The sequence below is a fragment of the Staurois parvus genome, unplaced genomic scaffold (assembly GCF_062004578.1).
Source record: "Staurois parvus isolate SC_StPar_1 unplaced genomic scaffold, SC_StPar_1.0 ptg001008l, whole genome shotgun sequence".
In the NCBI taxonomy this organism is placed as follows: Eukaryota; Metazoa; Chordata; class Amphibia; order Anura; family Ranidae; genus Staurois; species Staurois parvus.
In genome coordinates this window covers 701337-845515 of record NW_028318804.1, presented here as the reverse complement: position 1 = coordinate 845515, position 144179 = coordinate 701337, and the positions used below count along the sequence as shown (strand labels likewise).

The following is a 144179-nucleotide window of genomic DNA, read 5'->3' as shown; positions in this document are numbered from 1 at the left end:
AAGCTCCTCCTGACTACATTCTTCTGACATGTTTCACCCCACCCTTGGGGCCTAATCATACAGAAATAGAAGTGGAGACATTTGTAGGTTTAAAGTGACACTAAACTCTGTTTTTTTTGTATTTTTTTAAATTCCATTAACGGCTTCCACGCCACCCTATAGCAGAAATACAGGGTGCGCAAAATCACGTATATTATTACACAGGATTTATATGGCGCCAACAGTTTGCTCAGCACTTTACAATATAACGGGAGACAATACAGCAACAATACAGTTCAATACAAGAGGGATAGGAGGGCCCTGATCCTGGGAGCTTACAATCTAGGAGGGAGGGGCTGGTGGTACAAAAGGTAGTAACTGTGGGGGATGGACTGGTAGGAGGAGTAGAAGATTCCATTATTAGCTGAAGGCAGGATAGGCTTCCCTGAAGAAGAAGGTTTTCAGAGATCGCCTAAAAGTGAGCAGAGTAGCTGGCCAGCTAAGACCAGTCCTAGGTTGCTAGTATATGTGTATACCAAACCTGCCAATAACCTCAGTACAGTATATATGTGCATATGTTAAAGCCAAAAGCAAAATCATTGCTGTAATTTATGTCTTTGATTGTTATATGACATTTATATATTCATTGTGTTAGCAGAAGCAGAAAAGGAAAATGTGCCTTTAAGAGTTAGTATAGAGCTGAGCCAATCACAGACAGCCTCACACTGTACAGAGCCTTAACCAATCCCAGCCAGTTTCACATTTATGCCTGTGTAAAACTCCCTGCTAGGATTTTCTAGAGACACATGCTCAGCAGACAGAAGAGGAAACTGACAGTTCCAATCAGAAGATTTTATAGAGCAGAGAAGGCCAAATAGGTAATTAATGCACTTGTGTGTTCCTCTATTGTTTAGTAATGCAGGTGGATCTGTGTGTTGAAACTGTTGTGTGTGTTTTACTTGTAGTTCCACCGAATATATCGAATATAGCGAACAAATTTACAAACGAACGAATCGAATATAGCAAATCGAATTTACTGAATCTAACGAATTTATCAATCTATCGAATCAACCCAATGTAATACAAGTTAAACCATTGTAATATGAAAGAAACAAGCCATTGTAAGCAGTTATATGAAGAAGATTGAAGTTATTAAAGAAGTTAACTAAAGTATTCGGTGTGCTCTTTAAACCTACTGCATCCATAGAGCGGCATTGGAGGAATTACAGAGTAAAGTCAGTCTAATCAGACAAAGAAACAGCAATTGCATAATTTTTCTAATGCCACAGCGCACTAGGCACCAAAGGGTGCTGCGCCTGCCACAAGCAGAGTAGGCGATAGTCTGATAAATTGGGGTAGAGAGTTCCAGAGGATCGGGGAAGCTCTGGAGAAGTCCTGGAGACGAGCATGGGAGGAGGAGACAAGGGAGCTAGAGAGCAGGAGGTCTTGCGAGGAGCGGAGAGGACAGTTTGGGTAATATTTAGAGACAAGATCGGTGATGTAATTTGGGGCAGAGTTATAAATGGCTTTATACGTTATTGTTTTGAATTTTATTCGGTGGGCAATGGGAAGCCAGTGGAGGGATTGGCAGAAAGGAATCCGTGACTTTGCAGTTCTGGGTAGGGGGCACACAAGGCCTACTCACGCCGCCGTTCGCGGGCTCAGCTGTCAATTAACGGGTCCCAGCCGGTGATTATTCACCGACACCTGGTGATCACTGAATATCTCTGATGGGGGAGAAACCTGTGTATAAATAATACAGATCTCTCCCTTGTCAGCTCCAGAATACTGCTTTTGGGTGTCTGTGCTTTACACTGTAAGCACACTGCTTTGCACAGGCATACAAAGCAGTGTGCTTACAGTGTAAAGCACAGACACCCACAGTAAAAAAAAAAAAAAAACACAGTTAACCCTTTCATCACTGCAGATGTTAACCCCTTCCTGCCCAGTGCCATTAGTACAGTATCAGTGCTTTTTATTAGTACTGATCACTGTATTAGTGTCACTGGGGATGTCAGTGGCAGCTAGTCAGTTCCTCCCCAGTGTCAGTCCCGCTATAAGTCGCTGATCGCCGCCATTACTAGTAAAGGGAAAAAAAATCCCAGTATATATACCGCCATTTGTAGATGTTATAACTTTCACGTAAACCAATTAATTTACACGTATTGGGATTTTTTTTGGCAAAGACACGGAGCAGAATACATTTTGGCCTAAATTTTTATTTTTTTAACTGGACATGTTTATTAGCAAAAATCAAAAAAAATTATTTTTTTTCTCAAAATTGTCGGTCTTTTTTGTTTATAGCGTAAAAAATGCACAGGTGATCAGATATCACAGAAAGAAAACTCAATTCATGGGGAAAAAAAGGACGTAAATTTTATTTAGGTGTAGTGTTGCATGACCGCGCAATTGCCCGTAAAAGTAACGCAGAGGCGTATCGCAAAAAATGGCCTGGTCAGGAAGGGGGGGGGGGGGTAAATCCTTTGGATAAATTATGTATTCTTTATTATTATTATTATTATACAGGATTTATATAGCGCCAAAAGGTTTGCTCAGCGCTGTACATTATAGTGGGGGACAGAACATGAGACAAGACAGTAACAAAACAAAACACGAGGGGTTCGAGGGCCCTGCTCTTTCGAGCTTACAATCTAGAAGGGAGGGGGTAGAGGTACAGGAGGAAGTTGCTGTGGGTGGAGTGGTGGGGAGAGTGGAGGAGATCGGCTGTTAAGTGAGGGTGGGGTAGGCTTCCCTGAACTGTACTGTGGGATACCAGATATAGTGAATGCAGGGTCCGGGGAGAGCAGATATAGTGAATGCAGGGTCTGGGGAGACCAGATATAGTGAATGCAGGGTCCAGGGAGACTAGATACAGTGAATGCGGGGCCCGGGGAGACCGGATACAGTGAATGAAGGGTCCGGGGAGACCGGATACAGTGAATGCAGGGTCCGGGGAGACCGGATACAGTGAATGCAGGGTCCGGGGAGACCGGATACAGTGAATGCGGGGTCTGCGGAGAGCAGATACAGTGAATGCAGGGTCCGGGGAGACCAGATATAGTGAATGCAGGGTCCGTGGAGACCGGATACAGTGAATGCAGGGTCTGGGGAGAGCAGATATAGTGAATGCAGGGTCTGGGGAGACCAGATACAGTGAATGCAGGGTCCTGGGAGACCGGATATAGTGAATGCAGAGTCCGGGGAGACCAGATATAGTGAATGCAGGGTCAAGGGAGACCAGATATAGTGAATGCAGGGTCCGGGGAGGCCGGATACAGTGAATGCAGGGTCTGGCGATAGCAGATATAGTGAATGCAGGGTCTGGGGAGACCAGATATAGTGAATGCAGGGTCCGGGGAGACCGGATATAGTGAATGCAGAGTCCGGGGAGACCAGATATAGTGAATGCAGGGTCCGGGGAGACCAGATATAGTGAATGCAGGGTCCGGGGAGACCGGATACAGTGAATGCAGGGTCCGGGGAGAGCGGATACAGTGAATGCAGGGTCCGGGGAGAGCGGATACAGTGAATGCAGGGTCCGGGGAGACCGGATATAGTGAATGCAGGGTCCGGGGAGACCGGATACAGTGAATGCAGGGTCCGGGGAGAGCAGATATAGTGAATGCAAGGTCCGGGGAGAGCAGATATAGTGAATGCGGGGTCCGGGGAGACCAAATATAGTGAATGCGGGGTCCGGGGAGACCGGATACAGTGAATGCAGGGTCCGGGGAGACCGGATATAGTGAATGCAGGGTCCGGGGAGACCGGATATAGTGAATGCAGGGTCCGGGGAGACCAGATATAGTGAATGCAGGGTCCTGGGAGACCAGATATAGTGAATGCAGGGTCCGGGGAGACCAGATATAGTGAATGCAGGTTCCGGGGAGACCAGATATAGTGAATGCAGGGTCCGGGGAGAGCAGATGTAGTGAATGCAGGGTCCGGGGAGAGCAGATATAGTGAATGCAGGGTCCGGGGAGACCAGATATAGTGAATGCAGGGTCCGGGGAGACCAAATATAGTGAATGCAGGGTCCAGGGAGAGCAAATATAGTGAATTCAGGGTCCGGGGAGACCAGATATAGTGAATGCAGAGTCCAGGGTGAGGAGAGTAGGTGACAGTCTGATGGATTGGGGTAGTGAGTTCCAGAGGATGGGGGAGGTCCTGCAGTCGGGCGTGGGAGGAGGAGACCAGGGAGCTAGCAAGTAGGAGGTCTTGTGAGGAGCGAAGAGTGCAGGTAGGGTGGTATTTGGGTATCAGGGCGGTGAGGTAGTTTGGGGCAGCATTATGAATGGCTTTATTATTATTATAATACAGGATTTATATAGCGCCAACAGTTTGAACAGCACTGTATTCTTAACTCTAAAAATATTGCTCTCAGCCTCCAAATCTCCAAATTTTTTTTTGTTGCTGTGAATCACTTCCCCGTTAGGCTTCATTCACACCAATGCGTTTTTTAGTGCCTTTTGCAGAAACGCACTACAATCCATTTAACATGGTTTCGTATGGAACATGTTCACATCTGTACTTTTTTGAGCCACTGCGTGTTTGGAAAGGGTCAGGGACTTTTTTTAAATGCAAAAAGCAGCGTTTTTGCTACAATACAGTTCAGTGGAGAAGTTGCTGAAATGCACGTTTTTTGCAGTGTTTTGTGTTTTTGCATTTTTACTTACAGTGAAGTCGCACGATTTCAAAGTCGGAGGACATGACGATTTCAAGTGCGATTTGCAAGACATCTGATATACAGTAGATGTCTATGCAAATCGCACCAAAAGTATCGCAGGTACTACTTTAGAAATCGGTGCAACTTCGACCAAGTCGGAACCACACTGATATGACCGCTGTAATTGCAGACAATAGGCTGCGGTTTGGCATGTGATTTGCAAGTCGCATGCCAATTTGCATCCAGTGTGGCTGAGGTCTTAAGGCATACTTTGGCAGCAGCAGCAGCAGCGACTAGAGCAGCCAGGAGTGTGAATGTACTGGTCAAGCTTTCTGTTGGCTTTCTGATGGAAGCGATTCTATCTATTGGTACATACTGTAACCCTCTCCCCTTGGTGGGTGTCACTGAGTAGAGCAGTGAATGAACCTGGAAGTGACAGGCATTACATCACTTGCCGGTTCAGAGCTGTTATTCTATGGCAGCCATGGCCCTGGATGAAGTTAATGAAGCAGGGCAGCACAATGGCTAAATGGTTATCACTTCCACCTAGCGGCACTATGGTCATTGGTTCAAATCCCAACCACAGCACCTCCTGCCTGGAGTTTGCATGTTGTGCCTGTGTGGGTTTCCTCCGGGTACTCCGGTTTCCTCCCACACTCCAAAGACAAGCTGGTAGGTTAATTGGATCCTTTCTAAATTGGCCCTTGTATATGAATGTGAGTTAGGGACCTTAGATTGTACGCCCCTTGAGGGTTAGGGACTGATGTGAATGTACAATATATATGTAAAGTGCTGTGTAAATTGACAGCGCTATATAAGTGCCTGAAATAAATAATTAAGCTGATAAAGCACATTCTGTGTTTGATCTGCATCATTGGGCTTTGTAGGGGACATTAAACCAGAAATCTGGGGGGGGGGGAAATGTTATGCTCATGCAGTGGGGCTGTGCCGGCACTGCACAGGTTAAATGCTTGTTTTGTTTTGTTCTAGGGGAGAAGAAACCAAAGGTATACTCACCTGACCCACCACCGGCCCTTTCGGCTTCTGATCCCCCCCTGTGTTGCAACGGTCTTGTAAATGGACTGTTCCTGACGTCAGCACACTCAATGAATGCTCCAGAGACAGGAACAATCCACTGCTGGACCATGGGGGAGCACGGTTTTCTGTAGGATCATGGGTTAGGTGAGTATGAGCTTACTCCTCACCCCTAGAAAAAATGAGCAACTGATCTACTACATGGTAAAAAAAAAAAAATTAACTGGACTGTAAAGCGGAAAAAGGGAAGTTCTACTCTATTACCTCTTTCTCCCCTCCTCTATCACATTTAGATAGTATTTGGTTTTTTTTGGTGGGGGGGGGTAGCTGGTCTCAAAAGATACTGACTCCCATTTCCGCCTAGGCAATCTAAGCGGAGGTTTTCTCTCTCCCCCGCACGCAGCCTTTTGGGACACATCACAGATCCCAGAACGCTGCCGGACCGTTCACAACGCACAGCACAGATAGTGCATGTGCAGTGAGCAGCCGGCTGTGAAGCTGCAAAAGGTTACAGCTGGCTGCCCACAGTAAACATGGCGGCACCAGGGACAAAGGACTGGTGAAGAAACTGGCTTAGGTGAGCACAGTGCTGGATCCTTGGGCAGGTGAGTCTCTGTTTATTAACAGTCAGCCGCTACTGTTTTTGTGGCTGCTGACTTTTAGTTTTCACATACCCAACTGCAACTCAGATCCTTGATGACTCCATAAAAAGGACCTGTCACCAGCAATATGCTATCACATAGGGGGCTGATAAAAGTGGAAAAAATGCAGCGCTAAGCTTATGTCTAAAATAACATAATGCAAGGTATCAAGCATATAAAATATAGAGATTCCAGTGTTGGAGCAACAACAGAAGTCCAATATGTATCCAGAGGAGACAGCAAATGGGGAAAAAGGGTCCTTCACCAACACCAAACACACTGCCCCTTACGGGGTACTCTGGACCCCCAAAGGAAGGTCAATAAGCGCTGTATGTTTCCCAGAAATAATCACTTTATAAGTTGTACTTCATGAAAATCCATCCTTAAGAAGGATACTTCTGGTGAAAAACACCTAAATTCCTTGTAGCCTCATATGGGATATTCCAAAATAAAGACATAATGCTCATAGTGTAGTAAATAATAATCATTTTATGGATACATTGTAATACAACTTCTACAACCAGCATGTCTCCATAAACATAGAAAGATAGTTTTAAACCAATAAGATGGCCGTCACATTCCGGTGCGCAATGACGTCATATACTCTGGCTCCACGCAACACATTTCATCATCAATGATGTCATCAGGGGCGTGGCCTGCGTCACTATGTCACACTTTTTTACGGAGGAAAGAGGACCCTCCTCCTCTAATAGTTTTAACCCGGAACTGGAAGATTTTAACCTCAGCTGCAAAATACATTACCACATCCCTGTCCCCCTCCGGTGATGCTGCCCCCCACCTGTGACACTGTCCCCCACCTATCCCGTTACCAACCTCGTGTGGTGCTGCCCCCCACCTGTCTTGCTGCCCCCCCTGTTGACACTGCTTCCCACCTTTGATGCTGCACCCCACCTGTCCTGCTGTACCCCACCTGTCTCGCTGCACCCTACCTGTCCTGCTACTCCCACCTGTCCCCCTGCACCTCACCTGTCCCACTGCACCTCACCTGTCCCACTGCCCCCCTCCTGTGATGCTGTCCCTGTCCCCCTCTGGTGACGCTGCCCCACATCTGTCCCACTGCCCCCCACCTGTCTCGCTGCCCCCAACCTGTGACACTGTCCCCCACCTATCCTGCTGCCCCCCTCGTGTAGTGTTGCCCCCCCACCTGTCTTGCTGCCCCCTCCTGTGACACTGCTTCCCACCTGTGATGCTGTTCCCCACCTGACCCACTGCTCCCCTCCTGTGATGCTGCCCCCCACTTGTCCCACTGCCCCCCTCCTGTGATGCTGCCTCCTTTCTGTGCTGCCCATTCCTATGATGCTGCCCCCCTCCTGTGATGCTGCCTCCTTCATGTGCTGCCCCTTCCTATGATTCTGCCCCCCACCTATCCCACTGACCCCCTTTTGTGCTGCCCCCTCCTATCCTACTGCCCAACCCCTCTGATGCTGCCCCTCACCTATCCCCCTGCCCCCCTCTTTTGATGCTGCCCCCTTCCTGTGTTGCCCCCTCCTATGATGTTGCCCTTCATATATCCTACTGCCCCCTCCTGTGACGCTACCCCCCACCTATCCCTCTGCCCCCTCCTGTGATGTTGCCAACTCCTATGATGCTGCCCCCCCCACCTATCCTGCTGTTCCCCTCCTGTGATGCTGCCCCCCACCTGTCCCAGTGGCCCCCTCCTGTCCCACTGCTCCCCTCATCTTGTTGTCCCTCTCCTATCCCACTGCCCCCCTCCTGTCACGCTGGCCCCCTCCTCTACTGCTGCCCCCCTCCTGTCCCACTGCTCCCCTCATCTTGTTGTCCCTCTCCTATCCCACTGCCCCCCTCCTGTCACGCTGGCCCCCTCCTCTCCTGCTGCCCTCCTCCTGTCCCACTGCTCCCCTCATCTTGCTGTCCCTCTCCTATCCCATTGCCCCCCTCCTGTCACGCTGCCCCTCCACCTGGCTCCTAAATTTTGTAGCTGGCTCCTAGATTCAAAGCAAATTTGTCAAGCCCTGGCTTAAAGGTATAAATATGCAGAAAAAAGACATGGACGAAAGAAAAAAAAAACCTTTAGCAGACTCAGGGGGGTTTAGGAACACAAAGTTCTTTATCTGCGTAACAAGGGGTGTGAAGAGGGTGTACTCTATACATGATGACGTCTCTCTTTCCTATCCCAGAAAGTGATGTATGTACAGTATGCGGAAATTAACTTTGACACTTCTGAATAGAGAGTCTGAGTCATTCTGCATCACAGCCAACAAGCTCAATGTATGAACTAGAAAAACAACTGCTGCCAGGAGGAGGAGCTGCTGAGTCAAGCAGTCTGTGACCTCCCTCCCTGCCATGATGTTTTCCCACCATGGGAGGGTCACAGGCAGGGTGTGTTAGTTCTCTAGGCGCCATCTTGAGATTATAGTTCAGAGTCACAGGAAATCTATACCAGGCAGGAGCTTTGTCTCCAACAAGGGAAGGGTAGTATACATATAAATGCCATACCTGTGTTGGTTCTGACAGGTATGTCATTTATATGTACACTGCTATCATCCCTTTAAAGATCCCTGAAAAGATTTCTTTCTTTCTGGTAAGTCATTATTTATTTCTCTTTATTTAGCAGTCAGTGGGTTGAGGATTAAGTACACTGGGAGCACAAGAACAGATCATAGCTATGGAGTGAGCTATTGATATATATTTTTTATATATTTTTGTTATATCAGAAAATGTACTCTTCTAGTTCGCTTCACTGAGTGTTTTAGTTACAGTTTAATTTGGAAGATATGTATTTCTGTAACGTCGGTAGAGTGAGATTAAAACTTTGTATTTTGTTGTTTTTTTTAAACTTTGTAAAAAAAAAAAAAAAAAAAAAAAAAGATAATGTGGACGCCATCTAGTGGAGAATGAAGGAACTGACTGACATAGCAAGCCCTATGGGGCATAGTGTTGAATTTTGCTGTGCGCCCTCTAGCAGACCTCAGTGGAACTGCTTTCTGTTATTGGCAAAAAACATGTTTAGTATTCAGTACATACTTTGTATATACAGACAGTATTATTATTATTATACAGTATTTATATAGCGCCAAAAATTTTGCTCAGCGCTGTACAGAGAAGTGGGGGACAGAACATGAGACAATACAGTAACAAAACAGTATACGAGGGGTTCGAGGGCCCTGCTCTTTCGAATTTACAATCTAGGAGGGAGGGGGTAGTGGCATAAGAGGAAGTGGCAAGTATATACTTTTTAGGTTTAGTTTCACTGAGGCTAAAGTGTCTTGCTGCAGTTTTCTTCATTTGGAAGAAAAGTTGTTTTTTTTTCAGCGTTGAGCGAGAATACAACTTTGTTTTTCTTTTTTTTAGTAACTTTGTAAACAAAAAAAAAAGATTCCAGCGACAACTAACAAAGAGTACGCACACAACGAGCTCTATGGGGCATAGTAATACATTTGGAAGAACAGTATTTTTTTTTTAGCGTTGATAGATTGAGAATACAACTTTGTTTTTCTTTTTTTAATAACTTCGTAGAGAAAAAAAAAATTCCAGCAACAAATAAAAAAGGACGCACACAGCAAGCTCTATGGGGCATAGTAATACATTTGGAAGAAAAGGGTTTTTGTTTTTTTTGATTTTTTAGCGTTGATAGAGCGAGAATACAACTTTGTTTTTCTTTTTTTAATAACTTTGTAAAAAAAAAATAAACAATACCAGCAACAAATAAAAAAAGGACACACAGCAAGCTCTATGGGGCATAATAATGGGGGTTTTTTTAGCATTGATGGAGCAAAAATACAACTTTGTTTTTCTTTTTTTAATAACTTTTTAGGAAAAAAAAATTCCAGTGACCAAAAAGGACGCACACAGCAAGCTCTATGGGGCATAGAAATAAATTTGAAAGAAAAGTTTTTTTTTTTTTTTAGCGTTGATAGAGCGAGAATACAACTTTGTTTTTCTTTTTTTAATAACTTTGTAAAAAAAAAAATTCCACCGACAAATCACAAAAAGGATGCACGCAGCAAGCTCTATGGGACATAGTAATACATTTGGAAGAAAAGTATTTTTTTTTAGCGTTGATAGAGCGAGATTACAACTTTCTTTTTCTTTTTTTAATAACTTTATGAAAAAAAATATTCCAGCGACAAATTTAAAAAAAAAAACATGCACGCAGAAAGCTCTATGGGACATAGTATTAAGTTGTGCAGTGCGCCCTCTAGCAGACCGCAGTGGAACTGCATTGTGTTGATGGCAACAAGTTGTGTTTGTCCTGTGTGTCCTTGGCTGCTGAGCTGAGTCACCCCCCCCCCCCTCCCTCCTCTGTGTATGTGACACATGGCATGGGATTGTCGGCCACAGCCCCTGTTGCAAACTCTGATTAGAACCAAATAAACCAGCAAGATTTTCACTATAAATTTAGGATTAAATCCCCTTTTTCCAAATGCTACTCTTAAAAGAATCACGTGCGTTCGCCTGGTTGAATAGCTTGCAGCAGGCTTTTAACCCTTTCACCTCTACAGTAGTTTTCTTCTATTTTTTTTGCACTTCTATAATGCCTGTTCTAGGCCCAAAGATTATTTAACCACTCCAAGTCCGGACACTTTCACCTCCATCCTGTCCAGGCCTATTTTCAGCTTTCAGCGTTATCACACTTTGAATGACAATTGCGCGGTCATGCAACACTGTACCCATATGAATTTTTAGCATTTTTTTGAGACAGATAAAACTTTATTTTGGTGGTATTTATTCACCACTGGGAGTTTTATTTTTTTTTTGCTATATAAATGAAAAAGTCAAAAATGTAGAAAAAAGGTGTTTTTCTTATAAAATTTTGCAAATAAATAATCTTTCTTCATAAATCTTGGCCAAAATTTATTCAGTTACCTTTTTAGTAAAAAAAAAAATAACCCAAATTAGTTTATAACCAAAAATTATAATTTTACACAATGGGAGACCTCAATTTCTTAGTTCTTAAAGGAAATTTCAAATCCATTCAGGAAAGAAAAACTTTTGAACTAAGAATGATAATTCTATTTGACACAAGATAACAGCCTGAATTTGGACCTGGGATTCCTCAATCATTATCCAACAGTTTTATGACTATCAGCTCAAGCTGCACTTCCCTTGTGATGTGAGTGTTGTCTTACCCCCCCCCCCCCCTTTGCTTTTCCTCTGCCTTATCTCTAGCCTTTTTTTTTTTTTCCCATCTCTTCTAACATTCTGCTAAAACATTGTGATTTGTATAGTACTGCTTGGACCTGAAGAAGGGGACATTCCCCGAAAGCTTGTCCTCAAAATTGTATGTTAGTGCAAATAAAAAAAATATCACGGACAGTACTCAATTTTTCCAAAAAAATTTTACATTTTTATTTTATTTTTTTATATTATTATTTATGTGTTTTTTTTTTTTTAACATACTGTCACCCTAGCAGTACATACTTAATGGGGAGCAGGGGGAGCAGTCCTTAAAGTGGAACTTCCCCTTTTGGGTGAAGCTCCGCTTTAATTACCTTCAGTTTCATTATCTCTGAACTGCGGGCCATTTTTTACAATTTAATAGGCCATACTAGGAACTACCTGATTGTTTTGCATGTTTTGGTAAAGTTACTAGCAGGAGTTTTTTTTAAATCTGGCGCAGGATTTTTTAAGCTACCGGAAAAGTAGCACAGAGGATTTATTGAGTTCCCCTCACTGTGTTTTACTTTTGCAGGAATTTTTCCAGGAGCACCTCCTCTTCTATTAAAGGAGCAGTGATGCCTTCCTTCCACACGAGTCCCAGCACCGGAAATCTAGCCGACTTCAAAGAGTGTAAACCAATGTGAGCATAAGAGGATCTAGCTGCACGCCATTGCTGATCTGCTGTGTTTGTGTGCCTTTTTACCTGTTCTAGGGTGACAACACTCACTGTACCGCATCTAATTGAGTCATTTCCCTTTGGGATTGATATATTTTGAATCTGAATGTGAAGGAGCAGAGTTGTCACCCTAGGATTGGAAATACAATTGCATTATATGTCTCCTCTCCCCTTATCTACATAACATGTGGGAGGTGTTCTGCAGTTCACAAGGGAGAACTGGGCAGGGTTGATAATATTTCTTGATAATACCCACACACAGCACAGAAAGTTATCCGCTTATGACAGGATCAACAGGTATTTTTTTCCGACTGTTGTAGCAAAATGTTTTGAAAGGTATATATAAGAGAGCAAAAGGAAGCGAAAAGAAGTTTATTGTTGAGATTTATATACATTGTAAAGGGGGGGGGTTTGAGCCAAATTGACACGTGGTATCTTACCCTTCTGTGTAGAAGCACAGAGTGGTCACCCGCCATTAGCAGTACAGATTCTTCATTTTACTAGATGCCAGACCTCAGATTACAATTTCCCTACAGGTGAAACCTGGTACTGCAGTCTGACCATTTAGCAATACGTTCTATTGTAAACTTTTTTTTCGAAAATAATGACAGCAGCTGTTTATATAGGACAGCTGATGTAATTTGCTTGGCTAATAAGGGCCAAGCTCAGGGTTTCATCACTCCAAAAATAAAAGTTAAAACCCACCTCTGGGAAGGTATCAGATTATCCTTTGCATTGGGGCTGCTACCACACTGCAAAGGTGAACTGATTTTGTCCAGGGGAGAAACTCCTTTACTTACTTGATCCTCTGCTCCTTCAGCAGATGGCGCTCCCCCATACTCCAGTGATGGACCTGGTGTCCCCACATCCAGTGCAGGGCTATGGAGCATGCATTGGTCTTGATGACAATGCAAGAATTAACGTAGCAGCAGGGAGGAGCGGATGTTTGGATACATTTGCTTTTCTATGTCCGTAGACCTAAACAAGCAATAAAACTTTGCAGTGCAGGCACAGCCCCACTGCAAGGGATGATTTTATCATTTCCCAGAGTTGGACTTTAAAGTATCTACTATAAGTATATCTGAAATTCCATTTTGTATAGGGTAAGGAATGGCTAAATCCTATGCTGTGTCACATTAGGGAGTTTTCCCTTTGTCGTAGGAGCAACAGAAAATGTATTGCATGTTGCAATGCAGCATTTTCCTTTAAAGCAGAACAAAGCCCTCCAATACACTCCTCCTCTCCAGTGATGCAACGTCTGTGAGCTTCCTCGCCAGCGTCTACATTTTCTTTCTGGGTGTGGGGACTTTGACCACCTTGATTGGCCGGCATAACATATTTCCCACGCATGCGCACAAGAGTTAATTCATCCCGGCACCGAGGTGTGCCCAGAATGTACATGGGGAGCCAAGTGTACAGGGCTAAGTTCTGCTTTTACGATTGGGCCATCCCTATTCTGGGGGTTTCATTGGAGGAAAAATAACTAAAAATATCAATGTCTTGTTTTCTACAATAGGAAAAACGGATATACCAAGGACACTGAAACGGAAATGAAGCTACAAGACTCTCCCATGAAGATTGCTCCCATGGATCAGGACCGAAACAGTGAAGCCCGGGTGCTCAGCTGCAATCTGAAAAATAACCGTAAGTCAAGTCGTGGATGGGGAGGGGGGATGGTTATTATTATTATACAGGATTTATATGGCTCCAACAGTTTGCAATATAAAGGGACACAATACAGCAACAATAGAGTTCAATACAAGAGGGATAGGAGGGCCCTGCTCCTTGGAGCTTACAATCTAAGAGGGAGGGGCTAGTGGTACAAAAGGTAGTAACTGTGGGGGATGGACTGGTAGGAAGAGTAGAAGATTCCATTATTATCTGAAGGCAGGATAGGCTTCCCTGAAGAGAGAGGTTTTCAGAGATCGCCTAAAAGTGAGCAGAGTAGGCGACAGTCTGATAGATTGTGGTAGAGAGTTCCAGAGGATGGTGGAGGCTCTGGAGAAGTCCTGGAGATGAGCATGGGAGGAGGAGGAGACAAGAGAGCTAGAGAGCAGGAGGTCTTGCGAGGAGCAGAGAGGATGGTTTGGGTGATATTTGGAGACAAGATTGGTGATGTAATTTGGGGCAGAGTTATAAATGGCTTTATATGTTATTGTTAATATTTTGAATTTTATCCATTGGGCAATGAGAAGCCAGTGGAGGGATTGGCAGAGAGGGGTGGAGGACACTGAGTGGGGGCCAGTAGAGGGATTGGCAGAGAGGGGTGGAGGATACTGAGTGGAGGCCAGTGGAGGGATTGGCAGAGAGGGGTGGAGGATACTGAGTGGAGGCCAGTGGAGGGATTGGCAGAGAGGGGTGGAGGACACTGAGTGGGGGCCAGTGGAGGGATTGGCAGAGAGGGATGGAGGACACTGAGTGGAGGTCAGTGGAGGGATGGGCAGAGAGGGATGGAGGACACTGAGTGGAGGTCAGTGGAGGGATTGGCAGAGAGGGATGGAGGACACTGAGTGGAGGTCAGTGGAGGGATGGGCAGAGAGGGGTGGAGGACACTGAGTGGAGGCCACTGGAGGGATGGGCAGAGAGGGGTGGAGGACACTGAGTGGAGGCCAGTGGAGGAATTGGCAGAGAGGGGTGGAGGACACTGAGTGGAGGCCAGTGGAGGGATTGGCAGAGAGGGGTGGAGGACACTGAGTGGAGGGCAGTGGAGGGATTGGCAGAGAGGGGTGGAGGACACTGAGTGGAGGGCAGTGGAGGGATTGGCAGAGAGGGGTGGAGGACACCGAGTGAAGGCCAGTGGAGGGATTGGCAGAGAGGGATGGAGGACACTGAGTGGCTGTTAGGATGACTTTTACATAAAATCCAGCTGCTGGATAAAAAAACGAAACTGGGATGATGCCTACAACCACTTAATGCCAAATGACATACATGTACGTGATTTGGCGTCAAGTGGTTAAGCCAACCACACACTATACAATCTGATTGCACAACCTCCTTTAGATCTAACATCAAGTATGTAGTGTAAGAACCTGCCTGATTGGATATAAATTAAATGGATGGTTTAGGTGTGTCATTATATTATATAGTTTTAGTAAATCTAAAAGCGATTGTACAGAGATTGAAAAACCCCACACATTTACTTCCTTGAATTCTGCAACATATTCACTATGTCCTGTGGGTGGCACTGCTGTGTCATACATTTCACAGAGCCTGCCTTCTGATCTACAGAGAATGAGTTTCAGGAGGCGGAGTCGGTACAGCAATCAATTCTTGCAGATAGCAAGGTACCATGGGCTATGTAGTCCTTGGAAATTGAAAGTGAACAGCAGAGTAGAAGCTGCAAAGCATGCAGGGAATCCAGGAAATTATGGAAAGAGATGTCAGCTGACAGGCAGCACTCACAAGATGAAATTTGATTTTTTTCAAGTAATCTTATATTGGATTGTCAAAAATAACTATTGTTTGTATTGCTATTACAAGGGTGATGTTATAAAATGAAAGTATACACTGTGACTATAGAACTCGATTAAGCTATACCAACTCATTTTGGATCCGTTGATGAGTCAGTGTGTGAGCCATGGACTATACCTCAGCATGCAGGGCCTCTTTTCTGTATGGATCCTAATGAAAAAGCCTCATCCCTACACGCCTACTGGGAGACCGCTTCTGCATTATGGCCTATGGTGAATGGATTGCGCATGCACAGCCAGCTGAGAAGAGGAATGTAGCACTGTCTGGCTTGGACCAACTCATCCACTGATTTATGGCAAATTTAGTATGGCGGGAGTCAGTTTGGATTTAGCCATTTAAAAGTATAGTTACCTTTTATATTCTTCTGTCTTGGCGTAGTCAGTCTGGTTGAAATGTATGTGGTTAGTTTAGGACCATAAATATAAACTGTGCAGGGGTCACTTAATTGCCGTTGCTTGTAGAATCAACAAAGGGTCATAGCAAGCCTCCAGTAGCTGAATACATGGTATCCCCGGAATATCATTTCACCTTTTGCACTGCATATGCATGGATGACAAGATGGCTGTATTAGTTTCCAGCTCCGATGTTTCCCGCTCCTAAAGCGACTTGATTGCCGGCTGCCTTTGATAAGGTTGATTTGGACACTTTGCAAGCTATGATTCTCAAGCTTCTTAAGAATCCCAATAGACACGTTCAGGTCATTGACTGAACAATCCACATCATGAAGTCAGCGACGTTCATGTCACTTATCTTTGAAGGTACCAATATCTGGAAGTAATGCAAGAGTGGATACAGCCTTTGATGTGGTCACTGTTAAGACCCTCTTATTGGGACCACCTTCAGAGGCACTCCTTGAGCTCTTTCAAAGTAATGCCTGATGTGTGTGTGTGATAGCACTGAACCGGCAGAAGTGAGAATTGACTCGGATGAATATAATATAATACAGTGAAGTGCGTCTTCCTTCAAAGAAGCTGATCTGTGATGAAAGTATGGTGACCTTGGTTGCTTCTATCTCTCTACCTCTCCAGCTGTCCATTGTCAGTGCTGTTAGAAGACAATAGCCTTAATGTAGGTCCTCTAGTGCATTCCATTGTGATTCTAATAACATCTACTACTCAAACTCTGAAGAAGTGAGGCCCTTCCTCCGAAACACGTTGGTTGTATTTGTTGTTCTTAATTAATGTTTCTAAAAGGTCTTTAAGTGATATGAACTTTTGTACTAGGTGCTCCTCAGTACCCATCCAAGAGTTTCTCCTTAAATGTAAAGACTGAATGACCGTTTACTGAACAGTAGATACACGAGGAGTTCTCCTGACCATTAAAGAGAGGTTGTTCCATTATTCAGTATTACCATATGAAGTAAACCTACTTACATGCTGGTGTCTTGAAAGGACTTAACATTTCCTTACTGAACATAACAGATGAAAATTTAGAGCATCAGCTATTCAATATGTAACTTTTAGCAATTCTAGGATGTGTTTGTGACTTTGGGACACCTCCTCCAGATGGAACCTTGAAGTAGTCTAGCTTCAAAGTCAAGACTTCCAACATCAGGAAAAAAAGAGCAAGGATCCGAGAAAAACCTTTGCCGATTTGATGGTGAGAAGAGAGCGAACAGACTGATCTACAAGCCAAGAGTCCTGAAGGTTTCGCTATTTTTAGTATCTCAAGCCTGTTGTCCTGATCTTTGAAACTTGAAGGTTCTGCTACCATTTCATGCCCACTATGGTTTACCTTGCATTACATCTGTTCATTCAGTGGTTGTGATTTAACTTCCAAATACTTCCTGGGGAAGCAAGACGTTGCCCTGTTCTGCACTTGTGAAGATTATATCGTATTTTGGGATCTTAAAATTAATCCTTGTGTTTAAGCCCTGCTTCTTTGTGCATACCTGCTCCCATGGCAGTGTCAGGAGGGCAGGATGAGTTAAGATGTCGAGGTGTCTGTTGTGTTCTGAGGAGCTGAACAACAGAGGAAGCTAAAAAACTAAGAGACCAACTCTAAAGCAAGGGACGGGTGACGGTCAATTTATCTCTGCAGCTTTCTTGCGTTAACAGCTGGATATCCAGCATTTTGCTCAACCTAGCCTCATAGTAATGCCATGGTAATATGCAATGAAGATGTACGCTTAGACACGACTGGAGTTGCCCTTTAGTTTTCAGGTTCAAAAATACGCTACAGTCTTCATCCTTTAAAAAACCAAGTATACCATCTGCATGATCTGCTATTCCCCTCAACTGCATTATATTTACCATTCAATTACCTTTTTGCCTTGGATTGTGGATGGGTTGTGGCAGAGATCTGTCCCTGCCAGGTCTTTACTGCTGTTCAGGACCTCCCAGAGAGTTCTCTGCCTACCCCTTATTTAGCAGTTCTTTAGCATTGTCACCAATTTCGGATCCACTAATGGCCAGTTGATGTCGCAAATATGGGCTGGGGGCGCCATTTAGTGTGGTGGACAGAGTTGGGAGTTCAGGTGCAGCTATCTCACCTCTAAGCATCTACCCTGAATTGAAAAATCAGTTTTTGGTTACACTTTATGGCAAAAGGACCACATAATAAAAACCTGGCAATTGCAAATTTATTTTGTTAGCACAGATTTTTTACAAATCTACAGTATATTTTCAGTAAAAAAATTATTTTTTAGTGCACATAAATACAATAAAATACCCAAATTTTCTGTAAAATATAAACAATAATATACACAATAAGTTGAGCAAATAGATATCAAATATGTCAAGACTCTGTGGAAGAGATTTACTAAATCTGGTGCACACAGAAGCTGGTGCAGCTGAGCAGAGTAACCAATCAGCTTCTAGATTTTCTTTTTTGTCAAAGCTTAATTGAACAAGCTGAAGTTAGAAGCTGATTGGTTACTCTGCGCAGCTGCACCAGTTTTAGTAAATCCCCATTATGACTGCAGGTGCCAGCAACAAACTATGATATTCATAATTATCCATATGTGATAGTAGTATTTGAGTGATGGGTACTCCTTATAGAAATATCAAGCTACTCTGATCGAAATGGAGTTTTCAGTCACCTGCACACCGAAATGCTCACAGCTGAGCACTTCTTCACAAGAGAAATGGAGGAATGAGTATTCCTCTATCTCTCCCCATTCCCCATCCTGTTGTCTTTTTTTTTTTTTTCCAGTCTCAGGCTCTCAGGAGAAGCAGGGGAATCTGGGGACCATAGAAGTAATAAAGTGGCTGTAAAGCCACTGGATCAGATCTACAATATGGCCAGCAGTCTGCTCTTAAAAAGTAAACACACAGCTGTTCTTGCGGTCATGAGTTTGTTTCTATGCCATTACCTTTATGTCAGTAAAAGGGTTACTACCCATATTGTACTTTAGGTATTGTGATACTGTCAGGACTTTGCTTGCTAATCGTAATATTCATGTATTTCTATTCTCCACCTGCAGCTGGCAATCTTTCCTTGGTATCTGACTTTGTGATGGAAAACCGAGGTGCCATAATACGTCCACCAGACAACGAAGTCATGAGTGATATGTACATACGTATCTGTGGACTGGACGGCACAGTGTACTCCGGCGAGCAGTATAAGCTTGAGGTTTGGGGAGAGGTTTACCTTCCTGAACCAACCAAAATGGAAGTCCTTGGCATCCTGGAGAGCTCAGAAGGCATGCCTACATTCCCACAGTGGATAGTTCTTATGGGAGAAGATGGGCATGTGTTTGGCTATGAAGATGAAGTGCTTTATGTATTTGCCAGCAGTCTAGAAGAGCTTCTACAAAAAGGCTTTAATACTGACATAAGCTATGACTACCCAGATGACCGCAGCGATGAGGTATAGTATAATATGTTCATACTGTCTGCTGCTCTCAAGATTCTATAACCTGGCCACAGATATGTTGTAAATATGTACTGATTCTTAACAAGCGGTAAATGAGCTTTGAAATATGCCCTCACTGACCCCTTTAGATCCAGTTACTGCGGAGCAGGTCATCCTCAAGATTCACAGTTGAAGCACTGACAGTATTAAAGTTTGCTTTTTCAGCAGTGCATCTGTTTTTGTTCTGCCCTCTGAGATCATGTGCTCTTTGTTTACATTACAGATTGAAAGGCTACAGGGTAATTGCTGGAAGGGGAAGCTATGCCACTGCTGGGAGGGAGAAGCAGGGAGGGGCTGACCTGATGGGAGTAAAATCATCGGAAACTGAGCTGCTGGGTCACTCTTGGGAGGGAGAAACAGGAGGAGCAGAGCTGCTGGGTCACTCCTGGGAGGGAGAAGCAGGAGGAGCTGAGCTGCTGGTAGAAAAATCATGGGAAGCTGAGCTGCTGGGTCATGTTGGGATGGGGGTAGCTGAGCTACTGGGTCACTGCTGAAAGAGGATGCTGAGCTGCTGGGGAATGGATGCCAGGGGAAGCTGAACTTCTGGCTCCTGAGTCTCTACTGAAGGGGTGAGTATCGCAATGAGCTGAGCTGTTAAGTCACAGTTGGTAGGAGAGTGCAGAGCTGCTGGGTCAATACTGGGATGGAAACTTGAGTTGCTGAAAAAATGACTTGAAGAACGTCAGTGTTTCTGCAGTGAACAGTGAGGATTAAATGTTCCATTGTTCCTGCAGCTACAGAGATTAGTGAGGGCATGCTTTAAAGCTTGTTAAGAATCTATAAAGAGTTGAATGTTCATAGCCTGGCTACAGGTTCACTGTAAGAACATTCACAGAGGTTTCCTAGAAAATGTTTAACCGTTTAGGGGGAAGAGAGTGCCAGGAAACCCGCATTTTCAAGAGGAGTGCAGCATTGCTATTAAACCATTTGTGGCTTTTGCATGCATCCCTCTCATGGCTAAACAGATGGTCATGGCATCGTTACTTTGTCATCTAGAAAACACTGTGGGGGGTATTTACTAATACTGCATGGTGCAAAATCTGGTGCAGCTCTGCATAGAAACCAATCCGCTTCCAGGTTTTATTGTCAAAGCATAATTGAACAAGCTGAATTTAGAAGCTGATTGGCTATCATGTACAGATTCTGAGTGCTCCACTTTTAGTAAATATCCCTCTGTTTTTAACACAGATTCACTTTAAGGTGATCTCCTGACATGGCCAACATTTCCTGCCAAGCCCTTATCTCCCCTTTTTAGATCATGGCCTAGCATTTATTTAATTTCTTCTACTTTGGTTCCTGTAGTGAGTAACCATTTGTATTACTTCTTGTGACATCATCAAAGGAAGCTGGTTGGGGTGCCACAGAGGCAGTGATGAAGCCAATAAGAGGAAATTAGGAGCTGGATTTTCAGCAGGATTATCAAGGGGTTTTTTTTGTATTTACAGCAGCCATTCCAAAACTTTTTAACACAGAGGAACCCTTGAAATAACTTTCTGGTCTCAGGGAACCCCTGCTAAAAGTTACTATATCTACAACTCATGATACATTAGTGTGGTGGCCAGTGGGAAGAATACTCCTTACAGTTGTGGCCATTGGAGAGAATTAAAAAAGATCAATGGTGTCGTGAACTTACATGAGAGGCAGAAATTGCCCAAGGAACCTCTGGAGGAACCCTGGTTGCGAAACCCTGATTTACAGAGATTTTAGTGGGATAAAATACAGGAAATGTGCATACAGTGCAGAAATGTCCTTTTTTTTTTTTTGTCCCATGCATACACATTAAAGTGACAGATCAACTGTATTTTGTCCCCTTACAGGAAGAGGAAGACTCTCAGGAAGATGAAGAAATCCAGAGACTAATACAGAAGACTGATGAATTCATTAACAGTAAAGCAAATAACTTTACCAGGTTCTTGAAGTTGCAGCTTAAGGTATAACTGGTAACCAGACAAGAACTCAAAAGAGCTTTGATAGCCATAGACAGAATAATGTTGATTGTTCTATTCAGCTAATGGTTACCAGAATCCTGTACTCCAGGGTCATCCTATCCACTATAAAGAAGTTTAGGAGACCGGCCCACCTGTTCCAGGCTTTCTGGTAAACTCTGTAGAGTTGGCTAATCAGAATCTTGCCGTATATTATCTTTTTCAGAAATGTCTTCTGGAATCATCTTTGGAGAAACCATCCCTAGTATTGGGAATTGCTGATGTCTTTTGATGCTTTAACATGAGTTTCCTGGAAAATGTCAAATGTGAATGCACATCTGTAGGCTCTTACCTTTTTATGGTGTAGACAATGTCCAGGCCTGTATTGGCAAAACTCAAGCTCTTTTCTACACAGTCCTGGTCAGTCATGGTCACCCGCTCCATATGAAGAGGCTGCTAAATACTTTGAGTTGGGTTACAATTTACAGATCTGAAAAGGGGATAATTACTGAGCCATTACAAAAAATAGGTAATCCAGGCAATTCAGGACCAGCAAGCACAGCTTGGGGTGCAGGAAACACAAGCTGAGAATCCAAAACGTTGGGGCTTAAATAATTTCTCACCCTTATGTGCACGTCTGACTGGCCAATTTCTCTCTGAGAGCTGTCTAAATAAGTTAAAGTGGTGGTAAACCCTTAGATATACCCAGTGAAGTGACCGGCCTCAGGTGATACACAGAGATGAAACAAATCCTCCTACATAAGTTGTACCTGTTTATCTTCAGTGTACTCTTCTCTACCACCATTCAAAATCCAGAATTTCTAAAGCTTGTCTCAGAGTTCGAAAAGCATGGGGCGGAGAGCTGAAATTACACACTGCAGAGCTCAGTGAGGAGAGCTCTGACAGCTGATTGGAGGAAAGGAACACGCACCCTACATACAGCTCACAGGAATAGAGCTGAGGTTGTCATTCTGCTGGAGGTCCCTCCCCTGTCACCATTTTTCTTTTGGTGTCAAGAAAACTTGTCAGAAGTGATTCCTGCTGATAGCAGAGGAATGAAGCAGCAGACAGAAATAACACTTAGTGCTAATAATTGAGACACGCACACACTATAGAGGGATATGCTTTGTTCATATTTCCACTTTTAAGAGCTCAAAACAAATGCCATGTATTGCAGAAGCATCTGATAGATCAGACTGAATCATGTCCAATAACAGCATCCTTAGTAGAAGCCACCATGGTCAGGAGTAGTGCAGGCCCAGGTGCTTGTGACTGCAGCCTGTTGTATCTAATGCAAAGCTGATAAATGGGCCTGGGAATTCAGGGACTGACTTTCTGAATGTACTGTGTAGCAAAGGTGAACACATCCCTTGTAAAGAGCTCATCACTGCAGAAGAAATTTTTTGGGATTGGTTTCCAATCTCCTTCTAAAGGGCTTCTCCAGATAGTCCTGATCTTTGGATCAGTAGTAAGGAGTGTAGTAATGTAAATGACATTTGCCTCTGCTACAGAGATGTCAGATTTAGGAGCACTGGTTCCATGTATGGGTGCATCCCCTGCACAGTCACAGTGTAGAGCAGGGGGGGTACATGTGTGCCAGGAACCAGAACTTGGAGGATGCGCAGCTCCACTTGTATGGGTGCAGCCCTTGCATGGACACACCTTGTTGAAATCCTCAGACATCTACGGGGCTGAAGTCCAATTCACATGCTCCAAGTATCAGTCCTTGGGAGATGGACAGCTCCATAGTGGAGGCACATCATCACATTCTCCTACCTGGATCTACAGATCATGTTTTTCTGGAGATTCTCTATAATTGTAAGCACGCCCAGATGAATTGTTTTTATACCAGTTGCCATCTGCTGCTGGGATGCAGACATCATGCAGCACAAAGAACCAATGAAGCATGATGTCTACATCCCATCAGCAGATGGCAACTGTTTGGAAAGCAGATAAACTTGGGTCAATTTTTAGACTAATCACTGATTTAGTGCAGAAATCAATATTGATGTACTTATCGCTGTTAAAGTCCTCCTTTATCCAGGTCAAGGTATAGCTGGTAGTAGTTGGTCACATTCAACTGGACTTGTTCTGTAAAGTTGAAGGCATTTCGTAACTTCTCCAAGCCACTTCAAAAAATTAACAAATGGATTGGAAGTGCCAGGGAATGTCTTCAACATCACAGAGCAATCCCAGTTGAATGTGACCAATACTACTGTCTAATGATGTACATAGTGCAGTAACCAATAAGTACCACATTGAGATAACTGTTGTTGGCCCAATGGTACTGCCATCTGCACACCATCATTACTTTTGTACCTTTTCCTACAACTATCATGTAGACTTTCATGTAACTTTTCATGTTGCTGAAACCTTTAAAGTTGTTTGACACAACTTTAACAAAAACAATTTCATCCCCTGTGATGTGGGGAGTAAGATGGACCAGTCGTTGGTCGTCTATGAATAGCACTGTGTTGATATTTCAGTGCAGTACTGTAGGTGGGTTCAGTCACTGGATGAGTTTTCCCTTTGTGTTCTGGTCCAGACTGAGGATGAAAGTTGAATTTTTGAATAGTGGTCCCTGTCGAATACTTTACTGGACAGGCCTCTATCTGATAAATACTGTGCACATCTTCTGCCCAAATGCTTGTTGGAATGTAATGAAAAATTATAAAAAAATACTAAATATCCTCATATTGAACAATATAGGTCACACATGGGGAAAACAAACCATGTGACTGAGCCCTATAAGGTCAGTCCACCTAAAACTGATATTTACATTATAGTGTCACCCTGGTTGTCTGAATCACTCATCTTGTATCGCTCATGGATCCATTCACCAACATTCCCCCACCTGAATTCTGTTCTCATTACATGCAACGTCACTTCTTCCTGTTATACAAATGAAAAATGATAAAACACAACAGTGAGAGTGATGTTATACTAGCCAAGGCAGGTGGATGGAGCTGGGAACACAACTGAAAAGACTTGAGCTATGAAGAGGTGAAATAAGCTCCTGGGTGATTCAAATAACCATTTTAATTGGACTGATCCTTAAGATAACAGGCGTTGTGATTTGTGGTTGTAGTTTGGAATGAGACATTTACCTAGATTGCATGCTCTTGAAGTCAATGTCTTCCACCAATGGGCTTATCCTGCTTCATTAGGACCTGTTAGGCACATTGGCAGATGCCAATGAGATTATTAGCAAGCCATCTGGATAGTTTTTGTTTTTGTGTACATGCAGGATTCCATACTGTTGTCATACAGTTACAGCGCAATGGGATGCGCTTCCCAACCACAGGCCACACATGCCAAAAATGAAAGATAAGATTGAGAACAACCTTCACCTCCAAGAATGAAAGGTCTCTAGATTGGAGTTGGTGAAATGTGACGCTCCCTATCCACAGACCTACTACGCCTGCAGAGTTTTGGTCTCCCAATGCTTAAAGCTACAGCCAATTAAGAGTTACCTGTGCCTTGCTGCAAAGCCAGTTTGGAGTCATACTGGGACCTGAGCCTGCAGGTGAACCACTACGGACGGGGGCTAGGTCATCTCAGTCCAAGCTAAAGACCTTTCTGTCTTGGAGTTGTCCTCTTAAGGGGTTGTCCACTCTTCTTCAGTTGAATTCCAGCTGCTGCTTTGCCGTTGAAAAGTGCGAGGATCCTATGCTATGAAGAGTTCAGCGCGTGATTGGCTGACAAATACAGGCAATAAAAATGTAATCCCAACAGCAATCTTTTAAAGGATAAGTGCACTTACCTTTTTTGACCCTTTGTCCTGACCTATCTTAACCCACCCTCCCCTACACAGATGCCTACTTATTCAGTGCCCAGCAAAGCCAGGATGTAAAGTGACTGCATCTGAAAGGTGAAGGTGGGTCAGGTTAGGTCAGGCAACGGGACAAAAAGGAGACATGGACTTTGTCTTATAGGGCTTTTCATATTCAATTTCCTTTAGATTTACCTTCAATTATGTAGTGCAAGGACCTGCCTGATTGCATATATTTTGAAGTGTTTAGGTTTGTCCTCCTATTATTTGATTTTGGTCAATCTAAAGGAAAATTGTATAATGTATAACCAGCCTTATTCACACCATGTCTATTGAGCTGCGGTTTTCATCACACCACCACATGATGTATGTAGACAAAACCAGGAACGTCCCTAGGGTTGGTTTCAACTAGTGCCAGAACACTTGGTGACACCCCCTCCGACGATCCCCGCAGGATGACTCCGATCCATTATTCTCAATCTGCAGATCCGATCCATCCTGCGGGGATCGTCGGCTTGCTTTGAAACTTACCTTTTCGTAGAGAGATCAGTTAACCCCGTTTCGGTTGCAAGACGACGATCCTGCAAGATGGATCGGATCTGCGGATTGGGGAGGATAATGGATCGGACTCCGATCCATTTTGCTCAATCCGCAGATCCGATCCATCCTGCGGGGATCGTCGGCTTGGTCTAAAACTTACCTTTTCGTGGAGAGATCAGTTAACCCCGTATAGGTTGCAAGACGACGATCCCTGCAGGATGGATCGGATCTGCGGATTGGGGAGGATAATGGATCGGACTCCGATCCATTTTGCTCAATCCGCAGATCCAATCCATCCTGCGGGGATCGTCGGCTTGGTCTAAAACTTACCTTTTCGTGGAGAGATCAGTTAACCCCGTATAGGTTGCAAGACGACGATCCCTGCAGGATGGATCGGATCTGCGGATTGGGGAGGATAATGGATTGGACTCCGATCCATTTTGCTCAATCCACAGATCCGATCCATCCTGCTGGGATCGTCGGCTTGCTTTGAAACTTACCTTTTTCGTGGAGAGGGTCCGGTGTCACCCTGTGCGATACGTGTCACCCGGTGCAGCGTGCACCCCCCCCCGCACCTGCCTAGGGACGCCCTGGACAAAACAATTGTTTTCTACCTGCCTTGTTTACACCATACATGTACGGTGGTGTGCAGAAAAACACAGCACCACATGTTTGGTGTGAACAAGCCCAAAGTGCACTCATCCTCAGCCGTCGCATCATAGAACAGCATTTGACTGAAAGTAGTGGACAACTGCTTAAGGTTTTTTTTTTTTTTTGCTTTTGCTTTTTTGTTTTAATTTATTATTTTACGTTGAAATGAAAAAGAAACAAAGATGCAAAAAAAAAGTTCAAAAAGAAAATTTATTTTTTGAAAAATTATTAGGTTCTCCAGGAAAAACATCCATTTTTTTCTACTCCAGGGAGTTTTTAAACACCGTTCAGAAATTTGTCATGGTACACGAGACCGTCCAACTGATTTTTGAGTCAGGCGCTTGAGGCAGCCCTGTTGCCGAAGAACCTTAGAGTTGTTAGGGTGTAGTCACACCAATGCGCTCTTCAGTGAAATCAAAGGAAACTCATCAAAATTATTATTATATAGTATTTATATAGCGCTAAAAGGTTTGCTAAGCGCTGTACATTATAGTGGGGGACAGAACATGAGACAAGACAGTAACAATACAATACACGAGGGGGTCAAGGGCCCTGATCTTTCGAGCTTACAATCTAGGAGCATTAAGGTTGTCCTTCCAATGCACTTTTTTTATATAACGTCATCATGTGCATATTGATGAATGGTGTAATGGGTTGATGCGCATCATGATGCAAGCTGGTGTGCAACCTAAAGCATGCATTCATGTGTTTCGATAGGTTTCTATAGATTTCAATGAAAAACATATACCTGTGAATAGGCCCTGATCTTTTTGGAGCCTCCTGTGAGTAGAAGAGTCTTTTCCTGAAGGACCTTGTTTTTTTTTTTTTTTTGTACGTTTTTTACTTCCAGACAAAAAGTGGAAAACTCCTTCCTCTTACCTCCTGCCGCTAATCAGGGAATTGACATCAATTAACTTCGAGGGTAAAATCGTGAGAAATGGCTCCCTTTTCAACAGTGCAATGCAGCTGTGCCATGGAAACCCAACATGATTGGTTTCTGAAGCTACGCTGCATCACCCAAGAAAATTGAGTGGTCTTGGAGCTGCTCTACTGCACTATATAGAATGGGGAGGGAGAGTAGGTATTGTGAGTGGAGAGACTCCCACGGGCAAGTAGCAGAAAGGTATGGGGACTGGTTTCCACTTCCACTTTCTGTCTGAAAGTGGAAGACGTCTTCAAAAGGTATCTCCAGCCAACACTGCTTTTGAGTAGAGCTAGCAGAATTTGTATACTTCTGCCTTCTTGAACGAGGCTGAAGGGACTCTGTTTGGTATTTTGACATAAAATGATCCAGTTTTACGGAATCGCAGTGCCAAGATTTTGTTTACTGATATTTCTCCTCCTGCTACACTCAATTATCACTTGCTGGAGTTACATAAAACATCAGAATTTGCACAAAAAATGTTTACTTTTAAAGCGATAAGCTGTATCTAAACCCAAGAAAAAAAATATATTGCAGCATATCGGTCTTTAGCTCTGTTAGATGAGTTTGTTTTTCTTTTTTCAGGTTTTTTTTTCTTTATTTTTACCTGGTGATCCTGCCAGTAGCAAAATTCCTTTACTATGGTGACAACTTTCACTCACCATACAGTTTGGAAGAGCAGTGTTTTCACTCTTTGCTGCTTGCTCTGCATTTGGACCACAAATATTCCTTCTCATGTCCATAACATGGGTTGGGGGGTTCTGTAGTCCACAGAATACCGATACAGCTGATAACATTGTTTGAGATTTCACAGGAAGTAACAGCGACACTGGTAGGATCACCGAGTAAAGGACATTGGTAGGATCACCAAGTATTCCCATCTACAGAAAATGTTTACAGCCTTAAAAAAAAATGCAGTCACCACATCTAAGCCCTGGTTCACATTAGTGAGGCTTTGAATTTGCACTACTTCAGCACGATTTCAAAACCACAGATCAATGTGAAATGGATGTTCGATTTCATTGCAACTTCATTTAACAGAAGTCAATGCAAGTCGCAATTAAATCACAGAAAGTAGTGCAAGAATGTTTTTCAGAGTTGCAACGATCTGGTTTCATTGCTGAAAATGGGGTGCGACTCGCATGACAAATTGCATTGGTGTGAACCAGGGGTAAGGACTGTTAAGCAGCAATATGTAAAATTTCTTGCGTTTAGATATTTTTACATTTCAAAATCTATAGTTAAAATGTTTGATTAGTCTCAACATCATAGACAATGAGGGTATTATATGTATATCTGTACAGGGGCCATCATTTAAGGGGTCCATTATTTTTCCAGCGCTGTAAAAAAAACAAAATGTTGCACAGTTGTAAAGTGTACAAAGACTACAGGACAGAAACTGAAAACTCAAATCTTTTTGTACAGAAAAAATGACAGTAAAATGTATATAAAGAATAAAAAAAAGGGGTGGGGGGGGCGAACTCGATGGACCTTTCAGTCCTTTTCTACCGCTACCCTTCTATGCTCCTAAAATACTTGCACCTTTTGAATATGTTACATGAAGATGTACACCTGGAAGTTTGATCTTGTTGAAGAAGCTGAAAATATTAACTTTTTTAGTAGTTCTATTCACATAACAAGAATATAAAAAAAAGAAAAAAAAATGAATTCTACTTCTATGTGTGATAAATCTGCATAATAACAGTTTTGCCTAATGCAAAATTATTTAGCTCCTGTTTTTAGGTCTTTTTACCTATTGTATGGAAATGTAAATCTTGAATGTTTTCAAGAGACTAAAACATTTTGATTTGGTGTTTGTTATACCATGTGCTGGGAATTTAAAAAAGAAAAAAAGAAAAAAAAGTATTATAGATAACCTATCCTATGATAAATGTGGATGTTATCAGTTTTTGCTTCATGTTCTATTGTCAGATCATAATTACGATTCTTTGTAACTATCTCACATGCATAGTCTTGGGAGTCCATTGTGGTGGGCTATCCTGTATAAAATGCTCTGTGAATAATGTATTATAATGGAGAGAGAGAGAGAGAGAGAGAGATTGATTTTTTCTTTTTTTCCTCTTGATTTTAATGGAAAATGCAACTGTCAAACATGGAGAGTGTGGTTGTGACTCTGGGTACTGGGAATGAATGCAGTTGGATACTAAAGCACCATCACATCCTGCAGATGTTTCACTGCCTTTTATATCATTGTAACAGATTTTGCTTGATGTTGAGACCACCATGGATTTTATATCTTTGTATGTAACAGATTTTTCTTGATATTGAGATCATGGATTTTATATTTTTGTCTGTAACGGATTTTGCTTGGTGTTGAGATCATCATGAAGCATGGACAGGCATCATCTATGATCTGACTCTAGTGCAGCTCACAGTCACCCCCTGAGTCCACTGTCTTGCTGCTTCTTTCCCTTTTCCCCAGTTTCCTGGAGGAATATGCTGGATGTGAGCACCAATGAGTAAAGAGAACATTTGTGGCGTCTTTATTTAATTGATCTTCTACATCAACAATTACGTCAGTTGGCGGGAATGACTGTACTTTACGTTTATACAACTTTTTGCAGATTTATTTTTGTATTATTTAATAAAACTTTAAATATATATGTTGTCTTCATTAATTTATGAAACATCCTCACAGCACTTAAAGTGGAAGTTCAGTCAAAACCTAAAATCTAAACTTAAACCTGCTCCCACCCCCATTCTAAGTCCTATGCTATTTAGTCTGTAGAGGAAAGATGTTTATACTTGCCTATTCCCTGGGCAGTTCTGTCACATGATTGGCTCCCAGCGCTGGCTTCAGGGTAGAAGAGGGACAGCCAACAACATATGCCCCACAGTAAGCCTATGGGGGACGTCACCACAAAAGCATGACCGCCATTGTCAACGATCTCTTCCCTTCATGGACGCTGGCTACTGGGAGATCACATGACTGGACCCAGGGATTAGATAAGTATACAAATCTTTCCTCTACAGGCTAGCTAGTAGAGGTCTAGGACTTAGAATAGGGGTGGAGGTAGGTTTAAGTTTAGATTTGACTGGGCTTCTACTTTAACATCATATGCATTTTCCTGTATGTAATAATGGGCATCAATTTAAAATATACCTTCTTTGTATTAAAAAAAATTATTTGCAGTATGCATCTTCCTCTACCACTCATCACCACCCACCTCAGGAAATGACAGCCAAGTCCTTCAACCCCTTCCTCTGAGCCCAGGCTGTCACGGACCTACCATCTTGGAGTGCATCAGCATGCTGGTCTGGGTTCACAGTGCTGCAACACTAATCACTGCTCACGCATCGTTTATGAGCATCATTTAGTGCCAAATTCAGGACCACTCTCTTGTGAATATGAGGAACCTGAGATGACAACGATTGTCACACAACTTCCATCTCAGTGCCCATGGAAGTTAGAATGAGGTCTGGAAGAGTACAGGTGCTAGAAAGCTGGAACTGAAGACTGGAAGTTTGGAGCATTGTTATTAAGTAAGCAAAAGCACAGAGATAAAGCATACATATTAAAAGTTCAGTTGTGAGCAGACCCAGACTGGAACAAAAAATAGGCTCAGGAATTTTAGACTGAGCAACTAATTTCTCCAGGGAAGCTGGGGGGGAAATAGGGGTCTGGCATTCGCGGGGACAGTTGGTGATGGGATAATCAAGGAGTCTGTTCTCCTGACTGTAATGTAAAGGGGCACTGTGATATATAGGGGATTACACTGTAAAGGAACACTGTATTGATTGTGGTGCACCTTTACAGTGTAGTCCTCTTTATATCAGTGCCCCTTTACATTAGAGAGTGGAGAATATACCATCACCAACTGCCCCCATCAACAGCCCCCTATCACAGTGTCACTTGAAGTCATGCCCCCCCCCCCTTTCTCTAATCACAGTGCCTCCTATATATTCAGGAAAGAGATGGCCCAAATAGACATCCCAATTCAGCAAAGAGACATTATATTCCAGCAAAGAGACATCCCAATAAACAGACATCCCAATCCAGCAGAGAGACATCTCCATTCACCAGAGACATCCTATTCCAGCAAAGAGACATCCCCATATACCAAACATACATCCCAATCCAGCAAAGAGACAGCCCAGTCTAGCAAAGAGACATCCCGATCCAAAAGAGACAGCCCAGTCCAGCAAAGAGACATCCCAATCCAGCAAAGTGACATCCCCATATAGCTATCAAACATAACAATCCAGCAAAGAATCATCCTCATCCAGCAAATAGATATCGCAATCCAAAAGAGACAGCCCAGTACAGCAAAGAGACATCTCCATCCAGCAAAGAGAAATCCCAACCCAAAAGAGACAGCCCAGTCCAGCAAAGAGACATCCCAATCGACCTGGGACTGTTTAGCTATAACACTGGAACAATATAGGGCTAAGTGCACTCACCTTCCTCACAGCATGTGATGCCCTCTCCTGTGCAGCTGTCATGGTGTGCCAGCCAGTGAAGGAAAGAGGCTGTTGTTGTCCCTTCAGTGCGTTGTATCTGCAGCAGCTGGCTCAGGAGGCACTTCCTGCTTGTCTTTGGAGCCCTCTCTCCCACACCTTCTGCTAACCCTGCTTTAGGCATGGCCACATAGCGTGAGGTGAGCAGCGGCTGTGGTCTGCGTCAGCACTGTCTGGGCCGTGGTTTCCGCTTACCTCCCAATGTGCAGCCTGGTCATCAACAGGCTGCTCTTCTTAGGACATGCGACCCCAGGCCACCAGACAAATGCCCGGTGTGCCCTATGGCCAGTCTGAGCATGGTTGTGAGTAGAGTCAGGTCACAAGCTGGGTTTGGTAACATTCGAGCAAGAAGCCACCAAATTCTAAGTAGGGTCAAGAGTCAGGAACGAGCAGAGGTTGCTAATGTGCAGGCAGTGAGGTACAGACCTAATTGGCAAAATCTTGGTCAGACGTCCAGGACAAGGTCACTAACAGAGATGGGTAGCAAACATAAGCAGGCAAGGATAATCCAAAAGCAGGTCAGTAACAAGGCCAGAGTCAGGAATAACAGGAACTTAGACCATTCAGCCATCATCCCATGCAGAGCTCAGGTTTAAATAATACAAAAAAGTTGCAACCACCCCATCCTATAACTGGTCTTTGCAGCAAGGTGCACATAGAAGGGCAATGCATATCACAAACAAAGTATTTCCCAGCACACCAGCCAGCCTGCAAAACACCTGAAATGGCCCATGTTAAAAGCAGAGGGTTTTGTTTGCACCGATTTGCAAAAATATATGCGTATGTACTGTATATACTGCAGTCCTACAGTTGCAAGAAAAAGTATGTGAACGCCTTGGGATTACGTGGAGTTTTTCATGAATTGGGCATAAAATGTGCTCTGAACGTCATCTAAGTCACAACAATAGAAGAACACAGTCTGCTGAACATAATACTACACAAACATTAGATGTTGCCATGGTTTAATTGCACATAACATGTAAACATTCACAGTGCAGGGAGGAAAAAGTATGTGAGGCCCTAGCTTAATGACTTCTCCCAGAGATAATTGGAGCCAGGAGTGAGCCAACCTTGACTCCAATCAGTGTGATGATATTGGATGCGTTGCTGACAGCTGTCCTGCCCTTAAAAAACACACACCTGTTTTGGGTTTACTGGTTTCAAGAAGCACTGTCTGATGTGAACCATGCCTCGCAGAAAAGAGCTCTCAGAAGGTCTACGAGCAAGAATTGTTGACTTGCATGAAGCTGGAAAGGGTTACAAAAGTATCTCCAAAAGCCTTGATGTTCATGAGTCCACGGTAAGACAGACTGTCTACAAATGGAGAAAGTTTAGCACTGTTGCTACTCTCCCTAGGCGTGGTCGTCCTGTAAAAATGACTGCAAGAGCACAGCGCAGAATGCTGCATGAGGTAAAGAAGAATCCCAGAGTGTCAGCTAAAGACCTACAGAAATCTCTGGCACATGCTAACATTTTTGTTGACACATCTACAATAAGGAAAACATTAAACAAGAATGGAGTACATGGGAGGACACCACGGAGGATAGAAAAAAAGAATATTGCAGCACGTTTGAAGTTTGCAAAAGAGCACCTGGATGTTCCACAGCACTACTGGCAAAATATACTGTGGACAGATGAAACCAAGATTGAGTTGTTTGGGAAGAACACACAGCACTATGTGTGGAGAAAAAAAGGCACAGCACACCAACATCAAAACCTCATCCTCACTGTAAAACATGGCGGAGGGAGCATCATGGTTTGGGCCTGCTTTGCTGCCTCAGGGCTGGACGGATTGTTGTCATTGATGGGAAAATGAATTCCAGAGTTTATCAAGACATTTTGCAGGAAAACGTACGACCATCTGTCCACCAACTGAAGCTCCGCAGAGGATGGGTGATGCAACAGGACAATGACCCAAAGCATACAAGTAATTCAACAAAACAATGGCTGCAACAGCACAGAATACGCCTTCTGGAGTGGCCCAGTCAGAGTCCTGACCTCAACCCGATTGAAATGCTGTGACATGACCTTAAGAGAGCGATTCACACCAGACATCCCAAGAATATTGCTACACTGAAACAGTTTTGTGAAGAGGAGTGGTCCAAAATGACTCCAGATCGTTGTGCAGGTCTGATCTGCAACTACAGGAAACGTTTGGTTGAGGTTATTGCTGCCAAAGGAGGGTCAACCAGTTATTAAGTCCAAAGGTTCACATACTTTTTCCTCCCTGCACTGTGAATGTTTACATGTTATGTGCAATTAAACCATGGCAACATCTAATGTTTGTGTAGTATTATGTTCAGCAGACTGTGTTCTTCTACTGTTGTGACTTAGATGACGTTCAGAGCACATTTTATGCCCAATTCATGCAAAACTCCACGTAATCCCAAGGGGTTCACATACTTTTTCTTGCAACTGTATGTCTAAATTTTCAGAGCCACCATAGTAGGAGCACATATAAGAATGGATAGATTAAGGGCAGGTATGCCTGGAGGGAGCACACCCCTCCTAAAAGGCACAGAGACGCACATGGCACCCCGCAAGAGCACAATGGCAGCAAAGGTATCCAGTGCATCCTCACACCCAATTCGTCCAACTGTACAAAAAAGTGGCAACCATCCCCACCTATAACGCATTTGCAGCAAGATGCACATGGAAAGGCAATGCACATCACAAACAAAGGATTTCCCAGTACAGGTTTAAGTAGCTCACTGGGCTGTAGCACCTGTGGTGGACATGCTGTGCGTCCATGTTCAGTTAGGCTCCTGTGTCCGCAACCATATGCACATTCTGGCATGACCTTTCTGATGGCTGATGTGATCTTCCTGATACACCTATGCCAAGCAAGAAGAGGAAGGCATATTGAGGTCACTGGACTGGACAGAATGCAGCTGGCATTAAGGTATATATTACAGGAATTTAAAAAAAATAGGTGCGAGGGGAGGTTCAGAGAGGGGCCTGTGGAGTTGGGCTTTAAAGTAAACTCAAAACACATTAAAGTAAGCACTGTGTGGAAAGCTAAGCACCACGAAGAGCCATACTGGGAGTAGAGACAGACCTTCCCCCATGTAACAATAATTGATTCCTGAGCATCTTACTAGGAAGTGGGGTTGCTAAGCCTGTGCAATAAATGACTTTAAGAAAGCTTGGGTTTGCGTCTGCTACCTACCATTACTGAACTTATGGAAAGCAACCATATAGTGGTGTGAAAACTTCTCTCACTTTCAAAAAAGTAATTTATTGTAGATTAACAATTCTTAGATGTGGTGGCTGCATTCATTCTCTTTTTAGATTTTTTTAGCATTCAGTGTTACCTGGTGATCCTGCCAGTAAATCTGGTATTTTTCTATTTCCTTAAACAGACAACGCTGTCCAAAAAAAGTGGCAGTTAGAGCCAAGCCGATATGACGTCATTTCTGTGCAGTGCTGAAGCTAACATCCACCAGCTCCGTGATGTCATCATGGAGGAGTGTAAGAGGTCTCCAGTGGCAACCTGTGAAGCTCTGGTGAACTTCATGCCCAAGAGTGTTAAGGCAGTGCTGGAAAATAATGGCGGCCACACAAAATATTGACACTTTGGGCTCAATTTGGACATTTTCACTTAGGGGTGGACTCACTTTTGTTGCCAGCGGTTTAGACATTAATGGCGGTGTGGAGTTATTTTGAGGGGATAGCAAATTTTCATGTTATACAAGCTGTACACTGACTACACTTGTAGCAAAGTGTAATTTCTTCAGCAGGGGCGGACTGACCATTTGGAAACTCGGGCACTGCCCGAGGGCCCGGGGTCAGTAGGGGGCCCCATGAGATGCCCCTGGTACCTTTTTCGTAGGCTTTTTTGAGCAAGGACACAGGAGCCCCATGATCCCCTATTGCCCAGGGGCACCATGAGTTGTCAGTCCACCCCTGTTCTTCAGTGTTCAAGTGTATGATCCAAACGCACACGTTCCTGCGTTAAAAATGGCTGTGTGTATAAGTGGGTGCTGCAGTGACCGTCGGCTGGAACCAAACAGAATCAGCAAGGAAAAAATGTCACCAGCACACCGAGGATCACCAATATGGGTCCAAAGGTTTTAATAAACCATCACATAGTTACAGCAAGGCAACGTTTCGGAGTCTCACAGGACCCCGTCATATTTCTGAAGAAGGGGTCCTGCGAGACTCCGAAACGTTGCCTTGCTGTAACTATGTGATGGTTTATTAAAACCTTTGGACCCATATTGGTGATCCTCGGTGTACTGGTGGCATGTTTTCCTTGCTCTTCAGTGTTGTCCCATGAAAAGAGAGAATCAAAAATTTACAAATGTGAGGGGTGGACTCACTTCTGTTAGATACTGTATACACCAGGGGCGGACTGACCATTTGGAAACTCGGGCACTGCCCGAGGGCCCGGGGTCAGTAGGGGGCCCCATGAGATGCCCCTGGTACCTTTTTCATAGGCTTTTTTGAGTTTGGGCAAGGACACGGGGCCCCATGATCCCCTATTGCCCGGGAACCCCATGAGTTGTCAGTCTGCCCCTGCCTGGTACCTTTTTCATAGGCTTTTTTGAGTTTGGGCAAGGACACAGGGGCCCCATGATCCCCTATTGCCCGGGGGACCCATGAGTTGTCAGTCCGTCCCTGGTATACACATACAAATACACACGTTTTGTATGGTTTTATAACTGGAATTACAATACGCATACTATGTATGAGATTTCCTGACCCTGAATTTTTTCAAAATGCTTTTAGTCTGCGGGGTGTTGTACGTGTGTATAGCATCATGTACATTCTAAACAACTATTCTATATTTTTTAATAAATTTTTTTTGTTCCCCTTGTCTGCACTTGTTTTTTTTGTAATGGCCATGTACTGAATGTGTACGTGTCCTAATGTCTTCTCTGAATCATATGGCTCCTTCTCCTCTCGCAGTGAACACACACACCACCTAGTGTCTGTTAAGATAGAGTTGATCTGCCAGTTCCCAAGTTTCATTTCACAAGAAACGAAACTTTTTTTTTCCTTTGCCTTACTAAGTGACTCAACTTTGTAAGCCATACAGAAGCACACTTAACCCCTTCATAACCAAAGGTCTTCAATCCCCCAACGCCCAGACTAAATTTAGCAGTGTCAGTAAGCTCCAGTTAACCTGATAAATATGGTACTATGTAGTGGTGTATTTAGGTTTTGTGCTGCCCTAGGCAACGCAAAAATCATCTGCCCCAACGGACACCGACTAACACCACCACCCCTCCCCCCTCCTGCGGAGAGACCCCCCCATGACATAGAAACAAAAACTGACATATCTGAAACTGAACCCTATCTAGGAATTGTAAGAAAATGGAATGACACAGGGAAAAATAATTATTATTATTATACAGGATTTATATCGCGCCAACAGTTTGCTCAGCGCTTTACAATATAATGGGAGACAATACAGCAACAATACAGTTCAATATAAGAGGGATTTGAGGGCCTGATCCTGGGAGCTTACAATCTAGGAAGTATTAAACACATGAAGAAAGAGAGGTGCAAAATGGGAAACCAAGACATCAGCTGAAATCTATCAGTAATTAGAAAGCAATCCTGCCCCTAGTCAGTGCAAATTAATATCAGCTGGTTCAGTCTCAACTGATGGCCTATAAAAAGGTGTCTCATTACCAAGGTGTCACACAAAAAAAAAATCTCATAATGGGCAAAAGAATAGAGTTCTCTCAAGACCTTCGCAACCTTATAATTGCAAAATATACTGATGGCATTGGTTATAGAATGATTTCTAAAATTCTGAAAGCTCTAGTGAGCATTGTTGGGGGTATAATCCGGAAGTGGAAAGAACATAAGTTGTCTAAGAGCCAAGGACCACTTGTGGAGAGCTTCAGAAAGACCTGGAATTAGCAGGTATAACTCAAAGAAAACAATAAGTAACACACTCAACCGCCATATCCGGTATGCACGCTAACCACGCAAGACTCCATTGTTGAAGATAAAGCATATTGAAGCGTGTTTAAAGTTTGCTGCAAAACATTTAGACAACCTGTGAAATATTGGGAGAATATAGTCTGGTCAGATGAGACCAAAATTGAACTCTTTGGATGCCATAATACACACTATGTTTGGAGGTCAAATGGCATTGCACATCACCCCAAAAACACCATATCAACAGTGAAGCATGGAGGTGGGAACATCATGGTGTGGGGCTGTTTTTCAGCATACAGTGCTGGCAAACTTCATATAATTGAAGGAAGGATGAATGGAAAAATGTTTTACCAAGACATTCTTGATAAAAATCTGCTGCCATCTACCAGGATGATGAAGATGAAACGAGGGTGGACATTTCTTCAAGACAATGATCCCAAAAACAAAGCCACGGAAACTTGAAAATTGGCTTCAATGAAAGAAAATAAAGCTGCTAGAATGGCCCGCCAATCACCTGACTTGAATCCAATAGAAAAGCTACAGAGAGAACTAAAGATCAGAGTTCATAGAAGAAGCCTACAAACCCTTCAAGATTTGAAGACTGTGTGGAAGAATGAGCCAAAATCACATCTAAGCAATGCATGTAACTGGTTTTTCCATACAGGAGGCGTCTTGAAGCTGTCATTATTAACAAAGGATTTTGTGCGAAGTGTTACATTTTAGTTAGTGTGCTCAATACTTTTTCCCTGTGTCATTCCATTTTATTACACATAACTTAATTTCTGAACTTTTTCGTTTTGGTTTCTTTGTATGTATGGATTGCATGGGTTGTTACCGACAACCCATGCATGTCAATAACATCTTTAGAAATATATTTACCTAGAAAAATGGTGACGTGTTCAATACTTATTTTACCCGCTGTATGTGCCCTGTTGTGCGCTCCCCCTGCCCGACCTGTGTTGTCATTTGATACAGCACAAATCAAACGCAGAAACATTGTAAGGCACCTTTCCAAGTGTACACCATGCACCCCAATCTCAAAATAAGACCCCAGCAATAAAAAATACAATTAACTATACCCCTGCCTAAAAATAAACCCGGAACACTAAAGCCCAGTACATTTTCTTACCTAGCAGAAAATAAAGAATTAAACATGAAATAAAATAAACAAAAACAACAAAAAGACTGCAAGGAGGACCAACAGGTAAAAGACATTACAGTAGTTGGTGACACACACAAAAAGGTAACCCTTAACCACTTGCCTATTGGGCACTTTCAACCCCTTCCTGCCCAGGCCAATTTGTAGCTTTTATTGCTGTCACACTTTGAATGACAATTGCGCGGTCATGTAACACTGTACCCAAATTACATTTTTATTATTTTTAAACAGATAAAGTTTTCTTTTGGTGGTATAAATGATGGTTTAAATACTACTGTTTTTTTTATTTTTTGCTAAACAAACAAAAAAAGACCAAAAATGTGGGGAAAAAAACAAAACAAAACAACTTTTTTCTTGTTTCTGTTATAAAATTTTGCAAATAAGTCATTTTTTTTCTTCACTGATGTGTGCTTATGAGGCAGCAATGATGGCCACTGATGAGGTGGCACTGATATGGTGAAAGCTGGTTATCAATTTTTCTTTCCTCGGACAGTGACAGCGCGGAGAAAAGGAAATGTCGATAAATGGCATTTGTTTACATGTGATCAGCTGTGATTGAACACAGCTGATTACATGGTAAAGAGCCAACTTTATTGGCTCTTTACTGCTCTAGCTCCCTTGTCTCCTCCTCCCATGCTTGTCTCCAGGACTTCTCTAGAGCCTCCCCCACCCTAAACTATCAGACTATCGCCTACTCTGCCCACTTTTAGGCGATCTCCTATCTCTTCAGGGAAGCCTATCCTGCCTTCAGCTAATAATGGAATCTTCTACTCCTCCTACCAGTCCATCCCCCACAGTTCTTACCTTTTGTACCACAAGCCCCTCCCTCTTAGATTGTAAGCTCCAAGGAGCAGGGCCCTCCTAGCCCTCTTGTATTGAACTGTATTGTTGCTGTATTGTCTTCAGGGGCGGACTGACAACTCATGGGGCCCCCGGGCAATAGTGGATCATGGGGCCCCTGTGTCCTTGCCCAAACTCAAAAAAGCCTATAAAAAAAGACAATGAAAGGTACCAGGGGCATCTCATGGGGCCCCCTACTGACCCCGGGCTCTCAGGCAGTGCCCAAGTTTCCAAATGGTCAGTCCGCCCTTAATTGTCTCCCTTTATATTGTAAAGCGCTGAGCAAACGGTTGGCGCTATATAAATCCTGTATAATAATCTTACACATGCTGCTCCACTAGGGCCCCCAATACGATAGCTGAGTAAGTTCTATTGCAGCAGGTTAATTTTAAGGCTGCATTCTGGAGAGGCAGAAGAGCCATGTGCACGTTTGTTTTCAAGCTCCAGCGGCCAAACAGTGGAAATGCATTCTCTAAAATCTCCTTACTCGCCGTGATTGGGCAAAATATTTGAACTCTTTAAAGCAGTATTAAACGCAAAACCATAAATGCATTATATTGCAGCTTACCAAGCATTAGATGTGGTGGCTGCATTAGTTTTCTTTTTTTTGGCTCCCCCCCCCTCCATTTTCACCTAGTGATCTGGCCAGCAACACACCTCCTATATTAGAGTGCCTCCACTCTGGGTAAATGAGCACAAGTGCCACATCTGGACAACAACATTGTCAGTCTGGGGGGAGGGAAGTGTTAGATGTACTAGCAGATTTAGATACACTAACAAATTAAGCAAAATTCCAGCTAACAATTTATAAGCAGAGACAGCGAACAGTTTTATCCTTTTGGGATACAGGTTTCACATAAAAGCTGATCATTCCAAGCACCCCTGTCAGTGGTAAACAGTTTGATTCATCCCTGTAACTGCTACATCTGCAGGACAGCGGGTTCTGTTGAAAAACAAAAGGACTTACTTATGGGATCACCAGGTGAAAATAAAGGAAAAGAAAGCCTAAAAAAATAAACTAATGCAGTCATCACATCTAAGAATTGGTAAGGTGCAATATAATAAATGTTTGCTTTTGGGTTTAACACTGCTTTAACCGTGCTGGAAATGTTACGATTGGGACAATTACATTCTCACTTGAACAACAACAGAATCATATTTGTGTTAAACACACTAGGGAGGAGAACCCTCTAAATAAAGGGAACTGGTTTTTCAAGAATAAAAATATCTGTGTTTGACTACGTGAGCAGTGGAAATTACAAGTATCACTTGGTATGTGTAGATGTGGGCTTTTTTTAAAGCAGGTTCACACTTATATGCATAGAAAAACGCCACATTTTACAGTGCAGATAGTGCCGGTTAAATGGTCAAATATGTCAAATAGTGACGCTTTGTTATGGTAATTTAATACATGATTCTACAGGAGAAGCTTCCTTTTATGTTAAAGACATTACTGGCTTTTCTTTATAGAAATATATAAAGCTAATTCAGTTTCTATAAGGCCCCTTTCACGCGGGTTGTCCGTTTTTCAGGTGGACCCAATCAGATCTGTTCTCCTCTATAGAGTGGCAGCTGTAAACGAACTTGTGTCCGATCCGCCAACAACAAATGGAAGGGGAACCATTCCCCCCCATCTGGGCAGATCTAAGGGCACCTGGTCAGTTTACATCTGACCGCCCATAGAGCAGAGTGGGCTGTGTTTGCTCTGCAAAAGTGGAGTGGACATGGAAGGGAATTCAGCTCAAAATTTAGCAATCTCCAGTTTTAGTAAATCAACCCCAATCAGCTTCCAGTTTTTTTGTCAAAGCTTTATATAACAAGCTAAAGTTAGAAGCTGATTGGCTACCAAGCACCGCTGCACCAGATTTTTGCACTCTCTAGTTTTAGTAAACCAACCTCATTGCACTCATAAGGATCAGCACCTCAAGAAAAATATTTACAGTCTTTCATTTGTGTGCATCTAAGTCTATGGTGTGGAGGACACAGTATGCTTTGGACCTCATCACTAAGGTGTCTGTTTATGAACCAGCAGTAATAGATCACTGCTCAGTTCTCCGGCATTCTCAGGAGAAAACAGTTCTCCTGTGAATGCCATTTATGAAGCATATGTAGATCAGTTCTCCAAACGAAGGGAAAACGGTCTACAAACGCTGGAAAACGGTCTACAAACGCTGGAAAACGGTCTACAAACGCTGGAAAACGGCTGATTTTACTATAATCTCGCGAGATTATAGTAAAAGATCAGTTTACTAAGCAGAGGTAAATTATCTCTGCTTAGTTTGCGGTCCCTCCGATTCTCCAGCTCTGGGCTGGAGAATCTGGAGGGAGAACACAGATCCCCAGCGAAGGGCTGAACATGTTCTCCTGGGTGTCATAAACTGTGAATGACCATAGAATAGTTGTGATCCTCTGAATCGCAGCTATTCTGTGTGTCATAAACGGACACCTAAGTACTATATGCTCAGTATTTGTGTGTGGCAGACATTTGTTCCCTGAACTGTTGGATTGCACTACCAGGAAGGAGGTATCCATGTATAAAATTATCAGCACCACTCACAAAGCTGAATGGCCCCAAGGGACTGTAAGCATATAATAGCCATCGGAGGCCATGGATAGTAAAGTAATATATGGAAAATCGAGCAATATATGAAGTAATGCTGTATGTTTATGCCAAGTATTTGAGGTGAATACTATTTCAGTCCATGATTAATGGGGATGTATATGGAAAGTCAAAGATTATATGAAAAAAGGCACTTTATGTTTGTGTTCATTAGATACAGGAGGCGAATGCTATCCATACCGTTTATAAACTGGAGGGACATCATATCTATTAATGCCCGGTATACAGTATATAGGCACATGCCTGAGATTATGAACTATATTTAAAGGTAGGGTACATTTTTCCTCTAATACAGTGTATTTTGTTCAATAGTTGTGGTTATTGTGATCCTCGTTGTTGGCTTAACATTGGCCTTTTATACCTTCTGATCAAGTATTTTTATAAATAATTTAGTCATGATTATGAACATCCTATATTGTTATAAATGGATATATTCTCATTAATAAATATTCTCATTCCTGATCAAGGGCAGAATGAGGCATATACCCATGTCCATAAATGCTGGCCACAATATATTTTTCAACATCATATATGCAGATAGGGGGGTATTTCTGAGAAGTGCCCGGCAATCATTAATGTACAATATAATGGTGACTATAAAATGTGATGTCTCATTGGATTAGGCATTTATATATCAGGCTTATTTAATGTACCATGGTAACTGTTGTTAATGGCTGGGCTGTATGAATAAAACAGTTTTTAAAGGGGTGCCAGGTATGCTTTATTTTTGTTTTTGATTCATTGATGTTTTGCTCCAGTAGATTTATTTTTTGGTCCGTGGAAGCCCAAAAGTCAGAATGTTATATTAGAGTAGGGGTCATTATGTGCAGGAGAGGAGTGCAGAGGGTATGAAAGGGGTCAAAATGCAGAGAAGAGGAGAGTGGAGGGTGTGAGACGGGGTAGTATGTAATGGAGATTAGAGGGGCAGTATGAACAGGAGATGAGAGGGGTAGTATGTAATGGAGATGAGAGGGTTAGTATGTACAGGAGATGAGAAGGGCGGTATGTAATGGAGATGAGAGGGCAGTATGTACAGATGGGAGGGGCAGTATGTAATGGAGATGAGAGGGGCAGTATGTACAGGAGATGAGAGGGGTAGTATGTAATGGAGATGAGAGGGGCAGTATGTACAGGAGATGAGAGGGGTAGTATATAATGGAGATGAGAGGGGTAGTATGTACAGGAGATGAGAGGGACAGTATGTAATGGAGATGAGAAGGGTGGTATGTACAGGAGATGAGAGGGGCAGTATGTAATTGAGATAAGAGGGGCGGTATGTAATTGAGATGAGGGGCAATATGTACAGGAGATGAGAGGGGCAGTATGTACAGGAGATGAGAGGGGCAGTAGGTACAGAAGATGAGGGGCAGTATGTAATGGAGATGAGAGGGGCAGTATGTAATGGAAATCAGAGGGGCAGTATGTAATGGAGATGAGAGGGGCAGTATGTAATGGAGATGAGAGGGGCAGTATGTACAGGAGATGAGAGGGGCAGTATGTAATGGAGATGAGAGAGGCAGTATGTACAGGAGATGAGGGGCAGTATGTACAGGAGATGAGAGGGGCAGTATGTACAGGAGATGAGAGGTGCAGGATATACAGGAGGTGAGAGGGGCAATATGTACAGGAGATGAGAGGGGTACTATGTACAGGAGATGAGAGGGGCAGGATGTACAGGAGGTGAGAGGGGCAATATGTACAGGAGATGAGAGGGGTACTATGTATAGGAGATGAGAGGGGCAGTATGTACAGGAGATGAGAGGGGTACTATGTACAGGAGATGAGAGGGGCAGGATGTACAGGAGGTGAGAGGGGCAATATGTACAGGAGATGAGAGGGGTACTATGTATAGGAGATGAGAGGGGCAGTATGTACAGGAGGTGAGAGCAGAGGGTATGAGAGGGGCAGTATGTAATGGAGATAAGAGGGGCAGTATGTACAGGAGATGAGGGTATGAGAGGAGCAGTATGTACAGGTGATGAGAGCAGAGGGTATGAGACTATCGGTTGCTCGGGCAGTCACATTGGTTCCTAGCATATTTTATGAATCTTGGTTGTGAGTATACACTTTTGTCATGTTTAAATAAATTCCTTTTTATCATGGTAATGCACGAGGAGAGTGCGCCCCTTCTTTCCTTTCTTCCATTATGGGAACTATGTGCAATGAGCAGTTACCTACTAATCTCCAGCCCTATCATGCTTGCTAGGGACAAGCTAAAAGTAAGAGTTCTGAAAACTTCCAGTGAAAATTGTAAGGCTTTGATGAAATTTGTCTATTTTGCTGCAATGCATTGGAGTCAAACACTGGGTAGGTGCATTTCAGGTGGTTTTTGGTGCTTTAGAAGGGAGTAATGGGCTACAGAGGGTTACTCCTGTGAACTATTCTAGTCCTACTTTTGTGCCAGAAAACCACCCTTGATAGCCGTTTTTTTGTGGGGTTTCTCTGACACCTTAATATTATTTTAAGGGTTCCTCCATGGTTAAAAGGTTGAGTGAGACTGGTGTTATGGAAGTTACCCAGACAACAGTCAGAAATATCAGACTCTCCTATGTGCTGTGACGTATAGGAAGATGGAATGTGAATCGTATGCTGCTTGCTCTTCCTGTTTCAACATTGTATGCAGAATCCACTCCTATCTACAGTTCACTTTCTATTTCCTAGTTTCAGTGCTGATCTGGTCTGGAGGCGGGTAGAACCGTGCATAATTGAAACAAGACCATTCGATCAGGACTGTTCCTAAAGGTAGGGTTCTTTTATTTATCATTGCTAGACTCTGAACGACATGATCAAAGAAATCTTCCTCTTTAGTAAGCAGGGGGGGTCATTTTGACAATGAATTTGTTGTTTTGCTTCTGATAGTAGAAATAGTTGTAGGTTTTAAAAAATAGTTTTCTTCCTGGTTGTACTTAGCAGCCATTTTGTCTTAAAAAAAATGTATTTTGCTATCTCAGTAAAGTTACTAAACTTTATTATTGGTGTAATAACATTTTAACTTTTTTTTTTTTTTAAACCATAAAGTTACTTAATGGTTAGCACTTCCGCCTGGCAGTACTAGGGTCGTTGGTTCGAATCCAAACCATGGCATCTCCTGCCTGGATTTTGCATGTTCTCCCTGTGCCTGCGTGGGTTTGCTGCGGGTACTCTAGTTTCCTCCCACACTCCAAAGACATGCTGTTAGGTTAATTGGTTCCTGTCCAGGGGCGGACTGACCATTTGGAAACTCTGGCACCGCCCGAGGGCCCGAGGTCAGTAGGGGGCCCCATGAGATGCCCCTGGTACCTTTTTCATAGGCTTTTTGGAGTTTGGGCAATGACACAGGGGCCCCATGATCCACTATTGCCCGGGGGCCCCATGAGTTGTCAGTCCGTCCCTGTTCCTGTCCAAATTGTTCCTAGTATGTATGAATGTGAGTTAGGGACCTTAGATTGTACGCCCCTTGAGGGTTAGGGACTGATGTGAATGTACAATATATATGTAAAGTGCTGTGTAAATTGATGGCGCTATAGAAGTACCTGAAATAAATATAAAGTTCTCCCTTTGAGCTGTTAACTACTCAATGAAAAGACCTGCGTTCTATAAGTGCAAAACAATATTCTTTTCATCCTGCCAGAAATTGTTATAATGGTCATGCACAGCTCGAATTTTGGAAGATTCCTTTTGAATCAACCAAGATTTGAACCATAGCTGGCTGTGTTAGTGCCACAAAGCATGACAAAATATGATCTGCAAATTGAAGAAGCCAGGCAGAAAATAAGCGTCCACTAAAATTATATTAATTAAAATTGGTATCCAATAAAACAAAAAATCAAACTCCTTCATATATTAAAGTCAAATTGTATTCTGATACGTCTTTGTTGAAAAAAAAATTCCAATAAGTGTATATTGATTGGTTTATGTGAAAGTTAAAGCGTCTACCAGCTATAGTATATATACTGGAATTTTTATTTATTTTCATGCTAGTAATGGTAGTGATCAGCGACTTATAGTGGGACTGTGAGAGCACGGAGGGCAATCTGACATGAACTGACACTGACATCACCAGTGACACTAATACAGTGATCCTATACATTGTCACTGTACTAATGACACTGACTGGGAAATGGTTAACATCTCAGGGTAATCAAGGGGTTAAACATGTGCCTAACAAGTGTTAGTTTGTGTATTAAGTGCTGCTTTTTACTAAAAATCTATTTGTTCCTTCTCCCTGCTGTGCAGGAGGAAGAAACAAAGAGATCGCTCCCTCTGTACAGAGCCCCGTGTTGCTTGTCAGCAGGTCCCGGCCACGAATCATTGGCTGGGACCTGCTGACAACATCTCGCCATATCTAATCACTGCGGGAGTCAGTGGTGGGGGGGCTGGGTGTGCGCCCTAAACCCAGAAGCAGAGAGCGATGTACAGGTAGGTCGCTGTATCTATAGCAGTGTTTCTCAACCTTTTTTCAGTCAAGGCACCCTGAAATTATGGACAGTCCTGAGGCACCCTTTAAAATTATGGATAGTCTTGAGGTACCCTTTAAAATTATGGACATTCCTGAGGCACCCCATTCTAAAATGTGAAAAACTATTCTAATACTTTTATATGATGCAGCAACATCCACACATGTAGAACACTCAAGAAGTGATTTATTCTTCTAAAGCAAATACACTTTTGCACACTGGTACTGACTAGTATTCCACTGTTTCTCCTCTCCCTCATTTTTTCTCCATCACTGAGCTAATGTAATCCCAGTACTGATGGAGGGGGCAGGGAACTGACATCCTCCTTATCAACTGATGATGTTATTGGTTGTCAGGACACCAGCAGCTAGAAGGTCGTAATAGCGCACAATGAAAACCTGTGGCTTTGTGTAACTAAGGCAGGCTTATTCCACCCGCTGGCTTGTGTACAAGTTTTGGGTAATTTTTAGAAATTTTGCCAAGGCACCCCTGAAGAAACCATAAGGCACCCTGGTTGAGAGAGGTTGAACTATAGGAGCCACCCGTCTGCAGTACAATGCAGGGGATCAGTCCTGAAGTGGTTACTTAGTACCTCCACCTGCCTTAAGGCTAGGTTCACACCTATGCAGGTTGCGTTTGAGCTGTTTCTACATTGCATTTTGCGTTTCGTTTTGTGTTTTTGCCACGTTTTGTATGTGTTTTTGATGCATTTTGCATTTCGTTTTGTGTTTTTGCACCTGCGTTTTTGCTGCATTTTGCATTTTCTTTCCTTTTTTTATTGTTCTCCTTGCTAGGCAAATTTTAAAATGCAAAATGCATCAAAAACACATCAAAAACATGGCAAAAACACATAAAAAAGCAGCAAAAATGCAATACATGCTTTTCTGCAGAATTTCCATTGAACTCTATAGAACCAAAAACGCAACTTTTTGCATTATAAAAAGTCCCTGACCCTTTCCGAAAATGCACCGGGTGAAAACGCGCAGATGTGAACATGTCCCATAAGAAATCATGTTAAATGGACTGTAATGCACTTCTGCAAAACTCTGCAGAAAACGCTTACACCCCGGTCACATCAAGCCCAACTTTGAATTTGTGTGACTTACAGTGAAGTTGCAAGATTTCAGTGTCGGGGGAACATGCCGATTTCAGGTGCGATTTGCATGACATCTGACATCTGTCTATGCAAATCGCATCAAAAATAGTGCATGTACTACTTTAGAGTTCGGTGCGGCTCTGACCAAGTCGGAACCGCTCCGATATGACTGCTGTAATTGCAGGTGTGACTTGGCATGTGACTTGCAGGTCGTATGGCAGGCAAATCGCATGCAAATTCACAGCCAGTGTGACTGGGGACTTAGGTGTGAACCTAGGGTAATATCTGCATTCTTAAACATGGAGCTTGACCTGACAACAGGGAAGAGGAATCTTATCAGTAAGCCGCTGTTCCTTCTATTTTCAGAGCTATTTACCAAAAGTATATCTTCAGGAAAAAACATTTTTTAAATTAATTTTTAGTGCAAACATAATAATATTAAACCAAAGTTTTTTTGTAAAGAATAAAAGATGAGACTGTGTCAAGTAAATAGATACCAAACACGTCAAGCCTTAAAACTGTATGTGCCTGTGAAATAGTGAAAAACCAATGGCACCCATAATTCTCCAGGGGGGATGGTTTAACCACTTGCCGTCCGGCCGCTGTATATAAACAGCCGGGGCCGGTTGCCGTTCATAAACGGCGCCTGCCATTTTGGATTATGCATGCTCCCTGCGATCCGATGCCCGCTGTGTCCTCTGTGTGAGGTCCTGATCATGTGATCACATGAATAGTAGTAAGCAAGATGTCACTTCTGACATCATTGCTTACTACGTGTGAAATCTGTGAATGATCACAGAGATCACATGGTACAAGGCTATTCACAACTGCCTTGTACCATGTGACAAGCTGTGACCAATCACAGCTCTCATAGTATTTCTCAATGGCTGCAAGAATGCAGCCAGAGAGAAGGAGAAATTATTGCTTTTACAGCCTTTATGGATGTAAAAGCAATCAATGTATAAAAAAAAAAATCTTCATCACCCTCACAAGTAGTACAGTGTCACTATGGTGACACTGTACTACTAGGGTGACAGCATGTTAAAAAAAAACATAAATAATAATATAAAAAAAAATAAAAATGTAAAAACATTTTTTTGAAAAATTATAATTTTTGGTTATAAACTAATTTGGGTTATTTTTTTTTACTAAAAAGATAACTGAATACATTTTGGGCAAGATTTATGAAGAAAGATTATTTATTTGCAAAATTGTATAAGAAAAACACTTTTCAAAATTTTTGGATTTTTTTCATTTATATAGCAAAACAAATAAAAATCCCAGTAGTGAATAAATACCACCAAAATAAAGTTTTATCTGTCTCAATAAAATGCTAAAAAATTAATATGGGTACAGCGTTGCATGACCACGCAATTGTCATTCAAAGTGAGACAGCACTGAAAGCTGAAAATTGGCCTGGACAGGAAGGGGGTGAAATCCTTTATAGGTTAGAATGATTGGAAAAACATAGATTAGAATTACTGGAAACAAATTGCAATAAATACAGTAAAGTATAAAAGTGAAATAAGATGACGATTCCTACCTAGGCTGCAGAATAGAATAGAGTGAAATAAAATATAATGGAATAAAATGGAATATAGTCGTCTTCTGAAATTCACATTTCAATATTTGGATTTCAACTCCGAATTTCCACATCGATTTGAAAATAACAAATCTATAAAACGAATCCGAATATACGTAACAAATTCCGAAAACAAATCATTTGATGATGAGGAAACAAAATTATTAACTTAATCAACGAAACTGAAAGGAAACAAATTTTTCCATCGTGCACATCTCTAATCGTATACAATAAATACATTTTTTTGTTTCAAATCAGGAATACTGATCAGGAAATAACTATGGACAAACATAACGCTGAACCAGAGCCCATGGAGACAGATGACTGTAACGTTTCACTGGACCAGGTAAGAATACAGAAATCTAGTCCTTTGAAGAAACCAGAGCTGAGAGCACTACGTGGGCTGCTGGTGCTGAACTCCTGAAAATTCGAATTCTCTGGCTTCAATACTTTCTAACCTAAGCAGACCATACATGGATCGAATTCCGAACAATTTTTCATGCGAAAATCGAAAACATTGTTCGTTCTGTAATACGATGGTGCCAGCAATGATTTTGAAAATTGGTCGTTTTTCACAAATTTTCCAGCATGTCCAATAAACGGAATGGGAGGAATCATGAAAATTAGCTGATGCCATTGCCCACTAACAGAGCGAAAATTGGTCGATTATTATTAGGTACGATTTTCAAACAAAAAATAATTTGGAAATCGACCCATGTATGGCCGGCCTTACTCATCTGAAGTGAGTGTGCAGATTAGAAGTTTTTAACTTAGTTTTTCCCAATGGTCACTGCCATGGAGAGTGCTAAAGCCAGAAACAGCCAAGCAATTAGCATTTTAAAAACAGAAGTCACCATGGCAGCCCCCATATCCAACGCTGTACATGTTGGTCTGTTAAAATCATGACAGCTGAATTCTAAGCATGCTTTTTCTTTCCCATAGGAAAAGAGTAACATGGAAGCAGCAAGGAAACAAAGGTATTTTTTTTTTTTATCAGGTAAAGTAATTTTGTTTTGGTTTGTTTGGTTTCACTTCTCAGATAGGTTTTCTCTTCTCCTCCACTCTACTACTACTATGTGATAAAGAACCACCTTTGGCCTCCAAGACAGGATTTGGGGCATTCAGCCATTTTGCCAAACGAGCTGAACATGATGTCACAATGGGGCTGATTTACTAAAACTGGAGAGTGCAAAATCTGGTGCAGCTGTGCATGGCAGCCAATCAGCTTGTAACTTCAGCTTGTTCAATTAGGTTTTGACAAGAGTCCTTTCTCACGGGCATTCTGTATGTCTGCTCATTTACGGATGAAAAACGGACACCCATGTATTTCTATGGACTAGCGCATGTAAACGGATGATCGTCTGTTTACGTCTGTTAACCACTTACCCCCTGCCGTATAACAGGTATACTGCTACATGGCGGCACGAGTGCGCAAAATCACGTATATATATATCAGTGTGCTTACAGTGAAGCACACCCCCTGGTAAAACACTCCCTACACATAGTTAACCCTTTGATCGCCCCTCACATTAACCCCTTCCTGCCCAGTGTCATTAGTACAGTGTCAGTGCTGTTTTTTTTAGCATTGATCACTGTATTGGTGTCACTGGGGATGTCAGTGACACCAAGTTAGTTCTCCCCCAGTGTCAGATTGCTCGCCACAGTCCCGCTATAAGTCGCTGATCGCCGCCATTACTAGTAGGAAAAAAAAAATCCCAGTATCTATACCGCCATTTCTAAATGCTATAACTTTTACGTAAACCAATGCACACATAGTGATTTTGTTTAGCAAAGACATGGAACAGAATACATTTTGTCCTAAATTTATGACGAAATTAGATTTTTTACATTTTTTTATTGGACATGTTTAATAGCAAAAAGTCAAAAACATTGTTTTTTTTCTCAAAATTGTCAGACTTTTTTTGCTTATAGCGGACAAAAATGAAAAAATGCACAGGTAATCAAATTCCACCAAAAGAAAGGTCAATTCGTAACTTCATCTGGGTGCGGTGTTGCATGACTGCGCAATTGTCAGTTAAAGCAATGCAGCGCCGTAACACAACAGAATCGCCTGGTCAGAAACAGGGGTAAATCCTCTGGAGGGCAAGTGGTTAAAGTCCGCATCCTTTTTTTGAATGGAAGAAAACCCAATTTTTCTTCCGAAAAAAAAACCTGGAACGAATGAAAAACGGATGTAAAAGGACATGCGGTCCATTTTTGCATTGGTAAAGGATGTAAAACACTGATGTAAAAACTGACGAGAAACTGATGCAAAAAACTGATATAAACTGATCCATTTCTTTCTTTGAGAAAACGTGACTGAACTGATAAAAAAATGGAACGCCCGTATGAAAGGACTCTAAAACCTGGAAGCTGATCCACTATAACCAAAACAAAATAAAAAGTTTGCCTTTAGTACTTTAAACATGTCACAAAAAAAGGCCCAAAAATAAAATGTCTGGCAGCAGAGACATGCAAATTCTCTTATACAAAAAAAAAGAAAAAAAAAATTCTTCCCTTGGTCCTATTTTTTTTTTTTTTTGTTTATCTTGCCTATGTGCAGTGCAGTTTGCACCCCCGGCTCATTCCCTGTGTCTGCGAGATGCCAAGAATGGAGCCAGGCACTGGGGACAATATGTGCATGCATAGAAATTGCAAACTGTATATGCGCAAACATTTGCCATCAAGGTCGCTCTCATTTGCTTGTTTGGAGTCTACGTTGCGGGCTTTTACTTGATCCTGTACTTAAATGATGACTACTTACCTGCCGTGGGGTTGTCTTGGTATTTGCGAAAACTTTAATAAAAATATTGAAACCAAGTGGTTGTAAACCCCTAAAATGAAAAATAAACAAAACATATCCTTCTATAGTGTGTACTTGCTTCACCCCATAGCACCTTGTGTGATATCTGTCTGCTCTCTCACTCTTCTGCTATCTGCATGAGTTGCTTCTGACAGCCTATGCCTACGCTAAGCAATTCCAGGAGATGGCCCAGCCCCCTCCAGCATACAGCAGATGATTTACAGCCTCAGATCCATATGAGACTGTATAAAGGGGGTCCTTTCTCTCCACTCAGATCTCAAATTACACTCAGCTCCCTGCTCTATACTGTGCAGGGTGTGACATCAGATTACCACCACCTACTATCTGGAGCTGATAAATGCTGTGTTAATTCTGGACTTTGAATGACTGGAAAGGAGAGATAGCTGCAGATAAACAGGTACAGCTTATGTAGGAGGATGTGTCTGATCCCTGAGGCTTGTCACTTCACTGGGTATATTTTGGGGTGTACAACTACTTTAAACAACCAGGAAACTTTTTTCGTTTCTATATAAATCTAGACACATATCAAATGTTCTGTTGCTATTGAAAAGATAAAACAGGTCATATGTAAGCATGTAAGCAAAAAAAAAAAATATACATATATACACACACACTATATTGCCAAATTTTTTGGGACACCTGCCTTTACATGCATATGAACTTTAATGGCATCCCAGTCTTAGTCCGTAGGGTTCAATATTGAGTTTGCCCCGCCCTTTTGCAGCTATAACAGCTTCAACTCTTCTGGGAAGGCCGTCCACAAGGTTTAGGAGGGTGTCTATGGGAAGGTTGGACCATTCTTCCAGAAGCACATTTGTGAGGTCAGGCACTGATGTCGGGGGAGGAGGCCTGGCTCACAGTCTCCGCTCTAATTCATCCCAAAGGTGTTCTATGGGGTTGAGGTCAGGACTCTGTGCAGGCCAGTCAAGTTCCTCCACCCCAAACTGGCTCATCCATGTCTTTGTGGACCTTGCTTTGTGCACTGGTGTGCAGTCATGTTGGAACAGGAAGAGGCCATCCCCAAACTCTTCCCACAAAGTTGGGAGTATGAAATTGTCCAAAATATCTTGGTATGCTGACGCCTTAAGAGTTCCCTTCACTGGAACTAGGGGGCCAAACCCAACCCCTTAAAAGCAACACTACACCATAATCCCCCCTCCACCAAACTTTACACTTGGCACAATGCAATCAGACAAGTATCGTTCTCCTGGCAACCGCCAAACCCAGACACGTTCATCAGATTGCAAGACAGAGAAGCGTGACTGGTCACTCTAGAGAACACATCTCTGCTGCTCTAGAGTCCAGTGGCGGCGTGCTTTACACCACTGCAGTTGATGCTTTGCATTGCACTTGGTGATGCAAGGCTGGGATGCAGCTGCTCGGCCATGGAAACCCATTCCATGAAGCTCTCTACTCGTTGTTGTGCTAATCTGAAGGCCACACCAAGTTTGGAGGTCTTTAGCTATTGACTCTGCAGACAGTTGGCGACTTCTGCGCATTTTCTATTCTATTTAATTCTAGTCTATTCTGTTTAATTCTACGGTATTCTTTTATTTTGTATTCTATTCTACTTAATTCTATTATATTCAGTAGCCTAAGTAGGAATTTACCTCCTATTTCACTCTTATTTCATATTCATTGAAATTTATTTACTATTGTGATTTGGAAATTCGGATACATCCGAAACTCTGAATAACACAAATTTCAACCAAATTTAATTTCTGAACTAAACGAATCACACATGTCCAATGGCGACATATACGTTGGCTTATGGTCACAGTCTCCAGTTGACAGTTTCTGCAGGACCCACTTACTTCTTGCATTTTCCAGGAATGAGAGTGATGGGAATATTATACATCGCTTAAAGTGGTTGTAAAGGCTCAAGGTTTTTTATCTTTATGCATTCTGTGCATGAAGGTAAAAAACCTTCTGTGTGCAGCAGTGCCCCCAGCCCCTTCAATACTTACCTGAGACTCATTGCGATCCAGCAATGTGAACGACAGCATCGACCTCTGAGACAGCAAGCGGGAGCCATTGGTTCCTGCTGCTGTCAATCACAGCCAATCAGCGAATGCGGAGAGAGAGGGGATGGGGATAAGTGAATGGACACACGGAGCAGCGGGTGCCCCCATAGCAAGATGCTTACTGTGGGGGCACCCAACAGAAAGAAGGAGCCAGGAGAGCCTGCAAGGGACCCGAGAAAAGGAGGATCCAGGCTGCTCTCAGGTAAGCATAGACATGTTTGTTATTTTTCTGAAAAAAACCCAACAAAAACTAACCTTTAGAGCCACTTTAATGATTGCCTGGAACAAGTAGTGACTGCAAGCTCAATAAAAATTACTAAACAGTTTGATTTTTTTTAATCTTTTATGACCAAAAGAAAAATATGGAAAAGGTCTGCAAAAGAAAAACAAACTATATAAATGATTCAGATTTAGAATACTTTATATTATCCTAAGGAAATTTTAAGATACTGTTACAATCAACGAAGACAACACAAAATCACAATAGCAAACAGAAACGAAACACAACAATAATAAAATTACCAATTAATACCAAATATAACTAAATGAATACTAAACTCTAATACACCATACCATCCTATTAAAATACTACATAGAATAAATAATACAGATTTTAACACAGATTAAAAAAAACAGAAAATCAAACTACAAAATATTACACCACTTTCTTTAGCATTACCTAAAAATCATAGTTAACCTAATACCAACATAATATAAAAACTACAGAAAAATTCAGATCATTAACCAGATTAAACATTAACATTCATCACTCACAGAGAAGATATTAAATGTAATGGCCACGGCGAAAATGATTTCCTATGTCGCTCTGTGGTGCATCGTGGTTGTAAATTATAATGGCAGGTGTACTCTCTTTGTAATCCAAGAACTTTTTCTTTCTTTTTTCTTTTCAATATGTTTTATTTAGTTCTGTTTTAAAGCGAGATACAAATTAGTTTATAAATCGATACCCAAAAGCTGAGCATCCACTATATTGACAAAGGAATGATCATTGCAAAAATGGGACAAACAGCAAGGTGACATGGTCAACGATTGATCAATATAGTTAAGCAGTGAAGGAGGTGGCAGCCATATGGCTGATATTGATTGACCTGGGTGATAGACGTGGCATCTGTCCAGTAATGGAGACTCAGGTTCCGTTAGATAGAGAAATAAGAAGAGAAGAAAGGAGTAGAGGAGGAGGAAAGGAATGGGAGGGGGGTGTGACGCAGGGAGTGTCTAGCCCACTGGGAGGCCACTTATGCGACTGTCAGGCTTGCCATAGAAATTGCTGGATGTCGGTATGTGAGCCATGGGCTCCAGATTTCAAGAAATTTGGAATGGGTATGAGTAAGAATACTAGTCAATTGCTCATTAATAGAAATGCCATCTAGGTGAGATTCAACTTCTGAAAAATGGGTGAAATGCTTCTTTTATGTCTTTGCAACTGTAAATTTAGAAGCTTTTTCATTCCTTTTTGTAGGAAGAATAAAAATAAAGGCATAATATGCAAGGATAAAAACTTCATGAAGCAAACTGTCAGGGCTAGTGGAACAACTTTTGTAGAAGTCTTCCAAAATCTGCTGGAGGAAACCGGTGCTAACAGTGAGGACACATTCTGGTATATGCAAAGGGTAAGTGTATTTATGTAGTGGGGGGGATTTTACCACCACAGGAGTTTGTGGAAAGCACAAATACACTAAATGTTTTCTTGGCCCTCCGTGATGTGTCATCTTTGAATGGTTGGTGCCTACATAGATGTGCCAAAGGACTCTGCCCAGGCTTTGGGTCCTGACATACAGTATCTCCACAAGCAGGGGCGGACTGACAACTCATGGGGCCTCTGGGCAATAGGGAATCATGGGGCCCCTGTGTCCTTGCCCAAACTCAAAAAAGCCTATGAAAAAGGTACCAGGGGCATCTCATGGGGCCCCCTACTGACCCCGGGCCCTCGGGAAGTGCCCAAGTTTCCAAATGGTCAGTCCGCCCCTGTCCACAAGTGCAGATGAATGCTTGGCCGATGCAAGAATTCTTGTCTACTCAGAAAACAGTGCATTATGACACCCTCGCTCCGCAACGCATTCCTGTGCAATTCAGATGCGATTCTGTGCAGTATGATTTGAGCTAGTTTTTTCCTAGCTTTCTGTTGTGGTGACAAGTTTCATCAACCGGGAAATGAACTCTGCAACAGGGGCAGACAGAAATAAAAATCATACACGGTTTGTAGCCCTCCCCACTCAATCTAAAACCAAGAAAAAGGCTTTGGCCGGACATACAGTCATGTAAAATCTTCCTCAGGAGCCACAGCAGCTACACCAAGCCACTCATGGAAAGCAATTGCATGATGTTGCTGTATGCGGGCATACTGTACGCCGATTCTTGCATAAACATGTTCATGGACGTACAACCATGGAAGCAAAATGTTGTTGTCCAGAGTTGTACAGCTGTCTGCGTGTTTATGTAAGTACCATTGTGTACTGCATCATCACTTCCTATGGGTGGCTGAACACAGCAGCCTTGGCTTCCAGGTTTTCTATGTTCTTGCATTCTATACCTTGTCCTGTGCAAATAGGGGCAAAATCAAAAAGTACCCGGCTAATTTTAAGATGGTATTCAGTCATATAGAAGGATCTGGGAGTTCTAGTAGATCACAAACTTAATAATGGCAGCAATGCCAAGCTGCAGGTTCTAAAGCGAGCAAAATCCTCTCTTGTATTAATAGAGGTATAGACTCCAGAGAGAGAGATATCATTTCCCCCGGTACAAATCATTAGTAAGACCTCATCTGGAATATACAGTTCAGTTTTGGGCACCAATTCACAAAAAGAACATTGGGGAACTGGAGAAAGTACAGAGAAGAGCAACCAAACTGATAAGAGGCATGGAGGAGCTCAGCTATGAGGAAAGATTAGAGGAACTGAATTTATTCTCTCTTGAGAAGAGGAGATTAAGGGGGGATATGATCTCCATGTATAATACATAAGGGGGGATATGATCTCCATGTATAATACATAAGGGGGGATATGATCACCATGTATAATACATAAGGGGGATATGATCTCCATGTATAATACATAAGGGGGGATATGATCTCCATGTATAATACATAAGGGGGGGGGATATGATCTCCATGTATAATACATAAGGGGGATATGATCTCCATGTATAATACATAAGGGGGGATATGATCTCCATGTATAATACATAAGGGGGGATATGATCTCCATGTATAATACATAAGGGGGGGGGGATATGATCTCCATGTATAATACATAAGGGGGGGGGGATATGATCTCCATGTATAATACATAAGGGGGGATATGATCTCCATGTATAATACATAAGAGAGGATATGATCTCCATGTATAATACATAAGGGGGGATATGATCTCCATGTATAATACATAAGGGGGGATATGATCTCCATGTATAATACATAAGGGGGATATGATCTCCATGTATAATACATAAGGGGGGATATGATCTCCATGTATAATACATAAGGGGGGATATGATCTCCATGTATAATACATAAGAGGGGATATGATCTCCATGTATAATACATAAGGGGGGGATATGATCTCCATGTATAATACATAAGGGGGGATATGATCTCCATGTATAATACATAAGGGGGGGATATGATCTCCATGTATAAATACATCAGTGGTTCATATAGTGAACTCGGTGTAGAGTTATTCACCCTGAGGTCATCACAGAGGACAAGGGGGTACTCTTTATGTTTGGAGGAAAAGAAATTTATTCTCCAAACATGGAAAGATTTCTTCACAGTAAGAGCTGTGAAAATGTGGAAGAGACTCCCTCAAGAGTTAGTTCTAGCCAGCTCAGTGGATTGCTTTAAAAAAGTCCTGGATTCTTTCCTAGATACACAGAATATAACTGGATACTAACATTTATAGGTAAAGTTGATCCAGGGAATATCCGATTGCCTCTCGGGGGGATCAGGAAGGAATTTTTTCCTCTGCAGGAGCAAATTAGATCATGCTTTGCTGGTTTTTTTTGCCTTCCTCTGGATCAACTGTGGGTATAGGATTATAACTTTTTTTTTTAATGGTTGAACTGGATGGACTAACTATGTAACTATAGGTGATTTAGGAAAATCTTGCATCATGGCCACTAGATGGAGCTGATGATCATAGAAAATAAATACCTATTCACTATGATTGTTAGCTCCATCCAATACCCATAATGCGGTCTTTTCCCAAACTACTCTATTTCAATGAATTAATAACTTTCAACCTGGAGTAAAAAGAGCCTAACAACATTTGGTTTTGACCTCATTTGCAGAGAACAAATGTATATGCAGCTTTACAGAATGAATAGTACGAAAATATTATATAAGTACATCCCACTGTATAAGATACTGCTGCTGCTTGCCCATCTAAAAACAATGGATTTGTGTTGTGGCTTTATTTCTAACCTGAAGAAAAGGACTTTTTGTGTGGCCTTTATGAAGAATATGATTGTTGTCCAGAAGGGCAACATAATAAGTTATCCGAACTGACACCAGCTTTTCTGCTGAGGCCTATCCTTGGTTAAAAGGGAATGCCCCTCTCTCACATTTTGACTTTTGTTGGGCAGTTAAAGCAGAACTCCGGGCAAACACTTCTTTACATGTCCTTGTTGTTGATTTCCAACTTTCACTGAATATGTCATCCATCTTCTGGTTCACTCAGTAGTTGCTCTGACATAGCCTATTCATTTTCAAATCAAACCGTTAATTCTCTTTGGTTCCCTGTTTGTAAGATCAGTGGCTGCTAAGCTTTCCCCCAGCCACTGGTTGTGGCACATCCCTTCTGTAGTTCTTTTTCCAGGAAACAGTGATGTAATTCAGCCTAACTTGCAGTGGTGGGCGGAGCAAGATCCTGAGACACATTCAACATGTACAGGCCTAGTGTACCCAGCCACATTCACAACAATTCCCTGTGGTTGATGGGAACTGTAGTTTCCTTCAACTGTAGAGAGAGAGGAGAGGATATGATGCTACACCTCTTCCCTGGCAGAGCAGACTTTTGAATTACAGAGATGAGTTAAAGTGGAACTTTAATTAAAAAATAAAAATTGGCGGACAGGCAGGGATTTTAAAAATGTTATTAACTGTTTAGTGTTTTGTATAGGGGAGTGAACTAATGGGTGATTCTCTCCCTATCCAAGAGTTCTTCTTTAAAATTGTTTATAAACATTCAAGGATCTATACTTCATCACTGTTTGTGTTTTTTTTTTTACAACCAGTTGATTTTGTATTTCTCCCCCCCATCCCCAGGTATATCATGCTATCTTCTTTTTTGGACACATAAATGACCCACAAGTAAAACCCCAGGAATTTATTCCAAACGATGACTGGAGTTATATAAAAGAAGTGTTTCACAGGCCTTTAGAGGAATACAATAAATGCTTGCCAGCTCAGACTCCATTCTCCATCCTACTGGAATATGTAAGTATCTCCCCAGCTCTCCCCCATCCCATGTTAAGCACAGTATTTCTGTTCCATTCACACAAAAATATAATTACTACAAACACATAAGCAAAGCCCATAAGGGCTGATTGAGGAGAACTTTGTGGCTGACAAGGGACGTATGCAATGTGAGAAACTTGCAACATATTTTACTATCCTCTAAAATAAATGTGAGGTTTTGCTTACAATTTTTTTTTACTATTATTTATGTAAGATATTTTATATTGAAAGCAAAATTAAAATAAAAATTATTAGTAAATAAATTACATGTATTTAGAAACTGCGGTGAACTCAGCCAGAAGTGGGAGTGGGTACCTGTCAAAACCAAAATGTGCCAAATGTGGCAGCGGAGGGGGGGGGGGGGGGGAGGCAGAAAGGTTGAGCTTCCACTTTTGGGTCGAACTCCGCTTTAATAACATTGAATTACAATATGACTTGTGTCAAAATGTTTTCCCACAAAAGTGGAGTTACTCTTTAAACATTATCAGATTGCAACATAACAAAATTGAAAAAAGTGAAGGAGGTCTGAATACTTTAGGAATGCACTGTTTTTGCTCCAGGTTCAGGCAGTATGCAAACTATTTTTCTTTCTGCTATGTCAGTGTTTCTCCACCTTCTTCCAGTCAAGGCAATAATAATGAATGAGGCACCCCATTCTAAACTTTACAAAACTAAACTTATAGCTTTACAAATGGCAGCACATCCACACACGTAGGACACCCATCATTAAAGGTGAATTGTTCTTTCAAAGCAAATACACATTCGCACACTGGTACTGACTAGTATTTCAGCATTTCTTTTTACACAAGTTCTTTCCCCCAACTTGACAAATCACTGATAGAGAAGGGCGGGGGGTGTCAAACAAGAATGCTGTGCAGGTGCCTGATGTCTTTACCAACCAATGACGTCAGTGGTTGTTAGGACGCCGGCAGCTGGCTGTTTAAGGGCTCTTTCACACGAACATTCTTTCAGGTGGACCCGATCAGAACCTCCATTTCCCTCTATATGGCGCAAAACCAAATCCCAACAAGCCTTCACCCGCTATAAATCTGCCTTCCGCACCTACACCTCCTCCCTCCATGCTGCCAAACAGGCCTACTTCTTGACCCTCATCAAGGCCCTCTCCTCCAATCCTCGCCGACTCTTCTCTGCCTTCAACTCTCTACTCTCTCCACCCCCACCTCCACCCAGCACCTCACTCACTGCCCTTGAGATTGCCAATCACTTCAAAAACAAGATTGACACAATTCGCAAGGACATTGCCGCAACTCACACGCCCTCTCAACCCGTCCCCTCTCACACAGCTACCCCCTTATCCCCCCTCCCCCTCGACATAACCCGCAGGGACTTCGTCACTGCTCAAACTCTCTCCAACCCCCTTCACCCTCACTCAGCTACCCCCTCATCACCCCTCTCCCACGGCCCCACCACTGCTCTGACCTCCTCATCCACCCCACCCTACATTCCTCATACTGAAGCTCCCCCCACACTCCGCACCTTTGACCTTACTACCATCGAGGAAGTCTCCAAGATCATCTCTGATGCCCGCCTCACCACCTGCCCCCTTGACCCTATCCCCTCACAACTCCTACGACCTCCCTCCCCCTCCATCCTACGCTCCCTCACCCACATCTTTAATCTCTCCCTCTCCTCCGGCACTTTCCCCTCCCCTCTGAAACATGCACACATCACCCCCATACTTAAAAAGCCCTCCCTGGACCGCAATGACCCGAACAACCTCAGACCCATCTCCCTGCTCCCATTTACATCTAAACTCCTCGAGCGCCTAGTCTACACCCGCCTATGCTCTCACCGCAACGACAACAACCTCCTCGATCCCCTACAGTCCGGCTTCCGTCCCCTACACTCCACCGAAACTGCCTTACTCAAACTCTCCAACGACCTTCTAACCGCCAAAGCTAATGGCCACTATTCAGTGCTCCTACTCCTTGACCTCTCTGTGGCCTTCGACACAGTCGACCACCCCCTCCTCCTCAAAAAACTACACTCCCTCGGCCTCAGAGATTCTGCTCTCTCCTGGCTCTCATCCTACCTGTCACAACGCTCCTTCAGCGTTACCTATAATGCTACCACCTCCCCCTCACTCCCCCTCTCTGTTGGGGTCCCTCAAGGCTCTGTCCTCGGGCCCCTTCTCTTCTCCATCTATACCTCCTCCCTTGGCCAACTCATACACTCTCACGGCTTCAACTACCACCTCTATGCCGACGACACACAAATCTATCTCTCAACCCCCCACCTCACCCCCTTGGTCTCAGCCCGAATCACACGCCTACTGAGCGACATATCAGACTGGATGTCGCTCCACTTCCTTAAATTTAACCTCTCCAAAACCGAGTTTCTTGTCTTCCCCCCAGCCCGGACACCACCCCCCAATGATTTCTCCGTCACATCCAACAACGCTACCATCAAACCCGCCCTGCAGGCCAGAGTACTGGGTGTCATTCTGGACTCCAACCTATCCTTCCAGCCACAAGTCCAATCTTTAACAAACTCGTGCCGCCTCCACCTCCGCAACATCGCCAAAATCCGCACGTTCCTAACCCCAGAAACCACTAAACAGCTCATCCACTCCCTCATCATATCACGACTCGACTACTGCAACTCCCTCCTCACTGGCCTGCCTCGCCGCTGGCTATCCCCGCTTCAGTCGATCCTGAATACGGCTGCCAGACTCATTCACCTTTCCAACCGCTCCATCTCCGCCACCCCCCTCTGCCAATCCCTCCACTGGCTTCCGATTGTGCAACGGATCAAATTCAAAATCCTAACACTGACGTACAAAGCTGTCCACCATACTGCCCCGAACTACATCACTGACCTAATATCCAAGTACCGCCCAACACGCACACTCCGCTCCTCACAAGACTTCCTTCTCTCTAGTTCCCTGGTCTCCTCCTCCCATGCCCGCCTCCAGGACTTCTCCAGGGTGTCACCCATCCTCTGGAACTCCCTGCCCCAACCCATCAGATTATCACCTACTCTCCTCTCCTTTAGGCGCACCCTGAAAACCCATCTCTTCAGGGAAGCCTACCCCACCCCCTGCTAACTTGCCGACCTCCTCCACTCTTCCTACCACTCCATCCCCCACAGCTATCTCCTCCTGTGCCACCACCCCCTCCCTCCTAGATTGTAAGCTCAAAAGAGCAGGGCCCTCGATCCCCTCATGTTTTGCATTGTATTGGTATTGCTCTGTCACATGTTCTGTCCCCCTTTGTAATGTACAGCGCTGAGCGAACTATTGGCGCTTTATAAATACTGTATAATAATAATAATAATATAGAGCGGACATGGACATTTACACCCGCCAATATCTAATTTGATTCACCAGTGCTCAGCTGGACACTGATAGAAGTCACACAACTGCTCTAACTGCTAATGAGAAAAGGTATTTAGCAGTTTATACTAAAATAATTGCACTTCCATGTTGTGTGTACTGATGGAGACCAGATATAGTGAATGCAGGGTCCGGGGAGACCAGATATAGTGAATGCAGGGTCCGGGGAGACCAGATATAGTGAATGCAGGGTCTGGGGAGACCAGATATAGTGAGTGCAGGGTCCTGGGAGACCAGATATAGTGAATGCAGGGTCCGGGGAGACCAGATATAGTGAATGCAGGGTCCGGGGAGACCAGATATAGTGAATGCAGGGTCCGGGGAGACCAGATATAATGAATGCAGGTTCCGGGGAGACCAGATATAATGAATGCAGGGTCCGGGGAGACCAGATATAGTGAATGCAGGGTCTGGGAAGACCAGATATAGTGAATGCAGGGTCTGGGGAGACCAGATATAATGAATGCAGGGTCTGGGGAGACCAGATATAGTGAATGCAGGGTCCAGGGAGACCAGATATAGTGAATGTAGGGTCTGGGGAGACTAGATATAGTGAATGCAGGGTCCGGGGAGACCAGATATAGTGAATGCAGGGTCCGGGGAGACCAGATATAGTAAATGTGGAGTCCGGGGAGGCCAGATATAGTGAATGCAGGGTCCTGGGAGACCAGATATAGTGAATGCAGGGTCCTGGGAGACCAGATATAGTGAAAGCAGGGTCCGGGGAGACCAGATATAGTGAATGCAGGGGCCTGGGATTAGTAACACTTTAATGATTTGGACAGGATAGGATAATCAATCTACATAACTTTTTTTTTTTTTTCATCCAATTCTCAGATTACCAATCATTATCGTGGAAAGAAAGAACCCATCTTGAATGAACTGGAGAAGAGGAGCAAGGAATTTTTGGTTAATTTTTATGACGCTGATAGAAACAAACTTAGCCCCAAGGACTTTGCACTGTCTGCTGCTGTGATTTCTCACAGCTTTGCTAATCTCTACAGTGCCAACGCCTACGGGTCATCCATAGCCTACAAAGGCAAGGTGCCCAGGAAGATAATGATCGCCATATCTGCCCTGCTTGTGTGGGACAAGGTTATTTCTTATGAAGTGAGATGTGGAAAAGGTGGTCATGGCATCTATTTCCCCAATGAAGTATGCTGTCACTCCTACAAGTTTGAGACTACTAATCACAAATATGAGCCAACACCTCCCTGTACTAAATGTTATGAAAAGTTCATTGTTAAATTTGATCCCAAGTATAAGAAAAATGAAAAACCAGAAGATTGGAGATATGGCAACTGTGCAGAAACTGAGTCTCTAAGTAATCTGATAAATTATAACGAGAACATAAGAAACAAGGTATATACTTATGATAATAATGGAGAGATGATGAGTAGAGAGACCATATTAGAGAGATTCACCACTGAACACAAAGAGAAATTGCATAATGAGGTTAAAAACCTCCTCATACCTCGCAAATTCATTGTAAACCAGAATGTCTTAGAATTGTTCACTCCTGCTACTCTTGCTGAATTGAAACTCTCTATGACATCTACTGTAAATTGAATGTATCCAGTTAACAATATAGTAATATGGCTCGTTCATCTTTTATCCTTTTTGCCTCTCTACACCTTTCAACTGCTCAAAAACGTGAAAAACAAGATAAGATGGCCACACTAATGTATTCTCCCAAGCAATGCCTGTTGATTCTGTCATGTTTAGGAAGTACGCTAATACAGGAACCTTGTACGTTCTAGTGACTTGAGAGAACGGTGTCTGATCAATCCTTACTTGGAAATCAAAGGCAAGCCTTACCTCGAAGAATGGTGCCTTGGGGGGGTCAGAGGTTGTAGTAGCCAACAATACAGACTGGCAGGCATCTGGTACCTACAGCCACCTACCAACATGGTGTATTCATTCTGTTCACAGTCAACGCCAATAAGTTGCTGCTATGGAATCCTTGGTATTACTACGCTAAATGGTTGAACATTCCGATATGGACTTTATTGTATTGGCATTTCTTTCACTCTGTATGCTAGAATCGTACAAAAAGAAACGTGTAAATTTTGTATAGAATCAATTATTTATAGCACAATCATACTTTACTTTAGTTTCAAGGTGCAATATTCTTAAAGCTGAACTCTGGGATCTGCAAAAAATGTCTAAATGCAAAAGTCCTGTTTATTATAGATGTACTTTGTGTATTTCTTCCATATCTGTGCGGTAATCCAGTGTGAGACTTTCCCTCTGTGTAGGGAGCTTCTTGTAATAAAGACCGGTCACTGCTGCACTCTTTCCTTGTGCAGGGTGAGTGGTCTTGCCTCCGGCCCATCCTGTAGGTTTTTTTTTTTGCAGACACCCTGTAGTGGGTGGGGCCTGCTGAATCCATCCCACAGACTATGTACATCATAGCGATGATGTCAGTGCTACTTTAAAAGTGGGACTTTAGTCAGAAAATTAAGTCCTGCTAGATCACTTCGGGCTGGCCCCATTTGTAAGTAGAAGCGTTCCTCGGTTTATGAACGCCTCAGTTAACTTCATTTTCGGTTTATGAATGAAAATTAATTGAAAATAATGCCTCGATGATTTTTATGATTTTTTTTCGCATTTTTCGCAATACGAACGGATTGTTTTTTTTTTAATCATGTCCCTGTACAGTACTATGCCTTTAAAGTGCACTTTTATAAAGAGTTTTGAACAGATAAAAGACTTTTTTTTTTTACTTTTTTCTGACCTCCGGAACGGTTTAATTGGTTTTCAATGTAATTACGAATTTTATTTTAATCATGTCCCTGTACAGTACTATGTCTTTAAAGTGAACTTTTATAAAAGTTTTGAACAGATAAGATTTTTTTTACTTTTTTCTGACCTCCGGAACGGATTAGTTTTCAGTGCATTTACAAATTAATTTTTAATCATGTCCCTGTACAGTATTTATGCCTTTAAAGTGCACTTTTATAAAGAGTTTTGAATAGATAAAATACTTTTTTTTTTACTTTTTTCTGACCTCCAGAATGGATTAATTGGTTTTCAATGCAGCCCTATGGGAAACCGCGTTTCGGGTTACGAATTTTTCACAATACGAAAAGTCCCGCAGAATGTATTAAATTCGGAAACCGAGATACCCCTGTATAGCTATGTAAATTATTAAAACTAAGTGTCTATACCAGCCTTTTTCAACCAGGGTGCCCAGGCACCCTGGGGTGCCTTGAGGTTTCTTCAGGGGTGCCTTGGCAAAATGTCTACAAATTGCCCCAAACCTATATACAAGCCAGCGGGTGGAACAAGCCTGCCTTTTAGTTACACAAAACCACAGGTTTTCATTGTGCACCATTACAACCTTCTAGTCGCCGGCGTCCTGACAACCATTAACCTGCACAGCATCCTAGTTTGACCTTTCCCCACCCCTCTCCATCAGTGCTGGGGTCACATTAGCTCAGTGATGGTGAAATACTGAGGGAGAAGAGAGACAGTGAAATACTGCTCAGTACCAGTGTGCAAATGTGTATTTGCTTTGGAAGAATAAATCACCTTTAATGTTGGATGTTGCTGTGTTATGTTAAACTATTACAATAGTTTTTCACATTTTTGAATGGGGTGCCTCAAGACTCCATAATTTCAAAGGGTGCCTCGGGACTGTCCATAATTTTAAAGGGTGCGTTGACTGAAAAAAGGTTGAGAAACACAGGTCTATACTGTTTAAAATCCAGTAATACACTTTCTCACCCTGCTCAGAGGCCGATCTGCTGACAGCTTAAAGATTTACTGCTGCTCAGGATCTCTGGGCTTCAGCCTCCAGCAAGAAGAAACAAGAGCAATGCTGGAAGCAAATTAAAGCACACACTAATTCTGCTAGCATAATTATTATAGTGCAATGTGTGTTCCTTTGTAAAGAACTTTTTTTTATCAAGTTGTTATGGGTAAAGTTCTAATTTAACCACTTGCCCTCCAGAGGATTTACCCTCCTTTCTTAACAGGCTATGTTTTGCGATAGGGCGCTTCATTACTTTGACAATTGTGCACTCATGCAACGTTGTACATAAATTAAATGTATGTCCTTTTTTCCCTACAAATAGAGCTTTCTTTCAGTGGTATTTGATCACCTGTGCTTTTTCTATTTTTTACATTATAATAGAAAAAAAATGACTGAAAATTTTGAAGAAAAAAAAATATATTTTTTACTTTTTGTTATTAAACATGTCTAATAAAAAAATTTTAAAAAATCAAATTTCGTCATGAATTTAGGCCAAAATGTATTCTGCTACATGTCTTTGCTAAAAAAATTCCCAGTACATGTTACATAGTTAGTCTGGCTGAAAACAGACAAAAGTCCATCCAGTTAAAGCATAAAAAAAAAAAAAAAAAAGTTATAATCCTACACCAACAGTGATCCAGAGGAAGGCAAAAAAAAAAACCAAGCACAGCACGATCCAATTTTCTCCTGCAGGGGAAAAAATTCCATCCTGATCCCCAGAGAGGCAATCGGATATTCCCTGGATCAACTTTACCTATAAATGTTAGTATCCAGTTATATTCTGTGTATCCAGGAAATAATCCAGGACTTTCCTACAGCAATCCACTGAGCTGGCCACAACCAACTCTTGAGGGAGTATATTCCACATTTTCACAGCTCTTACTTTGAAGAAACCTTTCCGTGTTTGGAGATTAAATCTTTTCCTCCAGACGTAAAGAGTGCCCCCTTGTCCTCTGTGATGACCTCAGGGTGAATAACTCTACACCGAGTTCACTATATGAACCACTGATGTATTATACATGTTGATCATATCCCCCTTATGTATTATACATGGAGATCATGAATTCTTGTACTGTACCGCGCTCCAATATTATCAACCTTTGTGATTGACCTTTTTTGATTGTGTGAATTTCTTAATATACCACCTATAATCCAATCATTACTTACTTCTATGGTGCTTAAATATACAATTAACATAAATTCATTTATAAATGTGAATTAAAAAATTATATGTGATTATAACAAATATTAATAAAAAATTAATGAAAAATTGGAATGTCAATTCTATGTGAATAAAATTAATAAAAAATTAATAAAACATTAATAAAAAATGGGAATGTCAATTATTTTCTTTGAATTTGAGATGGTGTTGTTATTCAATTTAGTTAATGTGATGAGTCTGTGTTCGCAGCTTGAACCTCTCCCTCCTGTCTCCTCTCCTCTCTCCTCAGCTCAGCCTTCTCAATTGTGCTTTCTTCACTGGCTGCTTTGTTTATTCCTCCATATACGGAACATGCAGAGAAGGGAAAAAAAACATAGTGTCTTATCCGGGATATAAGTGATTTATTGCTCTTTGATCTCCCACTCACATTGTGTAAATGTAAATAGAGCTTTGCATCCAGATCGTGCTTCAGACAGCCTGGCTGGTGTGTTTGCTTTCAGTAAATATACTCGCCGTTCCTCTGTGGATGCGTGATAATGTCACCGCCCCTCCCCTACGCGTTACGCTACAGGGACTCGTAGCTTCCTCTGGGGGATGTCAAATCCACATCCCCCAAAGGAAGCTACGAGTCCCTGTAGCGTAACGCGTAGGGGAGGGGCGGTGACGTTATCACGCATCCACAGAGGAACGGCGAGTATATTTACTGAAAGCAAACACACCAGCCAGGCTGTCTGAAGCACGATCTGGATACATTGTATGCAAAGCTCTATTTAGGAGAGAGATCTGTGTTGTTTACACACAGACCTTTTCCCTCTCAGCTCCGCCAAGGATCACTGACTCCCAGCCGAGAATCGGCGGCTGGGACCCGGTGACTGACATGCCGAGGAGCCAATAGCAACATGGGTAGGGAGCGCACACGCGCGCCCCTTACCCAGAGATACAAAATCATGTATACATATGTGATTTTGCGCATCCTTGCAGCAGTACTTCCGGCCATGTAGATAAACGGCCGGACGGGAGCGCTGCCAAGGCGGGTGGACGTTTCTAAACATCCCCCTGCATCCATTGCCTGGGCTGTACGGGACCTCTGTGTGAGGTCCTGAGTCATGTGATCACTGATTGGCCAATCAGTGATCTCTTGAATAGTAGTAAACAAGATGTCACTTCCTGACATCATTGCTTACTACGTGTGAAATCTGTGAATGATCACAGAGATCACATGGTACAGGGCTATTTACAACAGCCTTGTACCATATGACAAGCTGTGACCAAACACAGCTCTCACAGTATTTCTCAATGGATGCAGGAATGCAGCCAGAGAGAAGGAGAAATGATTGCTTTTACAGCCTTTATGGGTGTAAAAGCAATCAGTGTCAAAAAAAAAATCTTCATTACCCCCCACAAGTAGTACAGTGTCACTAGGGGTGACAGTATGTTAAAAAAAAAAAACATAACAAAATAAAATAAAAATGTAAAAAAAATTATAATTTTTGGTTACAAACTAATTTGGGTTATTTTTTGTTTTACTAAAAAGATAGATGAATACATTTTAGCCAAGATTTATGAAGAAAGATTATTTATTTGCAAAATTTTATAAGAAAAACACTTTATTTTCTAAATTTTTGGACTTTTTCATTTATATAGCAAAAAAATACCACCAGTGATGAATAAATACCACCAAAATAAAGTTTTATCTGTCTCAAAAAAATGCTAAAAAATTCACATCAGTACAGTGTTGCATGATCGTGCAATTGTCATTCAAAGTGTGATAGCTCTGAAACCTGAAAATTGGCCTGGACAGGAAGGGGGTGAAAGTGTCCGGATTTGAAGTGGTTAAAGTGACAGTAAAGCTTCTTTTTTTTGTAATTAAAATAACAAACATGTCATACTATCCTGCTCTCTGTGCAATGGTTTTGCACAGAGCAGGCCCAATCCTCTTCTTCTGGGGTACCCCACTAGTGCTCCTGGCTCCTCCTCTTTGGCAAGTACCTCCTTGGAAAGCCGTTTTCCATGGAGGCACCCGTGCATGTTGGCTCATGAGCCGCCCTAGCTATTGAGAGAGAGCGGGCAGCTTGGCCCCGCTCGCTCTACACAGCATTTCTATGACAAATGGCACTCAAGTCCCACCAAAGATGCAGCTAGGTAGTACAGGAACTTTTCAAGTTCCAGTGATTAAGGCGGCACCCCTTTAAATGAATGTGTTTTGACTTGTCATCTGACTTTGTGTTGCCGCAGTGTGAAACCAATCGTTAAGGTGAATTTATCCTTTAACCTTTTCTCTGCCGGGGCCATTTTTTTTTTTTTTTCATTCTTGCACATGTTAAAATGCACATTTTAGGCCTGAAGATTACTTAACCCCCCAAAAACCCTGTAGAATAAAATGGTGGAAGTTGGAATGTTTCTAATACCACACAATCGCATAGGTTGAGCTCACATCCACAAAGGTTGAACTGGATGGACCTGTGTCTTTATTCAACCTTACCATCTATGTACCGATATTTGTGCTATTGTTTATCAAAGCTCCATTTTCAGTACATAACACTTAATTTCAGTCCACACAAAATATAATACGCAATTTTTGTAAAAATATAAAAGGTGTTGTGTCGGGTAAATAGATAGCAAATATGTCAAGCCTTAAAACTGAGTGTCTGTGAAACAACGAAAAACGACAGTACCCCAAATTATCCATAGATGCCACTTCAAAAGCCTTCAAAAAGAGTGGAGATCCCTAATACGTGTGGCACAAAACCGTTTTTGGAATCGGTTCGCACCGGTTGAGAGTATTTGCATTCATATTTGAGTGTCCATGGTGCTCAGAGCAAAGTGCTATCCAAATTCATTCTTCACATAGGAGATCAGCGAACAGATATTTGGAATTGGACATTTCTGAGCATGTATAAATGATCAGGCAGGTTATTAGCAGAAAGCCAGCAGCCAAGAGTAAAAGTGTAAAAAATGCAATAGTAGCTGGGAGATTGTTTACATGTCAGGGGTGCTGCAGTAGTTACATTAGCAGCAGAGTTAATCCAGCCATTTGTGACCTCATAGAAATTGCAAAACCCCACCCCCTCCTGGGCAAGAGGGGGTGGGTTTACACTTGCAGTTAGGGGGTGGTAAAAACAGGCAGACGAGCTGCATTTTTACCATCTCCCACAGGCAGCTGTACGGTGATATAGACATGCTGCTGTTGTGATATTTTGCATCATGACAAAAAAAAACAAAAAAAAAACAAGGACCCCCCTTTTACATTAGGTGGGCACCAAGTGAATGGGCCTGTGCTATAACCATCCCACAACTGTGTGCATTGCAAGACATGGTAGTGGGGGCCATTGGGAGTTAAAATAGGAAGTGAGGAGGCAGCCTCACCACCTGTCAAATGTCCATTGAAAAGCGTTCCACTATGGATCACTTCTCAGAGGGCAATTCCTGTGTAATCGAGCCCTAAAAGGTATGTTTGTTTGCTTAGTGTGAGTTTTGCATGCCCATGCAAGCTTATAAGAATGTAAAACCAGCTTAATCAAAAGGAGGTCATCTGCAGATAAAAAGCATCTGTCAAATTCTGAATGATCTCAGAAAAAGACATCAAACTGATGGCCGTGACACAAGCTCGAAGCCTGCTGACATAGGCCCCCAAAAGTCTAAAGGAAATGTTACATTCTTCAGGAATACTTATGTGGCCAGCATAGATGTGAACAGTGCATAGCGAGTTTTTCTTTCAAGCATCACACTACAACCTTTATATGAAAGTGTCTCATGGAAACCATAATTGTGTACCCCTGTTCTAGTGGCTGTGTTATGGGTGATGGGTCTTGTGTGGTTTGTCGACACTTGTGACGTGCAGATTGATAAGGGGCGATAAACCTGCTTTCAATAGTCTTCCATTATGCCCCAATCGATGAATGCAGCCACTGCAGAACCTCTTGTAGTCCTGTACCTTCAAGGGCACTAGTTTCCATAACTGTGATTGGCTGCTGAGAACTGGTTATTATGTCATCCATTCTGAAGAGTGACTTCATTTCCACCAAAGACATACAGCACGGCAGGTCCCTGCAAGCACAAAGTAAGCACTGTGAAATGGTGAACCCTTTTTTTTAAATATTTGTATTAATGTAAAACAGGGGTTAAAATTTCGAGTCCAGACCTACTAGCCGGTCACAAAACTTACTCTCCACCAGCTGCCCTACCCAACCTTGCCCAGGTCCGCCCCCAACCCCACCCCTGCCTACAACCACGCCCCCTTAAAGCTTATCAAATTACATTTTTCTTTAGAATAAAGAGTCCAAAATATAAAACTGTACACAGTAAGGTATATCCCCCTCCCCTGTACTCCATTATAGTGATATGACGTATACAGTAATGTATATCCCCCCCCCCCTGTACTCCATTATAGTGATATGACATGTATACAGTAATGTATATCCCCCTCCCCTGTACTCCATTATAGTGATATGACATGTATACAGTAATGTATATCCCCCTCCCCTGTACCCCATTATAGTGATATGACATGTATACAGTAATGTATATCCCCCCTCCCCTGTACCCCATTATAGTGATATGACATGTATACAGTAATGTATATCCCCCTCCCCTGTACTCCATTATAGTGATATGATATGTATACAGTAATGTATATCCCCCCTCCCCTGTACTCCATTATAGTGATATGACGTATACAGTAATGTATATCCCCCCTCCCCTGTACCCCATTATAGTGATATGACATGTATACAGTAATGTATATCCCCCTCCCCTGTACTCCATTATAGTGATATGACATGTATACAGTAATGTATATCCCCCCTCCCCTGTACTCCATTATAGTGATATGACATGTATACAGTAATGTATATCCCCCCTCCCCTGTACACCATTATAGTGATATGACATGTATACAGTAATGTATATCCCCCCTCCCCTGTACACCATTATAGTGATATGACATGTATACAGTAATGTATATCCCCCCTCCCCTGTACCCCATTATAGTGATATGACATGTATACAGTAATGTATATCCCCCTCCCCTGTACTCCATTATAGTGATATGACATGTATACAGTAATGTATATCCCCCTCCCCTGTACTCCATTATAGTGATATGGCATGTATACAGTAATGTATATCCCCCTCCCCTGTACCCCATTATAGTGATATGGCATGTATACAGTATGTATATCCCCCTCCCCTGTACCCCATTATAGTGATATGACATGTATACAGTAATGTATATCCCCCTCCCCTGTACTCCATTATAGTGATATGGCATGTATACAGTATGTATATCCCCCCTCCCCTGTACTCCATTATAGTGATATGACATGCTGTATACAGTACTTACTCGTAGTCCCTCCGAGTCCCCCGCGGCGGTGGAGAGGGTGTCTCCTCTCAGCAGAGCCGAAGAAGCCGGAAACCGGAAGTTGTAAACCGGAACTTGGCTTCACAATGAGGCTTGGAGCGCAGGTGCAGTCGCTCCATACTTCATCTGTGCTCGCTACTCGCCGCAGAGGAATTTCTCCTTGCATTTGGCGAGCGGCTTTTTCAAGCCCTGATTTAAAATATTGTAGCAGCCTGTTACCACCTGTGCAAGCTGGCCATATTTCTATGGAAAATATAATATTTACATAAAAGTACTGGAATGGAAGCAAAATGTAGGGTGCCGTTGCTGACCACTCCTTATAAAAAAAAAAAAAGCTAATGTCCTGGCTAACCTGCTTTAATACTTTGAGTAACTGACCTGAAATTTAGTGGGAGGAGGCATTCTGACACATTGGGGTTTATTTACTAAAGCTGGAGAGTCCAAAATCAGACTCCCTTCTGCCTAGAAACCAATCAGCTTCCAGGTTTCATTGCCAAAGCTTCATTGAACAAGCTGAGGTTAGAAGCTGATTGGTTTCTAGGCAGAAGGGAGTCTGATTTTGGACTCTCCAGCTTTAGTAAATAAACCCCATTCTGACTCACTTGCTTCATGCTCATTCCAAGTCCATAACTGAAATGTTCACGCCAGGCAATTAGCATTTAAAATTGGAAGTCACCAATGGAGGTCCACAAAAAAAGATATTCATAACAATAGATATTCAGTCAGGTAGACCCTGTAGCAGAAAACTCTGCTTTTATAGTCTCAAAGACAGGATTTTCCCCAAATCGATAATGGGACTTTTAAGGCAACATACCAAAGTAAAAATAACATCACTTTACTACAAATATTAAAAAACATTCTATAATATCAATGTGCAGTGCTGCATTAGCGCTGTGATAGTGCTGCACATTGATATTATATTGTTTTCGTGGAGACAGAGGGTTTGCCACGTTGTGCTAGCTGCTTTATTGTTTCCTTTTTTTGTCTTGCGCTCACCATTTATTCTTTGATTAAAAACATATATTTTTCACAAAAGAGCACAATAGTTAAAAAACAACAAATAGAAGGCGACTGAAGTAACAAGTGCAAGCTTTATATGACACTAGAACCTTCTTCTGAATGATGAGAATGGAAGCATGAGTATATCTTCAGTTAGAGTACCCAACGCGTTTCAGAGCATTGTCTTTCATCATGGGTAGACTGAAGAAAAAAGATGGATGAAAAATACTCTATCAATATAATGAAAAAAAGATTAAGCATCTATGCTTGTAGTTATATGAACAGTAAAGCTGCATCATTGTGCATAATACATGTCACATGCCATCCACTTATTCTTTTTCTTTTTAATACCGCCAAGAGGAGGTTATATTTTCTCTTTTAATCTCCTGGTGGTATCAAAAAGAAAAAGAATAAGTGGATGGCATGTATGTTATATACTGCTGGTGAGAACTGTGAAATTGTAGAGAACACTAAGCCTGTACATGTTGAATGTGTCTGAGAGTCTTGGTCCACCCACCACTGCAAGTGGGGCTGAATCACATCACTGCTTCCTGGAGAAAGAACTACAGATGGGATGTGCCAAGACCAGTGGCTGGGGGAATAGGAGGCATAGCAGCCACCGTTCTTACAAACAGGAAACGAAAGAGATTCAGTGGTTTGATTTGAAAATGAATAGGATATTTCAGAGCAACTACTGACTGAACCAGAAAATTATTATTATTATTATACAGGATTTATATAGCGCCAACAGTTTGCTCAGCGCTTTACAATATAACGGGAGACAATACAGCAACAATACAGTTCAATACAAGAGGGATAGGAGGGCCTGATCCTTGGAGCTTACAATCTAAGAATTGGATGACATTGGGGTTTATTTATTAAAGCTGGAGAGTACATAATCAGGCTCACTTCTGCGTAGAAACCAATCAGCTTCCAGGTTTTATTGCCAAACTTTTATAGAACAAGGTGAGGTTAGAAGCTGATTGGTTTCTCTGCAGAAGTGAGCCTGACTTTGTACTCTCCAGTAAACCCCATCTCGTAAAGGTAGGAAATCAGCATCAAGAAAATGAAAAAACATTTTTGCCCGGAGTTCTGCTTTCAATTATGTTAACTGCAATTTGTGCCATTTTGACTCCTAGGGTAATGTGAGCCTTACAGCACATGGCTGAAAAATAGAGGGAGGTCAGGATGAGTCCTGAGGATGGTGCCAGAGGTAACATAATATACCCAGAAAAAATTACAAAATTGCACAGCATGTGTATTATATTGTATACTGAGGTGAACTTAGACTTGAGGATGATGCACATGAGGATGACCATTATTTGTTGATAACACGCATATAATACACCGGGGGTTATTTACGAAAACTGGAGGGTGCAAAATCTGGTGCAGCTCTGCAAAGAACCCGGTCAGCTTCCAGGTATTATTTCCAAAGCTTGAACAAGCTGAGGTTAGAAGCTTGCACAGCTGCACCAGATTCTGAGTGTTCGAGTTTAAGCCCTGGTTCACATCTATGCGGCCGTGCGGGCCATGTTTTGCGTGGGCACGAGAGCCCATTCATTTGAATGGACTCCCGTGCCCTGTGACATGCAGGGAAGAAGTCCCTGCACTTCTTTGGAAACCGCATCCCACACGGGAACCTCGGTTCCCAGTACAGTTGCAATTTCCAGTGCGAGTGGCGTGCCATTAGAACTAATGGCACCAGCCCACGGGTCCGCATTCCTCTGTGTAGGTGGTGCGCCTGCACGGATTTTTGTGCGGACCTGCAGCGGCACCACCCGCACAGATGTGAACCTAGCCTTAGTTAATCTCCCCCACTGTGGTTTTGCTCAAACATGCAATTCATTACTTACGTTTTGTTGAAAATAATGAGCACAGAAGCAGAAGACAGAGCAGAAGCGGACAGCACAAACAGAAGCTGCATACAGGACGCCGACACCTGCACTGGATTGGCGGCATCAACAACAAACTAAAAAAAATAAAATACAAGAAGTAAATTTCTATCCCCAACTGATATAGTCAGCCATTGTTGACATGCAGACATCCACTTATACAGGCTAATCTCAATAAAAGAATACAAAACTTGGAAAGTCAATTAGAATTCATTTTTCTAGAATGTTTTTTATGCTCAACTGAAACTTGAGTGGATTGCTTATGTAGGCCACAAAGCTACACAGTTGTTGGTAAATCTAAAGATTGCAGATTAACCTGTTTAGCAAGTTTTAAAGCGATTCTAAATCCTTTTTTTTTCTAGAAAAAATAACAAACATGTCTATACTTACCTGCTGTGTAGTGGTTTTGCACAGAGCAGCTAGGATCCTCCTCTTCTCGGGTCCCCCGCTGGCGCTCCTGGTCCCTCCCTCCTGTCAGGTGCCCCCATAGTAAGCAGCTTGCTATGGGGGCACCCGCTGCTTTGTGTGTCCATTCACACATTGAGCTACGGCTCGCCCCCATCCCCTGTCTCTTCTCATTGACTCACTGGCTGTGATTATTATTATTATAATACAGGATTTATATAGCGCCCACAGTTTGCGCAGTGCTTTACAATATAAGGGAGACAGTACAATTACAATACATTTCAGTACAGAAGGAATGTGAGGGTCCTGCTCGTGGAGCTTACAATCTAAAGGATTCCAATGGCTCCCGCTTCTGATTCAGCCAATGAGGACAGGAAGTCTTGGGCTAGCCAAGACTCCAGTGCACGTCGCTGGATTGAGAGGGGGGCTTAGGTGAGTATTAGGGGGGGCTGCTACACACGGAAGTTTTTTACCTTCGTGCATACAATGCATGAAAATGAAAAACCTTGAGCCTTTACAACCACTTTAAGGCTCCATTCTGCATCCAGGGCCAATCATCTGCAGTTAATCACTCCATAAGCAATTACATGCAAGTGGCTGCAAATAGCTATGGGAGCTGTCAGCCTTAGATTAAATTTAATGGGGCTTCCCACCCACCAGGTCTCTGGCATCTAATCACAAATAGCCCCATTCGCAAATGTGAATGGGGCCTATAAAACTTCAGACAGATATAATAGCAAAAAATGAATCCAGTATATGCGTTTTGTTTTTAATGCAAATATTGTAAGTACCTAAATATGACTTGGTCTAAGCCCCTGCAAACCCTGTACAGTACAGCTGGAAAGGGAAAAGCAGCACAAGCAGCCAATCAGCTGTACTTCATTGCTGATGTGTTACCAAGGCACATGCCAATAACTGAAAGCAGAGCAACAGAGGTGGACTCATTAGTTTGCTGCTTCTCCATGCACTGTCCAGTCACATGCTGGAGGAGGGACAAGACCTGTAAAGTGTTCCTAATCTGCAGCACAGCAAAATCAGGTCTCCTGCCCTGCCAGACAGGGCTGTGCTGTGTGGCAGATCTGTGCAAATCTAAAGACTGAATGGAAAGAAATACAAATCCTTTGCCAGATAACACAGCTCTCTTATACAGTATCCATTTTGTCTTGGATTTATCAGTTTTCTGGACTTCAGTGTTAAAAACACATCAAAACAACTACCACACCCCACACACTCCTGTGATGTTTTAGGGAGATTTCTGAATTGGGCATTGGCACCACCTGCTGGTCAAAAGCATTGCTGCCAGGATCTCATATTAGATGCAATTATTTTTCTGTTAATAGATTTATTTCAATGTTTATTACTAAGAAGATATAATTTATATATATATATATATATATATATATATATATATATATATATATATAAATGGCTGGTCTTTAGTCAGCTGGCCAACTTCAGCAGCACAATGTTTTTTTTTCTGTTGTCAATGAAGGGCTCCTAAGTGCATATACAGTGGATATAAACAGTCTATACACCCGTTAAATCGTCAGGTTTCTGTGATGTACAAAAATGAGACAAAGATAAATCATTTCTAACCATTTACAACCAATACACTGTAAAACTCAATTGAAAAATATACTGAAATCTTTTTTTTGGGGGGGGGAGGGAGTAAACATAAAAAACTAAAATTATTATTATTATTATACAGTATTTATAAAGCGCCAATAGTTCGCTCAGCGCTGTACATTGCAAAGGGGGACAGAACATGTGACAGAACAATACCAATACAATGCAAAACATGAGGGGATCGAGGGCCCTGCTCTTTCGAGCTTACAATCTAGGAGATAATGTGGTTGCATAAGTATGCACACCCTCTTACAACTGGGGATGTAGCTGTGCTCAGAATTAAGCAATCACATTTAAAATCATGTTAAATAGGAGTCAGCACACACCTGCTATCATTTAAAGTGCCTCTGATTAACCCCAAATAAAGTTCAGCTGTTCTAGTAGGTCTTTCTTGACATTTTCTTAGTCGCATCCTACAGCAAAAGCCATGGTCCACAGAGAGCTTCCAAAGCATAAGAGGGATTTCATTGTTAGTATCAGTCAGGAGAAGGGTACAAAAGAATTTCCAAGGCATTAGATATACCATGGAACACAGTGAAGACAGACATCATCAAGTGGAGAAAATATGGCGTAACAGTGACATCACCAAGACGTCCCTCCAACATTGATGAAAAGACAAGAAGAAAACTGGTCTGGGCTGCTACAGCAACAAGAAAGCAGCTGCAGGAATATCTGACAAGCACTGTCTGTGCGGTACATGTGACAACAATCTCCCGTATTCTTCATATGTCTGGGCTATGGGGTAGATTGGCAAGACTGAAGCCTTTTCTTACGAAGAAAAACATTCAAGCCCGGCAAAATTTTGCAAACATACATCTGAAGTCTCCCAAAGGCATGTGGGAAAATATGTTCTGATCTGATGAAACCAAGACTGAACTTTTTGGCCATAATTCCAAAAGATATGTTTCACGCAAAAACAACACTGCACCAAATGAACACCATACCCACAGTGAAGCATGGTGGTGGCAGCATCATGCTTTGGGGCGGTTTTTCTTCAGCTGGAACTGGGGCCTTAGTCAAGGAAGAGGGAATTATGAACAGTTCCAAATACCAGTCAATATTATCACAATATTAGCTGAACACGAAGAGGAACTTCATCTTTCAGCATGACAATAACCCAAAGCATACATCCAAATCAACAAAGGAATGGCGTCACCAGAAGAAGATTGAAGTTTTGGAATGGCCCAGCCAGAGCCCAGACCTGAATCTAATCGAAAATCTATGGAGTGATCTGAAGAGGGCTGTGCACAGGAGATGCCATCGCAATCTGACAGATTTGGAGTGTTTTTGCAAGGAAGAGTGGGCAGATATTGCCAAGTCAAGATGTGAAGCTGTGCCATGCTGATAGACTCATCCCCGAAAAGACTGAGTGCTGGAATCACATCAAAAGGTGCTTCAACAAAGTATTAGTTTGAGGGTGTGCACACTTATGCAACCATATTATTTTGTTTTTTTATTTTCACTTCCCTCCACCTAAAACATTTCAGTTTGTTGTTCAAGTTGTACAGTTTATAGGTCACATTAAAGGTGGAAAACGTTCTCAAATTATTTATCTTTGTCTCTTTTTTTTACATCACAGAAAGCTGACATTTTAACAGGGGTGTGTAGACTTTTTATATCCACTGTAGCTGTTCACATCAAGCTGACATTTGTCTTTTAACACTTTAGCAATAGCCCAGAATGCACTGCAAACTGTTTGTTTTAGGACATAGTAAAGCTGGCCATACATTATGAACTCTGTAGACCTTAAGGCTGGCCATACACTATACAATTTTCTGTCCAATTTCCTTTAGATTTACCTTCAACTATGTAGTGCAAGGGCCTGCCTATATGGACACAGCTTTAAGTGTTGTTTAAATTTGACCTCATATTATATGGTTTTGGTAAATCTAAAGCAAAGTTCATAAGAAAATTGTATAATGCATGGCCAGCCCAAGTCAGAGAGGAGCTCTGACAGCTGATTGGAGGAAAGGGACCCCCCCCCCCTTCACACAGCAAAAGAGATGAGGCTTGTGATGAACTGTCCCTTTGTGATAACATTTTGCCCTTTCTGTTTCAGTTTTCTCCCCTTTGTAGAGCTGTGTTTAATAAAGATTCATTCATTTCACCCTGCATGAAGTTTCGACTCGTGGTTTGGGATAGCAGGGAAGGATTGGTTTTGAGCTCTAATACCTGCCTTGACAGAGTGCTGGAAGACTTGCTGGAAAAGGGGACCATTGGGTGAGACGCAGGGGTGGACTGACCATTTGGAAACTCGGGCACTGCCCGAGGGCCTGGGGTCAGTAGGGGGCCACATGAGATGCCCCTGGTACCTTTTCATAGGCTTTTTTGAGTTTGGGCAAGGACACAGGGGCCCCATGATCCCCTATTGCCCGGGGGCCCCATGAGTTGTCAGTCCGCCCCTGGTGAGACGCATCGCTCCGCATGAGGAAGCCCAGGCGGAACGGTTCCGCCACAAGGCTGTCAAGGCTGTCAATCACCAGCTGTATGCTGAAGCTCCCTCATCACCTTATTTTCTCTTGGTGTCAGGAAAACTGGTAGCAGAAGAATGAGGCAGCAGGCAGAAATGACACTTGGATGGATCCTAAAATTGGGTTCCTTGTTGCCCAGGGGGTTAAATTCAGATATAGATATCAACTGTTTCCTGTCAGATTGGTAAGAGTAGAGAATTTAGTGTTTAAAGACTGCTATATATTTGATATTTTTTATATTGTTTATTTTATTTTTGATTTTTATGTTTATTTATTTATATATTTTTATATTTATTTTTATTTTATTTTATTTTTATTTATTATTTTTCATTATTTTTCATTTCTATTTATTTATATTTTTTTATTCATTTTTTTATTCATTTATTTTTATTATTATTTTTATTTATATTTTTTATTTTTATTTTAATTTTCATTTTTAATTTTATTTTTATTTATATTTTTATTTTTATATTTCATTTTTTATTTTGCAATCTGTTTTTAGATAGATATACATTTGTTAATATGAATTATATTAAACTATAAAGATATTGTTTTTAATTGAATTGTTTATATCAAATGTTAGAATTCATGATGTTGTTATGTGGATCGGCATTTTGTAAAGGTCTCTCACGTCTTGGAGTGGGAGGAGCAGCCTCTGAAATTATCCTGAGAGGTGGTCTGACCAATCAAATCGGAGGGGAGGGTATTCTATTGATATTTAAGTGAGTGAGGACGGGAGATGGGTGTCTTGATAACGCCCTATGGGAGGGGCGAAACGCGTTGACACATTTCCGGTCCGTACTTCATGCGCCTGACGTCATTTCCGGTGAGTGGAGCGCACGCTGAGCGGTGCGTTCCAGCGGCCATCTTGGTTCACTGTTTGGTCTAAGAGGAGTCCTGTCTTTGTTCCACTGTGGATGTGAGAGTCCTGGAAGGAAAAGTTTGTATATCTGCTGGAACTGAAGCCTTTTATACATAATAAACATGCCTTTAGCAAGTGTTTAACATGTGAGTGGCCTTAATCTCCATTTGGAAAAAGTTACTATTGTGTGACAATATTATGCTATGTGAGTTTTTTTCTTTTGGTTGGATGGTGGAGTCTATTCGGAGGGTGAAGATTTTCCCTAGCGTGGCACCAAAGAGGGTTTAGGATCCCTAAAAATTCCTTAAAGGTCCTTTACTCACCAAGTTCTGGTGAGTGTATTCGATGTTGGTTTGTGCACTGGTGGAAGGTGAAAGTATTTTCTGAAGAAAAGAAGTTGGCACTTTTATTTCTACAATTTAATTATGTTTTCAGCACATGGACTTTTGGGTGTTTTTGTTTAAGATTAAGGGCAAACACGAATAATTTATGCACCTATTTTATATGATTTATTATATTGATTAATTATCTAAATTTGCGCTGTTTATTTATATTTATATTGTTTGTGTTTTCACGATTGGCACAGCAGCATTTTTAGAGTGTTATTTGGAAAGTTTTGGCGCCGAAATAAGTTTTCTTGTATAAACATTTTTGTATACAGGGTTGGTACATTCTAGTTTAATCCTTGTATAGTGATTCTGCAGCCATGGAATTATTTAATTTTGTCTCTCAAAGAAAGGTGAATGTTGATGATATTTTTTCACATAACATAGATAGCACAGATTTGTCCAAGGATTTTAAAATATTAAAAAATTCCCTGGATAAACAAGTAAGGGCGTGGTGGGATGTAGTGACACTGGAAAAGTATATTAAAGAAGGTATCACTCCAAGAAGACTAAGATGGGAAGTGGCCCCTAGTGATGGGCTTGTGGGAAAAGATTTAGATGAAGAGTGGTTTGCATTTTTCAACCATGTTGAGAAAAAACTCATGGAATTAATTGTACAGAGAAGGAAGAGAAAATTGAACATTCTAGAAAATGTTATTTGTAATCTAAGAGAGAAAATGGCCCCTTTTAGTGAGTCTAGTGATTTTAAAGAAAAGGCAAAACAGGTACAGGATAGTATCAACAAAATAGATGAAGATACTAAAAAGAAAAAAAGAAAAAAAGAAAAAAATTTGGGAGAGATATGCAAGATTATAAAACCCAAATTGTATATAAATGGCAAGAAGATACCAGTAAAGGGACTGATGTTTCTAGAAACTCCTCTAATGAGGGGGATATTAAGGTTCAGGATTTAGATTCGGAAACTCCTGTATTAAAGGTCAAAACCCCGGTTGTGAGATATTCTAAAAACAATCATATAAATTCATCACCGAATAAAAAGAACGATGAAAGTGCCCCATTAAATTACAGAGTACCAATTCAAAATAGATTTGGACCACTTGGGGGGTCCCCTTATAGTCATCAGAATGAGGGTATGTTTTTTCCACGGGGGGGATTTGGAGGTCCCCCATGGAGAGGGGGAAATACAAGGGGAAATTCCAATTGGAGAGGAAGAGGGGGCCCTTATTACCCGCCCAGGGGGGGGAGGGGGGATGGAGACCACCTCCAAATTTTCAAAATTTTCAAAACTTTCAGAACCCAAATTACCAGGACCCTTATTGGGGACAAAGAGAAAGAGAAGATGTAGAGGAGGTAAAAGGAAAAAGGAAAAGGTCAATGTGAATATAGGGATTTTCAATCTAAGTGATTATGTTTTAAATGAGGAGGAATTAAAAGTTTTAGCACTAGGCTTGAAATTTGCACCAGATAGGAAATTAAATAAAGTTGAGACCTATATAGACCTGCAAAAGTTTATTAGAAAATTAAATTTAAAAAAATATTGGAGTAAAAATAAAGATCAGATGGGAAAAGATTTCCATAACGAAAAAAAGAAAATTGATGGGAAAAAAATTGATGAGAAGAATGAAGGTCCGTATAGGCATACTGATTTAAGAAATAAATCTGTATTCAATCCTAGGGTGGGGAATAATTGTTGTATAGATGCATTTAAGAAGATGGTGGAATATGACTTGGAGTTATTATCTCTTCCGAATAAGAGAACTAAGCATGATTTAGTAAGAGGTATCCAGCAACTAGAGAAGAATAATGATATTGTAATAAGAGCAGCGGACAAAGGGGGAGGTGTTGTAGTATTGAATAAGAAGGATTACTATGAGGAACTCAATAGATTGGTGGGTGATAGGAGTACTTATGAATTACTTAAGGGTAACCCTATAAAAAGCTATAAAAATAAACTTGTGAAAATAGTGAAAAAAGGTGAAAAAGAAGGTTTTTTGAATAAGAGAGAGGCAAAATATTTAGTACCGAACGCACCTGTTACTCCAGTTATATACCAATTACCTAAGATTCACAAGAACTTAATGAAACCACCGGGAAGACCCATAATAAATGGGATCGATTCACTTTTCTCTAGGCTGGGGTAGTATGTGGATAAATTCCTACAGCCTATAGTTTCGGTCTTTCCATCGTATTTGAAGGATAGTGGTGATTTAATTTCAGTTTTAAAACAAGTAAGAATAGAAGGTAATTGTGTCATGGCAAGTGTAGATGTTAATGCATTATATACAAATATTAGGCATGCTGATGCTTTAAGAGTGGTAAAATGGTCATTAAAGGAAAAATCAGGGTTAAAAGCTGAACAAATTAAATATCTTCTTGAATGTCTTGATTTAGCAATGTCGAATAACTATTTTTGGCATTTGAATAGTTATTACAGACAGTGCACCGGGGTGGCAATGGGAGCGAAGTATGCTCCATCAGTAGCTAATCTTTTTATGAGTATGTGGGAAGATAAAGCAATGTTTGAAAAGAAGAATCATAAGTTATTGCTCTATAAAAGATTTATAGACGATATAGTGATAATCTGGAAGGGTACAAAGGAAGAACTGGAGGATTACATTCATGAAATGGGGTGTAATCCTTATAATATATCCTTTACAAACTATATTAGTACAGAAGCGATTAATTTCTTGGACTTAACTATCTACAAACAAGGAGATTCGTTTTATACTAAGACTCATTTCAAAGAAGTCGATAGAAATGCATACATCCCCACACATAGTTGCCACAATAGGAATTGGCTAAGATCCATCCCTAAAAGCCAATTGATAAGACTGAAACGTAATTGTGATGATAAGGAGATCTTTCATAAGCAAGCAGATACTTTGTTAGAGAGATTTAGGGAGAAAGGTTATAAAGAGGAGATATTAACAGGTGCAGTTAACCAGGTAAGTAAAATCAGAAGAGAAGATTTGTTAAATAAAATAAAGAAAGAAAATAGAAGAGGGGAATTATCCTTTATAACGGGGTATTCGAATCAGCATAAGGCTTTTGAAAATATAATACGAAAACACTGGCAGATTTTAAAAAGGGATGAGGTTCTTCATGACCTATTACCTAAGAAACCTTCATTTGTTTATAGAAAACCACCTACACTTAGATTAAAATTAGCAAAAAATGTTCCAGATATTCCAAAGAAAAAGGCGACTTTTCTTGATAGTGTGGGGTTTTTTAAATGTAAAAGATGTTTGGTATGTAAAACAATGAAAGGAGATAATATCAGAAGGTACAATACGTTTTATTCTTGTTCAAATGGTTCCTCTTACAAGATAAAAAACTTTATATCATGTGATAGCTCGTTTGTCACCTATGTGTTAGAATGTCCATGTCATCTTCAATACGTAGGGAGAACATCTAGAAAATTGTCAGTGAGATTAGGGGAACATATTAGAAATATTAAAAAAGGTTATAAGTATCATAGTCTTTCCCATCATTTTAGAATGTATCATAATAGGGACCCATCTTGTTTGAAATTCTGTGGGATTGATCGAGTTTTAGCACCTTGGAGGGGAGGAGATAGGGTCAAGTCCATCTCACAGAATGAAACGAGATGGATCCTAAAATTGGGTTCCTTGTTGCCCAGGGGGTTAAATTCAGATATAGATATCAACTGTTTCCTGTCAGATTGGTAAGAGTAGAGAATTTAGTGTTTAAAGACTGCTATATATTTGATATTTTTTATATTGTTTATTTTATTTTTGATTTTTATGTTTATTTATTTATATATTTTTATATTTATTTTATTTTTATTTATTTTTATTTATTATTTTTCATTTCTATTTATTTATATTTTTTTATTCATTTATTTTAATTATTATTTTTATTTATATTTTATATTTTTATTTTCATTTTTAATTTTATTTTTATTTATATCTATTTTTATTTTTATATTTCATTTTTTATTTTGCAATCTGTTTTTAGATAGATATACATTTGTTAATATGAATTATATTAAACTATAAAGATATTGTTTTTAATTGAATTGTTTATATCAATTGTTAGAATTCATGATGTTGTTATGTGGATCGGCATTTTGTAAAGGTCTCTCACGTCTTGGAGTGGGAGGAGCAGCCTCTGAAATTATCCTGGGAGGTGGTCTGACCAATCAAATCGGAGGGGAGGGTATTCTATTGATATTTAAGTGAGTGAGGACGGGAGATGGGTGTCTTGATAACGCCCTATGGGAGGGGCGAAACACGTTGACGCATTTCCGGTCCACACTTCATGCGCCTGACGTCATTTCCGGTGAGTGGAGCGCACGCTGAGCGGTGCGTTCCAGCGGCCATCTTGGTTCACTGTTTGGTCTAAGAGGAGTCCTGTCTTTGTTCCACTGTGGATGTGAGAGTCCTGGAAGGAAAAGTTTGTATATCTGCTGGAACTGAAGCCTTTTATACATAATAAACATGCCTTTAGCAAGTGTTTAACATGTGAGTGGCCTTAATCTCCATTTGGAAAAAGTTACTATTGTGTGACAATATTATGCTATGTGAGTTTTTTTCTTTTGGTTGGATGGTGGAGTCTATTCGGAGGGTGAAGATTTTCCCTAGCGTGGCACCAAAGAGGGTTTAGGATCCCTAAAAATTCCTTAAAGGTCCTTTACTCACCAAGTTCTGGTGAGTGTATTCGATGTAGGTTTGTGCACTGGTGGAAGGTGAAAGTATTTTCTGAAGAAAAGAAGTTGGCACTTTTATTTCTACAATTTAATTATGTTTTCAGCACATGGACTTTTGGGTGTTTTTGTTTAAGATTAAGGGCAAACACGAATAATTTATGCACCTATTTTATATGATTTATTATATTGATTAATTATCTAAATTTGCGCTGTTTATTTATATTTAGAAATGACACTTAGTGCTCTGGATTGAGACAAGTATACACTATAGAGGGATAGGTGTTGTTCATATTTCATGTCTGAGGTTTACAACCACTTTAAAGCTTTTTGTCTAATTTACCCCATACATGCTTGGAATACATTTATAGCTACACTTAGACATACAGGTTAAAGCTGACAATACAACAGCTTGGCAAAAACATACCATTACAATCCTGCAATCCTTGTAATAACTGGGCCAAATGGGTCCCATAGATCCGCCCACTTCTCGTACAGTGATTCGCGCCCTCTGTATGGTCAGATCAGTCAGATTCGTGCCAACCTGCACAATCAAACAACAATGCAAGCTGAATGGCAAAGAGTACAATTATGATGCCACTACATTGAAAGAAAAGACTTGTGACATAAATATAAGACAGCCATACATGACTCAAACTTTTGGCCAATTCCTGCTGAACTGGACTACATTCAAGCCATGGGGGGCCCTGTCATCATCACACCAGTCACTTTACACATCATCTGAGCCGGGATGAAAATTATTGGCCGAACAGTGACTGCATCTTATTAGTTGCAGTCACTGTTTGGGTATTCAGAAAGAGGCAGTCACTGCAGCTGTCAGAATACAACAACTGGCCATGGAGTATCCTTCATCTATGCTGTTTAGCATGGATGGAAGTATTAGGTTTCTCTTGCTTAAAAGAGTAAGGATCACCATACACATAACAATCTGGCCATATCTATGGAATAAGAAGACCTACCTAATCTACAGTATCTAGTCATTCTGTATACAATCAGGCAGGCCCCTTGTGCTGCATAGTTGTTCGTAGATCTAAAGGAGATTGTACAATCAGACTGTAACATGTGCTTAAAGTGTTACTAAACCCACAACAGTACAATCAGTCTGTAGATGCAGTAAAGCATGCTTGTTATACTCACTGTGGAACCTAAGGGGTTAATCCTCTGCACTGTGTAAAAAGGCTGTTTGATCCTGTCTTCTCTGATCTTCCCCTTCTACTGTCCCAAATCCATCTACTAATAGTACAGAGCTCTAGGAGTCACTCTGCACATGCTCAGTTTGATGTGCAGAGTTTCTTTTTCTTTTGGGAGGGTGCATGTGATCAGCACTGTCCAGACAGAGGTTAGGGATTATGCAGCCTCATAGGAGAATGAAAACTCCTCCTACAAACTTTGCAGGGTCCTGGGGGACCGGATATAGTGAATGCAGGGTCCTGGGGGACCAGATATAATGAATGCAGGGTACAGGGAGACCAGATATAGTGAATGCAGGGTCCGGGGAGACCGATATAGTGAATGCAGGGTCCGGAGAGACCAGATATAGTGAATGCAGGGTTTGGGGAAACCAGATATAGTGAATGCAGGGTCCAGGGAGAGCGGATATAGTGAATGCAGGGTCCTGGGAGACCAGATATAGTGAATGCAGGGTCCAGGGAGAGCGGATATAGTGAATGCAGGGTCCTGGGAGACCAGATATAGTGAATGCAGGGTCCAGGGAGACCAGATATAGTGAATGCAGGGTCCGGGGAGACCAGATATAGTGAATGCAGGGTCCTGGGAGACTAGATATAGTGAATGCAGGGTCTGGGGAGAGCAGATATAATGAATGCAGGGTCCTGGGAGACCGGATATAGTGAATGCCGGGTCCGGGGAGACCAGATATAGTGAATGCAGGGTCCTGGGAGACCAGATATAGTGAATGCAGGGTCCTGGGAGACCAGATATAGTGAATGCAGGGTCCAGGGAGACCAGATATAGTGAATGCAGGGTCCTGGGAGACCGGATATAGTGAATGCCGGGTCCGGGGAGACCAGATATAGTGAATGCAGGGTCCGGGGAGACCAGATATAGTAAATGCAGGGTCCGGGGAGACCGGATGTAATGAATGCAGAGTCTGGGGAGACTGGATGTAGTGAATGCAGGGTCCTGAGTTTAGTAACACTTTAAGTATGCTCATGTGAGGGTTGTGTTTATCCACACAGGATGCTCAGATGTTCCATGTATCCCCATGCAGGCCATCCCATTCATGTCAATTGGGATGCAGTGGATACACAGACAGAACAGCTGCTCCCGATTCGACATCCGTGTGGGTGCAGGTGCATGTCCCTGAACGCACACTGCCTGTGTTTGGGGACCCGCACCTGCTAAGCTGTCAAAACTGGGAGCAGCCACTGTGTCCCAAGCGACATGAATGAGACGGTCTGCATAGGGATGTATAGAATACCTGTGCTTCGCTATGCGGGTGGACAGGGTTATTGCTCGAGCATACGCTGTGCCATACACTGGTGTGAACGAGGCCTAAGTCCTCAGTATTTTCATGCTACAAGATCTGCCCTGGCATTAGTTAGTAAATAACTTACAGTGGGTTGTGTGGGTGGTGGATCACCCAGGCCAGCTGAATCTTTAGAGCATAGCTGTGCAAATGTTTTAAGGAACACACACAAACATGAAACACAAGCTAGACAAACAATTGTAGAACTAGACGCAACCACTAAAATCTCATAAGAGCTGCAACATGTCAAAAGTTGTTCTCAGTCATTAAATCCACATTATATTATTATCTGGTGATCATATTCCTCTTATGGGGTGACAGCTGCCTTACGATCAGGGAAGGATTTACATCTCAAGTGCCTATAGGACAGAGAATTCTGAAGTGCTGCCCCCCCCCCCAAAAAAACAAAACAGTAAGGCCGACTTTTTGTTTTTTTAAAAAAATACACTATATTGCCACCAGTATTGGTCGGCCTGCCTTTCCACACACATGAACTTTAATGGCCCCGCAGGGTTCAATATTGAGTTGGCCCCGCCCTTTGCAGCTATAACAGCTTCAACTCTTCTGAGAAGGCCGTCCACAAGGTTTAGGAGGGTGTCTATGGGAAGGTTGGACCATTCTTCCAGAAGCACATTTGTGAGGTCAGGCACTGATGTCGGGGGAGGAGGCCTGGCTCACAGTCTCCGCTCTCATTCATCCCAAAGGTGTTCTATGGGGTTGAGGTCAGGACTCTGTGCAGGACAGTCAAGTTCCTCCACCCCAAACTGGCTCCTCCATGTCTTTATGGACCTTGCTTTGTGCACTGGTGCGCAGTCATGTTGGAACAGGAAGGGGCCATCCCCAAACTCTTCCCACAAAGTTGGGAGCATAAAATTGTCCAACATGTCTTAGTATGCTGACACCTTAAGAGTTCCCTTCACTGGAACTAGGGGGCCAAGTCCAACCCCTTAAAAACTACCCAACACCATAATCCCCCCTACACCAAACTTTACACTTGGCACAATGCAGTCAGGCAAGTACTGCTTTCCTGGCAACCGCCAAACCCAGACACATCCATCGGATTTCAAGACAAAGAAGCGTGATTGGTCACTCCAGAGAACACGTGTCTGCTGCTCTAGAGTCCAGTGGCAGCGTGCTTTACACCACGGCATCCGACGCTTTGCATTGCACTTGGTGATGTAAGACTTGGATGCAGCTGCTCGGCCATGGAAACCCATTCCATGAAGTTCTCTACACACTGTTGTTGTGCTAATCTGAAGGCCACACCAAGTTTGGAGGTCTTTAGCTATTGACTCTGCAGACAGTTGGCGACTTCTGCGCACTGTGCGCTTCAGCATGCGCTGACCCCGCCCTGTCATGTGACGTGGCCTACCACTTGGTGGCTGAGTTGCTGTTCCCAGTTGCTTCCACTTTGTTATGGACTTATTGTACAGGTGACAACCTATCACGGGACCACGCTTGAATTCACTGAGCTCCTGAGAGCGACCCATTCTTTCACCAATGTTTGTAGAAGCAGTCTGCATGCCTAGGGGATGATTGTATACACCTGTGGCCATGGAGGGGATTGGAACACCTGAATCACATGATTTGGATGGGGGCCCAATACTTTTGGCAATATAGTGTATTTTTATAAGTGTAAAGGGGAATGCTGCAGATTTTGATGTAAAAGGGAACACTGCAGACTGTGATGTAAAAGGGAACTCTAATGTAAGGGGGTCTCTGGTTACCAGAGTCCCCCCTTACACAAGAGTCCCCAGAGTTCCCCATACATCAGAGTCCTCAGAGTTCTCCTTTACATCATAATCTTTAGGGAACCCCCTTACAATGCAAGAGAGACCTCTGCACACCCTGATGTAACTGTGATGTAAGGGGGACACTGCGGACTGTCATGTAAAGGGGAACTCTAAAGTAAGGTGGTCTCTGGTCATCAAAGCCCCCCTCCTTACATCACATTCAGCAGCCTTCCCCTTTACATCAGGGTCCACAGTGTTCCCTCTTACATCAGAGTTCCTCTTTACATTAGGGTCCGCAGAGGGCCCCTTGCACTGTGGGTCTCTCTCTCATACAGACGTGTGCCCCTCTAGGAAGGGCTCCTGTAGGCACATGCCCACAGTGCCTACTGGAAAATCCAGCCCTGCCTACAATTGTGTTCTTTCGTTGTCACCGTTGCTTTTTCCCCAGTGGAGGCTACAAGCATCCATACCCACACACATTATGCTGGCATAGTCAACCATTTTTATTTTCAGGAAGCCGGTCCAGGGCAGTGTGTGACGTTACACTTATGCAGATAAACAATATAATTTACAAAGGGCTGGAATTAAATGAGTCAGAGTGTGCAAGTTTTGGCTTTGTGCCTTCAGGGACAGCACAGTAGCTAAGTGGTTAGCACTTCTGCCTGCTAGCACTAGGATTCTTGGTTTGAATCCAGTTAGAGATTCTGTATATAGCCCTACAGAACAGAAAGTGCACAGTCCACATGTGCTTATCTGCTTGCTTTCCTACAACCAGGAAACAGGAAAATGTTTATGCAGTGAAAAGACAGAATTTACAGCACCATAGATACAGCTACAAACTTATAAACACTACCATCTACTAGTTGAAGAATATTTCTCCATTGAATACCGATGTAGTTGTTGCACAAAATACATGAACACAGTATTCCAACATCCCCAATCAAATATATTAGTCCCATTTTGGATCTCAGTTCTATATGTTTCAGTTCACCGCTTCATCAGCAACTCTGACCCACTTTTGTTTTTCATGGGTTGGAAATCTGCATCTCATCCCATGAATCTGGCTCTGGTTTTAATGCTAGGCGAGCAACATAGGACAGACGCTTGGCTGGGATAAATTGCTGCTGGTGGATTCCTTGACTGAAGCCTCTTGCGGCCTGCTTTCTTCTTTTACAGTATTTGGATTGTCTGTGTTAATTTCTATTTCTGTGACACGTTGTTGCTTGTCTTCATTTGACACTGATGTGGAATTTCCCTCACTTTGAAGCATTTGTGTTTGTGAAATTTTTATACACTGAAGTTTCATATGTAATTTCAGCCTTAGCAAGATATCCCCTTTTGTGATGACACAACTGTCACCTTGGAAAGTCACTACATTGCCTTTTGAGATTTTCTTCACTGACAAAAGATTTGTTTCAAGAGCAGGGACATACAGGCCATTTTTCAGAGGTATCTTTCTGGTGACACTCTGGAAAATATGACAGTAAGTCCTCATGCACACTGGGTGTTTTAAAAACGCCAGTAGTGTTAGCAGTATAAAGTTACATTAAAAACGAGAGTTTTTCCACTTTTTTTAGTGTTTTTGCTTTAGTGTTTACGTTTTGTACACAAAAAAAAATTAAAATAACATTTTGGCTAAAAAAAGGCCAAAAATGCCACGTTTACTAGTGTTAGAGCATCTTACAGCTAAAAGAACTCCTGTAGAAACCCACTAGTTTGTTTTTTTTTCCAGCCAAAAAAACGCTGATTAAAGCCTATGTGTGCATGGACACATAGGATAGCATGCTGGGGGGGGGGGGGTTTACTGGCTGTAGAACAAAAATGCCAAAAGCCAAAAACTGCAGCTATAAAAATATCCAGTGTGCATGAGGTCTAAAGAAACCGTCTCCTGTTCCTTCTGAAACTTGCCCATTAGCTGTGGTGATTTTTTTGTTTTACTCTGGTCAAGATGAATAAAGACATTTTTGTAATTTGTCATGTGACTCCTAGCTCCAGAGTCAACATATCATTCCTGCTAAGATGAGGTGCATCTTTTGGATTGAAAAACATGAATTATCTGAAGAAAAATCAGTTGCTTCCTTCACACTTTTGGCCTTTTCTAGTTTAGTTTGTTTTTGCATTCTAGCTTTCCAGATTCTGTAATCTGCTTTCAAATGGCGTTGTTTCTGGCCTACAAAGCATTCACGTGTTTCTTGCTGCATGTTACTGTTTTCATTCCTATTTTTTGTCTTTAAAGCAGACTCTACAACAGAAGCACCATCACTATTAATGCTTTCTGGTTTATGCTTTTATTTATCCACAAGCTTGCCCTCAACATATTCCAGTGTCAGTTCATCAAGTGCTGTGACAAGTTTCTTAACTTTCTGGTAAACCTTCAAGTAATAGCGCTGCAACATGAAAATCTTTTATATCTTTTCCTATATCTTTCAGGCATTCAACCATTACCAAGGTGTGTCTTATGTAATCCTTCATATCCTGGCCTTCCATCAGCTTGGTTTGGTATATCTTTCTAATCAAATACAGTTTATTGCTGAGATTAGCTCTTTCATACATCTTTTATAATCCTTCCCACATTTCTTTAGCAGTTCGGTGCAGGCAGTCCCATTCATGTCAATGGGAAATCAGCGGCTGCACGGACACAGCCTCTGTTCCCAATTTGACATGTGTGTGGGTATAGGTCCCTGAACGCAGAAATTGTGAGTTCACAGACACACACCCACACAAATGTCAATTTGGAAGCAGTGGCTGTGTCAGTGCAGCCGCTGCTTCCAAACTGACATGGATGGGACTGCCTGCATATGAATGCATGGAACTGCTTGCATGTGGAGCTGCAGGGGCCAATGGGAGGAGGTGAGAAGATGCAAAGGCGTAAAGGAAAGGAGAGAAGCTGCAGGAGCTGATGAGAGGAGGAGAAAATCTGCAGGAGCCAAAGTGAGGAGGAGGTGCAGGAACAGAACAGAAAATGAAGAGTTGCAGGGACCGAAAGCAGGTAGAGAGGAACAGCAGGGGCTGAGAAGAGATGATGCTTGGGCCAAAAGGAGGAGGGAAGGAACTGAAGGAAGAGAGGAGCTGTAGGGGCCAAAGGAAAGAGGAGAAAGCTGCAGGGTCCAAAGGGAAAGAGTTATAGGCTGAATGGAAGAGAAGAGCTTCAGGGGCCGAAGGGAAAAGGAGAGGAGCTGCAGGGGCCAAAGGGAAAAGGAAAGGAGCTGCAGGGGCCGAAGGGAAAAGGAGAGGAGCTGCAGGGGCCGAAGGGAAAAGGAGAGGAGCTGCAGGGGCCGAAGGGAAAGGGAGAAGAGCTGCAGGGGCCGAAGGGAAAAGGAGAGGGGTTTCAGGGGCCGAAGGGAAAAGGAGAGGGGTTGCAGGGGCCGAAGGGAAAAGGAGATGAGCTGCAGGGACCGAAGGGAGAAGGAGATGAGCTGCAGGGACCGAAGGGAAAAGGAGATGAGCTGCAGGGACCGAAGGGAAAAGGAGATGAGCTGCAGGGACCGAAGGGAAAAGGAGATGAGCTGCAGGGGCTGAAGTGAAAAGGAGAGGGGTTGCAGGGGGCAAATGGAAAAGGAGAGGAGCTGCAGGGGGCAAATGGAAAAGGAGAGGAGCTGCAGGGGGCAAATGGAAAAGGAGAGGAGCTGAAGGGGGCAAATGGAAAAGGAGAGGAGACATCTGCCTACATGTCCACGCAAGTCGCACCTGAAAAAAAAGTCAGCAGCTACAAAAACTGTAGCTGCTGACTTTTAAAATACAGACACTTACCTGTCCCTCGGTGTCCCCACCACGGCTGGTTTCACCGGCCGTCTTCTCTCCCTGGCTCTGTCATCTTCAGTGTGGGCACCCGACTGTGACAGCTTGCGGCTGCACAGCAGTGTGCCAACTGCGCATGCGCGAGAAGTGCTACACATTGTGAATGGCCCCGTAGTCTTCTGGGACCTGTCACGTGTCCCAGACTACAGGGAGGGAGGGGGGACAGCTTCCGATCGTCTAGGACATCACAGCGGGTACCTGTCAAATTCGGGTACCTGCGCCCCTCCGCTCCCCAAAGGTGCCAATCCTTAATGGGGAGCGGGGGACAAAGGCTTAAAGCGGAACTTCCTTTTGGGTGGAACTCTGCTTGAAGTAGTGCATGCATAACTTTAGAAGTCAGTGCGCTTCCAACCAAGTCAGAATCGCACCGATATGACCGCTTTGATAGGGTGTGACTTGCCATACAATTTGCAACTCGCATGGCATGACAAATCGCACCCGGTGTGTAATGCGGCGCGAGAAACGCAGCAAATCCTGTGTTTCCTGCACCGCATTGCAATCGCCCGGTGTCCATGCGATCTGGTACAGGAGTCCATGTTAAATTAACACCTTGAAACGGCAAACCGCAGTTTGATACCCAGAATATGTAGCACATTTGCAATGCAAATCAAGTGCAGGGAAGAAAGGGTCCTGCATCTAAAATGTACGGCTCAAATCGCACCGCACAGATATCACGTGATTTGCGCAGGAAGGCGGCGCGGTTCCTATGCAATGTTCCACGCCGCATTAGTGGAACAAATGGTGGGGCGCAGTAGCGGACTGACAGCTCATGGGGCCCCCCCAGGTAATAGGGGATCATGGGGCCCCTGTGTGCTTGCTCACACTCAAACCACACCCAAAAAAGCCTATGAAAGGTACCAGGGGCATCTCATGGGGCCCCCTACTGCCCGTGTTCCCAAATGGTCAGTCCAGCCCAGGGGCGGACTGACCATCTGGAAACTCAGGCACTGCCCAAGGGCCCGGGGTCAGTAGGGGGCCCCATGAGATGCCCCTGGCACCTTTTTCATAGGCTTTTTTGAGTTTGAGCAAGGACACAGGGGCCCCATGATCCCCTATTGCCCGGGGGCCCCATGAGTTGTCAGTCTGCCCCTGGTCCAACCCTGGGTGGGGGGATGTGGCGTTGGTCCTCATTGTTCCGATTGGCCAACACACATTGTGAGCGCACACTGAGCTCCTCCTCTCTGTGTTGTCAGCTAGAAGGCGCCATTCCCCGGTAAAGGATATTCTGGAGCCTCTTCATGAGCAGAGTCTTCCCCACACCGGAGGGCCCGAGTACCAAGCACATCCTTCCCTCACGCAGCCGTCTCCCTGGATACCACGCCCCTCCCACACCGCTCTTGCTTCACGCCCCCAGATACCACAAGCTCCACCCCCGTTGCTCGTCACCGCCCGTTTTCTCACCTCATTGGCCCCACGTCGTAACTCCACTTCCTTAGCGAATCCCCGCCCCGCCGCTTCCGGTCCAGAGTGACGGAAGCGGAAGAGTCTCTCTCGGTTGTTCGCTCTGTGTGTTTGTCGGTCTCCGGTGTCAAGATGGGAAAAGGCGGCGGCACGTTCGAGAGGCTGCTGGGTGAGGAACACTTGAGGGTGACATTGCTGAATGTGTTATGAGTCACGTGATGACCAGCCTTGTATTGTCATTAGGCCGCCCATAGACTGGCACTGATCCCCTCCCCCACCTTCTACATTATAGTGACAGCTATCAATCGGGGTACAAATCGATATATAGGGCCACAGGGGCCCCTGACAGTGATTACATTAAGTCGGTCTCTTCATTATGGACAGGCATGGAAGAGTTATAATAATAAAAAAAACCTTGCCTGGGGAAAATGCTGCTGTGGGCTCCCCCCCTGTGCTGGTCATGTGACCTGCTGACGGTGAGGCCTGAACTCTGACCCCGGCCTCCTCTGCGGAGATCACATGACCAGATGGTGCTGCCAGTCACATGACCAGCGGAGCAGAATTCTCTCCCGGAACAGTCCGTGCTCTGTAGGTTTACCTGTGGAACTTTAAAGAGTATCCAAACCGAAGAAGAAACATCATCTGTTCCAGCTTACCAGCTCTTCAATGTGGTGGCTGCATTAGTTTTTTTTTTCTTTTCACTGGGTGATCCTGCCAGTAACACTTACTGTACTAGGGTGACAACACTCACTGTATCTGTGGAGGAGCAGTATCATCACCTGAGGACAGGAGGTCGGTCAGGACTACAGAACACCCCCCATGATATGGAGATGAGAAAACGGGAGGTGTTCTGTTGCTCCTCCATGGATGCAGCACAGTGAGCAAGTTGTCACCCTAGAACAGGAAGTATATTAGAACTACAGAGCACTCCTCATGATATGGAGATGTGTCAGGACTACAGAAGACCCCATGATATGGAGATTAGAAAACGGGAGGTGTTCTGTTGCTCCTCCATGGATTCAGCACAGTGAGCAAGTTGTCACCCTAGAACTGGAAGTATATTAGAACTACAGAGCACTCCTCATGATATGGAGATGTGTCAGGACTACAGAACACCCCCCATGATATGGAGATTAGAAAACGGGAGGTGTTCTGTTGCTCCTCCATAGATGCAGCACAGTGAGCAAGTCGTCACCCTAGAACAGGAAGTACAGTAGGACTACAGACATGATATGGAAATGTGCCAGGACTACAGAACACCCACCATGATATGGAGATGAGAAAACGGGAGGTGTTCTGTTGCTCCTCCATAGATGCAGCACAGCGAGCAAGTTGTCACCCTAGAACAGGAAGTACAGTATGACTATGGAGATGTGTCAGGACTACAGAACACCCCCCCATGATATGGAGATTAGAAAAGGGGAGGTGTTCTGTTGCTCCTCAATAGATAAAGCACAGTGAGCAAGTTGTCACCCTAGAACAGGAAGTACAGTAGGAGGACTACAGACATGGTATGGAGATGTATCAGGACTACAGAACACCTCCCCTTTCCACACTTTTTTTGGCAGAGATTTCTTCTCTTTTTTTTTTTCATTCAGTCCACAGGCTGCATTAATAAAAAAAACAAAAAAAAACATAGCATATATACCCAACAAGGACCAGCGCCGTCCTGGTACATCACTGGACTTTGGTTATACAGCAGCTGTAGGCATCATCCTGGTATATCAAAGTCCAGTGATGTACCAGTACGGCGCTGATGGGTATATATATCGTTGGGTATATATGCTATGTTCTGTGTTTTTTTGGGGTTTTTTTATTGTTTTTTTTCAGCCGTCGAACGGCTTTCATGTAAAAGCAGTCCTAGTGGCTAATTAGCTGCAGGATTGCTTTTGCAAGCAGCGGGAGACGATGCCCCCCCCCCCCCCATGGCCTTCTCGGGCAGTGCTGTGCCATCGGGAGCAACCTGAGAATGCAGCCGGTGTTTCTGCCAGCTGACCATAGAGCTGTTTGGAGACCGGAATGGCGCCAATCGCCTCTATAGTCTAAGGAATCGGAAGCTACAAGCATTTCACCACTTCAGTTTCGCAGGATATAAACAGCGCCATTTGTAAATTGGGAAAGCATCTGATCACACCGATCTTGGTTTGATTAGAATTCAGGGGTAGGCAACCTGCGGCTCTCTAGCTGTTGTGGAACTACATTTCCCATGAGGCATTGCAAAGATTACAAAACTGACAGTTACAGCTATGATTTACAGAAGCATGATGGAACTTGTAGTCCTGCGGCTGTCAGGTTGCCTACCCCTGGATTAGATAATATAAGGGCAGAGGAGATATGTAGAGTCTGATAGACCCCAGATTTCTCAAAAAAGAATATATGACAATGCCCATTGAAGTTATAGGGGATATTTGCATTCCCTCTGATAGCAGTAAAAGTGATCAAAAAGAAATAAAAAAAAAAAAAATGAAAGGGACGGTGTAAAAATAATGTAAAAAATCTAAATAACTTAAAAAAAACAAAAACCCTTTGCCCCCTGGTTGCGCCAGTGTTGACAACATGGTGGTATGTAATCAGTGGTTGCACCATGCATGTGAGGTATCGCTGTGAACGTCAGATCAAGAGCAGTAATTCTAACACTAGACCTCCTCTGTAAATCTAAAATGGTAGCTTGTAAAGGCTGTTAAAACGTTGCCTATGGATATTAAAAACGTATGCAGTTTGTCACCATTGCACGGGTCATGCGCCATTTTAAAGCATGTTATGTTTGGTATCTATTTACTCGGCATATCATCATCTTTTCTATTTTACCAAATAATTCGCCAATATATTGTTTTTGTGCATTAAAAGTAAAAAAAAAAAAGTTTTTTTTTTTTTAAATTTGCAATTGAAAAATGGCTGCGCTAGTACTATGTGACATAAAAAAATTGCAGCACTCGCCATTTTATTCACTAGGATGTCTGCTTTAAAAAAAAATATAATGTTTGGGGGTTGAAAGTAATTTCCTAGCAAAAAATAATGATTTTTTTTCATGTGAACAAAAAGTGTCAGAAAAGGCTTGGTCTTCAGGTGGTTAGAAGAGCGAGTGATGTGTGGCATAAACTGCCCCCCCCAAAACGACCCCTTTTTGGAAAGTAGACACCCCAAACTATTTGCTGAGAGGCATATTGAGTCCATGGAAGATTTATTTTTTTTACACGTTTTTGGAAAATGACAAAAAAACCTTTTTTTTTTTAACCAAAATTGTCACTTAAATGATCTATTCCTCACACATGCCATGGGTATATGTGGAATTACTCCCCAAAATACATTCTGCTACTTCTCCCGAGTATGGGGGTACCACATGTGAGAGACATTTTGGCAGTCTAGCCAAGTACAGGACCCCAAAATCCAATAAGCACCTTCAGGCTTTTAAAGGGATTTATTTCCTCATTTCACTTCCTGACTACCTATCACAGTTTTGGAGGCCCTGAAATGCCAGGATTGCACCAAACCATCCCAAATGACCCCTTTTTGGAAAGTAGACACCCCAAAATTTTTGATAAGCATTATGAGTATTTTGCAGATCTCATTTATTGCCACAAGTTTTTGGAAAATGAAGAAAGAAAACAAAAACATATTTTTTCTTTTTTTATATATTTCAAAACCTTGTGAGAAAAAATGAGATCTGCAAAATACCATGGCTTTTTTTTTTAATTCCTTGGGGGGGGGGGGGGTGCTATTCTGGCATTTCAGGGCCTTCGAAATTGTGATAGGTAGCGAGGAAGTGAAATGAGGAAGTTACGCACCTTCAGGCTTTCAAAGTGGTCATTGGATTTCAGGCTCCTGTATGTGGCTAGGCTCCCAAAAGGTCTCACACGTGTGGTATCCCTATACTCGGTAGAAGTAGCAGAATATATTTTGGGGTGTAATTCCACATATACCCATGGCTTGTTTGAGCAATATATCATTTAAATGACAACTTTGTGTAAAAAAAAAAAAAATACGTTTTGTCATTTTCCTACAGAAACAATTGAGTACTGACGTGATACTTTTTTTATTTGCACTAATCATATTTGCACTGATCACCTCAAGCGGTCATTTTCCTAAAACTAGTGGAAAAAAATAAATCTTCCATGGACTCAATGTGCCTCTCAGCAGATAGCTTAGGGTGTCTACTTTCCAAAAAGGGGTCATTTGGGGGTGTTTGTACTATCATGGTTTTTAGCACCTCAAAAAATGTGATGGGCAGTCAGAAAGTAAAAGCTGTGTAAATTCCATTATGTATACCATAGTTTGTAGACGCTATAACTTTCACACAAAGCAATCAATATACACTTATTGGGATTTTTTTTTTACCAAAAACATGGAGCAGAATACATTTTGACTTAAATTTATAACTAACTTTGCGTTTACTATATATTTTTTTAGCCGAAAGTAAAAAATATTGTTTTTCTTCAAAATTTTTGGTCTTTTTTTAGTTTATAGCACGAAAAATAAAAAGCGCACAGGTGATCAAATGCCTCCAAAAGAAAGCTCTATTTGTGTGAAAAAAAAGGGCGTAATTTTCGTTTGGGTGCAGCATCGCATGACCGCGCAATTATCAGTTGAAATAGTGCAGCGCCGAGTAGCAAAAAGAGGCGTGGTCATTAAGGGGGGTAAATCCTCAGGAGGGTAAGTGGTTAAATAGAAATATATCCTGTCTTTTGAACAGGAAGTGAAGGAAATCTCCACAATGGGACACGGGAAAAAAATTAAAGGAGTTTTTACTTTCCCTTTCTCTGTCCTAGATTAAAAATAAAATTCTTTAAATGTAATTTAAAGCTGATGTTAGGCCATGAACGCAGGTAGATGTGCCTTCAGAACGTGGCGTCTCGCGTGCATGTGTTACTTTTCACAAATAGCGGTGCCTAGCTGCGTGCAGCCACCTCAGTCCATGCATGACCATTCATGACTATGTGCAGCTCCAGGGTATCCCGGCCATCAGAAAACTGCAGCGTCTTTATGCTACTCAGGCAAGTGTTCCCATATGCATGAAGCCTTCAAGTCATTTTAATGCATTTTTTTTTTTTGTTTATAGATAAAGCCACCAGTCAACTCCTGTTGGAGACAGACTGGGAGTCCATCCTGCAAATCTGTGATATGATTCGTCAAGGAGACACGCAGTAAGTAGCCCCAACCCGTCTCTTATTGTTTGAACAAGTCACACTTGCTTGATAAAGTAAATATTTTAAAATGGAATTTCCGATGCAGAAGAGTGGTGACAGTCGTGGCTCTTATTTGGGCTCAACATACTGTTTGTCCTTTCTGTGTGTCAAAAGAATGTGGGCACCCCTCCAAATGATGGAATTCAGGTGTTACCAGCATTCAGTTCTGGCAATGACTGTCCCCTTGTGTACAAAGCCAGCTTTATAAAGACATGACTTGATGGGTTTAGTGTGGAGGAACTCCAGCGAACTGCACAGACCCCTGACGTCAACCCAACTGAACACATTTGGGATGAATTGGAATCCTGATTGTGAGCCAGGTCTTCTTATCCACCATTGGTACTTGACTTCCCAACTGACCTCAAATTCCCACAGGAATGCTCCAAAATATATTGGAAAGTCTTTCCAGAAGAGTGGAGGATGTTAAAACTGCAGAAGGAGGGGTGTGAACTTCTTATGCCATTGGTATTGGGAATAGGATGTCCAACAAGCTTGTATACACTATATTGCCAAAAGTATTGGTCGGCCGGCCTTTCCACGCACATTGACTTTAATGGCATGCCAATCTTGGTCTGTAGGGTTCAATATTGAGATGGCCTCGCCCTTTGCAGCTATAACAGCTTCAACTCTTCTGGGAAGGCCGTCCACAAGGTTTAGGAGGGTGTCTATGGGAAGGTTGGACCGTTCTTCCAGAAGCACATTTGTGAGGTCAGGCACTGATGTCGGGGGAGGAGGCCTGGCTCACAGTCTCTGCTCTCATTCATCCCAAAGGTGTTTTATGGGGTTGAGGTCAGGACTTTGTGCAGGTCAGTCAAGTTCCTCCACCCCAAACTGGCTCTTCCATGTCTTTATGGACCTTGCTTTGTGCACTGGTGTGCAGTCATGTTGGAACAGGAAGGGGCCATCCCCAAACTCTTCCCACAAAGTTGATAGCATGAAATTATCTAAAATGTCTTGGTATGCTGACGCCTTAAGATTTCCCTTCATTGGAACTAGGGGGCCAAGCCCAACCCCTGAAAAACTACCCCACACCATAATCCCCCCCCCCCCTCCACCAAACTTTACAGTACACTTGGCACAATGTAGTCAGCCAAGTATTGTTCTTCTGGCAACTGCCAAACCCAGACACGTCCATCGGATTGTCAGACAAAGAAGCGTGATTTGTCACTTCAGAGAACACGTCTCCACTGCTCTAGAGTCCAGTGGTGGCGTGCTTTACACCACGGCATCCGACGCTTTGCATTGCACTTGGTGATGTAAGGCTTGGATGCAGCTGCTCGGCCATGGAAACCCATTCCATGGAGCTCTCTACGCACTGTTGTTGTGCTCATCTGAAGGCCACATCAAGTTTGGAGGTCTTTAGCTATTGACTCTGCAGACAGTTGGTGACTTCTGCGCACTGTGCGCTTCAGCATGCACTGACCCCGCTCTGTCATGTGACGTGACCTACCACTTGGTGGCTGAGTTGCTGCTGTTCCCAGTTGCTTCCACTTTGTTATAATCCCACTAACAGTTGAGCGTGGAATATTTAGTAGCCAGGAAATGTCACGGATGGACTTATTGCACAGGTGACAACCTATCACGGGACCGCGCTTGGAGTCACTGAGCTCCTGAGAGCGACCCATTCTTTCACCAATGTTTGTAGAAGCAGTCTGCATGCCTAGGGGGTGATTTTATACACCTGTGGCCATGGAGGGGATTGGAACACCTGAATCACATGATTTGGAGGGGGGGGGGGCAATACTTTTGGCAATATAGTGTTGGTCAAGTGAATTCATCCTTTTGGCCATATATTGTATCTTCTGTACATATGTATGAGGAATTCCATGATACCACAGTACTGTTAGCAGATTATTCATTGGCAATAGGGTTGAGCTCAGGCACATTTGGCTGTCTGCTGTGATAGCTCACAATGATAAGCTGTGGAAGCATTCTTTGCCCTGCATTAGTACATATATTATTATTATTATACAGGATTTATATATTATTATTATACAGGATTTATATCGCGCCAACAGTTTGCTCAGCGCTTTTCAATATAACGGGAGACAATACAGCAACAATACAGTTCAATACAAGAGGGTTAGGAGGGCCCTGATCCTGGGAGCTTACAATCTAGGAGATACCCCCATTGTATACATGTAGCCGTGGGGCTGCCTCCGCTGCTTCTGATTGGTTGTTCACAGCGACAGCTTGCTGGCAGGATAACTCAGGCGGGTTTAAACTCATGTTGGAACACGCCTGTTCTCATTCCTAAAAAAAAGAATATATAGAACATGCACTCCAGAGAATGGACCTGTATAAAATCAAAGTAAAAAATAAATTCATAAATTACAGATATTGTGCTTCTGTTTATGGAAGTTTTTGGAGTCTCACCCATTGTGTATTTATGTATAAAGTGCAAATATTAGCAAAATAAAAATCATGTCTGGATTCTCATTTAGCTATTAGGGTTGGTTCACACTAGGTACTGCATGTCACGCTGGAGTTTCTGTGCGGTTCACATTCAGTTCTGTGCAGTGCAATTTCAGCCCATTCATTTTGAGTGCATTTTGAATGGGTTGAAACTGCACCACATCAAAAGTAGTGAATGCACTACTTTTGGAAAAACGCTACAACCGGATCACTTGCTACTTTTTTACCATGCGATCCGGTGCAGGCTTTTGTGTCTAGCGTTTGGGGTGTTGTTAACTTTTCACTGATACCCTCTGCAGATTGCAAGGGCAGTGCAATCTAAATGCAGTGTGGGAAACTAGCATGGAACACGTTTTTCCCGTACTGTGTTCTAGTGTGAATGGGCCATTAAGATCAAAGATTTTATTTGGTGTTTTATTATTTTCTCTTTCGTAGAGCTAAATATGCAGTTGTTTCTATCAAGAAGAAGGTGAATGACAAAAACCCACACGTGGCTCTTTTTGCCCTGGAGGTAAGTTGTGGGGTTGTACACACTGTCCTCAGTCTTAGGGTGGGCTTCTCAAATGCTTATACAAGTGGGTCAGCAAGCATGTGGCAATTCTGATTTTTGTTTTTTTTTTTACAATCTATGGCTGCTGTGAGAGACATGGTTAGGGAGACACTGTTGCCTAGCTGAATTAATGCTGCTCCTCTAACCTTCCTACTGCAATTAAAGTGGAGTTCCACTCACGCTGCCAAAAAATAAAACTCAGCAGCTACAAAAACTGTAGCTGCTGACTTTTAAAGAACAGCCACTTACCTGTCCCTCGGTCCTGTGGTGTGTCCCCCTCGCAGCCCGTTTCACCGGCCGTCCTGTATTCCAGGAGGCCGGCATCTTCAGTGTGGGCACCCGGCCAGGTACCCACTGCGCATGTGCGAGTAGCGCTGCCCTGTCATATGTCCCAAAAGACTACAGGGAGGGAGGACACATTCTGCTTCCAATCGCTTTTTTCTTTTCCTTTTTTTTTTCCTTTTTTTTCCTGTTTTTTTTTTTTTCCCCCTTTTTTTTTCCTGTTTTTTTTCCCTGTTTTTCCCTGTTTTTTTTCACTTTTTTCTTTTTTTTTTTCCTTTTTCTTTTTCCTTTTTTTCCTGTTTTTTTCCCCTTTTTTTTCCTATTTTCCCCCCTTTTTTGCTTGTTCTCTTCTTTTTTTCCCCCCTTTTTCCCTTTTTCCCCCCCTTTTATTTTTCTTTTTTTTGTTCCCCTTTTTCCCCCTTCTTTCCCTTTTCTTTCCCTTTTTTACTTTTTTTTCTTTTTTTCTGTGTTGCTAAACCCTTTTGATTACACCTGCTTTACACATTTTGATTTTGCTTTTACTCTCGCAGGTTTTGGAGTCTGTGGTGAAAAACTGCGGCTCAACCGTACACGACGAGGTGGCAAATAAGCAAACTATGGAAGAGCTGAAAGAACTGCAGAAGGTAATGACACCCATATGGCAGAAAGGTCATTCAGCTACTGAGGCTTCCTGGGTCCGAGTTTGCTTAGTCTCCAGAAACTCCGCCCATTCCCAAGCACGCCTCATCCCATTGGTATTTGTTTTTCTAGAGACTCATGGCAGGAAAGCCCCATAGGCCGTCTTGTGACTCTTTCGTAACTTCCTGACTCACCTGACTCACAGTTGAATCAGACTGTTGTAATACAGAGAGTTCACATCTTGTCCTTTCCTTCGAGGATTCATTAACAGTGCATCAGACTTTGCTGTTTTAACTCCTAATAAGATAGAAAGTTATCAATTTTTTTATTTTTATCAGCGAGCAGTGGAACCGAATGTTCGGAACAAGATCTTGTATCTGATCCAAGCCTGGGCCCACGCCTTCCGCAACGAGCCGAAGTATAAAGTTGTCCAGGACACCTATCAGATCATGAAGGTGGAAGGTAAGGAGGGCTATCCTGCTATAGAGGACACTGTGGGGGAGATTTGCTAAAATTGGAGCACACAGAATCTGATGCAGCTGCGCATAGGAACCAATCGGCTTCTAACTTCAGCTTGTTCAATTAAGATTTGACGATAAAACATAGAAGCTGATTGGTTACTATGCACAGCTGCACCAGATTCTGTGCGCAGCAGTTTCAGCCCTGGTGCGGTGTGGAATTTACATCGTTTTCTGTGTGAATTCCACACCGCATCAGAATCACATCCCATTCATATGAACCGATGCGGGTGTGTATGTTAAGTTAACGACACCCCCACATCGGTCCGCAAAACGCGGTGCGATATGCAAAATTGGATCGCATGGGTATGAATACCCATGCAATCTGATTCTAGTGCGGACCAAAAAAGGGTCCTGCCCGTTTTTGGTGCAGGAAGCCATAGGAAGCCGCTCTAGGCTCAAACTTTCTCCTTTGGTTACAGGGTTGCAGGAGGGGGTCTGTCGACTACAAGTATGGCAAGGACACCTTTCTGTCTTTGTGGCATATGGGATTTGTAGTTTTCTTCTTTTTTTTTTTTGTTTTTTGTTTACAGATTCCTATGAATGATATGGTTGTATGGGTGGAACCATGCACAGCTAAGGGCATTTAAAGTGTTACTAAACCCTCAACAGTAAAATCCGTCTGCAGTAAAGCATGCTTGTTATACTCACTGTGGAACCTAAGGGGTTAATCCTCCACATTATGCAAAAAAGCTGTTTGATCCTGTATTTTCTGATCCTTCCCTTCTACTGTCTCCAATCCATCTGCTGACAGTACAGAGTGCTAGGAGTCACTCTGCACATGCTCAGTTTGGTGTGTGTCACTTTTTTTTTTTTTCTCTTTTCTTTGGGAGGGTGCATGTGATGAGCACAGGACCAAACTGCACTGTCCAGACAGAGGGTTATGGAATATGCAGCCTCATAGGAGAATGAAAACTCCTCCTACAAACTTTAACCAGTGCTCAGACGAACACTGATAGAAGTCACAAGACTGCTATATACTGCTAATGGATATAGTGAACGCAGGGTCCGGGGAGACCGGTTCTAGTGAACGCAGGGTCCGGGGAGACCGGTTCTAGTGAACGCAGGGTCCGGGGAGACCGGTTCTAGTGAACGCAGGGTCCGGGGAGACCGGTTCTAGTGAACGCAGGGTCCGGGGAGACCGGTTCTAGTGAACGCAGGATCCGGGGAGACCGGTTCTAGTGAACGCAGGGTCCGGGGAGACCGGGTCTAGTGAACGCAGGGTCCGGGGAGACCGGGTCTAGTGAACGCAGGGTCCGGGGAGACCGGGTCTAGTGAACGCAGGGTCCGGGGAGACCGGGTCTAGTGAACGCAGGGTCCGGGGAGACCGGGTCTAGTGAACGCAGGGTCCGGGGAGACCGGGTCTAGTGAACGCAGGGTCCGGGGAGACCGGGTCTAGTGAACGCAGGGTCCGGGGAGACCGGGTCTAGTGAACGCAGGGTCCGGGGAGACCGGGTCTAGTGAACGCAGGGTCCGGGGAGACCGGGTCTAGTGAACGCAGGGTCCGGGGAGACCGGGTCTAGTGAACGCAGGGTCCGGGGAGACCGGGTCTAGTGAACGCAGGGTTCGGGGAGACCGGGTCTAGTGAACGCAGGGTCCGGGGAGACCGGGTCTAGTGAACGCAGGGTCCGGGGAGACCGGGTCTAGTGAACGCAGGGTTCGGGGAGACCGGATACAGTGAACGTCTATAAATGGCCACCCGCTCTTGCACTGCTCCCGTACGGTCATTTATGTACATGTGCCAGACGGGAAGTGGTTAAAGTAATCGCCTTTAGCTGAGATCAGTCTTGTCTATATATATATATATATATATATATATATATGTATGTATGCATGTGTGTGTATAGATAGAGATATATATATATATATATATGTGTGTGTGTGTATATCAATGTTCCTCTGATTCAGGCAAAGATTGTGATGTCATCCACCCACCTCCGCCAATCAGAGGAGACTTGGTGTTCATTCTTAGAATACAACGCTTCCTGTGAAAGGCCGAGCAACACTCAGCCTGACTCGATTTTGCAAAAGGAGGACAGGAAGTCCTACATAGCGCTTTGTACTGTATGTCTCTGAGGATACATACAGTATATACAGTGTGCCCAGCAGCCATATCTGTTCATTTGGGCCAAGCTAATTAAAGGCTCAGTAAATATGAATTTAGGCTTCAACCCTTCCCTCTCTACTAAAATGTGTTTTTGGTCTGTTTCCCTATTGGTGAGATTTCCCCTTATTTCCTGGTAAGAGAAGAAGTGAGGAAAGATCTGACCAATAGGGACACAGATTGCAATAAAATGAGTTTCTGATGCACACGAACAATCTTCATATATTTCTGTGACTTTTTCCTTCTTTAGGACACAACTTCCCTGAGTTCAAAGAGAGTGACGCCATGTTTGCTGCAGAGCGAGTGAGTGCATTCCAAATTATCACTTTTCTTAGGTCTTAGGTGGGAAATGTAGCAGTGACGGGTGAAAGCTGAATCTTGACAGGTTCTATTTATTCTGTAGGCTCCCGATTGGGTAGATGCCGAGGAGTGTCATCGCTGCCGCGTTCAGTTTGGAGTCGTCACGCGGAAGGTAGGTGTAGCATTTGTGTCTTTTTGTTCTGTTGCCTCTTTTTTTCCCATCTGCTCAGTATATCTCTTTTATCTCAAATTAATTTTTTTCCCTTGCAGCATCACTGTAGAGCCTGTGGTCAGATTTTCTGTGGGAAATGCTCTTCAAAGTACTCCACCATCCCCAAGTTTGGCATTGAGAAAGAAGTACGCGTGTGCGAGCCTTGCTATGAACATTTGAACAAGTAAGTGCCAGAAGTTAAGACAATAGCTGCCATTTAGTTTAACCACTTCCAGTCCGGACACTTTCCCCCCCCCCCTTCCAGTCCGGACACTTTCCCCCCCTTCCAGTCCGGACACTTTCCCCCCCTTCCAGTCCGGACACTTTCCCCCCCTTCCAGTCCGGACACTTTCCCCCCCTTCCAGTCCGGACACTTTCCCCCCCTTCCAGTCCGGACACTTTCCCCCCCTTCCAGTCCGGACACTTTCCCCCCCTTCCAGTCCGGACACTTTCCCCCCCTTCCAGTCCGGACACTTTCCCCCCCTTCCAGTCCGGACACTTTCCCCCCCTTCCAGTCCGGACACTTTCCCCCCCCTTCCAGTCCGGACACTTTCCCCCCCTTCCAGTCCGGACACTTTCCCCCCCCTTCCAGTCCGGACACTTTCCCCCCCCTTCCAGTCCGGACACTTTCCCCCCCCTTCCAGTCCGGACACTTTCCCCCCCCTTCCAGTCCGGACACTTTCACCCCCTTCCTGTCCAGGCCAATTTTCAGCTTTCAGTGCTATCACACTTTGAATGACAATTGCGCGGTCATGCAACACTGTACCCATATGAATTTTTTAGCATTTTTTTGAGACAGATAAAGCTTTATTTTGGTGGTATTTATTCACCGCTGGGATTTTTATTTTTTTTGCTATGTAAATGAAAAAGTCCAAAAATTTTGAAAAAAAAAGTGTTTTTCTTATAAAGTTTTGCAAATAAATAATATTTCATCATGAATCTTGGCCAAAATGTATTCCGTTATCTTTTTAGTAAAAAAAAAAAAAAAACAAATTAGTTTATAACCAAAAAATATAATTTTTAAACATTTGTTTTTACTTTTTTTCATATTATTTGTTTTTGTTTTGTTTTTCATACTGTCACCCTAGCAGTACAGTGTCACCATGGTGACACTGTACTACTTGTGGGGGATGATGAATTTTTAATTTTTTTTACCCTGATTGCTGTTACACCCATAAAGGCTGTAAAAGCAATAATTTCTCCTCTCTAGCTGCATTCTTGAAGCCATTGAGAACTACTGTGTGAGCTGTGATTGGTCACAGCTTGTCACATGGTACAAGGTTGTTGTGAATCGCCTTGTACCATGTGACCTCTGTGATCATTCACAGATTTCATACGTAGTAAGCAATGATGTCAGAAGTGACATCTTGCTTACTACTCTGCATGTGATCACTGATTGGCCAATCAGTGATCACATGATCTAGACCTCGCACAGAGGTCCCGTCCGATCGGTGTTCCACTGTGTCCGGAGGACACAGCAGGCACTGGATTGCGGTGCTGCGCGCTCCCAGGGAGCGCGCACAAGCAGGGTGCGGGGAGGCCGTTTATAAACAGCCACCCTGCACTGCCACCGTCCGGCCGTTCATATACAACGACTGGACAGGAAGTGGTTAAAGTACAAGCACTGAATTTTCCTTGGGTTTTAATTCTCAAAAGCAGTCATTGGCCCATGTGTTTCACTAAACACACATTATCTTGTTGCAGAAAGGGAGAAGGAAAGTCCGCCACCAGCGTTGAACTACCCCCAGAATATTTGACCAGCCCTCTATCTCAGCAATCACAGGTGAGAGGAACAAGTCACCTCTGTGGATTTTTGATTGAACCTTTTCAGAGTATCCTTTTTAAAAGAGAGCTGAAATCTGATGTTATAACAAAGTTCTTGGTCACAGGGATGCATGCAATGAGGTCTTCCCTTTAGAGTTCCATCCACTACAGAGCGTGTTCTATGTCTACTAAAAAGACGAAGGAGCCAAACAAAATGCATTGGGGGAGGTTTACTAAAAGTGAAGAGTGCAAAATCTGGTGCAGCTCTGCATAGAAACCAATCAGCTGAATTTATACTCTGCAGAGTTCAGCAAGGAGAGCTCTGAGAGCTGATTGGAGGGAAGAGACACAACCCCCTCCACATTAACAGAGCTGAGGCTGTTAATCTGCTGGAGATCCCTCCCCTGTCACCATTTTCCTCTTGGTGTCAGGAAAACTTGTCAGAAGTGACTCATGCTGATAGCAGTGGAATGAAGCAGCAGAGAGAAATGGCACTTTAGCTGGACACACACGGTTCGAATATCATCTAGTTCAACAGTAACTGGCTAACATTTGGACAATGTGTTCCGCTGTCCTTCCGACAGTAGCTGGTCTAAGGACCATCTTTTGTCGAAGGGACATGCTGGAAAACCAGCATCCCATCAGCGCTCGCAGCAAATGGTTGTGAGTTCTGATTAGTATGTTCTGGCTGGGGTCCCCCTGTCCGAATACGACGGGAGAGATAGCAGTACTAACATCACTTAGTACAGCGATTTCTCAGTTTTTTTTGTTTTTTTCGTTGAGCCCGTCGGGTTGAATGAATAAAACATGAATGTATGTAACAGGCATTAGTGCTCTGAATTGAGACAAGTACACACTATAATTAAGTAGAAAACCTGCGCTTGGAACTTTGCAAATAAAATTAGCAGCTAACACAGTAAATAGGCGAAAATAAACAAACTAAAAACACTTAGCGTAGCGCTTAAGATAGTAATTAATATTAAAAAAAATATTGTCCAAATCCCCACAAGAAAAGGATAATGGTGAAACAATATAGTACATTAAATAAAGTCTGTACAAAATTCATCTGATCCAGTAGTGATGGTGCCGAGTGAAACCAAAAGCCGGCAGAAAGAGAATCCATCACCTTTCACCCAATCATTTGGCCTCTTACCGGAGAGTTTGACCAGCCGAAGGATTGGTCAAAGAAAGCAGATAACAAGCCCAGCAGATGAGTCCAGGACTCCCAGATGGATCTCTCCAAAAATCAGCATGAACAGGGGACTTCTCACTAAACAATGAGGTCTAGGATGGCAAATACTTCTCCACACAGTAGACACCACATAGGGAAAAAGTATAACCCCTCATAGTGTAGTATTTGACTGAAGAATGCAATTTATTTAACCCCTTCATGCCTAAGGGTACAACAAATCGAAATGCCTAAACACAATTTTGCAATGTTGACCTGTGTTAGTAAAACCGTACATATCATCACTACTACTTTGTACATCCAGGTGGATTATACCTTGTTTTTTTCAGGACAGATTGGGCTTTCATTTGGTGGAAAATGGTAATGGATATCTCCTGATTTTATTATCAAAGGAAAACTGGCCCAAAATAGTAAAAAAAAAACAAAACATTATTTTTTTTCTATTTAGCTGTATGTTTCTTGGTACTATTATAACCTAGCACCAAAGAACAACCCAAAATAAATTCTCCAGCTCTTGACGATCGCAGCGATACCATATATGTGTATGTTATTTGTTGTTTGTACCCGTAGTACAGCCCAGAAACAATAGTGCGCATTTTGTTTTTGTCCTTTTTTTTTTTTACCTAAAACACACCAATTTTTTTTTTAAATCCTGACCTTGACTTTTGACCCTGACCTTGACCCAAACACTTACCCTGGCACTGAACTAGATCATACCTTGATCTAGGTATTTTTTCTTTATTTTTTTATATTTCTTTATCTTTTTTTAACAAACATTTTTTTCCCCCTCTATGCCAGGAGTTCGAGCGATACAATGTATCTCTCTCCTCCACTCGTAGAGAGAGAGAAAAAAAAAAAAACAAGAGGCATGCTGTACAGTGACTGATGACTGTGATAGCCAATCAGAGGCTATCACAGCAATTATATGAACCGGAATCAGGGGTCCCGATTATTAGAACGGGACCCGGTGCTCTCAGTGACATCACGGTCTTTGTGCTGGGAGCGCGCCCCCAGCAGAAAGACAGGTATGCAAATATGCGGTCCCATGGAAAAAAGCCCAGTTCTGTGAGGCTACATATTTGTGTTATGTCAGCATCAAGGGGTTAACTAATGCACTTACAATAGCAGGGATAAAAATCAGCAGGTTTGAATGGTGTTTCTAACCAACAAGATGACCGCGGCGCGCGGTGATGTCACGCGTCATAGCTCCACCCTACGTGTTTCGTCACACAAAGGACGCCAGGGGCATGGTCAATATGTGACATCGCACCTAATAAGTAGGAACGGGAGTCCACCCAGCCCAACCTCAATTGCGCTCCAAATACCGGAAACATCACCAACAAACAGGAAGTAGAATCTATCGGCTTAGGTCAAACTGGTAACAAACCATTAGCTGCGCTCCAAATACCAGAGCAGGACCACAGGTCTAGAGGACTCCGATTAAACCAGGTATAGAGGTAATTTAAACCGTCCCACGGAATAAACAACTGAAAACACGAATAGCAAATAAATAGTACATTTAAAAAAAAAGAATAAAATTATTTAACATCACAAACAAATGGATCTCATAAATAATGTACTGTATAAAAAGCACCTACGGACAGCGCCATCGTGTAATGAAAACAATAAATACACTACATTTACAAATGATAAAAAACACTATGATATAAAGGGGTCCCTCTGTCAGAACACAAAGGCACGACGGGAGAGATAGCTGTACTAACATCTCTTAGTTTGTTGTTGAGCCCGTTGGGTTGAATTAATAAAATATGAATGTGTGTAACCGGCATTAGTGCTCTGAATTGAGACACGTACACACTATAGAGGAATATGCTTTGTTCATATTTCATGTCTGAGGTTTACAACCACTTTAAAGCTTTTTGTCTAATTTACCCCATACATGCTTGGAATACAATTATAGCTACACTTAGACATACAGGTTAAAGCTGACAATACAACAACAGCTTGACACAAACATATCAGTGTGCAATGGGTATTTTTTTTTTGTCAGTCCTGCTTTTTATATCTCTGAATGTTCTGTATTTAGATGCCGCCCAAGAGGGATGAAACTGCTCTGCAGGAGGAGGAGGAACTGCAGCTGGCTATCGCTTTGTCACAGTCTGAAGCTGAAGAAAAAGAAAGAATGGTAAGTTGCCTTCCTTTCACTCAACAGCTTGGAACATATTCTTCTACTGTTATTGTAAATGGATATCATACCGTGCGTTTTGTGATCTAGGGGCCCTCCCCTAATGCAGGTGGTTCTGGTCTTCACTTGCAGAGACAAAAGAACACATATGGCATGTATCCAAAGGCAGACCCAACCCCTGTTACATCCTCTGCCCCTCCAGCCAGTACTCTCTATTCCTCTGTGGTGAGTATTCTCATGACTATTACTAGCAGATTCCCTGATTTAATCATTAAAGGGTATTACATCTTATATTTTTTTTTCCACAACTTTTAGAATTCTTCTGCTCCGCTTGCTGAAGAAATCGACCCAGAGGTAATAAATTATAGCATTACTATGAGACTTATTATTATTTATTTCTTTTTGTGCTTTCCGCTATGATCAGTCTCATCTGTCTTTCTGTGTAGCTTGCCCGCTATCTAAACCGCAATTACTGGGAGAAGAAACAGGAGGAGGTGCGGAAGAGCCCCACCCCGTCCGCTCCAGTACCAACAAGTGAGCCTGTGGTGCAGGTGGCTGAGGTGCCACCAGTGAGCATGGTCAGTGTTATGGAGGTAAGAATCCTGTTTGTTTTTAGCTGAGCTCATTAGCCTTTCAGGAACTTGACTTGTTTATTGGCAACTGAACACATTCCCTGAATGTTATAGAATGTTACACTTCAAGTGGAAATCCAGCTTACACCTGAGTAGTTTTAAAACTGTCCCTTCCCCCCTCCTAACACCTATGCTAACTAACCTGTTTAACTAGTTTAGCTCTTGGGTCATACTATGCATGTCCAAAGATTGAACTATTAATCACAAGCTGATGGTGGTTTCTCTTTAGCTGGCTCCCAGCTTGAAAGTGATGAGGTGGCTCCATAGCCGCTGGTCACTTTCTCAGAGCTGGGAGCACGGTGCCCCCCACTCTCACCCATGGTTCCTGGGCTCTCCTGCTCATACCGGGAGCCCGGGAACACAACCACTAGCTTTAGAAGACAGAGCTATGTGAGCGATACCTCAATCTTCCATATAAACAATGAAGCCGGAAGCGATGATCATTTCGTCACTTCTGGTTTCAGATCCACCATTTCCTTGCCAGTACAGCCAGAGGACATGCCTAACCCCATTGATCTGTGCTTGGTTAGATGGTGTGAAAGGCAAGGAGGACATTGGTTTTCTATTAGACCCCCAATGTCGCCATAAAGAGTACTTGTCACCTGCCCAATGCTATCATATGGACGTTTATTAACCCTTTGTCATAGCAATCAAGAAAAATAAATAAAAGAAAATCACAGCCAATCAGAGGGTCAGGGGTCATGCAGCCTCATAGGACAGTCCTAGGGGAATGAAAACTCCTACAAGCTTTAACAAGTGCTCGGCTGGACACTGATAGAAGTCACAAGACTGCTGTGTACTGCTGATGAGAAAAAGTATTTAGCAGTTTATATTTACTAAAATCATTGCATTTCCATGTTCTGTGGGAGACCAGATATAGTAAATGCAGGGTCCAGGGAGACCGGATAGAGTGAATGCAGGGTCCTTGGAGACCAGATATAGTGAATGCAGGGTCCGGGGAGACCAGATAGTGAATGCAGGGTCCTTGGAGACCGGATAGAGTGAATGCAGGGTCCTTGGAGACCGGATAGAGTGAATGCAAGGTCCTGGGGAGACCGGATAGAGTGAATGCAAGGTCCTGGGGAGACCGGATAGAGTGAATGCAAGGTCCTGGGGAGACCGGATAGAGTGAATGCAAGGTCCTGGGGAAACCAGATATAGTGAGTGCAGGGTCCTGGGAGACCAGATATAGTGAATGCAGCGCCTGGGGAGACCGGATAAATTGAATGCAGGGTCTTGGGTTTAGTAACACTTTAAGTAAATTTATTGCCAAAAATGAAGATTTTTCCATGTGTGCCACAAATTTAAAAACATTTGTTCAGAACCCAAACTTTTTAAGAAAGATCTTTTATACTTGCCTATTTTCAGGTCACTTTGGTCTAGCCATTTAAGCCAGCTCCCCTATGTCAGCCAGTGCAGCTTCAGAGGAGAGAAGGAAGCTCCGGCAATGGATGGACCATTGATGTGATTGGGCGATGTTACTATTCAAGGCTTTACTATCTATTGTCGGAGTGCTCTCTCTTCCCTAAAGCTGCGCTGGCTAACACAGGAGCCGTACTTTTAATGCTGGTTAGGTGTAAGCTAACTGTAAGTTTTAATATTGTAAACCATTATTCAATTGCTTTATTGGTTCTGGACTGAACTATCTCCCATTCCTCCAGCAGCAGTACCAGAATGGCGAGTCTGAGGAGAATCATGAGCAGTTCTTGAAGGCGCTGCAGAACGCTGTCACCACTTTTGTGAATCGCATGAAAAGCAACCATATGCGTGGCAGGAGCATTACCAATGACTCGGCTGTGTTGTCCCTCTTCCAGTCTATTAACAACATGCACCCGCAACTTCTGGAGCTGCTCAACCAGCTGGATGAGAGACGCTGTAGGTTTCAGGGACAATGTTGTATACGCTTTGCTATGTGATTGTGAGTTTGATTCATTATATAGCTTGGTGATGCTGCATAGGAGTCTGGGTGAGATGTGATGGGATTACGTTACATGACTATATTGTGGTTTTGCTCTTTTCTTTTTTTTTCTCTCCCTCTGAAAGGCATACTACACCTTTTGAGACCCTGTTTCCTGTTACATCCATATTTACATTGTAACATGAAATATAGTTGCATTCTCCAATCCCCCACCCTCAAGCTGCTCCCCCACTTAATTGATTCACAGGGTGCTTGTCCCTGCAGACATCTGTTCATAGGAAAGTCTTAACATCCACAGGCATTTGCGTCCCTTTGCACCACAGCAGAGGGACTCAGATTGTGACACACAGTTGCAGTGACATTATTACACTTGATGTCTTTTTTTTTTTTTACTTTTTCCAGCCCCACAAAGATGATCTATACTTCCATACGATCTGGGGCTGGTGCATTGCACCTGTGATGCACGAATGCAGTACTCTGCAGACTTGAATTTAAAAATGTAATAAATGTACATTATTTATTACAGGTACGTATATAGCGCCTTCAGTTTGCACAGCGCTTTACATATATATATATATATATATATATATATATATATATATATATATATAGTACATTCAGATCAGTCCCTATCCCTCAAGGGGCGTACAGTCCAAGGTCCCTGACTCACATTCATACATACACATACTAGGGACAATTTAGACAGGATACAATTCACCTACCAGCATGTCTTTGGAGTGTGGGAAGAAACTGGAGGACCCAGAGGAAACCCATGCAGGCACAGGGAGAACATGCAAACTGCAGGCAGGTGGTGCCGTGGTTGGGATTCAAACCAACGACCCTAGTACTGCCAGGCGGAAGTGCTAACCATTTAGCCACTGTGCTGCCCTGTGCTACATTTTTTATTTCATTAATTTTGTTGAATTTATTAAATTTTTGCAATAAGTGGACTATGGGATACAGAGCAGATCTCCAGGGTATAAGTCCCTGTCTCTGGGGATAATAGAAATTAAAAAAAGCAGAAGGATAGCCTCCAACCTTAAGCAGATTTCTATCATTCTGAGTTTCAGCAACTTCTAACCTGGCTCAGAAGTATTTCACCCTGGCTCATGGCAGTATCACTGCAGGCTCAAAATACAAAAACATGTTGCGCTCCACTAATATACGATTAAATTAAATGTGATATGCTCCAAAAATATATAAACCATATATAATTCAAAGAAATATATATAAAAAAATATAATTTTTTAAGTAGCATATGTGAGTCCAGTTTAGGTATGTAATTCTACTGCAAATCCATGCTTATTTCTACAACACAATCCGTGAAAAATACTAAATTATAAAAATTATATAACAAATTGTGTAAAAACAAAAGTCCACACAGTAATTTTTCCTCATGTGCTCCTTCACCAGTGTGCGCTCACCTGATTACTATGACTAAACCGTTAAGTGAGGTCAAAACCAGCTTGTTTAATTAAGCACACAACCTTTAATGGTTATTTATTGATTTTTTTATAATTTTTATTTATTCACCTTAGGAAGTATAAAATACACCATAGTAGCTCACAAGAATCACATTTTTATATTTATCACTGCAGGGTCACCAAACCAGAGGTTCGCTGACAAAAGCTCTTCTTAGTGCTGTTTTGACTCTCATCATCATCCAGATCTGGAGATCTCAGCTAGGCTTTTGACTCCAAGCCGCCTTCTCTTGGTAGAAATACCATGCGTACTGAGGTCCCTAGTCTGCTGTCTTAGTCTTAGGACAGTTGGCTGCTCTGCTTCCTTCTGGTGGCCATGGGGTTCATTCTTGCGGGTTGCATGTCTGTTACTGTCCTCTGGCAGCTGTCTAGTTATCCATTAGGTCACAGGTGTCAAACACAAGGTCCGCGGGCCAAATCTGGCCCTCCAAGCCATCCAGTGTGGCCCTTGCACCTCTCCTGCAGGTACCACCTTTTCTCCACCCCCACCTTCTCAACAGTCGGCAGCAGAGCGGAGAATAGAACTCCTCTGCCAAATCCTGCACCTCTCAGTGTAGCTGCAGCACCCCCTCATCTTTGCCTCCCCTGGTCTCCAGCATTCAGCAGGCTCTGGTAACTGACTCCACTCCTCCACTGGTCCTCCTCCAGACCCTGCACTTTCTGCTTTCCAGCTCTGCCCCCAAAGGGGGTGCATGGTGATTTTAGGGATGGTGTGGGATTCTTGACATCTGATGTAAGGGGGGGGGGGGGGGTGGGATGCTCTGGACATTTGGTCTTACAGATACAACCGGCCCTTTGAGGGCAACCATAGTGCTGATACGGCCCACGATGAAATGGAGTTTGACACCCCTGCATTGGGTTCTGTTTGTGCTTCTGGTCCTGTTTGCTGGTGGCTATGATGACCTTTTTAGAATTTGTGTTGGCACAGCAGACCCAGTAATTCTACTTGACAGTGTTTACATGCAGCACAGGCTGTTACTGACAGAATTATAATATATTTGCCCTGCACTGAACACTGATGACATTGTTTGCTTTGAAAGAGTGAACATGTAGTAGGTGATGTGCCTGACTTGCAGATGTACCTGGATTGTAGAGTTTAGTTTTTGAACATCTACTTATATGGTGTTAGGTATTGTAGGGTAGTGTAGTTGACTGATGAAAGTAAAACACTTTGATTTGGGTGTGAATACCACTGAGCAGGGTATCAGTAAGTTTGCTATGTCATTCGGTATGGAGAAATTTTCTATTACATTCCTGTATACTCCATGTTAGATGTGTCTTTAGATTTCATGACATACAGCTCTGGCCAAAAGTTATGAAAATGACACAAATATTAATTTACCCTGTCAAGGAAACATGTGCAGTCATCATTGCTTTGAACAAAAATGGATTCACAGGCAAGGATATTGCTGCTACTAAGATTGCACCTAAATCAACCATTTATCGGATCATCAAGGAGTTCAAGAAGAAAGGTTTAATTGTTAAGGCTTCAGGGCGCCCAAGAAAGTCCAGCAAGTGCCAGGACCATCTCCTCAAGTTGATTCAGCTGTGGGATCGGGGCACCACTAGTGTAGAGCTTGCTCAGGAATGGCAGCAGGCAGGTGTGAGTGCATCTGCATGCACCGTGAGGAGAAGACTTTTGGATGATGGACTGGTGTCAAGAAGGGCAGCAAAGAAGCCGCTTCTCTCCAGGAAAAACATCAGGGGCAGACTGATATACTGCAAAAGGTACAGGGATTGCACTGCTGAGGACTGGGGTAAAGTCATTTTCTCTGATGAATCCCCTTTCTGATTGGGGCATCTGGGAAAAAAAACCTTGTCCGGAGAAGAAAAGGTGAGTGCTACCACCAGGGTCATGCCATCCTGAGACCATTCATGTGTGAAGTTGCTTCCCAGCCAAGGGAGTGGCCTCACTCACAATTTTGCATAAGAACAACCATGAATAAAGAATGGTCCAAAAACATCCTCCAAGAGCAACTTCTCCCATCCATCCAAGAACAGTTTGGTGAGGAACAATGCCTTTTCCAGCATGATGGAGCACCTTGCCATAAGGCAAAAGTGATGACTAAGTGGCTTGGGGAACAAAACATCGAACATTTGGGTGCATGGCCAGGAAACTACCCAGACTTTAATGCCATTGAGAACTTGTGGTCAATCCTCGAGGCGGGTGAACAAAAAAAAAAAACCCACAAATTCTGACAAACTCCACACATTGATTATGCAAGAATGGGCTGCCATCAGTCTGGTTGTGGACCAGAAGTTGATTGACAGCATGCCAGGGCGAATTGCAGAGGTCTTGAAAGAGAGAGGTCAATACTGCAAATACTGACTCTTTGCATAAACTTAATGTAATTGTCATTAAAAGCCTCTGACAGTTACTAAATATAATTACAAGCATTTCATAACATCTGACAAAAAGATCTAAAAACACTGAAGCGGCAGACTTTGTGAAAATTAATATTTGTGTCATTCTGAAAACCTTTTGGCCATGGCTGTATGCTTGGTATTTGACTTTAGATATTTAGGATTTACACCCATATGTACCAACAGATGTCTTGGAGTCGACAATATCAGCCTGTTTGTCTAGCAAAATAAAGTGTAAGAGCTACACTAACATCGTAACATGTTTTTCCACAGTGTATTATGAAGGTCTTCAGGACAAGCTGGCCCAGATCAGAGATGCCCGTGGGGCTCTGAATGCACTACGCGAGGAGCACAGAGAAAAGCTGCGACGAGCTGCAGAGGAGGCTGAGAGGCAACGGCAGATACAGTTGGCACAGAAGCTGGAGATAATGAGGCAAAAGAAACAGGTAAGACGCAATGGCCGCTGGGTTTCTATATGTGTTGTATGCAGGGTGGATTTGATTTAAATCAAACTGATTTAAATCACGATTTAAAAATCACTAGTCAGTAAAGCTTGATTTAAATCCTAGTTTTCTACATAAAGACTAATTCTTGCTGGTATTACTTTAATATGCAAGTAGATGAAGATTTTTAGAATAACAACTTTTCATATTAGTTTTTTTATCCCCAGTTTAATAGGTTAATCATTCATATTTGGACAACTTTTCTGTTGTACTTAGGAAGGAGAAAAATAATCATTACCTTAATAATAACAATTTAAATAGATTTATTCAACTGAAACAATAACATTCCAGCATATGTGATTTGCTTAAACATCCATGTTTGGTAACTAATTTGGTTAAACAAAATATATATATTTGAAGAAACGTAGACTGTCAGCCCCTTCCTCCTCACACTTAGTTTCACTTTCTTCTTGTGCAGATCTATTCCACTCCAAACAATCAGAAAAATATTGTTTCTATTCTATTCACTGAACTTCTTGAAACTTAGCACTGAAGGGGTTGATTCTGTATTCATAGGTTTGTAGAAGTTAGGATGAAGGTCTTTTTCTTAACTCTGTTCATGTTATAACATTTTTGCTGTGAAGAAGAGGCATGTGATCTCCGCTGAGTCAGATTCAGTTTTGAGAACTGCAAAAGTAAACCAATCATCTGTGATAATATCTTGTAGGCAGAGAAACTGCCCAATAATCTTACAAAAACCTCTGGAAGAGCATGACATTGTGAATGGATTCATGGAATTTATTTACCAAAAAAATGAAACATATACAGCCTTATTCTACATAATTAAAAAAACTAATCTTTATTTCATGATGGAATAACCTTTGGATGGTAATATATTTTCCTCAAAAAGCATTTTATTTAAAAAAATCCGATTGAATTAAAAAAAATCAGATTTTTTTTTTTTTTTTAAAGAAAATCATTGATTTTTATCCACCCTGGTTGTATGGAGCAAGACTTACATGTTATACCTGTTATTGTAGGAATATTTGGAGATGCAGCGCCAGCTTGCCATCCAGCGCCTGCAGGAACAGGAGAAGGAAAGGCAGATGCGACTGGAGCAGCAGAAGCAGACCATCCAGATGAGAGCCCAGATGCCAGCTTTCTCCCTGCCTTATGCACAGGTGTGTTCCCGTTGTTTCCAGAGCTCTTAGGCTCCATGTACACTGCAGCTGATAAACTGATGTTCAGGAGCTTTTCTGCGGATTTTCCAGCAGCCCCTGAACTCTCCCTAATGTTTTCCTATGTGTCCATGTACACATTGTCGTTTACATGCAGTTGAGTTTAGTGCAGGGTGATTTGTAGCTACGTAGAATTGAATGGAAATCATTTCTCTGTCCTAAGATCACACAATTCCACTACGTTTTCTGCAAGTCTTTTTTTGTTTTTTTTTTTATCTCCCATCCCTGAACCATGTCAGAATAGAGAGAGAGAGAGATACTGACTGAGAACGCTGCCAAGTCGCATCAGAATTGCCCCTGAGTCGCAGAACAACTACCCCTTGAAATTGCACTGAAACCAGCAGGTTAATAGCACTGCATCTATGTGAAGTTCGCCTAAAAGAGAAGTATAGCCTAATCTCGATTGACCCCTTCTCCTATGGGCAGTGGTGTACTTAGGTTTTGTGCTCCCCTAGGCAACACAAAAATTGGACGTCCCCCTCCCTCCCCAGCAGAGAGAGAGCAACACCACAAACCCCCCACGGAGAGAAACTGAATCCACAACATCCCTGCCCTATCCCCCCCCCACCTGAGAGAGCCTTCCAGTAACACCCCCCCCCCCTCCCCGGCGACAGAGAGAGAGACGCTCTGCACACACCATTAAACAGCTCGCAGCCTCTCTCGGTTCCCACCTGGTCCCCATGCTGCATATGTTCCTAAAAAATGCCGCCCTAGGCAAATGCCTTGTTTGCCTTGTGGTAAATACGCCCCTGAATATGGGTCACAGAAGTGCCCTTGCTTTTCCACTCCTGTGACACAGAATCAGCCCGCTGTCGGGTGACATCACAGAGCCACTCCAGACTCACAGAGGATCAAGACCAATAAAGTCGGGATCCACGCAGATTCTTGGCCAGCAGCTGGCTCAGCCTTTCAGTGCACCACTGACAAAACTGAGCCAGCTGCTCCCATCCCCACCCCAGCCCTGTGCTCCAGTGAGCGCTGGAGGGGCAGAGCAGAGAAAGATGATTTACAGTCACTGATCTGTGCTCAGAGCGGACCCAAGAACTGAGCGTATTTACCTACCTGTGGGCAGCACAGTGGCTAAACAGTTAGCACTTCTGCCTGCCTAGGGTCGTCGGTTCGAATCCCAACCACGGCACCACCTGCCTGGAGTTTGCATGTTCTCCCTGTGACTGCGTGGGTTTCCTCCGGGTCCTCCGGTTTCCTCCCACACTCCAAAGACATGCTGGTTAATTGGCTCCTGTCTAAATTGGCCCTAGTATGTGTATGTATGAATGTGAGTTAGGGACCTTAGATTGTACGCCCCTTGAGGGTTAGGGACTGATGTGAATGTACGATATATATGTAAAGTGCTGTGTAAATTGACAGCGCTATATAAGTACCTGAAATAAGTAATTAAAAAAATAAATTTACATTTATTATTTTTAATTTCTACACTTCTCTTTTAAAGATTTTCTTGCGGGGCAGCTGCTGGGACTCCCAGTACCTACTGGCATAGGCACAGCCCCAGAATTACATTTGCCAGGAGCCCTTTCAATATACTGAGTGCATGTGCAAACTCTTGGTAGTTAAGGCGGCGGGATTATTTTTCTGGTAAAAGGAGGAAAAGGAATGAATGTATGTTTGGGGAGGGACATAGAAGAAGGGTGGTGGATAGATGGAGTTTTGTAGTCCAGCAGACAGGGTTTGGGAGTAGCAAAAGCTTTGTATTGACATACCAAACGTGAAGTTATGAGTGCACTGTATTTCTGTTGCATCAATAAGTTTTTCTTTTTTTTTGTATTTTTTCTGTACTTACATTTAAGAAAATGTGCATGTTTTGAAGAGCTGTACTGAATACTTTTTTTTAACACTCAAGTTCCTGTTATTCATTTTTTTTTTTTTTTCATAGATGCAGTCTTTGCCATCATCAGGTGGTGTCATGTACCCACCCTCCGGCCCCAATGCTTATCCAGGCACCTTCAGTCCTTCTGGCTCAGTGGAGGGCTCTCCCATGCATGGGGTGTACATGAATCAACCAGGACAGCCTGGCTCTGCGCCTTATACCTCCATGCCTGGTGCAGGTCAGTGACATGTTTCAGGCTCTGCCTCAGTGTTAATAAAGCAGGCTGTTATTGTAATGGTCTCAACATTGTCTTGTTACAGACCCTGGCATGGTTAATGCCTACATGTACCCAGCAGGAGCCGCTCCTGCAGCGCAGCAAGGGCAGCCAGTGCCAACTACCAATCCTGCGTACACGTCCTACCAGCCCACGCCAACACAACCCTACCAGGTAAGCTCTGTTACAGCTTGATAGGCAGTTTACATGTTGAAACTGCAAGCTGATGATGTTGAATAGAAATTCTTTTTTTTATGCCGGCTCAAGCCAAAAGATATTTTATTTTGGATAGTGCATGGAAAGGTTAATTTCTTTCAGGTTTTTGTCCCTGTTAGGGAGATTTTTCCTCTATCAGGACAGGAAATGGTGGTAAATCTCTTCAGCTGGGATTAGGATTGTAGAGTAGAGAAATGTTAGAACTGAGGACCATGTTTTTATTGCTGACTGTGCTATCCTAAACTGGTGATGACATCCCTTTTTTTTTTATGGTACAGAAAGCGAAAGAAGAGCACAGCAACAGGGTCACAGAAAGCAATAAAAACCTGACAGAAATTTTAACTGTTCCCACTTTATTGGCTGGAGTCGGGCTTTAAGTAGACAATTCCACTTTGCCCATTTTTGGATGGAGTTGGGCTTTAATTTGTGCCTTGCTTACGTCCATATAGTACTAGATGTCCATCTAGGACTATGCTGTGTGCAGGGTGACAACTCTGCTGTGCAATTTCACTGCAGAATGTCATCCGATAAAGGAAAAGGAAAAAAAAAATCTACTGGCAGGATCTACAGGTAATAAACAGATATAGAGGTAACTCCGGAACAAAAACTGCTGTATTAATGCTAGTTCTAGACATGTAATGTCTTATTTTGCCCATAGTTCTGTTTTAAGTTGTGTGTGTTTTGTCTTTTTCTTTTTAAGAATGTGGCCTCCCAGAGCCTGTCATCCATGTCCCAGAATCCTCCTGCTAGCGGGATGAATTACATGGGTGCACAGCCTGTCCCCATGGGCTATCAGCCATATAACATGCAGGTTAGTTCAATTAAAGTGAACAGGTAAAAGTGAATTTTTGTTTTTAGCTTCTCTGCCTGTTTGCTCTGCCAAGGTTGCCGGAGCTCCTTATTAATCCAGGGAATACCACGCAAAGAAATGAAAGCAATGATTTTTAAAGTGTTACTAAACCCAGGACCCTGCATTCACTATATCCGGTCTCCCCCGGACCCTGCATTCACTATATCTGGTCTCCCCGGACCCTGCATTCACTATATCTGGTCTCCCCGGACCCTGCATTCACTATATCTGGTCTCCCAGGACCCTGCATTCACTATATCTGGTCTCCCAGGACCCTGCATTCACTATATCCGGTCTCCCCCCCGGACCCTGCATTCACTATATCCGGTCTCCCCCCCGGACCCTGCATTCACTATATCTGGTCTCCCAGGACCCTGCATTCACTATATCTGGTCTCCCAGGACCCTGCATTCACTATATCTGGTCTCCCTGGACCCTGCATTCACTATATCTGGTCTCCCTGGACCCTGCATTCACTATATCTGGTCTCCCCGGACCCTGCATTCACTATATCCGGTCTCCCAGGACCCTGCATTCACTATGTCCGGTCTCCCAGGACCCTGCATTCACTATATCCGGTCTCCCCGGACCTTGCATTCACTATATCCGGTCTCCCCGGACCTTGCATTCACTATATCCGGTCTCCCCCAACCCCCCCCCCCCAGACCCTGCATTCACTATATCCGGTCTCCCCGGACCCTGCATTCACTATATCTGGTTTCCCCGGACCCTGCATTCACTATATCCGGTCTCCCCCCCGGACCCTGCATTCACTATATCTGGTCTCCCAGGACCCTGCATTCACTATATCCGGTCTCCCAGGACCCTGCATTCACTATGTCCGGTCTCCCAGGACCCTGCATTCACTATATCCGGTCTCCCCGGACCTTGCATTCACTATATCCGGTCTCCCCGGACCTTGCATTCACTATATCCGGTCTCCCCCAACCCCCCCCCCCCAGACCCTGCATTCACTATATCCGGTCTCCCCGGACCCTGCATTCACTATATCTGGTTTCCCCGGACCCTGCAGTCACTATATCCGGTCTCCCCGGACCCTGCATTCACTATATCTGGTCTCCCCGGACCCTGCATTCACTATATCCGGTCTCCCCGGACCCTGCATTCACTATATCTGGTCTCTCCCCCCGGACCCTGCATTCACTATATCTGGTCTCCCAGGACCCTGCATTCACTATATCTGGTCTCCCAGGACCCTGCATTCACTATATCTGGTCTCCCCGGACCCTGCATTCACTATATCTGGTCTCCCACTGTACACAAAACATGGAAGTGCAATTATTTTAGTAAATATAAACTGCTAAATACCTTTTCCCATCAGCAGTTAGAGCAGTCTAGTGATTTCTATCAGTGTCCAGCCAAGCATTGGTTAAAGCTTGTGGAAGGAGTTTTTTCTGCTCTAGGAGGATGCAGATTCCCTGACCTCTGTTTGGACTGTGTTGATTGGCCCTATGCTGAACACATGCACTCTCCCAAGAAAAGAAAAAAAAAAACACTCTAGCAATACACACCAAGGAGATAAGAGGGAACACTGGAAGAAGGGGGGGATCAGAGAAGTCAGGATCAAACAGCCTTTTTCACAATGCAGAGGATTAACCCCTTAGGTTCTACAGTGAGTATAACAGGCATGCTTTACTGCATCTACAGACTGATTGTACTGTTGTGGGTTTAGTAACACTTTACCTGTCTTACATTTACTGTGATACAACTCTGTCAAAAGGTGCTTTATGTAAATGCATGTCTATTGGTCTATTCATAACTGTGTATGTAAAGAGAAAACATTTTTTTCGTTTTGACTAGAACAGGAAAGGGTTAAATTGATGTTATACTTACCACCTCTGTGCAAGGGTTTTGATCAGAACAGCCCCAATCCTCCTTGATTCCCCTGCTTGTGCTCCTTGCTCCTCCCCCCTGTTGAGTTTCCTCATAGCAAGCTGCTTGCAATGGGGGAACTCATGTGTGCTTGCTTCTGAGCCACGCTCTGCTTGTTCATAAGACTCATAGAGCGGGGCTTGGCCCCCACTCCATCCTGATTGACAGCAGAGGGAGCCAATTTCTCCCCCTGCTGTGTCTGAGCCAGTGAGGAGGCAGAGAGCCGGGACAGCAGTTGCTCTCGTGCACTTTGCTGAATTGTGTATTAGGGTGGGATACGGGGGGAAGGGGGGGGGGTCAGTGCTGCATACTGAAGGTTTTTTACCTTCATGCATAGAATGCATGAAGGTAAAAAACCTTCAGGCTTTACAACGAATTTAACCCATATCATGTTTTTGGCCTGTCCTAAAGGCAGAACAGCAAATGAGAGGAAGTGTCTCCAAATTGAACAAAATCCCTCCAACTCTGGATCTCATGACAACTCAAAATGTTTGCATTTGCCTTCACTCTCTATCGCTATGACAAGAATCACCAGGACAAAGAAAGATGGACTCTCCCCAGCAAGGACACAGGCAATAATAAAATATAGGCGTTGGATGTAACTCTTCCCTACTTTAACAAAATTGAAAAGGAAAAATCTTTTGCATGCATTGTAAATAGGATTTTATTACAATCCTACCTTAACCGCTTCCCGGCCGCCCTATAGCAGAAATACTGCTACAGGGCGGCACAGTGCGCAAAATCACGTATATATACGTGATTTAGCATTTCTGGGTAGGAGGCGTGCGCCCTACCCGCGCTGGCATTTGCAACACCATTCACGACCGCAGCTATCAATCACTGGGTCCCAGCCGGTGATTACTCGCCGGCGCCCGTTGGTTTCCGAGGATCTCCGATGGGGAGAGCTGTTTTGTTTAGCACAGACATCCAAAGCAGCGTGATTACAGTGAAGCACACTGACACAGCCCCCTAGTAAAATACTGCTAGCACACAGTTAACCCTTTGGTCACCCTCATGTCAACCTTTTCCTGTGCCATTAGTACAGTTTTCTGTTTTTTTAGCACTGATCACTGTATTGGTGTCACTGGGGATGTCAGTGACATTGAGTCAGTTCCCCCCCAATGTCAGAATGCCTGCTGCAGTCCCGCTATGTCACTGTTGTCACCATTACTAATAAAAAAAATTAAAAATCCCAGTATATATACTCCTATTTGTAAATGCTATAACTTTCACGTAAACTAATTAATTTACATATTGTGATTTTTTTTTTTTTTTTATTATTTTTTTTAGCAAAGACATGTAGCAGAATACATTTTGGTGTAAATGTATGACAATATTTGATTTTTTATTATTTTTTTTCTGGACATGTTTAATAGCAAAAAGTCAAATATTGTCTTTGCTTTTTTTTCCAAAATTTTTTTTTTTTTTTCCTATAGCGCAAAAAATAAACGCACAGGCGATCAAATACCACCAAAAGAAAGCTCAATTTGTGGGGAAAAAAGGACATAGCAAGAGGAGATCGGGACCTTTCTGCATGCAAATGTGCAGCCACTCGGCAGCAAGGCCCAGACGCCGGGAGGCCGCACATTTTCATGCGGGCGGCGTCAAGAGCTTAAAGTAACGCAGCGCCGTATCGCAAAAAATGGCCTGGTTAGGAAGGGGGGGTAAATCCTCTGGAGGGCAAGGGGTTAATGAAAGATTTTCCACTGTGTTATGATCAGGTAATTTCATATGGTCGAAGGAAACCGCTTTATACTGTACATATGTTATGTCTTCAATTCTTTGTAACCTTGAATAAAAATGCAATGGAAGGTTAATTTGCCTCATGTACAGACAGCTTAACCACTTGAGCTCCTGAGGATTTACCCCCCTTAATGACCACGCCTCTTTTTGCTACTTGGCGCTGCACTAATTCAACTGATAATTGCGCGGTCATGTAATGCTGCACCCAAACAAAATTTGAGTCCTTTTTTTCACACAAATAGAGCTTTCTTTCGGTGTAATTTGATCACCTGTGCGCTTTTTATTTTTCACGCTATAAACAAAAAAACGCCAAAAATTTTGAAGAAAAACAATATTTTTTATTGTCAGCTATAAAAAATATATAGTAAACTCAAAGTTGGTTATAAATTTAGGCCAAAATGTATTCTGCTAAATGTTTTTGGTAAAAAAAATCCCAATAAGAGTATATTGATTGCTTTGTGTGGAAGTTATAGCGTCTACAAACTATGGTATAGATACTGCAATTTACGCCATTTTTCTGCTATACAGCGCTGCGCTAGTTTTATGGACAATTGCGCGGTCATGCAATATGGTACATAAATGAAATTTACATCCTTTTTTCCCCCACAAATTGAGATTTCTTTCGGTGGTATTTGATCGCCTGTGCAGTTTTTATTTTTTGCGCTATAAAAAAAAAAGGCTGACAATTTTGAGGAAAAACAAACAATATTTTGGACTTTTTGCTATAAAACATGTCCAGTAAAAAAAAATGCAAAAATCAAATTTAGTCATAAATTTCTGCCAAAATGCATTCTGCGACATGTCTTTGCTAAAAAAAAATCCCAATACGTGTAAATTAATTGGTTTACGTGAAAGTTATAGCGTTTACAAATGGCGGGAAAGATACTGGGATTTTTAGGGTTTTTTTTATACTAATAATGGCTGCAATCAGCGAATTATGGCAGCGATCAGGGACTTATGGCAGTGACCAGCGACTTATGGCGGGACTGCGGCGGACATTCTGACATTGGGGGGTACTGACTTGGGGTCACTGACATCCCCAAAAACACTAATACAGTGATCAGTGCAAAAAAAAAAAACTGACACTGTACTAATGGCAATGGGGAGGAAGGGGTTAACTTTATTTAGCAGGGAAGGGTTATCTGTGTGAGGGGAGTGTTTTACTAGGGGGCGGGGTTGTGTACTGGGCGGGACAAGGCTGACCGAGAAAGTGAAACTGTTCTTTCTCGATCAGCTCATCCTCGAGCTGACAGGGAAGTGACAGACAGCACAGCTACTGCAGCTGTGCTCTCTGTCACCGTTTACCACCGATCGCCGGGACATAGCCGCTAATGAGCGGCTGTGACCCGGCAACTGACATCTGCGGCGGTGATCCACAGGACAAATAGGGCGGCAGCGTGCCCCCTATTTGTTTACAAAACATACGTTTTAAAATGTGGTTTTGCCTGTGAGTGCCGCCCTGCCGCCGTATATGTACAGTGGCTGGGCGGCATGCGGTTAATAGAGAAGTTTGGGAGTTAAAAAAAAAAAAAAAAAAAAAAAAGTCATACTCACCTAGGCGATTGCCGCCTCTGTCCCCTGCTGCTTCTAAGACCGAGACCTGAGCAATCACTTCTTGGTCTTCATTAGAGAAAAAAAAAAGAAACCATTTCTGTGACATACATTTCTATGCATTTGTTTTTAGAACCTCATTTCTTCACTTCCTGGACAAGACCCAGCAATGACCAACATGCCTTCTCAGCAACCTTTCCACCCTGGACAACAGCCGATGTACCAACCGGTATGTGATCTTTCCCTGTAAGTGGGTCTTGGATGGGTGATGTATGAAATTCAAATGAAACCGTGGGTTGAGCTGACTGGAATTAAAGTATATGTAAATCCGAACAATTAACCGTTATTATTTGCTTCCTTTTCTTACTTATTCCATGAAAGAGTTTTGTTTAACCACTTAAGGACCAGACCTATTCTGACACACTTTTTATATATATATATATATATATATATATATAAAATCAGTGATATAGGTGGAGTGCACAACGGTGATCTTTCACAATGCATAGCAATCAGGCTATTGGAAAATTGGATTGCTGTACATAAAAAAACTTTTATTATTGAAAAATCACCATACAAAAGAGTGATCTTTTTTTGGGATCACTCTTTTTTTTGTATGGTGATTTTTCAACAATAAGTTTTTTTATGTGCAGCAATCCAATTTTCATATATATATTTATTCACGCATACACACACACGTGCGCGCGCGTGTGTGTCCTGATTGCTATGCGCTGCGAAAATTATATACATTTTTTTTTTTTTTTTTTTTTTTTTTTAAGCAGAGGCCCTAAAGAATAAAATGTCAGTCATTGTTTTATGTCACGCAGTATTTGCACAGAAGTTTTTCAAATGCAGTTTTCTTTGAAAAAAATAAACCTTATTGAACTTTAATGCAAAAAACACAATATATAACCAATTTATTTTTTTTGTAAAATATGAAAAATTATGTTATGCCGAGGAAATAGATTTGTCTTTATGCTTTAAAATTGTGCACGCTCATGGAATGGCGCCAAACTACGGTACTTAAAAAAAAAATCTCCATAGTCAACGGTTTAAAAATGTATACAGGTTACCATTTTAGAGTTACAGAGGATACCTCATGTGTGGTGCGAACACAGTTTACATATGTGGGCGTGACCTATGTATGCCTTCTCCACTGTGCATGAGCGCAGAAGGTTCACATTTTTTATTTTATTACTTTTTTTTTCTTGTTTAACACTGTCCCTTTAATTTCTTAGCACTTTTATTGCTATCACAAGAAATGTAAACATCCTTTGTGATAGCAATAAAGCATGACAGGCCTTCTTCATGAAGAGATCTGGGTTCACTGAAAAGCGTGGGGAAAGGGGGGGAAATTTGGGGGGAGACATACTGCTGCAGCCATAACCCTGGTAAACCATGATGTGTATCTATGTATATGTGTTTTTTTTTTGTTTTTTTTTTAAATCTGTTCAGTAGGTGCAAAAAAATATACCTGTCGATCTTCTCAGATTCAGAGCTGTCCTGTACACACTTCCTGTGTTATCTCAGGAGTCCTCCCAGTTCCTGTTTTGCACTATAGAGAAATTGGTCTCTATGCTGCAGAGATGAGAAGAATGGGAAGGATTCAGTAATTTATTCACATACAACTGGGCACGGATGAGACAGTCTTGCAGTTTCATTCCACAATAAGGCGTGAGTTGTCATTCCACAAGCAGAAATTAGGAGCTAAGTGCAGGGTCTTTAACCGCTTTAGGACCACCCTATAGCAGATAAACTGCTACAGGGCGGCACCTGTACGCAGGATCACGTGTATATGTACGTCATTCTGCATTTCCTGGTAGGGGGCGCGCGCAGCCTACCCGTGCCGCCATTTGCTACCGCGGATGTCAATCACCGGGGGGTCCTGGTCGGTAATTACCTGCCGGCGCCCAGTGATTACCGAGCATCTCCGACGTGGGGGTGACTGTTTTGTTTACAAACAATCTTCCTCCCTGTCAGTTCGAGCACACTGGTCAGGATGGCTGTGCACAGTACAGCCATCCTGATCAGTGTGCTTACAGTGAAGAACACACCCCCCGCCCCCTAGTAAAACACTCCCAGCACATAGTTAAGCCTTTGATCACCCCTCACATTAACCCTTTCCTGCCCAGTGTCATTAGTACAGTGTCAATGCTTTTTTTTTTTTTTTAGCGCTGATCACTGTATTGGTGTCACTGGGGGTGTCAGTGACACCAAGTTAGTTCCCCTCCACTGTCAGAATGTCCGCTGCAGTCCCGCTAAAAGTCGCTGATCGCCATCATTACCAGTAGAAAGAAAAAAAATCCCATTATTTACACCGCCATTTGTAAACGCTATAACTTTCACGTAAACCAATTGATTTACACATATTGGTATTTTTTTTTTTTAGCAAAGACATGTCGCAGAATACATTTTGGCCGAAATTTATGACACAATTTGATTTTTACTGGACATGTTTAATAGTAAAAAGTCCAAAATATTGTGTTTTCTTAAAATTGCCAGTCTTTTTTGCTTCTAGTTCAAAAAATAAAACCACACAGGTGATCAAATACCACCAAAAGAAAGCTCAATTTGTAGGAAAAACAGGACGTAAATTTCATTTGGGTGCAGCGTTGCATGACCGCGGAATTGTCAGTTAAAGTAACGCAGCGCCGTAACACAAAAAATGACCTGGTCATGAAAGGGGGGTAAATCCTCAGGAGGGTAAGTGGTTAAAGTGATAAAATGTGGAAATGTATGTGTGTTACCGAGATATACTGCATATATAGGTTTCCATCTCCACCTCATAAACATGAACATTCAGCAGCTATCTTGAGCCAGCCTTCATTGCCTGCCTGAATGAGTTCAGTCATCTTCAGGTACACTCTGCTCCTGATTTGTGCTGTTTTTGTTCCCCTCTAACAGCTATTAGCTTTCTTTGCCCTCAATCATTTTGTTCCCAAGCATTGTTTGAAAAAAATCTCATCTCCAGCATCCCTTTAAACATACTTGCTCAAGCAACTGATGAGCGGAATGCACAGCTAAAGTCCACTGCACCCAGGTGGGGCCGTATGTAGGAGCATGCCTGTCTAAAGGGATATAGAGGGTGTGTTCTTTCATATAATACTCTTGAAAAATGACCTGAAGCCGAATGCTATGACGTTCACAGGAGCCTGCTAGCCAGTTCCATCAAACGCGGAGCAAAGACCAGCAGACCGACCCAGTGATGATATTACTGGTTCTCAGAAGAGGTTTTTCTTGAAAACAAAATGATTTAATTGAAAAATCTTAATTGCTTGTTGATCAGGGGAGGAGGAGAAAAAGGGAAGAAATGTTATTCTTACATCATGATTCAGCTTTGAAAGCATATACCAGGTTTGTGCAGTACATGTTTTTGCTCTGCTGTGGAGTAATTGTTTCTCTCTTCTCTTTTAGATGGCAGTAGGTGCTGGTCAGCAGCAGCCCCCACAGCAACAAGCAACACACGGCCAGCAAGTGTCAGGGGGCAGCGAAGCCCAGTTAATCTCTTTTGATTGATACCTGGAAATTCCCTTCGCTTCCCCGTCATCTGTCAGAATTAACCCCACCTTCACCACGGCTGGCATTCCCCGCCGACATGTGTAGCATGCTTTCTTTATCAGTACTGCTGCAGTAAACACTACATTTATGTAACTGCCATTTCCCGCGTCTGCCTAGCTGTGCTCTGTCTGCCGGCTTACTATCTCCGTTCATCACAGCTGGCCAATGCCACACTGCTCTACTAACATTGTAATCTGTAGTCCACTTGTATGGTGTCCAGAGCTGCTCGTCCTACCAAGCCTCTCACTCACCTCCGCCGACATCCTCTGCCTAGCACCTGCTGCTACCACCTCTGTCAGGGGGTACCCTTACTTGATGTTTGTTCGCTTAGGGAAATACTTTCCTGACTTAGTATTTAGTGCTTCTCCAATGTTAAAGGGACAGTTCACCCAAAGTTGATATATTTTGGATGGGCTCTGCGTGGCCAAATCAACCACTGGTGTCTTACCCCTCAGGAATCCCAGCAACATGATCTCCCTATAAAAATTCCTGGCAGGCGTGTTCTAATGGGTCTTCACTCTGACGTGTGCGTTTCCTGTTTGAAATAAATGAGAACTCCGCATAGCGTCATACCCTCCTATAATGACTGTGTCGTATGAGAGGAGCTGGGAATTCACTGGATTTCCTGAGTGAGATATGAAAGAGGTGGGTGAATCTGACCACTGACAACCATTCAAATAGATGTTTTTAACGGACTGAACCTACAAGAATAATAAAATTCCACTGAGTCTGATTTAAAGGCTAGCTCCACCTAAACCTTTAAGATCATTTTCCACGTTACACCTGTGCTCTAACAGTGTATGGGGGTGGTTCTTCCTCGGAGCAGCTGTCAGATCTGAAATCGGTGTCATTCTTCACGTTGATCCGTGGATGAATAAACTACAAGTCCCATCTGCACTGCAGCAGGTGGACTTGTAACCCCCAATAGAGACACCACACTCGTAGACTATTGACACTTCTTCCAGTTCTCTAACTCAGTCCGTACCGCAGTGTACACATAGAGCTTGGAAGAGTCAGTAGGATCCTGGCGTTGCATCTGTGATCCACTGCAGCGTTTCTCAACCTTTTTTCAGTTAAGGCACCCTTCAAAATTATGGACAGTCCTGAGGCACCCTTCAAAATTATGGACAGTCCCGAGGCACCCTTCAAAATTATGGAGAGTCCCGAGGCACCCTTCAAAATTATGGAGAGTCCCGAGGCCCCCTTCAAAATTATGGTCAGTCCCGAGGCCCCCTTCAAAATTATGGACAGTCCCGAGGCACCCTTTAAAGTTATGGACAGTCCCGAGGCACCCTTTAAAGTTATGGACAGTCCCGAGGCACCCTTTAAAGTTATGGACAGTCCCGAGGCACCCTTTAAAATTATGGACAGTCCCGAGGCACCCTTTAAAATTATGGACAGTCCCGAGGCACCCTTTAAAATTATGGACAGTCCCGAGGCACCCTTTAAAATTATGGACAGTCCCGAGGCACCCTTTAAAATTATGGACAGTCCCTAGGCACCCTTTAAAATTATGGACAGTCCCGAGGCACCCTTTAAAATTATGGACAGTCCCGAGGCACCCTTTAAAATTATGGACAGTCCCGAGGCACCCTTTAAAATTATGGACAGTCCCGAGGCACCCTTTAAAATTATGGACAGTCCCGAGGCACCCTTTAAAATTATGGACAGTCCCGAGGCACCCTTTAAAATTATGGACAGTCCCGAGGCACCCTTTAAAATTATGGACAGTCCCGAGGCACCCTTTAAAATTTTGGACAGTCCCGAGCCACCCTTTAAAATTATGCACAGTCCCGAGCCACCCTTTAAAATTATGCACAGTCCCGAGGCACCCTTTAAAATTATGCACAGTCCCGAGGCACCCTTTAAAATTATGCACAGTCCCGAGGCACCCTTTAAAATTATGCACAGTCCCGAGGCACCCTTTAAAATTATGGACAGTCCCGAGGCACCCTTTAAAATTATGGACAGTCCCGAGGCACCCTTTAAAATTATGGACAGTCCCGAGGCACCCTATTCTAAAATGGGGTGCCTCAAGACTGTCCATGATTTTAAAAGAGCACCCCATTTTAACATGTGAAAACTCTTCTAATAGTTTTATATAACGCAGCAACATCCACACATGTAGGACACCCAACATTAGAGGTGAATTGTTCTTCCAAAGCAATTACACTTTTGCACCCTGGTACTGAGTGTTTCTTTCCAGTGTTTCTCTTCTCCCTCAGTTTTTATCCATCACTGATCTAATGTGACCCCAGCACTGATGGAGAGGGGCGGGGGAGGGTCACACTAGGATGCTGTGCAGGCAGCTGACATCCTGCCTATCAAATGATGATATCATTGGTTGTCAGGACGCCGACGGCTAGAAGGTGGTAATAGTGCACAATGAAAACCTGTGGCTCTGTGTAACTAAAAGGCAGGCTTGTTCTACCCGCTGGCTTGTATACAAGTTTTGGGCAATTTGTAGACATTTTGCCAAGGCACCCCTGAAGAAACCTCAAGGCACCCCAGCGTGCCTGGGCACCCTGGTTAAAAAAGGCTGATCCACTGTATATGGTTGCAGGCTCATTTGCATAAAAAATTAATGCTCCCTTTTTTATTTATTTTTTTGCAAAAGGTAGATTTAGTGGTGGATAGATCAGAAAACTGTGGGTCTTATTTATCAATGAATCCTACAGCGACCTTGTATCTGGGTCAAAAAGATGGACATAAGCAGGACCTGAAAAAGAAGAATCTTTATACTAACCTGATCCTTACAAATATATACAAATATAGCCTCTTGTTTTGTAGGTCCTGCTTACTTTTTTTTTTTTTGCAGTGTTTGCTAGAATCCCTTTCTATGCTTTTATGTAGCAGCACAGAAGTTGGCTTTAGGGCCAGTTTACACAACAAAAATGCATTCCGGATACGTTTTTGCTCACAGTTCACACCACACGCAGTTCCGGTGCAGTTTGATGCAGTTTGCTATGTTCCAGTATGGTTCTGTGCAGAAAAAAATGCAGCATGTTCTACATTTTTTTCTGCACTAGTGCGAACCAGGGCCATTGGAATACATGGAAAACACTGTGCATTCATTTTTGGTGCAGAAAAAAAGCGCACTGAACTGCATCTAGTGTGAACTGGCCCTTAGTCTGTGCTTCCACACATGCATTGCTGTTTTGTTCCAAGAGCACGCTCAGTCGTGTGACTGCGCTGTCACAACATCTGGTCACACAGTGACAATCAGGAGCTGCTAGCATAGGTTCCTGATCATGTGATCCTTGTGATAGCTAATGCCAGTGATCATGTGATTAGGGAATCTTGCTGTAGAACACGTTTCCTAAAGAACTGGAAGGGAAGGGGTTAAGGAATATATCTTCTTTTGATCTATTAACACACATCAGATTCTTTGTCTTCTTCCCATGGCAGTAAGAGGGAGATTGACGATTGATCACGAACAAATTTTTTTAACAGATTCTTTGAAAGATAAGACCAACAGTCACTGGCTGAGATTAATAGATTTCAACAAGCAGCCCAGCAAGGATGGACAAAGTACACTAAAATGAACCCAAGTATTAATGCGTGGTGGTAGATGTAATAGCCGGGGAGGTGAGAATGAAACACATCGAGGTCGATAGGTGTGAGCTGTTTGCCAACTATGGGAGAGGGCTGTGCGATGTCACTGGATGTAAACTGGAACTAATATAAAAGTGCTTTGATCCTGCATATGTGTTTGTGTATGTGAGGTACCTGTAAAGTCCTAAGGTGCAAGGCGGCGTAGGTGAGTCCTTCAGCTCTGGTACAATTCTTGGATTGCCCTTCATTCCGGCCCCATCTAGTGTGTGTTGCTGCTTTTTTTGTGCTTTGTAAACTGTGAAGGTCTGGGCCAGCTGTTAGTGCCCACAGACCACAGAATTATGGCTTGTATTAATCTATTGAATTAGTGACAATAAACATATATCAACCTTAGACTGACTGGTTTTATTCATGTGTGGTTTGCAACATGGGGGGGGGGGAATTTATCACAATTTGAGCTGGCAGAATCTGGAGCAGCTATGCTGCTGGGTAGAGGGGAGACCGCTACCTAGTAGGAACCCAGAAGCAACATGCATTACATCGTGAGGACGTCGATGACGAAACGCGTAGGGAGGAGCCTGTGGATGTGACGTCATTACAATCCCGAGCTGTCAGTGTCTGCACATGCGGGAAGAGGCTGGGTTCGTTTTACTGATTGGTATCACGCTTTGTTTGCTGGTGTCGGCTGGGATACCAATATGTGTAAGTGCAGTGAGTTTTAATAAATAAGATTTTTAAGGTACTGCACCATGAGTTTTCTGTTCTCTTATATCTGAGGTCTGAACATCTGAGGAAGAGGTGTTTATTAACCACTTCCTGTCCGGACACTTTTACCCCCTTCCTGTCCAAGGCAATTTTCAGCTTTCAGCGCTATCACACTTTGACAATTGCGCGGTCATGCAATACTGTACCCATATGAATTTTTTACCATTTTTTTGAGACAGATAAAGCTTTATTTTGGTGGTATTTATTCACCGCTGGGATTTTTATTATTTTTGCTATGTAAATGAAAAAGTCCAAAAAAATTTTTAAAGTGTTTTTCTTATAAAATTTTGCAAATAAATAATCTTTCATCATAAATCGTGGCCAAAATGTATTCCGTTATATTTTTAGTAAAAAAAAAAAGCCAAATTAGTTTATAACCAAAAATTATCATTTTTTAAAAATGTTTTTTAATTTTTATTTTATTTTTTTATATTATTTATGGGGTTTTTTTTTTACATACTGTCACCCTAGCAGTACAGTGTCATCATGGTGACACTGTACTACTTGTGGGGGGTGATGAAGATTTTTTTTTTTTTTTACACTGTTTGCTTTTACACCCATATAGAATGTAAAAGCAATCATTTCTCCTTCTCTCTGGCTGCATTCTTACAGCCATTGAGAAATACTGAGTAAGCTGTGATTGGTCACAGCTTGTCACATGGTACAAGGCTGTTGTGAATAGCCTTGTACCATGTGATCATTCACAGATTTCACACGTAGTAAGCAATGATGTCACAAGTGACATCTTGCTTACTACTTTGCATGTGATCACTGATTGGCCAATCAGTGATCACATGATCGGGACCTCGTACAGAGGTCCCGTCTGACGATGGGTGTTTCACTGTGTCCGGAGGAGACAGCGGGCACCGGATCGCGGTGCTGCGTGCTCCCAGGGAGCGCATACAGCTAGAAAAGGCGGGTGCCATTTATGAACGGCAACCCGCCCCCTGGAGTGCCGCCGCCCTGCCGTTTATAAACAGCAGGCGGATGGCAAGTGGTTAAAGAAGTGGATCTATATTGCTGAGTGTTCCCTGCAGAGTATTGCTCCTTGAATATATGGCTACATTCTTCAGTGCTGTTCCTTCTCCTTCAGAGTATTGCACCCACAGCAGAAAGTGCTTATGCTGATTTATAATTTGATCAGCATATTGATCTGGTGGTGCATTGGCACATGGTGAATTTTGTTGGACACTAAAAAGTTTTTTTTATATATATATGTTTTCTTCACTGCAACACAATATTTTTATCCGGACTTTATATTTTTATATTCAAAATTTTTTTGGACACTAATTATATTTGGTTCACATGGTTGATATAAGCGCAACCTGTTGGTTTATCAAATTACATCACTTGCAGGGCGTGCTGCCACTTTTTCCATATGCTGTATCCAGGGAAGATATTAACCACTTGCCTTCAAGAGGATTTCCCCGCCTTCCTGACCAGGCCATATTTTGCGATACGGCGCTGCGTTACTTTGACAATTGCGCGGTCATGCAACGCTGCACCCAAATGAAATGTACGTCCTGATTTTCCCACAAATTGAGCTTTCTTTCGGTGGTATTTGATCACCTGTGCGTTTTTTTTATTTTTTGCACTATAAGCAAAAAGAAACGGCCAATTTTGAGAAAAAAACAATATTTTGGACTTTTTACTATTAAACATGGCTGGCTCAAGATAGCTGCTGAATGTTCATATGTTTCTAAAGTGGAGATGGAAACCTATATATGCAGTATATCTCGGTAACACACATACATTTCCACATGTTTTATCACTTTAACCACTTGCCCTCCTGAGAATTTACCCCCCTTCCTGACCAGGCCATTTTTTTGCGTTACGGCGCTGCGTTACTTTAACTGACAATTGCACGGTCATGCAACGCTGCACCCAAATGAAATTTGTCCTTTTTTTTTTCCACAGAAAGATTTATTTCAGTGGTATTTGATCGCCTGTACGGTTTTTATTTTTTGCGCTATAAACAAAAACAGACTGACAATTTAAAAACAAAACTTTTTTTTTACTTTTTGCTATTAAACATCCAATAAAAAAATGTTAAAAATCAAATTTCATCATAAATTTACGCCAAAATGTATTCTGCTCCATGTCTTTGCTAAACAACATAAATCCCAATATGTGTAAATTAATTGGTTTACGTTAAAGTTATAGCGTTTACAAATGGCGGTGTATATATACTGGATTTTTTTCTTTTACTAGTAATGGCGGCAATCGGCGACGTAGGGGGACTGCAGTGGGCATTCTGACACTGGGGGGGAACTGACTTGGTGTCACTGACATCCCCAGTGACACCAATACAGTGATCAGTGCTAATAAAAAGCACTGACACTACTAATTGCACTGGGCAGGAAGGGGTTAACGTGGGGTGATCAAAGGGTTAACTGTGTTGTGTGCTGTTTACACTGAAAGCACACTGTTTTGTATGGGTCTGCTATGCAAAGCCATACAAAGCAGTGTGCAGGAGTTGATGGGAGAGATCTGTGTTGTTTATACACAGGTCTCTCCCCAGTCAGTAATACTCGGTGATCACCGATCATTGACAGTCAAAGCTGTGAATGGCCGCGTGGGTAGGGCATGTGCATCCCCTACCTGGAACTGCAAAATCACATATATATACAGTCATGGCCGAAATTGTTGGCACCCTTGATATTTTTCCTGAAAATCAAGTATTTCACACAAAAAAGGTATTGCATTAACACATGTTTTGCTATACACATGTTTATTCCCTTTGTATGTATTGGAACAAATATAAAACAGAGGCAGAAAAGCAAATATGACATAATGTCACACAAAACCCCAAAAATGGGCTGGACAAAAGTATTGGCACCCTTAACTTAATATTTGGTTGCACACCCTTTGGAAAACATAACTGAAATCAGTCGCTTCCTATAATCATCAATAAGCTTCTGACACCTCTCACCCGGAATTTTGGACCACTCTTCCTTTGCAAACAGCTCCAGGTCTCTCTTATTGGAAGGACACCTTTTCCCAACAGCAATTTTAAGATCTCTCCACAGGTGTTCAATGGGATTTAGATCTGGGCTCATTGCTGGCCACTTCAGAACTCTCCAGCGCTTCTTTGCCATCCATTTCTGAGTGCTTTTTGACGTATGTTTGGGGTCATTGTCCTGCTGGAAGACCCAGGATCTTGGACGCAAACCCAGCTTTCTGACACTGGGCCCTACAGTGCGACCCAAAATCCTTTGGTAATCCTCAGATTTCATGATGCCTTGCACACAGTCAAGGCACCCAGTGCCAGAGGCAGCAAAACAACCCCAAAACATCATTGAACCTCCACCATATTTTACCGTAGGTACTGTGTTTTGTTCTTTGTAGGCCTCATTCCGTTTTCGGTAAACAGTAGAATGATGTGCTTTACCGAAAAGCTCTATCTTGGTCTCATCTGTCCACAAGACGTTTTCCCAGAAGGCTTTTGGCTTACTCAAGTACATTTTGGCAAACTGTAGTCTTGCTTTTTTATGTCTCTGTGTCAGCAGTGGGGTCCTCCTGGGTCTCCTGCCATAGCGTTTCATTTCATTTAAATGTCGACGGATAGTTCGCGCTGACACTGATGCTCCCTGAGCCTGCAGGACAGCTTGAATGTCTTTGGAACATGTTTGGGGCTGCTTATCCACCATCCGGACTATTCTGCGTTGCAATCTTTCATCAATTTTCCTCATCCGTCCACGACCAGGGAGATTAGCTACAGTGCCATGGGTTGCAAACTTCTTGATAATGTTGCGCACTGTGGACAAAGGCAAATCTAGTTCTCTGGAGATGGACTTGTAACCTTGAGATTGTTGATATTTTGCCACAATTTTGGTTCTCAGGTCCTCAGACAGTTCTCGTCTCCTCTTTCTGTTGTCCATGCTTAGTGTGGCACAGACAGACACACAATGCAAAGGTTAAGTGAACGTCTCTCCTTTTTATCTGCTTTCAGGTGTGATTTCTATATTGCCCACACCTGTTACTTGCCCCAGGTGAGTTTACAGGAGCATCACATGCTTGTAACATTCTTATTTATCCGCAGTTGTGAAAGGGTGCCAATACTTTTGTCCAGCCCATTTTTGGAGGTTTGTGTGACATTATGTCGAATTTGCTTTCTTTCCTCCCTTTTTTTGTTTTGTCCCAATACACACAAAGGGAATAAACATGTGTATAGCAAAACATGTGTTAATGCAATACGTTTCGTGAGAAATACATGATTTCCTGGAGAAATATCAAGGGTGCCAACAATTTCGGCCATGACTGTATATATATATATATATATATATATATATATATATATATATATATATATAAAATAACAGATGCAAAACACCCTCCCAGCCCAGGCGTCCCTTTAACTGGGCTGCCCAGGGACGGGAAGATTTCCCCATCATGTGACCACTGTGAATGGCTGTCCCAGTGGTCACAAAATCAGGAGCTGGTTCTGCTGGCTTTCGATCCTTACTATTTACTGTAAGCTATTTTTGCTTAGTCACTGTGCTGGGAGGGTGCAGGGAGCATGCTCTCGGCACAGGAAACTGCTGCCTATGGGTGCATATGTGTGCCATGCAAGGGTTAAAGCCCACCTTCCCTGCTACCTTACACATGCATTGAAGGGAGGGGGAGCTAAAAGTAACTCCACTTTTTCTGAGAAAAAAAAATCATTCCCCTCTGGGTGATCTCTGTACATTGCATGGTTTATAACAGACTTTGTTATTACCTTTTGTTATTCTGAAGAAATAGCTGTTTGTCTCCATGTTGCAGAATGAATGTGAATGGAAGTGATGTCATAATTATCAATCGGCTGCTGCACATGCAGGGCTTTAACCCCTTGGCGCCAAGCGTACGCAAATCACCAGCCCCACTGGACCGGGCATTTTTTGTGGGGGCGCTAATTTGTGTACCTGTCTTTGTGCTGGGAGTGCACCACGCGGCGCGCTCCCAGCAAAAAGCCTGGGGTGTCAGTGAGAGCCCCTGGTCCCGTTCTAACGATCGGGACCCGAAACTCTTGATTCCAGGTCACATTGCTGTGAAAGCCTCTGATCGGATATCACAGTGATCAGTCACTGTGAACCCACCCCCCTTGTTTTCTCTCTCTGAATAGAGGAGAGAGATACATTGTATCATTATATAATTTATATTATACATTGTATCATTATATACAGTTGTGTTCAAAATAATAGCAGTGTGTTGAAAAAAGTGAATAAAGCTCAAAATCCTTCTAATAGCTTTTATTTCCATCCACACAAATGCATTGGGAACACAACACATTCTATTCCAAATCAAAACATGAAGAAAAATATACCAAATTTGTGTTGTTCCTCTAAAAAAAATTGAAGAAAAGTGAGTATTAGACGGTTCAAAAAAATAGCAGTGTTTGTATTCTTCTTTACAAACTCAAACATTCACTATATAAACTGAGAAATGTTTGAAGATTTTGCTTTCCTTTGAATGACTTCATGAATATTTGGTTGTAGTCGCACTGTTTCTGAGAACTGCTGTACATCTGTGTTGCATGGAGTCACCCAACTTCTGGCCCCTGTGATCAGGTATTCCAGCCCAGGATGATTGGACGACATTCCACAGTTCTCTATTTCTTGGTTTTGCCTCAGAAACTGCATTTTTGATGTTACCCCACAAGTTTTCTATTGGATTAAGATCCGGGGATTGGGCTGGCCACTCCATAACGTCCATCTTGTTGGTCTGGAACCAAGATGTTGCACGTTTACTGGTGTGTTTGGGGTCGTTGTCTTGTTGGAACACCCATTTCAAGGGCATTTCCTCTTCAGCATAAGGCAGCATGACCTCTTCAAGTATTCTGATGTATTCAAACTGATCCATGATCCCTGGTATGCGAAAAATAGGCCCAACACCGTAGTATGAGAAACATCCCCATATCATGATGCTTGCACCACCATGCGTCTTCTAATTGTAACAGTCCTCACAGGGAACGTCACACCTTCTTTGATCTTCCTGGAGCTGATTGTTGGCTGAGTCCGCGCCATTTCGGCTATTCTTCTATCCATTCGAATAGTAGATTTTCTCTTTCTTCCACGTCTTTCAGGTTTTGGTTGCCATTTTAAAGCATTTGCGATCATTTTAGCTGAGCAGCCTATCATTTTCTGCACTTCTTTATAGGTTTTCCCCTCTCCAATCAACTTTTTAATCAAGGTACGCTGTTCTTCTGAACAATGTCTGGAACGACCCATTTTCCTCAGAATTTCAGAGAGAAATGCACTGTAACCAGCATGTACAACATTTGCTGCCTTTCTTCCTTAAATAAGGGCAATAATTGCCACCTGTTTTTCAAAGAACGAATGACCTCACTAATAGAACTCCACATTGCTATTATTGTGAACATGCCCCTTTCAATGAGTGATTCAATGACACAGAATCAGCAGCATGCATGTCATGACTGTTGGGTCTGTGGATTTCTATTACTCTACTACACCTGCTAGTAAATTATTTGCCATGTAGAAATATCATTTCAAAAACTGATTGATCCAGTTAGTGATGTCTGACGGCTATTATTTTCAACACAACTGTACATC

General features: G+C 42.7%; 4 protein-coding genes across 10 annotated transcripts; 3 read left to right on the top strand and 1 right to left on the bottom strand.

Annotated features, from left to right (window-relative positions):
• Positions 1–8706: 8706 nt before the first annotated feature.
• On the top strand, positions 8707–29894 carry LOC149441265 (uncharacterized). The gene is made up of 5 exons (XM_089657530.1): positions 8707–8881; positions 11993–12100; positions 13653–13780; positions 19032–19417; positions 21280–29894. Exons 2-5 carry the CDS (start codon positions 12036–12038, stop codon positions 21397–21399), a joined length of 699 nt encoding a protein of 232 aa, XP_089513656.1. The 5' UTR covers positions 8707–8881; positions 11993–12035; the 3' UTR covers positions 21400–29894.
• A 14981-nt stretch (positions 29895–44875) lies between these two features.
• LOC149441264 (uncharacterized) lies at positions 44876–68143 on the top strand. The gene is made up of 6 exons (XM_089657526.1): positions 44876–45007; positions 49638–49725; positions 50322–50356; positions 55708–55858; positions 59509–59679; positions 63893–68143. Exons 2-6 carry the CDS (start codon positions 49660–49662, stop codon positions 64622–64624), a joined length of 1155 nt encoding a protein of 384 aa, XP_089513652.1. The 5' UTR covers positions 44876–45007; positions 49638–49659; the 3' UTR covers positions 64625–68143.
• On the bottom strand, positions 62795–95992 carry ARL16 (ARF like GTPase 16). 3 transcript variants are annotated; one of them, XM_089657528.1, is made up of 6 exons: positions 95866–95992; positions 89199–89254; positions 87029–87145; positions 76186–76301; positions 71909–72021; positions 62795–65093 (listed from the first exon to the last, which is right to left on the bottom strand). In XM_089657528.1, exons 1-6 carry the CDS (start codon positions 95924–95926, stop codon positions 65062–65064), a joined length of 495 nt encoding a protein of 164 aa, XP_089513654.1. In that variant the 5' UTR covers positions 95927–95992; the 3' UTR covers positions 62795–65061. The 3 variants fall into 3 exon arrangements, with proteins under 3 accessions (XP_089513654.1, XP_089513653.1, XP_089513655.1); XM_089657527.1 differs by lacking the exon at positions 62795–65093 and having other exon boundaries at positions 70420–72021; XM_089657529.1 differs by lacking the exons at positions 62795–65093; positions 71909–72021 and adding an exon at positions 74406–74533.
• Positions 95993–96073: 81 nt separating this feature from the next.
• Positions 96074–137256, top strand: HGS (hepatocyte growth factor-regulated tyrosine kinase substrate). Of its 5 annotated transcripts, none has more exons than XM_089657522.1 (21): positions 96074–96211; positions 101099–101183; positions 104076–104151; positions 105003–105095; positions 105429–105552; positions 107963–108015; positions 108116–108184; positions 108283–108407; positions 109928–110006; positions 113224–113322; positions 113455–113547; positions 113638–113676; positions 113769–113915; positions 115619–115829; positions 119991–120163; positions 121201–121341; positions 123290–123461; positions 123544–123671; positions 124414–124524; positions 129884–129979; positions 133165–137256. In XM_089657522.1, the coding sequence occupies exons 1-21, from the start codon at positions 96175–96177 to the stop codon at positions 133264–133266; spliced, it is 2253 nt and encodes a 750-aa protein (XP_089513648.1). In that variant the 5' UTR covers positions 96074–96174; the 3' UTR covers positions 133267–137256. The 5 variants fall into 5 exon arrangements, with proteins under 5 accessions (XP_089513648.1, XP_089513647.1, XP_089513646.1 ...); XM_089657521.1 differs by having other exon boundaries at positions 115616–115829; XM_089657520.1 differs by having other exon boundaries at positions 113413–113547.
• Positions 137257–144179: the final 6923 nt, after the last annotated feature.

Bases quoted from the DNA above. Each gene is read 5' to 3' on its own strand.
- LOC149441265 (XM_089657530.1), top strand. From the start codon at position 12,036: ATGCCTTCCTTCCACACGAGTCCCAGCACCGGAAATCTAGCCGACTTC. The intron at 13,781-19,031 runs GTAAGTCAAGTC...CTCCACCTGCAG, and splicing joins CTGCAATCTGAAAAATAACC to CTGGCAATCTTTCCTTGGTA. The intron at 19,418-21,279 runs GTATAGTATAAT...GTCCCCTTACAG, and splicing joins CAGATGACCGCAGCGATGAG to GAAGAGGAAGACTCTCAGGA.
- ARL16 (XM_089657527.1), bottom strand. From the start codon at position 95,926: ATGTGCTTGGTACTCGGGCCCTCCGGTGTGGGGAAGACTCTGCTCATG. The intron at 89,255-95,865 runs ATATCCTTTACC...AAACATTTGCAC, and splicing joins GCTCATGAAGAGGCTCCAGA to AGCTATGCTCTAAAGATTCA. The intron at 87,146-89,198 runs GTAAGTTATTTA...TTGATTGTGCAG, and splicing joins CACCACCCACACAACCCACT to GTTGGCACGAATCTGACTGA.
- LOC149441264 (XM_089657526.1), top strand. From the start codon at position 49,660: ATGGACAAACATAACGCTGAACCAGAGCCCATGGAGACAGATGACTGT. The intron at 50,357-55,707 runs GTATTTTTTTTT...TCCTTTTTGTAG, and splicing joins GAAGCAGCAAGGAAACAAAG to GAAGAATAAAAATAAAGGCA. The intron at 59,680-63,892 runs GTAAGTATCTCC...TCCAATTCTCAG, and splicing joins TCTCCATCCTACTGGAATAT to ATTACCAATCATTATCGTGG.
- HGS (XM_089657519.1), top strand. From the start codon at position 96,175: ATGGGAAAAGGCGGCGGCACGTTCGAGAGGCTGCTGG. The intron at 104,152-105,002 runs GTAAGTTGTGGG...TTACTCTCGCAG, and splicing joins TGGCTCTTTTTGCCCTGGAG to GTTTTGGAGTCTGTGGTGAA. The intron at 113,323-113,412 runs GTAAGTTGCCTT...TTTGTGATCTAG, and splicing joins CTGAAGAAAAAGAAAGAATG to GGGCCCTCCCCTAATGCAGG.